The sequence below is a fragment of the Anguilla rostrata genome, chromosome 13 (assembly GCF_018555375.3).
Source record: "Anguilla rostrata isolate EN2019 chromosome 13, ASM1855537v3, whole genome shotgun sequence".
In the NCBI taxonomy this organism is placed as follows: domain Eukaryota; kingdom Metazoa; phylum Chordata; class Actinopteri; order Anguilliformes; family Anguillidae; genus Anguilla; species Anguilla rostrata.
This window is the reverse complement of record NC_057945.1, coordinates 15,460,744-15,579,315: the sequence shown is the minus strand read 5'-3', so window position 1 is coordinate 15,579,315 and position 118,572 is coordinate 15,460,744. Positions and strand designations below refer to the sequence as shown.

Here is a 118,572-nt window from a genome sequence, read left to right as displayed (position 1 = left end):
CTCTCACGTGTATGCCATGTTCTGAGAACATCACGTGTGGTAGCACATGAAATGGCAACTGATTTACGGCTTGCTTGGATGCGATCGAATGCAGACTTGACTGGTTCCTGATATTTTCTAAAAAATAATTTACACCTTCTCTCTTGAAGTATTCATGTGAGGGATGATGAGATGGTAATGATGCTGATAATTATTTTTCTTATTATGGGTCCCTATTATTATTATTATTATTATTATTATTATCATCATCAACAACAACAACAACAACAATAATAGTAGTAGTAGTAGTAGCAGTCTGCCCTAAAAGTATCTGGATCTTGCCGTAAGGCATAGAGCTACTAAATTTGGTGAATAGCCTGCAAATATCACTCACTAATCAGTCACCAAATCCCATCCTCTTTGACCACATTTTGGCGCTATAACAAGCTGTTTTACATTTTGGCCTGTATCTCATGAACTATAAGGCCTACAAACATGATCTCTTTTTTGGAAAATTCCTTGAGGCATGCAGAATTTTCAATGTTTTTTTTTTTTTTTGCCATATTGGATTTTTCTCAATTTTGTGGTTTTTGAAAAACTTTTTCCCCCTCAAACTCACCCTACACTGTTTAACTGATTGTCATGACCTTTGGGCTGAAAATGAAAAGTTTGAATGAACTCCCGAAGACCAGTGGGTCATTATTCATGAAACACAGGATTTTGACCACTTGGAGTATGCCGAGAATTTATGAATATAATAATTGTAATCCAATGTGGTCGGCTACAAAACACTTTCAAAATTTCTGGTGAATATGGATAAAAAAGATATGATGCGTAACCTTTGAATAACTCGTATGACCTGGATGAAACTCACATTCCTTTGTTTGTCTGACATCCACAATATATATCATGGACAAATAGCTGTGCTCTGTTGTGCCACCATCAGATTAAGCATGCATTTTTCATATTTTTCACTCTAACTCAACTGCTTGGCCCACATTCAAAATCCTTCCATTCAAAGATTCATCTGTGTGAGGTGTTTTTTGTGATTCATTACATCACGACAAATGATACTTAAGACAGGATGATACATAAGACATTTGTGTACCATTTTCCCAATACTGCCCTGTTAATTGTCGTTTGCGGCTATTGTTGTTGTTGTTGCTGTTGTTGTTGATGATGTTGTAGTTGTTAATGATAAATTATGCTTGTGATGGAACAAACAGTTGTATAGGATTCCAATGCTAAAGTAAACTATAAGGCTATTCTTTATTCTATGACTATTCCAGCTAATTACAGTCAGGGCCCTGTTTCATGATGCAGGATTACTGTGTTTGCTGGATAGCTGTACCATCAGGAAGGGGGCCTCAATACATCACAGAACAGTCAATATTTTGAACAGAGTGTCAGAGTGAGGAAAAACAAGTATTTTTAAAAAATATTTATCTTTAAATATACATTAAATGGAAACTATCGTTCAGCCCCATCACTTGCATGGTAAAATAATGAAAACAGACATGGACAAATATACGACACAAGCATGTATACACAATATACAATATTGCAAAGTTCTCCAGGCATTCGCCAAACCCAAATTCGTCCATCAGACTGCCAGATAGTGAAAGATTCATCACTCCAGAGAACGCATTTCTACTGCTCTAGAGTCCAATGGCGGTGTGCTTTACACCACTCCTGCCGATGCGTGGCATTGCACATGGTGATCTTAGGCTTGTGTGCGGCTGCTCGGCCATGGAAACCCATTTCATGAAGCTGTCGGTGAAGAGTTTGTATGCTGAAGTTGCTTCCAGAGGCAGTCTGAAACTGAGTAGTGAGTGTTGTAACCAAGAACAGACGATTTTTGCGTGCTATGCGCTTCAGCACTTGACGGTCCCATTCCGTGAGCTTGTGTGGCCTACTCTTCAGTACGACCCATTCTACTGCCAATGTTTGTCTATGGAGATTGCATGGCTGTACACTTGATTCTATGCACCTGTTATCAATGGGTGTGGCTGAAGTAACCGAACCCACTAATTAGAAGGGGTGTCCACATACACTACATGACCAAAAGTTTTTCGTTACGCGATTTCGGAAGGGAAGAGACCCAGTGAAACTCCAATAACTCTTACATGAGATTGGGGTTTGGGACCCACTGGCTGAAGCCAAATCACAGCCTTCATTCAGAGTGGGCATATATAGCAAGGTGTAGGAGTGCTTTCCTGGTGCCATGACAACGCACAGTAAGACATTACAGAAGACAGCAAGCCATGACAAAGCTGGCTCTTAGCACAGGCGGTGTGTGTAGTAGATCAGAGACGTGACCGTTGACCCGATGGCTCATTATTTATTTATGAATATGACATCGTAAATGAGGGACAAATAGTAGGGCAGTGGATGACAGGATCTGCTGTGACCTAATTGAAAGCCATATATTTAGCCCTGTGCTATAATGGGTCATCAAAGGCAAGCAGGAGGAGGTGGTGGGGTTTGCCCTCGAATGTAGATTCCGCTAAATTCATTGTGGGACTATTCGCAAGCAATGGGCTTGTTCAATTCCCCGGTCAGCCCTTCTGTACCATTTCATTTTCTGCTGTGATTATCCCCATTTATTACAAAATTTGGAATGGCGAATCATAATGACAGCTCCCGTTCACTCCCATTACTTTATCGCACACTTCTTTTCTCTGCGCAGTCCCACAGCCAAGCTGCTCGCATATGACATTAAGACTAAAGAATGGGTGTAACTGGTCCCAGCAGACCAGAGTCCCGAGACTACTGGGATCCTCATTGCATGATGATTACTGTGTGAATTCTGTGTGGATACTGACCAGTCAACTCAACGAGGGCCAGCAATGAACTGGATTAATTTTTTAACTATTATTTGAATTGGCAGACAGAATTCTAATTATACTTAAAAATAATAACAGCACATGCCAAACAACCGATAAATTCCTAGTAAACAAGGAGATGATTAAAGAATCAAAAAGAGTTTGTTTCTTTTTGGACGAAACTCAATGGCTGCATGGAAAAAAACAGCCAAGGGAGAGGAAAGACTGTATATGAAGAGGGAAGACTTTAAGACACATTCTGGTTGACATAAAGCAGATGGCATATATGAATGTACCTAGCCATCATACAATATGTCAATTAAAGCAAAATGATAATTAAAAAAAAACATTTCTGTCTCGCTCTGACCATGTACAGATCAAATGTACTAAGCTGAAATATGCCATTTCATCAGAAATGGTGTTCACCTGAGGATGTCATTCTGAAAACACATCCACACATCCACAGAAGGGATTTTCATAAGCAGGTGTATTTTGTTTGATTCGCTTGCATGTTACTCACGTTCATGGACATAATGAAAGGTGAGAGGAGGGACCTGTGGAGAGAATGCTTGTTTTAGACCCTGCAGCAGCACCTCCCCCAGTTCTTGTTTATCTCACTACAGAGTGTTATATATCTCAGCATCAGATGTTGAAGCAACAAAACTAAGTGTTGCATGTAAAAAAGCTAAAGTAAAAAATGCATGTTGGATGGGTTTAATATTTTCAGCCAGTCTCCAAGCCAATACAGTTACCTGTTTGATATGTTTAAACAACTTACATTTTCCCACAGACACAGGGAAAACTGTGATGGTCAATACCATAATGTATAAATAAATAAATAAGGGCATTTTTCTTGATTTGGCCCTGTACTCCACAATTGTAGATTTGTAATCAAACAATTCACGTTCGGTAAAAGTGCAGATTCTCTGCTTTTATTAAAGTGTATTTTTTATATATATATACATTGATTTTACCATGTAGAAATTACAGCACATTTTATACATAGTTCCCGCATTTCAGGGTACCGTAATGTTAGGGACAAATGACTTCACTGGTCTTTCTGATTAGCCAGGTGTGTTCAATTGCTTGCTTAGAGATTTCAGTAAATCTACTCTTGATTCTTTTGCTTTTGATTGCCTTTGGAGGTTGTTATTGCTGTTTTTCAACATGAAAACCAGAGTTGTGCCAATGAAAGTCAAGGAAGCCTTTATGAGGCAGAGAAATTAGACAATCAACTGTTCAATTATCGCAAAAGGGCCAGGTAAGCCAAGGAAGACCTCTATAGTTGAGGTCAAATTCAAAAAGAATGCTCATCATAATGAAGGAAAACCCCCAAGCACCCGTGTGACAGATCATTGCAAACCACTAGTTAGCTGCAAAAAACGGAACAGCCAGGTTATAGTTTGTTATGAAGTATCTGAAAGAGCCTCCGGAGTTCTGGAAAAAGGTCTGATCAGACCAAGATTCACTTGTTTTAGAGTGATGGCAAGAGCAAATTGTAGAGGCCAAAAGGAGCTGGCCAGGGTCCAAAGCATCCCCCTCATCTATGAAACATGGTGGTGGGGGTGTTCTGAAGTGTACAGAAGCATCTTATCTGCTGAAGTTCAAGCAAATGTCTCCAAACTCATTGGACGCCACTTCATCCTACAGCAAGACAATGATCCCAAACATACTGCTAAAGCAACAGTTTTTCAAAGCCAAAAACAGGAACATTATTGATTGGGCAAGTCATTCACCTGATCTCAAACTAACTGAACAGGAAATTTCAGGCAAATAGCCTGAAGATGGCTGAAGTACAGGCCTGGTGCACCTGGCGATGTCCATGGGCTACAGACTTCAAGCAGTTAATATCCCAAACATTATGGTGCCCTGAAATGGGGGGCTAAAAAGTGCTGTAATTTGTACGTGGTGAAACCGAAATGTATAAAAATATCCTAAATGATAGCTGAGAATGTGCACTTTAACCCTATGTGAATTGTCTGTACTCCAAACTAATTATGGAGTACGGAGCCAAATCAAGATAAATGTCTCCGTAAAGGCCCCAAACATTTATGGAGCTCATTGTATTTTCCGGTTAAAAATATTTTATATTCTGTGAAAGTGGTATAGCATGCAGTTTGCCACAGGGCTGAATTCCGGAGCCTGTTTTGTTCAGTCTGTACATGCTCCCATAAGGCTGGGATGCCGCTGAAACGTTCCAGTGAGACTGTGGCCGTGGTTAAGCTGAGTCATCATCTAAAAACAACAAACCTAAGGTTCATCTTTAAGAGTGAACTTAGATGCTTATATTAGAAATGTGTCCGAGACTGCATTTTATCAGTTTAAGAGTACTGCCAGAGTCAGATACTTGCTCTCTCATGCTGACACTTAGAGAACTTAATGCGTACTTTTATCACAACCAGGTGTTTCTGCAACACTCTCTTCTGTGGTCTTTACAAAAAGTCAAGAAGGTCAGCTACAGCTTGTACACAGTACGATGTCCAGTGTTAATCTAACTCAAACAGAATACATGTGAGTGCAGTAGGAGCAATTTACTGTGCACAGAACACTGCTGCTAGGGAAGAGCATGTGCATTACCTGCGTTGCCGAGCATGTATATTACCAAGTGTATGCATTGGCTTCCTGTCCTTTTTAGAAGTGACTTTAAGATTCATTTATTAGTATTAAAGTCTTTACATGGGCTTGCCCCTGAGTACATTTCTGGCATATTTTTAAGGTACTTTCCATGCAGGTCAGTTAGGTCCTGTAGTTCTGGTTTTTTAGTCGTGCCCCAAACCAGAACCAAAATGTAAGACGTGGCAGTTTAAGTTTCTGTGGTCCTAGGCTAAAGCCTACCCGAAAAACTAAGGACCGCACAAGCAGTTGATATTTACATACTTAAAACACACCCTTTAGCCTTGCTTTCACCTTGCAGCTTTCAGCTTTTTCAACAGCCATATTTCTCCTGCAGAATTCCCAGCACTGGTAGTTTGTGGCTGCAGTTGCAGGCCATGCTGATGGACTCAGTAGCTCAACACCCTTTAAAGTGACAAAAATATGGGCAAATTATTTATTCCAGACTCAGTGCATCATAGAGAACATGTCATCTGCCATACATAGTCTGGATAACATTTGTCATCTACATTTTCATTACAAATTTGTAATGTTTAAATTCTATGAAATCAATCACGTGCCAGTAAAAAAAAAGAGAAAATATATATCTATACATCATATCATATTTCATAAAGTTATCACTGTTAGCACATTTGATTTCTACTCCAAGAGTATTTTGTTCCCTATGCCTAATAACCAAGACACCGGAGTTTCAATGAAACCCATCAATGGTTTGGCGCCTCCCTCTGTACTTCTGAAGTACTGCAAGACCTAAGACAAATAATGTAATATGACAACTGCAACAATAACTACTACTACGAATAATAATAATAACTCCACAATATGCAATAATCAAAACATTCAGTAATTTTTTTTATTTATAAGTAGATTAGATTTTACAAACTTCTTCTGTGTGCATTGCAGACAACATTATTGTGAGAGTCATATTTACTTGTACAGCTCATACTTTATCTAGTGGAAGGTATTAGATAAAGCAGTTCATAAGAACTTTGCTTGAGGTTTCTGAAACGGTTTTGCTTAAAGACCCCACGCCCTGTTTACATTTCAATCTGCTGCAAAGTAAATAGCAACGTGACTCATCGCATGGTTTGTTAATGTCTAATGCGATCCGTCTTTCCGGAACGCACGCTGCCTTCTCTGTTTCTGTATAGTGCCACCACATTTCTGTATGCAGTATGCGCAGATATGACTCAGTATGCAGTATGCACAGATAATGACTCATGGAAATCAGCAGTGAGACTGCACCTGACAGCCAAGCCTTTCCAATGTCCACAGAGTCCATTCATCTTTAAACATATGAGCACCAACAATAGACAGTAATACCTGGGATTAAGCATACTCTCACCAGTAAATATAGCAAATGCCTCTTGTTAAAACTGGCTTGCATGCTAACCAAAGAATAATTTGTCTAACCAGATTTCTATGTCATACAAACTTTATATAGCCAGTTCTTGATATTCAATTACACTGCCCCCACAAAATCATTATACCTTAAAAGGGTATATTTTTCTTTCACAGCCTGTATTTAAGAATATAAAGACATTTGTTCTGACATCCTTTCAGAATCTAATCTCATAATTCATCATTTTGTTCCTCATTAATAAATTTGTACACTCAGTCATTCATTCATTAGTTGTCCTGCTATAAATGGATTAACAAAGGTTGAAATAAAAATGTATGAAGTAAGCATGAGGTAAGTTAATAGAAAATGCATAATTTTTTTGTTTTAATCTGCGAACTGTGTAAACTTTGTGGCTATAAAAAATTGCAAAAAGCATGGAATGCAAATATATTTGGAGCTGTGTTTATAAGTTTAAAATAATGACTCTCTCTTGTGCTCTCTCACAAACACTCACACACACTCTCTTTCTCTCTTTCATACACAATCATAAACACATACAGTGGATATAACTGCTTTGTATCATCTAATCATTGTAGCTCTAAGATATTGCAAACCATATTTGTTTGGAATGGAAATATATTTGATTGATTGAGTTGATTACAGTCACTTTACAAACTGTAAATGTGGTACACACGTGTGTTCATATTTGAGCACATACACTCACACAGTGGTATATCCATGGGACGTGTGCATGAATTTGTAATATATCTCAAATTATGTATTACTCATAATGTCACTATCCACTGCCATTCATACATCTTCAGGCTGACTGAGAGAAAACCTTCTTCCTTGCAGTTTTCATGGTCAAATGTCACATTGACAGTAGCAGAGGTATGGTTTGTCACCCTTTAAAGTGCATGGGGGTATTAAAAACACAATTTGACTATTAGTACCTCATTGTGGGTTCAGCTTCAGCGTTTAACTCCTGTCATCCAAAGGAACTTTGAAAATGAAATTTCTAGTTCTTGTCTGTCACTGCAGTTAAAGGTAGCGCAAAGTGTTTTCATCCTCACTTCTTGGTAGCACAGCCCGTGCAGTTAATCAGCCTGCACCATTGATAAACACGGTGCACAGTTAAAGGGTCAACAGAGGCTTGCAGCACGACTACCTTTCGAAGGGAGCTGAATCTCTTTGCCGTTCTGTTCCTTCTGTTTTTGTCATGCTTCTCTTCCCATAGTTTGGGCGTGGCACATTATGCACCTCCGTCAGTATCGAAGCCTTGCTCAGTTTCTGTCATGAACCCCTGTCAAAAAGCTCTGGTATCACAACACCTACAAACTGAGGCACTGACCCCGCCTCCCTCTCACCATTTACTGAGCCAATTAACATTTCCAACAATACACTCAGATCCAGCAATACAGACATAGTGTGTGTGCAAGGACACCGCATGAACTTTATCCTCTCTGCGGAGGTCCTGTTGCCATGGCAGCAGATAAGACATGACACTACTATAAATGATCATTATGAGGGGGTTTAAGATTTATCTATTGACTTACGTAGGCTTGTTTCTTGATTTTTTTCTTTCTTTGATTTTGTGTGTCTTTGCCTTAGCAAGGTTTGACACAGACGTAGTTCACATTAATTACACAAAAGGGTAGACTATGACCTGTGAGCTTTTATGAGTTTCATTGATAGAGAAATATTTACCCAGTCTGGGTGAATTTTGGAGAAAATTCCTTTGATTGGATTTCATTTGCAACTATTTCAATTGGCAATGTATTGGACATTTTTAGTTTACAGATGCATTTATACAAGTAATGTGGTATGTTTTTCTGAATTGTAAACTGAATAGGACTGAAACATATATGCAACAAATATAAAAAGCATAAGATTATACATGTGTAAGGGTAGACAGTATATTTCTGAATATCAATATGAACAGCTGATGTGTGTCTAAAAGAAAAATATTGAACTACATAAATGTTATAAACAGAAGTTGTGTTACTTCAATCTATTACATTTGAGATATTGACATCAGCAGACACCTTTAATTTTCTTGGATCTACATGAACCTCCTATTCCCTTGTGTGCAAATTGACCCTATAATGTGGAACCGTCCTGCCCTAGCCAGCCATCTCTGTTTTTCATATTTCTGCTTAACAGATGGCTCCTTATTGAATTACTGAGGTGAAATTTTTTTTGCCTTTCCACAAAACAATCTCCTCAGATGGCTTGCTAGCTATTTAAAACTCAAACCTAGGTGGAGGATGTCAAAAGATTCTGCTAATAAAAAAAAATCCCAGTGCAATTTAATTTCCGGGGAACAGTGAAATTTGAGTTCATATCACCAGATCACTAAAGCCTGACATCACTGAGCTACACTGATCACACTGCTGTGGCGTGTCAGACTAAAGACACTGAATAGCACTGAAAAGCATCTTCAGTGATGTTTTCAACAGCGATACCAATGGGGCTGCTGGGAGGCTCATCCAGTGATGGCACTGATCGCATGCCAGTCCAGTCCAGTCCATCAGTCAAATCCAGGAACGAATCCCGAGTGTGCCGGAGCTGACTGCAGCCAATGGCGTCGCAGGGTGACGCCCGCCTGTTAAGCTGCACATGAAGCGTCTTTCTCCGACTCCTGTCTGTGCAAGCCCTGCTTGCCAGCTGTGGTGAGCTCAGATAACGAGTGGCACTTGACATCACATAATTTGAAGGACAGCAAGCACTTGTACGTACTTACCTGCACCCTCCCAAATGGATAGCAAATTGATGGCGAAGTGTCCAGTGCTATTTGGGTGGGCATTCTAAATTTGAAGAAAAGGGGGAAAAAGTAAAATAAACAACAAAAAACACTACAGCAAAACTTGACTGAGATAAGAACTGCAAGGGGTGATGCCCCAGGGGTTGGCCAACAGAAAGATTGACACAAGGCAATGCTCACAGCCAAAGCTGGGAAAATCTGACCTCAAAATACGATAGAAAGGATTAGGGTGGAAGGGGCAAACGTTTCCTTGAAGAGGTTAATTATCCTCTTTCTTTCCCCTTGGCAGTAGAGAATCTCAGAACTTCCTCTGTACATGAATGCATTCATACAATTTGCATATTCTTCAATAACGAACTAATAAAGTTTTCTCTCTTTCTCTCTCTAATGATGCATGATTTGAAGTCTGGGGATGACAGCCTCATTGAATATTTTATTTTGCGATAAAGTGAATCATCTGGCATTTATGCAGACTGCTCTCTGTTGTGTCATGCAAACCGGTTAATCCATGTGTATTTGCATAAAGCAATTAATGCCATATTGCTGGATGCAGTGCTACAAAAAATTAATAGTCATGACTACTGAGATTCCATTGGCTTTTATTTTGGCGGTGTTCATCTCAAAATAGACATGTTATCTCAAATTAGGGTCAAGATATTTAACCCTCAACTGTGTTGGTCTAATTGAGGAGACTAATATGCAGAACGAGGTCAATGAGAATATTGATCACTGTTTTTGGAATGCATACTGATGAGTCGGCTGACATCACAATGCACACACAAACTCAAGCTAAATCTTTAGAAAGACTAGACTATATATAGTAACTTAATTTTAACATGTAACTTGATTAATTATCATAGAGATAATTAATCACATATTGTAATAAAGCGTCATCAGTGCATCAAAATGTAAAGAAATGGCTCCGTAATGTGCATATTATGGTGTGATACAGGCATCAAAAAAGAGGAATTCAAGTTAAATTAACTAACCATGACAGATTAGCACTAAGTGAAAAAAATAAGCAAGTTTTTTGCTCTCATATGTACATTCTGATATAAGATCTGCTGAAGAGACAATGCTCCACACAAATAGTGTGTCTTCGACATTTTTCAGGCCTTCGCAATAATATTTTGTGGAGCACAAAAAAGCATGGAAATAATTTCTGCAATAGATGTTGGGACATCGTTTTCATTTTGACATGGTCCTTTTCACTGTGTCACTGTGTGTCAGATCCGTAGCACTCAGAAGACATGAACCTAAAATTCAGCTGTGACTGGAATTTCACTTTAAATTCAGCAAATAATGTGTCACTGATTGCCTTTTTCATAAACACAATCCAGTTCCATTGAATCGCTATGTATAGCTGAACAGGGATTTAAGGACCCTTTTAGATGAAAGAACACAAATATGTGAATACAGTGTTCTTAACTGAACATTCTACTTCTGATGTAACAATCACTGCTGGTAATTAAAAGCATAGGAGTTCTTGAACACTGAATTAGAATTTTGAAAAAAAAAAAATCCAAAAAACCTACTCTTCATAGGGTTAATATGAGGAGGGTTTCAGGTTTAAAGGTTCTTCATTTATGTGTGATGCATATCCATGGCAACTATTTGCCTCTTAACATTTAGGAAAGAGGTTTTATAGTACCAGAGATGAGTCATGATGAAACTGAAGCTGCTAAAGCATTGCTTAATGACACAATTCAGAACTCTGAGTAACAATACTTAATTTTTTCATTGGAGTTCTATAGATGCCCTCACAATCATGTTTAATGCTTGATAATGATGACAAAGTGCAAAATAGTAGATTAAATGGCTGCTGTGACAAAGATTTTTTTTGAGCACAGGCTTTTGCCCTAATCATTACCTCTACCTTTACCAAAACGCAGTCAACATTTTTGTTCGTTTGACAATGAAATGCAAGCGTCAGTTCAGCATTCACCAAACTGACACCAGAAGTTAACTTGCCAAACCGTATTTGTGGGGGAAAAAAAACAACAAAAAAAAACAGAAAACAAAATAAAACTAAAGCAATTAAATCAGGGAGAGATGCTGATTGAGTCCATAACTACGCGTGTTCAGATTTCCTTTTTGGCTGTATTTAAGCTTGATTCCAATTCTGAATATTGGTTGAGTGTTCAAATTGTCCTGCCATCTTTCTGCTCCCTCCTCGGATCCCAGTTTAGGAATCATGGGAATTGGAGTTCCATGCTTTACAAGGGATTGTTCAAAGCAACAGTTAAGGTATGACAGTTCTGGAGAAGTTCTGGTACCATGACTACCCCTTAGTTTAAATACCCTTAGAGATGTATTTCAGATCAGTTCTAATTATGTGGCTCCTGATGACTCATCAGTTGTGGAGCCTGAGCCCTTTTGTCTTAACAGATATTATTTGCATGGATCAGTGGCCTCTCCCCCACCATCCTCTTTGATAACATTGACATGACATCGGCAAGGGAACAGAATTTAGGAAATCTGTCATACAAAGCAATGGAGCGGATCCAAAAGTGCTATTGCCTGCGCAGATCTTAAGAGAAAGAAGATTTCCTATTCATTGTTGCTAAGGAACAGCTTAGTGTTTAGATTTGGCATCAACAACAGCAGGAGAGTAAAATCCTTTGGCTTTCCACCACAAGCACCAAGCAGTTCAGATATGTGCTAACTGCTTATTTTTAAGGTTCCAAGCCCCCAGTCGGTCTAAGTCAAGAGGTCACACTAATCAAAACACGCACAACCAGTTTCCACATTGCTTATAAAAAGTAACACTTTCCATAGTACGAATGCCTTTGTTCCTCTCAAGGACAAAAGTATATTTGTTTTTATTGTTTATGTTTGAGTCCTTACTCACAGAACATTAAACATGTTCAGGTTCAGGATATTATGTTCATTAATACTGACATAGTAGATGTGTTAATCCAGTGGAATCACGTAGTGTAGATTTAGAGACAGGGTAGCGATTTCTTGTATGCTCTAATGCCCATAGTGCCATTGGAACTAAGTATCCCAAGAGATGGAAAGTGTTTCAATGGACAATGGCGAGGCATGTATGTCATAAAAATATGCTCTTCGTGCTGTAGCTACACTACCGTAGGATATATTAGAAAGAAGGTGTGCCTATGTCAGAACTGTGAGGTGCTATCACATGGGCTTTATGTGTAACAAAGAATAAGTGGCAAGCTGCCATATATTTGCCAATAGGAGTAAAGCTCTGAATCTGTCCAGCATTACTTTGTCCATGTGTGTCTGGCAATTGCCTTCAATCCAAAAGCAGTTGTGGCTGAGTCTTGGGCCTGGATTGAATCAGAATTTGTCCTTACCTCCAAATATGTTGCTGTCCACAAGTACCTACCCAATGTATTGAGGAGCCTGACATTAGCAGTATCCGTATGTAATGGCCTTCTCATTCACCTCATCTAAACCCAATCAAGCATTTATGGTACATTCTGGAACATTCTGTGAGATAGCACTTTCCATTCCCGTTAACTCGGTGTGGGTTGACCGAATTGAGTAGCACTGGGTTGTATTCCTTCTGCAGAGTTCCTGGTGCTGCTGGGCTATGCCATCAATCATCCAGGTAGTACTGGCCACATGCTATGGCCCAGCACTCTTTATTTAATTTTCCCAGAAGACTGAGGCAGGCCTACACAAACAAAATCAAACACATAATTCTGCAGTGCACGTAATAAGTAGACAAATGGTCTTCTGAAAATGGTTGAAAAATGTAAACAATTGGTTATTAAGCCATGTCCAATTTGCATCCTATTGAGATATAGTCCTGTTGCTTGAACATTACATTGCCTGGCATTTCTGCAATATAAGAACTAGATCATGACATTCACAGATAAAGATTTTAAAAAGTGATCTTAAACAGGTGTGATATAGAGTAGGAACATATTACATGCAATCTTGATTATGTAATCAGATTACAAAAAATGAAGTAACTGTAATCAGCCCAGGATACTTTAAAAAAATACATTATATGACCAAAGGTATCTGGACACCCCTTGGTCTGGTGCTGTTTTTCATGGTTTGGGTTAGTGAAGGCATATCTTAATGCAATGACATTCTAAATGATTCTGTGCTTCCAACTTTGTAGCAACAGTTTGGGGAAGGTCCTTTCCTGTTTCCACATGACAATGCTCCTGGGCACGCAGCGAGGTCCATATAAAAATGGTTTTGTTGAGAACAATGTGGAAGAACTTAACTGGCCTGCTCAGAGCCCTGACCTCACCAATCCTTTCTGGGTGAATGGAAGCAAATCCCTGCATCAATGCTCCAACATCTAGTATAAAGCCTTCCCAGAAGAGCGTAGGTTGTTATAGCAGCAAAGGGTGGACCAACTCCATATTAATGCCCATAATTTTGGATGAGATGTTGGATGTCAAGTGTCCACATACACTATATGGCCAAAAGTATGTGATTAATCTGATTACAGTCACTTTTCTGAAGATTACATTTTGGGTTACTTCAACATACAATGTACACGCACAGACCATTGGTACATACGCACACGCAAACACATTACGGCCAAAAGTATGTGATTAATCTGATTACAGTCACTTTTCTGAAGATTACATTTTGGGTTACTTCAACATACAATGTACACGCACAACCATTGGTACATGCGCACATGCAAACACATTACATGTAAACACACGCGCGCACAGACACTCACACCCAATAAACCCGCTTACTTTCCTGACAAGCTACAGTAACGCTAGTTCCATTTACAGTAGATTATCAGATCGCATTGTATTGCAGTGGCCAGCTTTCAAACTGTGTCTTGCCTAGCAAATGCGTGTGTAGGCTACATGGGCTTGTGTGGGTGTTTGTGTGAGGTGCTGAGACGAAAATTGTGATGAAAGAGTGAGCAGGGTGTTGTTCATACAAACGATCGTTCCTATTGGCCCCATGAAATTAACCATTCTGATGTACGTCGGTGACATGACGAAGTCTCCGTCAATAAAAAGACACGATGCGAGCTATACCAGGCCAGTCAAAAGGAAAACAAAAGTTGTTTGCATCGAAGGTTCTGCTTTAAAATGCACTAGAAGACGACACTTGAAAAAGAAAAGAACACAAAGAGACAACGGAAAAGGAAAACTGCATTGCCGTTCTTAGTGGTCGGAGAACACTTTCATATTGCGAAGGTAAAATGTAGTTTTTTTTTAGTATTTATTATGTTCACTGTTGGAATACTCAACAATATTATACCAGCTACTTGTGCTCATTGGAAAATCATTTTGAAATGGAGGCTTATCCACTTTAAAGTGCAGTTTGTGTGCTTTTGTGTTTGGTTTTGAATCGTGCACATTATGTCTGATTGAGAAGTGGAGCGAATTAAATACAAATTAAATTAACATCGTAAAGTTTCTACCTCTATGAGACTTTTATATTGCTCAAAATTAAATGGATTTTCTGTTCAGCCCCCAACACCAGCAGACCTATATTATTGTTGTCTTCCATACTGCCGAACTGAGTTTGTCGTCTGTAGCTCATTGATAAAACTAGATGACGAGAAAATTCAAGTAAAATGTTATTTGTCTCAGAAAGCGTATCTGTCATGCTTATATCTAATGATCACAATACAGACTTAAAACTTTCAAAGCCCGTTTACTGGTGTTCGACTTAAACAGTAAGATAGATTTGACAGATTGCATCTACCTGACGATAAATCTAGGGACAATCTCAGGGACTGAATCGCTCCCGTTTAGCAAACTGTGCATGAGCTACAGTTGTGGAAGTGTCCATATCTCGACACAACACGGTGATTTTTGTGTTTTTTCTTTCTTTTTCTTATTTAATGAATGATCCGTAATTATGTGCATTATAATTGATCATTACAATGTGATTAACGATACGTAATTTTCTGTACAATCATTAATTTGCATTTCAGCGCGTCAGAGAGTTATTGACCGAAATGGAGTGGTACCCACTGGCGCTGGTTCTTTGCTTGAGTTTTCCATCTTCCGCCCAGGCAGACTGCTCGACCCACTGTTTAATCTGCGCGCAACGGAGTCCCAATTTAGACACGCTCATCAACAGTCTGGTAAGATTGTGTTCGCACATTTATTGGCATTTCAGGACACATGCTTAGTATCAGTTGACAGAAACTGCTTTTCATAATGAAAATGTCGATATCCTACTTATAGTGAAGTGCCTTATAGTGAAATACGAATTACTGGTGAAAATCGGTACTTTATCAATCAAGTGCAGAGTTCAGCACCACGGAAAGCGCTCGTGGTTTGCTGGAGATTCAAGCCGGTCAGTACACGTTGTATAGGCTGTGTATTTCCCATACGCTTTTGTTTAAACAATCCACAGAGGTACTTAATGCATAAATAGGTGCAGATAGGAACACATTTTATGTCAAAAAGAAATCGGAATCTTTATCTCCATGAAATATGCCATATTAGGCTATACGTAGGCTATACAAATGAAATGCAATAACGAGCAATGAGAGATCACTTAAATCACAGAAAGTGCAACTTGTACAGCAATGACTAAGTAAGTTGGAAAATATTCAATTTTAATTATCTATCCAAATGCTTGTCTAGCTGTGTTATTGGTGTGACAGTGACTTTTCTATATTGCCCGAAATTTGAATGAATTAAAGAGAACTGCGTACTATGAAGAGAGAGATGGTATGAACAAGTGTAACTGTTCAACGGGGATGAATGTGGGTATTTTTGGAAATAATTGTCTTGTAATGTGGATACGTTCTTCAACACTTCACGATTAATGACATAATCTTGTGCTTTTATGGTTTAAAATGTTTCACATACTGTTAAAAATTCGTTTTCAGACTTGCACTTTAGAGTGTGAAGGTACCCTCTCATCTACAGAAGAAATAGATAAATGTGAGAATGTCCTTCGGTCATACGCTGGTGGTTCGAATGCCTTAAACGAAAGAAATGACCCTGAACTACGTGGCCCTCAGCAGGGAAACCCACAGACCATAACTACTGGCAATGTAGTAAAGCGATACGGCGGATTCATCAAGAAAATAGACAAAAACAAAATATTTACTGCTCTCCCACGTGACACTGCTAGTCTTAAACGGTTTTTCGCCCCGAAATATGACAACTCTCTCAGAAAATTGTCGGAAAGAGACATCCCAGAGGCGGAGCAGGATTCCCAGCAGGAAGATGGAACTTCGGAAGACGAATTGACAGTCTTCGGCGACGACACTCCCATCAATGAAGTGAAGCGCTATGGAGGTTTTCTCAGGAAATTTGGCCCCAAGAGAAGCTACAACTCGGCGGACGAAAACAGTCAAGAGGAGTTACAAAAACGTTATGGGGGTTTCATGCGGAGAATTCGGCCGAAACTCAAGTGGGACAGCCAGAAAAGATATGGGGGCATTTTGCGGCGCCATTTTAAAATATCTGTTCGATCGGACGAAGAGCCAGGCTCATACGATGTCATTGACCTATAGATTACCTTTGGAACTTAAATCACCAGTGCACAGGAATTCTCATTATCCGTTCTCCCCCATTCTATCTTCTGATTACCAGGCCCCACTAGGCAGTTGTAATATTGCTGTAAGGCACATTTAGAATGATATCTGATTTTGTCAGTCACCTTTTACTGAATTGGGGACTAACCAATAATACATTGATGTACCTGAAAATGTTATTTATTTCTAATCAGAAATGCTTGTATAATAAAATTAAACGAACAATAAACATAAACAAATGCATAGTTTCTGTGTCCAGTATTCAAAAATTGTGAAGTATTGTGAAGTAAAATAGTCACAGTATTGTGAATTTGATTTCGGAATACAGTTCAAACCAGACAGGAAAAATAAGTAGCACCTAAAATCCTACTGACTTATCAGATAGTGAATAGTCTGTATACGATCAAAATGACTACGCAACATGTTTCACAAGTAAGCAGAAAGACATTTATGATGTATAATGCTCTAAGCAATATGGTTTGGCGACTGCAGCCAGCACTTTGCATGACGATGCTCTTAGGCAGGATTGGTGGACTCTAAGAAGGAATATTTGAGTCCAGATTCATGGTGGATGGACATAATATTTATGTCCGACTCCGACACAACACACTGTTCTGCTTAAACAAGTACAGTCCAATGGACTTCGTTGTATTTATAGTTCTTCTAATCAAATATCACAGCGAAAGAAAAACAATGATTTTATTTACTGAATTGTCCTTATAAAAGTCCACGTTTCCTTAAAATATTATGTGCATTTGTTGCGGTATTTGTAGGTTTTTGCTAACCTTTGAAATATATTTTACATTTGAAACCAATGAGTCAATTGAACTTTAAAATAAGAATAGCAAGATGTTTAAAACGACGCCTGTTTTAAACCGCTGTCACTTGTGAGGTTTTCCAGTCAGCTCAGCTAAAAAAGCGTCGTAGCCTATAGTCAGTGACATACTATGCTAGGTTTGTTTCAGCAAGCAACGCCAGTTGTGGCACTGCAAATTGTCCTCACTGGAAACAAATACAATTTTATAGAATATGGTAGTGTATGCCTACAGCTGTACATATGGAGCGAAAGTAAATTCGTTTTTTTAACAGTTTGATTGGGATCACGCAATTTCTATAACCAAATAAGAACACAGCGGTGCATTGTAGAAACATTAAACTGTTGCCCCGTTTCTGGTTAGAGCTGCTCCCGAATAAGACTTCGCGTCCTTACAATAAATTAGTTAAATAACATTTAAGATGTGCCCATATGACGACTCTATATAAGACTCTATATAATAAGTGTGTAGGCTACCGACTGAAATGGTATCGCTACGTAGCAACGTGAAATCTAATACATTCGCGCCCTCTTGCGGATCAACAAAACACTGTGGCGTGATCTTCGAATATCAGTATGTATTGAATGTAGTCCACTACCTTATAACAATTTGGTGGTCCTTTATATTTTAATAATCCTTAAGATTCGTGTTTGGAACATGTTTGGTAACTGGCATGCACTTTTATTTTTAAGCACTTACATTGAAGTAGAAATTTCTACTTCTTAGGGAACTATCAAACAATATCTTGGGATTTTATTTAAGGATTTACATATTGTCAACATAAGGTACATGACAATCTGCAGTAAATAATGAAACTGAGAAACCATTAACCATTAATTATATACCTATATATTATTGGTCACTTATTGTACTATAATGTGCAGACTGTAGCCTGTATATTGTGTTATTTGTCATAAAACATTTTCTACAATATATGCTTTAACACTGCACATCGAGTTCCGAGGGGCTCTGTCAGTAAAGGCACATAAACAGATTGGTACCATAGTGACGACATTGTGGCAGTTTGGACAAAAGTTGGTCCGGTCATACTGGGCACTTGTGAGCCTTAAACATGCCTTGTAACTATGTGCTTTTGCACATGAGCCCAAGTGCCTGTTTCTCTATTTTCTATAACAATCGGTTCAAACTCCAGAAACTCACTTCCTACATTACTTTAGGATGCAATATTGATTTGGTTGCAAATATGATTCGATAAAAGTGAATCGTTATATTGTTGCTCTCGTACAGTTGCCCACCATCTATTTTCCTTCTCTTACGTCTAAGTGTGTTTGTGCCCCACCAGTGGTTTTCTGTTTGTTGTTACATACATGTATGTGCATATAATCTTCAAATTTGTGGGAAGAAAACCAACCACTTCACAAAAGCCAATGATTGCAACAAAACTGATTTATTACAGACATGATGCTTTACAGCTTTGAATACGATCAAATATCAAATTTCTAGAAAATTCTCATGTGTGAAGAGACTGCAGATCTAACCTAACTTCCACAGGACTTTGATCACACTGTTTGTGTATAACTCACAGAATGAGACACATTCATAAAAACATTGTTCATGCATGTGTTTTACAAATCTCTTTGGATATTTAAATATACATTCTGAATATCAAACTCAAATGTATCTTTGAAATTATCGTAAGTACCAAAGTAGAAAAATAAAACCACAAATCATCTTTGAGAATAATTTTAAAAATTCAATACAACTCACCCTGTAGTTGTCACTTAACAAGATATAATTAAAACAAATCCTACGGCAGTTGAAATGACATTTGTAATTAAGACAAAGCAACCATAAGCTGAGAGGACTGGCTGAAATAGCTGAACAGCATTCATGTGTGAATCAACTGCACTACATAAGAAAACTACAGCTAGACATTTAGAAAATAGAAATTTAAGGCTTACGTTTGTTTCTTTATTCAGTCGTATGAAAACGTATTAAAGTTTAAAAAATGCATTAAAAAATCTAAATCATATTGGGAACAAAAAAGTAATCTTAATACAGAAGCTTAAAAATAGAAGGTCTACATGGGATGAGATGACACTCATTAATGACACTTGAATGAATTGTCTGAATTTACATGTCCTGTGCTAATATTATTGATACTTTAATCCAAACTGTACTACTGTTGTAAGGCCCAGTGATGCTTTAGGATTTTAATTCATAGTTAACATACGAGCCAAACCATATGGTCTACAAATATATTTTATCATCTACTAACCCTACTAATGTGTCCATCCTTTGACTGACTGGATGATTACACATTGTCAAGTTTCTACAAATATTATTTTAAACTTAAGAGCTTCTCTCCATTAAGACTTAATAAAATAATTCATATGCAGTGTGTTTAATCTATATATGTACGCCTGAAGCAAATCCCAGGTCTTTTCTTACATGTGGACTCTGAACAAATTTTGAAAGAGCAGACTTCACAGCCACAGAAAGTTTAATATATAAATCGTTTTGCGATTAATGACCCAGATGACTACGTCAACAGATACTTTCAAAGACAAGACTGAAAATACGCTATCTTGTGCTTGAGAGGAAAGTTTTAAATTTGTCATTTCTATGAAAGATAGTTAAAAATATCAGGCTCACCTACAGGTTTTAGGACAGTACATGTATACTTGTGAACCATATAAAAGAACGGACACAAACATTAACACATGCCTGAATTAGCCTAAACAAACCAGAAATCCAGGCCCTTTAAAATAGTTTGAAACAAAATTATTTTGGCTGAGCCGATAATCATACGGCCATTTTCAGTTGAATCACGGTGCTCTGGGAACTGAATGCTGTTATTCTTGGTTTATTGTTTTTCACGTGACTTAATCAAATAACTGGATTAAGTCACGTTACGCACTGTGATGTCATCGGCCGTGGTGACACAGTTCTTCGACCTGTAATGTTGGAGCAGTCTGTCCCAGGCTTTACTGCACCTCAGCAGCTCTTGGTTTCCTTAAATAAAACAAAATGCATTGAGCACCACAGAACACACACAGCTGTATCATCTGAGCTTCAAATTCAAGACGTGCATTTCATAAACAGGGCAGGGACAGGTCAGGCCTCACTTACCAATGATGCACAGCCCCACCTGTGCCCTGGTGATGCCTACGTTTATCTGGTTGGGATCGCCCACAAATCCCACGTTTTTGGAGAGCCACGCCCTGCTGGGATCCTTCTCGATCTCGGCACTGGGACAGGAGCGCACGGTGGACAGGATCACGTAGGGCCACTCGCTTCCTGGAAGACACAACGCTGCTGATTACGGAGGAGTACTGTCATGGCCGTCTCTTCCCCCAAGAAAGTAAGCACAGACATAACTACAGACTTTAGTGAAAGGTTAAAGTGTTGCGTTCAGTTAAGACCATGATGAAGAAAGGGACAGCAGTGTGCTATAACGGCTGCGGAACTGGGCTTGTGAGATCAGGGTTATAAGTTTGTTTCCCAGGTTAGGCACCACCACAGTACCTTTGAGCAAGGCACTTAACCTTGCATCAGTAAATATCTAGCTGTATAAATGGACTGTGTGAAAAAAATCTAAGCTGTGTGAATCGTTCTGAACACTAGCTTCTGTTACATGTCTAAAATGTAGATTGATTGTAAGTGCTTTTTTTTCACACACTGATAAAATATACAACCGAAAATGTCAAATTTAATCCAGCAACTTATGTGGCTGAAAAGTGCACAGTGGGAGGGATAAAAAAGCTTAGAAGTAAATGTTAGAAGCAAAAATCTTACAGCTGTCATTGGTAATATGCTAAAACGTGTGGCCAAACACCTGTTTGCATTATTACCAGATAACTCCTGTAGATCAGTATCAGGAAGAAACTTTCAGTCAGTCAGTACAGTGGGAAGGATTAGAAGGCAATACTCTGACACTGATCACACTGGACAAGAGTGCATTTCAAGAGAACACTGCAGAACAGTTAAAACAAGTGGGGGATGAAATAAAGAACCTTGGCTCTTTGTGATGGTGCTGACTGTGATTTCATCCATGTCTTTTCTTCTTAGAAGTTTTTTGATCTCAGAGACCTGGGCGTTGTAGGGAGAAAGAATTGCAATGTGCTCCTGACGGATTCTGCCATCATTTACAAGTGACACAGCAATGCCAACCTGTTGAGAAAAAGCACTTATCAACTCATGACTCAACAAGACAACCATCCACATGTTGAACAACCATCAGTAGCCCAACTGCCACCCTACCCACCACTACCCACCCCACTCCCCCACGCATTACCTACTTGCCTTCCTTCCTTCCCTCTGTCAATCCAGCCACTACCACCCCCTGGATTCTCTCAGCTTCCCCAAACAACCACCATGGACAGTTCACACCTCCACCATCCCCTGGGGTCTCACCCCCACCCCCACCCCCACCCACACCCACCACCCCCTCATTCACCATGGACAATTCACACCTGCAGCACCCCCATGACTCTCTCCTCCCACCTCCACAATCACCTGGGACACATCACGCCAGCACCACATGCCCCTCAATTCGGACCGCTGGAGTTCTGGACTCAACCTACCACTCCTAGGCACTGATACCTACTGCACTAATCTTTAATTGAACATTGTGGGGTAATTTGTCCTCTGCATTTCACCCATCCTAGTTACTGAGGAGCAATGGGCAGCCACAGTGCAGCACCCGGGGACCAACTTCAGTTCTGAGGCCAGTGCCTTAGTCAAGGGCAATGGCACTAACCACTTTACTGGATAACGGTCAGCCTTGGACATTTCACTGCACAAGCCATTTAATGCCATTTATTGCTCCTATTATAGCAACTAATATTTGTATTGTTATTTTTATACTTACACTGTGTCTTTAGACTTATTGGGCCTCATTTACAAAACTTTTCTGAAATTATTCTTACTTTTGTTCTTAAAAATGTTATGAAAAAATGATATGAGATTCATGACACACATGCCAACCTTTGTTTTTGTACATAACCCAGGTGTATGAGATGATGAATGCTGGCTGTTTGTACATTTTTTTGCACAATCCTGTTCATGTGATTTACATAAAGAAACAGCCATGAACAAATACTGATAAGAAAAAAAATGATGAATGGCAAAATATTCTTAGAAATGTGATCGTATGCATGTTTTGTGAATGAGGCCCATTGTGTGATCCTTATACTTGAATTTGGTGGGACGATTCGGAATAAGAATTCCAATTTACTAGCACTTGTACTTGTTGTACAAGGCAAATCAAATTTGAAACTTAAAATCTGGAACAATAAGAAGTGTCAGCTAATTACTGCAGGATGGATAACTCCTTTCAGGCCAACTGGAACCTCAGTAAATATCTCAAAGTTACTCACAGCAATTGCACTCTCCTCTCTGTTTGCTTTGGAATTTTCATTTCCCTTCTCTGTCGTCACCACCAGGCTGATCTCTTGTCCAATCACATGTCCGAAAACAGTGTGGGTGCTTCTATTGGCAAGAAGGAGGATACTGTTTTGCCCCAGCACGGCAGTTTTCAACTTTCCGTCGTACGACTCCATGGATGGAAATTCGCAGATGTCTTCATGCTACGATGGAGATATGCAAATTCCATTATCAATAGCTGGAGGAGTACGTGATGGAAATAAATAGAAAATACAAGCATGAATGATGCCACGCCTGTGCATGCGATATTACCATTCTGTACTGGGTGTCCAACATCACTGCCCTGCCCATGTAGCGCTCAAACAGCGACTTTGCCATGCCCAAATTTCGCACAAATGTATTCTTGACGATGGGCCGGAGCTGTTTGTGATCACCGAGCAGCACGACCTGAAAAAACATCAGAGGAGTAATTCAGATTCAGATTTTGAGCACTGTGTAAAAAACCCCCCCCCAAAAAAACATGTATGGGATTTACATTAGTCACCCTGCCCTTGATGCGAGTTAGCTGACACTTCGCGGTTGAGCTCAGAGAGCTCAGGGTATGAAGAACAATGAAAATACTCTTTAATGCTCTCAGTCAACATGCTCCCAATGGGATTTCACTGGGGGTTACTGGTATTCCCATGCAAAAAACTGATTATGGATCAACCGGAAGTGCAGGAGAAACAACCGTACGTGTGGCACAGCAAGCAGACTTACGAGATGCATCACTTAATGGGAAAATGGTGTCTGAGCAAATAGGCAGGGAGGAGCTCCTGGAATGGCATCAGCTTAGGTCCTCAATGTCAAAACATGTCATTTATTCACAACAGGCCATTCAGCCCCAGTTGAATACACAATGGCCCGTTCTCATCATTTCTTAAAAAGAAAGTTTAACAGAAACCAGCCATTCTGTAGTTAACTACAGAATCATAACCCACTACTTTACAACCTCAGGAAGACTACTTGTATGGAAATTCACAGAGGTCTTCATCCTATAATAGAGAAATTCAAAAGCCATTTTTTTTCAATGGCTTTTACTACTTTTCATATAGATTGTATAGAGTCTTTCGTTTACTTATGAAATTGACTGTCTTGATATCACCGGTAACACAGACAGCATCATGGTGCTTCAGAGGAATTGCGCTAAAAAATGTTCCAAGCAACAATTTTCCAAGACATTCAACGTCATAAATGAATTATCTGTCAGAAGACTACAGACATACCTTTTCTGGTTTATAGCTGACCAATGGGACAAGAGCCTGGGGCTCAGTTGCCATGGCGCACTCGTCAATGAGAATCTGCCGTGCGCTGACGGTCTTGGTGAGGTTAGGGGTGGAAGCAGCCGTGCAGGTGCACAATATGACATCATGCTTCTGCAGCTCATGCAGCCGTGCTTGATTCAGAACTTTTTTGTATCTGGGGATTCATTCCAAAACTTTCATTACATACACAGACCAGGATTCAATCAAAAAATTTCCCTCATGTTCGATATGCAAATAAATTCTGTTTGAAGAGTTAATTCTGCTGGTTGCTTAGCTCTCCAAACTGTGCAAATAAAACTCACACTTGCATTTATTTTGATGTCAAAATAAAGGAAAACGTATGCTGATTGAATCCAGGTTCACGATTAAATCCAGCTGTGCATTTTCTTCTTTGCAAAACAAATTTAGCAAAAACTTTTATCAAGAAAATGTACTGTCTAAATTGTGTTTGTTGTTATTCATTCCAGTTTGTTATGAATGCTAGTTACGGTCTGCTAGTTCAGGGAAATGTAACTGAAAAGGTAACTACATCATAGTACACTTTCAGAGAATCTGTGTAGAAACAGTATGCTGAAGTATACTTGAATTATACTGTTTCGTATTTTAGTTCAGTAGTTTAGTTTTAGTAATTTAGTATTTTAGAATAGTTGAAATGTAATTAAAGAACAAGAAAGAAATTACACACAACAATAAAAAACAAAACAAAAGCGTAGTCTTTCAACAAACAGGTGGACTGGATCTCTCAGGTAAACAAGTTTTCAGGTTGACCTTCTTTCTTGATCAAATTGGATCACTTGCGTTAATTTTGTTGCGGTGTGTTTGTGTGCGTGTATGCGTGCGAAGGAGTGGGGAATTAGGGAGACCAAACGCGGCTCAGCAGGATACGTTAAGTTATCCACCTGGGCGGAATAACCACGAAGTCTCGATAGACAGGGAAAAGGGAAAAAATAAACGAAAAGAAAAAAAATACTCCGATGGGAGACTATCCCAAAGAAAAAGCTTTAATGACCCGAGAACAGGGTAAAGAACTAAGGCTTAGGGAGTATTGCGTATACTAGAACAAAACACAACATTCTGAAAAGAATGGTAACGTGAGAACTTTGAGAGCAGCCCTCGCACAGAGGACTGTCAAAATAACCACAAGAGAGTTGTAGAAATGAGTAGGTAGTAGAACTAACTTTGTAATCCACAATCCAATAACTTCAAAGTTCAGTTCCGCAGTAACTCTTCGCGTAAGTCAAAGGACGCAGAAGAGGGACTGATCTAGTTCTGAACAAGCAAACCTCTTACCAAAACAGACCAAGTTACCGGCTTTCATGTAACGCAAGTTGACACTAAAGCAAAGCTTATCGGTTTGCTAGGGGTTTAAATAGAACGCCAACAGGTGCAAATCGTAAAAAGAGATTTGCACGCATATCATTCAATCAATGAAATGAAGAAAACTAAAAGGCCGTAATAACTAAAGAAAAGCCGCACAAAAACACCAATGGCCGTAATAAACCAAATAATGACGCAGCTGGAAAAGAAATGGTGTTAACACCCAAAACCACGACAATGCGCACGTGTGTATGCGCGGTTGTGTGTGTCCAAGCTAAAGCTTGAAGCTGGAGCCTCCATCACACAGAATGCTGATATGTGTACTCAGAGCACATATCAGACATTGTAGCTTTGAAGTTCTCCCTTCTCCTTGGTTCTTCTGCCAATTGTTGTTTTCCATTGAAAGCACAAACTAAATGTGATAAGGGAAACTAAATAGGATGAAATACTTATAAATTTGCAATTTAATTCAGTCTGAGGGTTGACTCAAGGAAGAAACAGGCAACTTACTGTAAATAAAATGAGGTTTGTAATTTCCACATTGTCTAACCCAGTGGTCCCCAACAATGGTCCTGGAGAGCTACAGGGTCTGTTGGTTTTTGTTTTCACCTTAAAATCAGCACCCAATTGAGATCCAAGACACTAGGTGAGTTGAGTTAACTGTGTAATCACCTGCTCTAATTGATTCATGGAGTGCAGAGTCACCATGAAAACCAGCAGACCCTGTAGCTCTCCAGGACCAGGATTGGAGACCACTGGTCTAACCAAAAGGCACATCCAACCACAGAAAGAAGAAACATTATTAATGTGGTGCATGTAACTGTGGGATAGATTTAGTGTTTATCTTGGAAATCTGGTTAGGTAACTATACACGCAAGTCATGTTACTGTTCATTTTTAAACAAACACTGTCATTCAACCACGTAGGTCAACTAAGTACTCAATTCATTTGCAGTGGCAACCTGGGGAATAGCAGCAGGTATGGAATTCCTACCAGAATTGTATAATTAAAAAAATAAATAAATAAAATTGTAAAAACTTTGGTATCTCCAATCTAACCAAAATTTGGAATGTCCAATTTGCAAACTATTTGCAAGCATGCTCATATACCGCCCCTGCTGCCAGATCGGGACAGTGACGGCACTCCCCGGTACTTCTCCAGAACAGTTGTGCCTGCCAGCCAACTGCTTCTTTTCACACAGTAGCTGCAAGCTGCACATGCTCAGAGTAGGGGCGGGGGAGACCCATTCATACGCATGTGCAGAGAGCTAGCTACGGGCAACTTGTCAGCCAGCAGCAGTAGCTGGAAAAATTACCAATGCTATATATCCCTACCGACTGTATCCCTCCCATATCCCCGAGTGACGTGGCCAATTATGTGGCACTCCTGTGGGGCTGCTGGCCACAGTCAGCACTGGCATGGGTCGGATTCGATCTGAGACTGTGGTGCTCACTCACGTGCTGCAAGTGGCGCTTTTACCGAGAGAGCCACCCAGCACCCCCAACAATGATTTGCCTTTAATACTGAGGTCGTATAATGTTGATAGAGACTTAAAATAATAACAAACAATTGTGAGAACAGGAAGTGACTCATAAAATAAATAATTCTAAACATAACTGCATAGCAGATGTTGCCAATTATCAACCTGCCCAATAGTCTCGATCTGTTTCCAAGCAGCATCTGCTATTGACAGCCAGTCAGAATTAAGTAAACAAGATTAATTCCATGCATAGATGCAATGCTTCTTGTAGTTGTCATTACCTAGAACACGGGTCCTCAATCTTATCCCATGTAGGTGCAGGCTTTCCTTCTAACCAAGTAGTTACACACCAGATATAACCACTAGAGCCATTGCTAAGGACCTTGATTAACAGAATCAAGTGTGTTAGTGCTTGATTGAAACAAAAGCCTACATCCACACTAGCCCTTTCTGGATGAGACTGAGGGCCCCTCATCTACAATATCCATGTTCTGTTTTTCAGTACTGCAGTCTTCTGTACAGCAGTAAGTTTGAATCCTCACTGACCTGATGAGTGGTGAGCACATTTTGTCTGAAATGAGGTCAGGTGCTGTGCAGTACCACTTTGGAAAGCAGTGAGTGTTGTCAAAAACATAGCTCAAGTAAGAGCGGCATGGAGCCCATTGGAAATTCCCCACTTATTCAGCACTGTTACAGCAAATATTAATCCAGGTATTTAACTTACGCTTCAATATCTGCATCGGTCATCGCCTCCTTTGATTCATTGGCCAGTCTGATTCTTTCATCAAATTGTTTGATCTCTTTCCAGTGTGGATTGCCTGGTTCCCTTATACGGTGGTGCATAGTGATAGACCTGAAATAAGTATGTTGTATAACACACACAGACACACACACACAGTTGTTATCTGAACAAACATAACTCTTCAGAGACCAGTAAAAGTCCTGCAGAGAACATTTCCATCAAACTTCTGAACAATATTCTTTCATATGACAGAACATTTGAAATTATTTTCTTTTGTTTTATTAAAAATTCTCAGCAATCTGCAGGGGTGTGGGGGGTGGGATAGGGGAAAAGATACATAGCCAAAATTATGTGGACACCCCCATTAGTGGGTTTGGCTACTTCAGCCACATCCATTGCTAACAGGTGCATAAAATCAGGCATCTCCATAGACAAACACTGACAGTAGAATGGTTCGTACTGAAGTGCTCAGTGACATTCATAGCACTGTCATAGGATGTCACCTTTCCAAGAAGTCTGTTTGTTAATTTCTGCCTTGCTAGAGCTGCCCCCGTCAACTGTACGTGCTGGTATTGTGAAGTGGAATCATCTAGTAGTCGCAACAGCTCAGCCACAAAGCAGTAGACCACACAAGCTCACAGAATGGGACCTCCATGTGCTGAAATGAGTACTGTGTAAAAATTGTCTGTCCTCGGTTGCAACGCCCACTGCCGAGTTACAGACTGCCTCTGGAAGCAACGGCACAAGACCTATTTGTTGGGAGCTTCATGAAATCCATGGCCGAGCAGCCGCACACACGGCTAAAATCACCATGTGCAATGCCAAGCGTTGGCTGGAGTGGTATAAAGCACACCGCCATTGGACTCTACAGCAGTAGAAATGCGTTCTCTGGAGTGATGAATCTTTCACTATCTGGCAGTCTGACAGATTAATCTGGGTTTGGCAAAGGTCGGGAGAATGCAACCTGCCGGAATACGTAGTGCCAACTGTAAAGTTCAGTGGAGGAAGAATAACGGACTGGGCCTGTTTTTCATGGTTTGGGCAAGGCCCCTTAGTAGCAGTGAAGGGAAATCTTAATGCTACAGCATAGAATGACATTCTAGAGATTTGTCTGCTTCCAACTTTGTGGCAACAGTTTGGAGAAGGCCCTTCCCTATTACATCATGACAATGCCACCCCTGCACAAAGCGAGGTCCATAAAGAAATGGTTTGCTGAGTTTAGTGGGGAAGAACTTGACTGGCCTGCACAAAGCCCTGACCACAACCCACATCGAACACCTCTGGGATAAATTGGAACGCCAACTGCGAGCCATGCCTTATTGCTTATCGCCTAACATCAGTGCCCGACCTCACTTATGCTCTTGTGGCTGAATAGAACTGAATACCCACAGCCATGTTCCAAAATCTAGGGGAAAGCCTTCCAAAAAGAGTGGAAGCAGCAATGGAGGGATGAACTCCATATTAATGCCCATGGTTTTGGAATGAGCTGTTCAACACACATATATGTGATGTTTGGGTATCCACATACTTTTGTCCATGTAGTGTACATGCAATGGTTATATCAGTATCCCATAAGAGAATTCAGGAAAAAAGATACATGCTACTGTGGCTGCTTCTACCATTAAGCAGATTACTTTCACAGATTATGTTTAATATAATGAAATTAAATTAAAATATGTGAAGGACTCTGTGAGCATGTATGCCGAAGCAGACATACCCCTTAAAAAATCACAGAAAATTCTGCCAACATGTAAATCGGTGAGTTTATAGAGGAAGCGAAAATACAGATTTTTAAGCTGAAATCGTGTAAAACTGAGAACACAAATAGGAAAAAGCTTAAAACGATAATCTCCATCCTTCTAAAGAAATCTTTTGCTTCCATTTTCACTATCCATTATACCTGAGCTGTGGCTTGGACCTCTCTTGCCGCATTGACTTGCGGGAAACCTGGAGAATACTTCCTGGATAGGGATACTCCAGCATCTCCATCTGCCGGCTGTACACCCTGAGCGGCTTCATCTTGTCCCCAAACTTCAGCAGGTACTCTGTCGTCAAATCAGAAATGGCGTGCTTTAGCAGAGGGGCCACTCACCCTCCAATTCAATTTGGAGTGCCACCGCAGAAACGTTACTGCTGATGGAAGGAGACGGAGGAACTTGCCTGCAACAACATCTACCGATTTATTGGATGGGCCGCAGTAGAGAATAACCTCTTTCTTCTTGCCCTCCTCAGGATCCTGACACTGCCTGGGGTTCTTAGAATTCAGCACGAGGAACCAGTACACAATGTAAGCCCCCACCACAGTTTTTCCGGTGCCTGAAAATAAAATGGATTTCTATGAGGAATTATTACACTTCTCCCCCCAAACTATTTGTTGACCTGTGCCGTGGCTACGAGGCTGATTGATGTGGAGTCGCGATGTGACCACTTGTCAGTGTTTTGTACTCACTGAATTACCGGCATTAAAAAACCAAGACCTACGTTGATTGGACATCTAACCAACGTCTTAATGTTTGGCAGCCTCAAATAACAACCTTAGGTACTATGGAAACCAAGTACTGTAAATTACTTACTGTTCTTACTACCATTACTGTTAGCATACATATTAAAATGTATGCGTAAATTTTCTTCAGAGATTTATCGTCACAATGTGAACCACATATTTGTATCTAGTGATAATAACAATGGAGATGGCAAGTATGCCATCCACTATTGCAAACCTTTTGAATTATATTCCCTAAACTGGTCAAAGCTGTGTTTATTTAGGAAAAAACTGCAATTAATAATCTAGATCAAGATAAAAAAAACAAATATGGATTAGACATTGTGGTTTTAGTCTTACCAGGTGGTCCCTGGATGACAGTAAAGTTGTTTTTCATGGCCTGTTCAATGGCAGCATACTGGCTTTCATTCAGTTTTGGAAGGCCTTCTGGTGGGATTTCTCTCATGATTTTCCACCTTGGCACCGGAGATTCAGAAGCTGCCGATTTAAAACAGGGCAACAACAAGAACAAAACAGGCCTCTTAGAGAGCTGAAGCATAAGAAGTCAACAGTGATATTATTCCAGCAAATAAGACATCATAACTGACGTTTTTCATGTGACGTCATGTTTGTTTACCTCCTCTGGGAATTCCACGTCCCAGCGCAATTGTCTGAACAAGTTCATTTGTGCGGATGAGGTTGTTAACAGCATTTTCTTTGCGCCTACGAAGCAGGAAAGAACACGTTTTTCAATTTTTACTTTAGAAGATATGTATGGTATTTCCTGAAAGAGAAAGAATTAAAACAAGAAAACACAAAGTTGCTCAAAAGATAATTATTATTTGAAAGTGACAACAAAGCAACCTTCAAATTTAAACATGAAATATGTATTGCTTTTAGAAGATACAAGATTTAACAACTGTTGGAAACTAGCTAATAAAATCTCATTCCACGCTAGTGGAGAGCGCAGATTCAGATTCTGTGGTTGTGATCAGAAAACACGGAATTAACAACGATTTCCGCACAAAACACAGAAAACGACAATAGCCCGGCAAAGGAGCATAAACCTGGACATATGGACATCCATGATTTCAGAATTGCTTTAGTTTGTTCAGTGGTTGGAAGTACATTTAAGTTCACAGCCATCACCACCATGATGGATTATATTATTAACAGTACATGTAGAACTAACAATGGCCAGATCCTGGTCAAAGTATTAACAATCTGTAGAGGTTTGCACATAATATACGCACAGCTGTAGAAGTCCTTATACAATGTAAGCACAGCTTCCTGCATGCAAACTAGGCCTTTCACACAGACCATGTTGTGAATGATAGAATCCAGCAGGAGTTAGATAAGGTGAATACATGTCTTGTGCCAAGACGGGGAAGGAGAACGGAACAGAAGAAAGGAATGGGGGCTTGGAAATAACGGTGGTTGAAAGATGAGAATGTTGTTATTTACTCGTATCTAATGTGGTCATATCTAATGTATTTCATTATCCCTAGTTGAACCACAGATACATAAAATTTAATGGCACACTTGGTGAAATGGTATACAAAGTTAAAATGCGGATACATGGAATCTGCAGTTGACAAAGCCATGGTTAGCCAGGGACTGCTGTATGAAGATCAAAAAGATAACTACCATTAACACTCAAAAACAAGAAAGCTCATTTACCTGGTGACTATCGATAATACTTACACATCAGGAAGAAGTTTTGGGATGATCTCAACTGTGAACTTTGTACTTTTCTGGTACACACAATCTGGAATTGTGTCCATAGGCAAAATATAGAAATTCACCTCTTTGGATTTTGAATTCTTCTTTGTCTCGGCAGAACCAGTAGTGACTCCATGGGCTACCCAAGTAAAATTGCTGGGATCCACATCTTCAGATTGATCAATAGCCACAGTTTGTTTCAAGTCCCTTTTTCTGATGCACAAGTAGCACTTGGCAAGGTTGCATTCAATGGCCCAATCTTTAAGAAAGCCAATGGGAAGAAGAAAACTGCCTTCCCGTACTCTAGTCCATGTCAGCTCCAAGTCCTCAATGATTATGCTCTCACTTTCATCCACAGCAGTGGAAGCAGACTCCATTTCACAAAGTGGTCTCCAGATCTTTGCATAGTCCTCAACATTGTCATAGGACGACTTTGTTTTATGCTGTGCATATTTGGAAAAACAGTCGACAGGACTGTGTGCATGATTCAGACACACTTCAAACTTTTCGTTGATGTTCAGCAACTGAATGGCGGGCATCAGAAGCCCCAGCTGCATCTCTGCTGTCATCTGAACCAGAAGGGTATCTCCGGGTTTGAGCTTGAGTGTGAGGTCAACATAATGCTCTGTCTCAATTTCTGTCAAGACATCTATGTTGTCATTCTTTTCAGTGGCAGCATAGTTTGTGTTAGTGCTCAATATGATTGACACTGCCATTTCCCAATTTTCCATCTTTAGTGCTTCCACAATGTCTTGCCAAGCCTGGTGAGGGACATCGGTGCATGGATTGTTTTGGTGTAGTCTTTTGAGCTCCACATAGGTCTTGGTGGTGTTGATGGAGTACACTCTTCTTCTCCATGTTAGCTTCATGTGCCTGCAGTCTTTGTCATACTGTGGCTGATCCTCAAGCTGCAAATCTCTGTACAGAACAGGTATATAATCAGGCAAAGTACCTTTGTCAAAGGGAAATGACAACCTGAATTGGTCTCCTTCTGGGTCCATTGCAGTGACAAATGCCAGCTTTGGAGAATTTTGTTTTTTCAGGTTTACAGCATAGGAGAAGGTTTCAGCCTTAATTTGGTACTCTTCTGCCTTCTTGCTTGTTTCGACAGCTTTATCGCACAAAATCTCGATTTCTTGCCAAGAGTATGGGACCGGAGTTTTACTGACTGTTGCATGGAGAAGTCTCTGAAGGATCAAGTCCAGGTACCTGCGGATGGGTGAAGATGCTTTTGTATAAGATTTGAGCTGCAAAGAGTAGTGACCAACATTTGCCTCTGGTGCCGAGTTGGAACGAATCGTGTAGGACTTGCCAAGCAAACTCCTGAACTCTGACATAGCAGGCACAAGCTGTGGGTGGATGTCATCAGTTGTGATCAGGTCTGCCACTTTAGAAAAATCCCCTCTCTCAGCAGCAGATTGAAGCTTCCTCCAAAGTGAAGCTAACACCCGGAAGCTCTTGCCACCAGAAGGTTGCTCAACACTGCCAATGTGGTGTGTCAAGTGCACAGACAGTGGTACAATGTCTTTGTATTTGTCTTTCAGAGCGTTTACACCCATGACATCGGGGGGTGCCTGGCACCTCAGGGGAGTGCAAAGATAAGCTTCTTTGTTTCTGATCAAAAACTCGGAAGTAAAGTTGTTAAACATTATCATCAGTTCTTCAATCATCTGATGGGATTTTCTTCTCCCAATGGATGTCCTGTTGTTGGGCTGTGCATACAGCCAGTCACCGTGAAGCCTGGCTTTCCTGTGGGCCCTAGAAAACTCATAAGCCACAGCCACGCAACCTTTCAATGTGTCAAAATGGAGCCCATTTCCGCTATGTGTTGAGATGATGTCTTCAGCTTCCTCGTATGACAGCTGTTTATCTGATTTTATCAGTGACAGCACAAAGTTTTTGGCAATAATCCTGTTTGTCGCTTTGTCCACAGTCACAAGCAATGAAACAGCTCTGCGGTCATACCCTTCCTGAAGACTCCATTGTTTCACACTTGATTTTGGGAACATGTAATTTGGCTCTTTTTTTGCAGTTTTTGGGTGATAAAAAGTAGCTCCACGTTCTCTTGCATGTTCGTCTAATGGGTTGTCCTTAACTACAAAACTTGCCACGTCTGCAATGTGCACCCCTATTTCATAATGGTTATCAAACTCCTGAACACTAACTGCATCATCAAGATCTTTGGCATCTTCAGGGTCAACTGTAAAAGTAGTTACATTTCGGAAATTCACCCGGCTCCCATCGTCCAATTTGGTAAAAGCACAATTTTGTGAATCACTCAGGACACAATCAGAGGGAGGCCGATTGAGATCGAATTCTTCATCCAGAATCTTCAGCCCCTGATCCAAGGATGTTCCCAGGGGTAGAACCTCTGTTACCCTCCCTAATGGAAACCAACAGTGTTCTTTCCAGCACACCACACGTACAACATAGACATGCTTCCGCTTTGACTCTTCATCTAATTTCTTGTACCTTTCAATCTCCCAGTTTCCATCATCATATTTAAATATTGGGATCACATTGCGATTTTTCCTGCGAACCACAATTCGAATTTTGGTGACATTCTTGTTAAGGGGTACCATGACCATGGAGACATAGTCATTTTCCTGTGTTTTGTTATCTCCCTCAAAGGTGCACACATAGGACTGAGAAGATCCATTCTTGGTGACACCTAAAACCTTCCAGGTGTCCAGACCATTGCTGCTCATTGATTTTTCCACTACAAGCTCATCACCAGGGAAGGACATGCCCAAATTCTTTCTTCCTGTGATTACGATATGTGCAGTGGGGTTATCAAATGGCATGACATAGCCAGTGTCAAATCTTTCCATTACCAGTTCACCATGTTTGTACACTCCTGGGTGCTTTTTCACCATTTCCAGCAGAGCGTCTTTCTCAGCATTAGAGTAATATGCTCTCTTTTCTTCACTGAAGTTTGGACGGTCCTCATCCTCTGATTGCTCAGCCTCATTTGCTTCACCACTGACAGAACTGTAATCTTCTATCAGCTGTTGGAGTATCTCATCCACATGGCCATTTGCCCCAGTTGTGGTTGTGACCAATTCAACATCACTGACATTCTTGCTCTCAGGCCTAATAAATCTTGAGATTTCCTCCATTTCATACTCTAGGCAGTCCTCTGTGAGGTGCTGCGGTTCAGCGCTGTTCGTTTTGATGCACTGCAGTATGTAGCTCTTCCAGATCCTTGAGCACTTTCCAAAGGAGCAGAGAGCTGCAGCATCTCCCACCACGATGACCTGGGACTGTGCTCTGGTCATGACTGTGTTCATCACCCGTGGATCGTTGTAGAACTCCAGGCAAGTGGTGTGAGAGGACTGTAGACTCTCTCGAGTATGAACCGTTGACATCACTATTCCCCGGAACTGCTTGCCTGTTCAAGGAAATGAAAACATGCCAGTGTTTAATATTATATCGTGTACACACACACACACACACCTGTATATGTATATGTATATGTATGTACGTATGTATACATACATATAAATGTATATATATAGTAAAGGCCAAAATAATTTTTTTTTTAACTTCACGTACAGAAGAATTCTGTTAATATATGCACATTTATTGAATAACAAACCAAAGTACAAACATTTTTTTATTTCTACCTATAATAACACAAAAAGATGACTTTTACTTAAAAATAAACTTATACTCGATTTTCCTCGAAATAGCCTCCTTTGGCTTTAATTACAATTAAATTAATTATTGGAAGTCTATTCAATCATTTTGCAATGTTGGAGGTAGAGGAGTGGGAGGGAGGCAGAGGGGTAATTACATTGAGTGAAATATTATCTACCTTAAGTTCTTTAATACCTCAGGTACCCTAATATTTTTAGCCTGTACTAAAATTGCAAGAAATATAGCATATAAATATAGCAAAGGAGTTAGGCTTAGATGTGTGGGGCCAAGTAAACATTGTGGCAAGAAGGTTATTCCCAATGAGAAATTGAAAAGAAGCTTAAGATTTCCAGGTGTGGTGTTCAGTAAACACCTAGAATGTTCCACCTGATGGACAGTAATGTTAACAGGAGAAGACCAGGCAGAAGACAAATATCTTGTATTGTCTAGGAGGAGAAACCATCGTACAACTACAGGAAGAACTCAATGCAACTAGAGAGAAACCAGTTCCCCTGAGTCCTGTGAAACGGTAACTACGATCTGCTGGTCTGTGTATCTGTGAAAAAGCCCTTGTTATGTGCTGTTAACATGAAGAAAAATTCCAGTGGGTCATCAACACTGGACCAAAAAGATTGGAAAACAGCTGATTCTTTTAGACCCTTTGCAACATTAAACATTAGCTCCTTTTTGTTAAAATTAGATTTTGAATGATACCTTGAACATTATTCGCATTTTCCACGGTTACTCTGCCAAGACGTCTTTTTCTCAGTTCTTTCCTGATAAGGACAACCTTAGATGGAAATGGAAGATAATTATGGGGTTACTTGCGCACTGACAATCATATACATAAGTTAACATTAAAATACCATACCTAACACAGTTTCTTGTTGCATTTAAGAATCTGCACGCATGGTTTATTTTACCCATATCTGCACTTTTTCAAAAAAGCACATTTCCTGTGAGGGAAAAATACCTGACTTCCTTCAGAGAGAACACAGATTGTTCTCTGCTCCTGATTCCCCCACTGACGTGGCCATCCTTCAAATAGTTTTTGCACTACATCTGCAACACATGCAACCTCATCAAGATTGTACCAGGACATTGTAGTCGCGTCCAAATGACACTTTCCACGAACGTGGTGGAACCTCAGGGAATGGAACTGTGGGTGAGGGGGCACATGTCCACATGCCTTGATGGCACCACTCTTGCCATAAAAGTGAGAGGACACAAAATCGACAATTTCTTCAGAGGAGCGGTAGTTTTCATTGAATATGATTCTGCTTTTCAGGGCCACAGAATTCTTTTGTTCTTGGTAGTGATGGAAGAGGCGACTGAGTAGTGTGTGGTTGGAGCGCTGGTCCTCGTCCACTGAGAAGAGCTTTGGACCCATCTGCATGTGATCTCCAGCCAAAACCACTCGCGTTCCTTGCCCTGCCAGAGTGAGGGGCATCAGAGCTTCACACTCTAGCATCTGCGAGGCCTCGTCAATCAGAATGTGGGTGAAGTAACCAGCTGGAAGATTCAGGTTATAGAGTTCCCTTGTCATGAATGCTGTTGTTATGATCACTCGGTGAGAGTCTAAGGTGGGTCTTCCAGGACATGTGAAAGATTGGCCATCCTGATGGCAATACTGCAGCGTGATGTCATCAGTTGCACTCATAGGCACTCCCTTTTTGTTGGCTTTTATCCTGAGAGGTATGGCTTCAGCATGTCCAGCATTTACATAATGATGAAAGTGATCCTTGACATACAAATCTGCAGAGCTAAAGGAAGAAAGTGATTAACTTTAAAAAAAAAATTTAACCGTAAAAATGAACAGCACTAAAGATCTGTGTTAAATCGCAGTTTTACTCAGTCAGAACACATCGCCAGAGGATGCTCACCGACTATAGGACAAATTACTATCAGTTACAATAAAATTACAATAGACTTCAACCAGTCACATATACACATGTGTAGGCTTGTGCATGTTGGTACTGTATTACATAATTTGCACTCATATCTATAATTAATAATGAAATAAGCATTTATGAAGTCGTGGTTACCTGTTAGTATAGGTACAGATCAGAACTTTGGTTCCAGGTTGCCGTACCAGCTCTTTAGCTGCAGTGGCCAGGGTGAAGGTCTTCCCTGTTCCAAAGGGTCCATAGATTAGAAGTGGTGCCACAGTCTTGTTGTCATGTGTATCCCCAACGATGAAAGCCATAGCTGCTTGCTGCTTTGCATTGAGCCTGGAGTATCCTCCTGTGTGCACTGGGACACAGCTCTTCATCAGGTCTGGCAAAACCCACTCTACATCTGGTAGAAGGTCTACAGCCTTGTGCATCATGCAGAAGTGGAGGCGGTTCAGCTGAAACTGGACCTCCATCTCACACGTAGTGTTGTTCTGGAGATCCAGCTCAGTGCAGCATCTCTTGGAGAGCTGCAGGTACATTCTCCTCTCAGTGCTAGCATCTGGAACAATGACTGCCTCATAGATTTTTTGATGCTGATTTTCCACAAATGAAGAAACTGCTACCAGAGCTGACCGGACACCTCTCTTTAGGATAAATCCCTCTGGTGTGTCAGGGGTGAGCATAGACGGTGCTGGAACTGAGGCAAAAAGTTCTTCTGGAAGAGCAATCTTCATGCCAAACTGAGGCTCATAAACTTTGTCAGACAAATAGATGCTGTCTTTGAGGCTGAGTCTGGAGGTTGAAAAACAGAGAAATATTTACACCTGGATTCAAACAGCATTTGTCTCAGCCCTTAAATAAATGGCTTGAATAAAGTGCTCATATATATAATAAGCTCCATAATGTTAGGGACAAAGATTGTTCTATTTTTTTCTTGATTTGTCTCTGTACTCCACAATTTTAGATTTGTACTGAAACACATGTGGTTAAAGTGAACATTCTCAGCCTTTATACACTTTGGTTTCACCATGTACAAATTACAGCACTTTTCATTTTTCCAGAACACTGCTGTCTTTTTAGCAAACTGTAACTTGTTCACCCTGTTTTTGCAGATAACTAGTGGTTTACAACTGGCAACCACTGGCACATGCATGTTTTACTCCTGAAGAGTGTTTCTGATCTGTCAAACAGGTGTTCAAGGGGTTTTCTTCATTATGGTGAAAATTCTTTGGTCATCAACTGTAGAGGTCTTCCTTGGCCTACCAGGCCCTTTGCGATTACTCACCAGCGCTCACTTTATTTTTATTTGATTTTGGTAAGCTGAAGTTTGGTCTACGTCTCAGACAGTTTTTTTTCCTTCTTATTTCTCAGCCTAATAATGGCTTCCTTGACTTTCATTGGCACAATCGATCGATCCCATGCCCTGCCTATGCACTTTAGCCACCTACCACAAGAAACAATTGATCGATTTTTGGGATGTATCGTAACGTATCAACTAGAAGCCGGCAGCAAGGCCTTCAGTATGCTTTAAAAGGATATAGAAAATAATTGAAAGGATTTGAATAAATGAGAGAATGGCAACATGAAAAGAAAAACTGAGCTGAAATATTAGTTAGTTCTCACATTGCAAATAAAGCCCAGTCAGCTAGCAGTTAAAGAAAACACTACAAACCAGCGTTGCTCTTGCAGTATCGGGTGAGTTGTTTATCAGTTTTTAGTATTAATGCAATGGTTTTGGATACAATACATAAGTCTCCAAATCAGAGGAGCATTATGAATACGCTGGGTGTTTGTAAAAAAAAATATTGGCAAAGTCCCTGAGCAGCCACAGCCAAGTTGTTGAAAATCCTGAAAAACTAAAAGAGGCTTAAATCACAGTGTTTTTTTATTTTTATTTTTTTTAAAACATTAATCAATCTTTAGATCTCATGCATCAGGGAAAGAGCATGCTTTCTTGTCCCTGACAGAACATTGTAAGAAACAGTATGCTGTGGAAAGGAAGTGCACGTAAGCTTACAGCCATCACCACTTTGATGGATCATATCATTAACATTACTTGTAGAGTTAAGAGTGGTCAGACCATGGTCAAAGTATAAACAACCAGCAGAAACCTCCACATAATGTAAGTACAGTCTCCTATAATGTACACTTGGCCTTTCAAACAGACCATGTTATGAGTGATAGAACCAACAGGGTCTAGATGAGATGATTACCAGTCTCACGTAAGAAAGGAGAGGTGAACACTTATTTTTTATATAAGAAAGGAAGTGGGCTTGGAAATAATAGTGTACAATCTGGGCAGAAAATGAGAAACAATGGTGTATTGGAAGGAGTCAATTAAAATGATGTAAGCATGTGGGAAGTACCAAGTTTAAGCTCCACAACAGGAGGAGCTGACAAGACAGGATAAAAAGGAGTGTTTGGCTCCAGGGGAGTTCAGTGTGTCCTGTCTGTGTTTTGTGAGTGTCTTGTGGAAGTGACTGGGGAGTGTTTGTATTGATCTGTGCAGATCAGCCCGGGTTCTTGCATGTTATCTTGCATCAGACTCTGTGAAGTGTATATTTTGAAGAAGTATTCAACAGTGTGAGGAGAACACCCAGCGCTTCTGGCCCAGGCTGGGACCTGTTTTTCCCGCAATGCTCAAACTGCATTAGTGAAACAGGGTGATGAAACCATGTGTCCCTTTTCATTTCTTTAAAGTTTGTTTTTGTACAACATGCAATAGCCAACTGTTGGCTACATTAACGTTACCATGAAAATGAAAAGAAAAGAAAATGGTGTTTCTGTTCATCTGATGGTGTGGTCTTCCACGGAGAGGGATTCAAAGCTGACACTGAAGTAATTTTGCTTTGGGTTTTGTAAGTGGATAAAAAAACACCAGCTACACTGCTAGGATCCCAGTTGCATCTTCTGTTATGTTCAGAGCCTTAAATTATGAAATTTGTCTACAGGAACCAATGGCATGGATGCTGAAGTCCTGAAAACTTGATAGAGGTTATGACAGATAGCAACAGTTGTCAAGTTGTGATTGGAGGTCAAGAAAATAAGGCAGGGCTTGGGATCGGTCAGTTCTGGTTCTCATTTTGACAAATGCCAGTAACAAACTCCAAAGGCAATCAAAAGCCTAGAATCAAGACTAGATACTGAAAGCTCTCATACCTGACCTAAGAAAGCTAGCGAACTCACATGACTAATCAGAAAGACCTGTGAAGCCATTTGTCCCAAACGTTAAGGCGCCCTGAAATAGGGGGCTATGTACAATGAGCACTGTAATTTATACCTGGTGAAACCACAGCATAGATACTCTTAAATAACATCTGAGAATGTTAACTTTAACCACGTGTGATTAGTTTGATTACAAATCTAAAATTCTGGAACATTATGTCCAAAATATTATGAAGCTCACAGTATATATTACTAATTTCTTCTTGATTTAGTCAAATTAGTAATAGTCTATGTGAAGCAATCTTTTCAAAATAATTTTACATTGCTAAACTAAACAAAAACAAGGCATGCAGTTTATGTTAGGTGACACTTTAAGATTAGTAAGGATACTATCTGTTTTGTATTTTTTAGCACATGACATTGAATGTGTTAGTAGTGGGCTAAAAATAATATTTAATACCAAGAGCAAATACACCTCATCTATGGTAAGATCTACAATTACTAAGTTATGTAATAAAAACATCCGCTGGAATTAAATCCAAATTTTTTTTACTGATCATAAATAAAACTGTAGAGTGTAATCATATTTACATTACCTGGACACTATGTCTTCCTGGGCTAGTTCCTCTCTGTACAGGAAGTGGTGCATTCTCTCTCTGTAGTTATGGAAGGTGATGGACATGTTGGCTTCAGATCTTGGGTTAAACTGCAAGTTTATCTGAGGAGGCTTGTACTCCTTCAGAAGCTTTTCTTCTTCTTCTGTCTTGTTCAAACAGGGAATAATGACTCTGTTTCCCTGGTGCCAGCGCTCCAAACTCTGAACTGGAGGCCCGATGTCCTCCTTCATCCACACAGGACAGATGGAGCTCTGCTCTCCCACCCTCACCTCAAGCTTCTGCAGCAGCACTGGCCTCATGTCAAAGTCAAACACCACCCACTGCTCATAAAGGCCTGGGTGTAAGGGTTTGCATGACACAGGAATGTCATAGGACATGTCAGAAGTGCAGAACTTGTTTCCTGTGGAGTAGGTAGAGGGACCTTCAGGAGTAATTTCACCGAGAGTGAATATAGCTCCAGGATCCTGTTTCAGCAAGGCGACATGGGCAAGTAATCTCTGAAAATACAAAACATTTTATAACTGAATTACAACTGAAATTCGGTCATTCCATTCAGTTCACTACATAGATATTTGGCCTGTTTTTACTGATGGCGACACAATGTGCCGAAGTATATTCATCTCAGGACCAACAACACGTTACTTTACTGAGGTGTGCTGTTGCATGTCATTACTGTCCTTAGCTTACAGAAGTTAGTCAAGTTACTAGCTAGACACTGTGGGAAACAGTTCCTTGTCATTTTCTGAAATCATTCTTCTGTCAGGAGCACTGTCATCAAAGTAGATCTTTATTGACAGTAAAGGCAATACAGTTATGTTTGGCGGTATGGCTCTGTTCTGGAGCTCTCCCGCCAACCACGCAGCCCACGTGGATAAGGTCAGGAGGCCAGCAGCCAAACCCTCCTAGAGGGGTACACACAGAACAGATCCAGCAGCAAAGCAAGTTCTTAACACATAGGGATGGAGCAATGCAATTTCTTAACACATAGGGATGGAGCAATACAAATTCTTAACACATATGAATGGAGAAATGCAAATTCTTGACACATAGGGATGGAGCTGGGGTGGTGGAGGGGATTTACAAAGCAACGTGCAGCAGCTTGCATGCAGGAGGAGCAGCCGAATGAGTAGAGGGAGGCTGTTTAAGTAGACCGCCCTGTTAAGTGAATGTACTGTGATAGGCGAACATCACTCAGCTGAGCCATCAGCTGATTCAGCCGGAGCGCTTGACTCTCGTGGCCTGCCAGAACTACGCGATGCTCCATTATTAAAACTGAAGAGGGGCTTGACACACCAAATTAGCCCTACAAGTCCCCATGAAGCCACTGAAAAGTTCCCCTTAACCTGCACTTTTCCAGTTCAGCTGTGGAAAATCAAACAAAATTATAGTGAACCTATATATGTAATAAGTTAGTTAAACTGTGTATTACCGTAGATGCAAAGTGTCTCACCTCTGTTTTTATCTGAAAAATCCATTTCAGCTCAGAATTGGTCTCTTCACACTCCACACTTAAATCTTCATCATGGGTGACAGTGACATCATCAACTTGTTCTGACATCTACAAAGTATGCTAAATTTATCAGTACATGCAATATTATTCTGTATCATAGAAACTTTAAAAATTAACGGAGCTAATACAATATGACTTAAAGGGTTAATCTTTCAAACCACAAAAATACATCATCATTTGTTGTCTTATGGTTAAGATTAATGACAGTTTCTTTATATACCCATAAACTAGACTGTACTCTTAAAAACATCTCTTGCACGTAACTACAAATTTAGGGAAGCCCTGGGAAGCCCTGTTCCATTACACTTATTACTGGTCCTATCGAGACACACTCACAATGTGGACTACATTACTGCTGCTCCTGTACTCTTGCAGCAGGCGGTCCCTGTAAGACCCCAGGCCCTGCGCCTGCACAGTGTGCTGGATCTGCTGAGCCTCTGTGCTTCGCATGTGCCACTCCTGCAGCTCCTCCACAGAGTGGGCCCGAAAGCATCTGTCTCCATACTCGCATGCTTCAGGCCTGCAGAGAAACGGTCACATCAGCACGCTCAGATCAGAAACGAGCGCTGGAGGCAGTTCTAACTAGTGAGTAACATCGAACGATACTGAAAGAGTAACAGGGCGTGGAATGGCGCGTTTCTTTCAACGTGTTCATTTCACATAAATGGCCTAAATTCAGATTTTTTTGTCTGCCTAATAGTGCATGTGTATGTAGAAGTATGCTGGTATATGTGCATGTATATGTGTGCATCTATGTATTTATATGGGTATGTATGTACATATGTATGTGTACCAAAGCATCTAAATGTTTTCCTTATTATGTTAAAATTTTTTCACAATAATCCTTACCAGACCCAAAAGGGTAAAAGAATATAACAAATAAATGAATACAAATTGACATGCAATGGACCCCTGGGATGGGATGGCATGAGTGCTGGTGGACACAAAAAATAAAAGATTAAACAGTGCTAGTAATGAAAAAAATGGACAGTACCCCATTAGTATTTTGACACCCCTTGGTCTGGGGCTGTTTTTCATTGTTTGGGTTAGGCTCCTTAGTTCCAGTGAGGAAAATCTTAATGCTATAGAATACAATGACATTCTAGAGAATTGCGTGCTTACAGCTTGGTGGCAAGAGCATGACAATGCCCCCATGCACAAAGCAAGGTCCATAAAGACATGGTTTGGTGTGGAGGAAATTGACTGGCCTGCACAACTCCATATTAATGGCCATGTTTTGGAATGAGATTTTCAACAAGAACATATGGGTGTGATATTTGGGTGTCCACATACTTTTGGCCATGTCATGTAGATATATGTGTGTGTGTATGAGTGCGTGTGTGAGTGTTTGTACATTTAGCAGGCACTCTTACCCAAAGCAAGTTTAGCTGGGTGCAAGCGGGAGGTTGGGAATGAAGTGCTTAATGTAGCAAATGAATGCAAGAGCTCCCTTTAAGTAGCAATCACAGTATTTATGTCAGGCAATTTATATTTCTAGGTGAAAGGAAATGTAAACAAAATATTTTCCTGTACAAAGAGTCCTTCCTACAGAACATCAAGCAGTGCAACTGAAGGGAGCTACATTCATATGCACATAAATCAAAGGTGGAAGGTGAAAAGGCACTGCTGTATGTACCACATAAATATGATAGATGCTGTGATTGCACATGTGGTCATGTCTGTAAGTATAAAGTGTAAACTAAATAACTAAATAACTAATTTTTTCTAACTGAACTGCTGAATTGTTCATGTGAAGACTGCACTTTTTCGGGAAAGAAGAGAAAGTTATTTTATTGGAATATTGCAGTGAGAGTGGGATTATCATCGTGGATAGTGGAAGTTACTCAGTGCAAATTTTGGCCCAGATGTATTTACAGTATGACCATGATCATGGTCCATGTCATGCTATGCAGTATAATGATGTCCTTGTATATTGACTAACATCACCTGGAAAATACATTTCCTCATATGTCATACAATCTCCACTGGCTCGGCTGTTTAACAGTCACTGACACACAGTGCTGAGAGGCCATATGAAATAACAGTCGGTTAACAGCCATACCATACCTGTCACACAGCAGAAACTCTTGCTTGCGGCTGTGTGGCGGAGGACGGTGTTTCCAATCCACGGTGTTGCCCTCGGAGATCATCCGAGCGTGCTCCAGGGAAGCACAGTGCTTTATGAAGCTCTCCTTAGAGGTGCTGGTCAGCAGGCAGGCTTTGCAGTAGATCTCCACCTGGGTGCTGGGGGAAGCCGAGGCTGGAGGTCCCCTCCCCTGGGACAGCAGCGGCAGCTCCTTGCGATCCCACCCGCCACCGACCTCCTCCTTCCACACGGCCATCTCCACCTCGCTGTGGGCGAGCTGGCAGCGGGCGTGTCCGTGCCAGCAGGGGGCGCCCTGGGCCACGTGGCTACAGTACCGCAGGTTGTCCTTCGCATTAGGAGGCAGCTGCCGGACTTCGTTGTACACCTTCTTGCTTGGCCCTTCTGCCAGGTAATGAACCAACACCGGCTTCCAGGCATGAGCTGCCTCTGACATGCAGGTGTTGTTCCACCTCTTGGCGGAGATCACCTGTGGGCTGCCGTGGAAACAAGCTTCACAGAGTTCGCAGAACTTCCCTCCAAACTCAGACAGGATTTTTTCTGGTGTCCCCAACTGTCTGGGGGCTGCCCTGCTGGTGTCTGACACTAGAGCTCTCAAAGTGCTGATGTCCATGCGGTGTTTTTTAAGAAAGGTCCACACTGTAGCCTCCTCGATGCTTCTGGCAAATGTACACCGGTTTTTGTGCTTTTTGCACCCGGAACCTTCCACAAAGAACCAGCACACAGCATACTTGCTTGGGTTCGGTACTTTAGGTCGACGAGACACGTGCCTCCACTTTCTCCCCTTTTCCCGGCCTCTGGCCAGCAGCAGGTCTCCATTGCATTTGTGACTGATGATTTTCAGGGAATAAGTAACTTCATTCTCTTTCTCGACACAGAGAGAACAGCCAACCTTCAGGTTGCATGCCCGTAAAATCTCACTCAGAGAGGATTTGTTTGGATCCACGGATGCCATTGCCTGACATGTCTGTCCACATCACCGTGTCACAGTGAATCGTAACATCACATGCGCAGCATGCTGAAAGCACACAAGGTGTGTTTGATAGGATTGCAGATTAGATAGCAGGTTAAATTCAATAACACATTCAATGTTCTCTCCTGCAGCACCGGCTAGAGGGAGAATACATATTAATTTGGAATATTTATAATACATGAATTGTATCTTAACCTTTCCACAAGCTATGTAGCTAAATTTCAATTGGGATATAATAAACAAAGGACTAGGTAGTGTGTATGTACTATGCATTTGCAAGTGAAGTATATGGGGTATACGCTATAGCTACTTTAAAAAGTTCAAACAGCATTTTTCTTAGCCCTTGCTTACAGTGGAAGCGTGCTGATACTGTATATTGTACTGTATACTGATATTAAATATATATTAAAGTATATATAACTATAACTGTTTCAAGAAGTTTTTCTCCACAGTGGCTTAAATAAAATATGTGTGCTGAAAAGCCATATTGCACTATAACACTGTGTGCCTGTGCATGCTTGTCCACATTATGGCTACTGAGGATATATATATATATACAGGGAGCTCTATAACATTTGGGACAAATATATATTTTTTTGATTTGACTCTGTACTCCACAATGTTACATTTGTGATCAATCTCAAAGCCACAATTCACATGTGGTTAAGGTGCAGATTCTCAGCTTTTATTAAAGGGCATTTTTATACATTTTTGTTTCACCATGTAGAAATTACAGCACTTTTTATACACCGGCCCCCATTTCAGGGAACCATAATGTTTGAGACAAATGACTTCACAGGTGTTTTCTGATTAGTCTGGTGAGTTCAATTGCTTCTTTAGTGCAGGTATAAGAGGGCTTTCAGTATCTAGTCTTGATTCTAGGCTTTTGATTGCTTTTCGAGTCTTACTGGCATTTGAAAATGGCTGAAGATGGTTGCAATACAGGCCTGGCACAGCATCACCAAAGAAGATACTCAGAACCTGGTGATGTCTATGGTTCACAGACTTCAAGCAGTGCATGCAAAGGATATGCAACAAAGCACTAACTAAACATGACTACTTTCATTTATACAACATGAATATGTCCCCAATATTATGGTGCCCTGATATGGGGGGTAATGCATAAAAAGTGTTTTAATTTCAATATGGTGAAACCAAAGTGTATAAACACCCTTAAAGGGGAATTACACTTTATAACACTTCTGCTTCTGATGACTGATATTGTCCTTCTAATGAACGCGTCACCCTTCATTTTTCGATTAGTTATTTCATTTTAAATGTCTAACATTAGAAACAAAGACCTATTTTTTTTTAGCGCAAGTTCACATAGTAGCATGGTTTCCGTTTTTTTCTTCTTCAATTTCGTTTTGCAGCAAATCGAGAAGAAGCGAGAAGCAAAACATTCCGTTAACTTAGCATTGAAATCGAACAAACTAACGTCTGCTAGCTTTTGTTTGATGCAATATTGGTATAATAATGAGGTGCAATAATGAGGTGCATGTACCCAGTTGTTATAATGCCCCGTTAGACTTGACTTGAAAGCACATTTCCTAGTTTTCCACGCAATGCAACTTTGTGCCAGACATGGCTGGATGTAATCAGATACCCCAACACAACAGCCGAAGAAGTTCGCAAACGAGGACTAAGGGTATGCAGCGACTACTTTGAAGGCAACGACTACCAAGGCGACTGTCTTAAGCCTGGAGCTGTACCCACAGTTTTCTCATCGTTGGTCAAACCACTTGAGATAGGTACTATGTGGGCTGGCTAACACTATCGCATCTGTCTGTGATAGATAGGATGTCTACCACCAGTTGCCATTTGTCCTGGGAATAGCCTGTGGTTCCTCAATCTCGGTCCGCTCCTGACTCGCTCTCGCACGATCAGCCTGAAAATTAGCCAGCTCTTCTTCTGTGTATTCCGTCGTGAATCAATAGGGCACAACAATCCCATGATCAAAAATAAAATCTCCTTCGTCCTCAGACATTTTCGGTTTCACTAGCTAGTAGTAATACAACACTATTTCTACGACCAACCTAATGCTATTGTCTGAGCAGTGTGAAGCTAGCGACAGTAAGGACTTTCGCGCGGGTCTGAACATTTCAAAATAAAAGTCAGACGATAAAACCACTGTTACGTTCAGCAAAATGAAATGAATTAAGGAAAAACCGGACTGCAGTTGTCCTAAAATATGAACTATTCGTTTTCTATTTGTACAATATTAAAACAACTACGATTTTAAACACAGACATTGTAAAACTAATCACAACAATAATATTAATTACAAACAAATCTGTCTTCATTTTTTCAATTTTTTTCCCTACATTTTTAACAATGACAATCCAAAATTTTAAATGGAGAATAATAGATAAAATACACCCATTACTTTTAATTATTATTGCAATATCCAATACATCATTACATCAGTACATGAGTTTAACTGAATGGTAAGGGAAGAATTAGAGTAATTTAAAATGCGTTACTTCAACATTCTGTGCTACCTTGTAACATCAACTATGCAACTAAAAAAAAAAAATATATATATATAAAAATGTGGCTGGATATTTCACTAGAATGGCAAGGAGAACAGGACAGTATTAACACTTGTTTGTAAAGGTGAAAACATCGCACACAGAATAACATGGCTGGGGTATAAGCATGCAGTACATAGGGCAGATTTCATTCAATTAAATCCCAATTGCTTTCTGATAGCATGACGTATATAATGCGCTGCTGCCTGCCCTGGACATGTTGTCTCAATGATATGGGGGTGTTTTGAATACCTTGAACCCTCCACTCTTCAGATATGGTGTCATTTATATCAAATAAGCGTCATAGAAAATGTGGCTGGGGTTTGAACATTCAGTACATAGGCGAATTTCATTCAATTAAATCCCAATTGCTTTCTGGTAGCATGACATATATAATGCTCTGCTGCCTCCCCTGGACATGTTGTCTCAATGATATGGGGGTGTTTTGTATACCTTGGACCCTCCACTCTTCAGATATGGTGTCACTTATATCAAATAAGCGTCATAGAAAATGTGGCTGGGGTTTGAACATGCAGTACATAGACGAATATCATTCAATTAAGTTACAATTGCTTTCTGATACTATAACAGATAACATGCTCTGCTGCCTCCCCTGGACATGTTGCCTCAATGATATGGTGTCACTTATATCAAATAAGCGTCGTAGAAGATGTGGCTGGGGTTTAAACATGCAATTTCTCGGCAAATAGTGTATTCCTATCCTCTGCTAGTACTGTTGAATGCATACAGTTTTTAACAAGTGCACATACAAGTCAAACAGTCTTGAATTAATTACAATCTCTTTATGAACTCAGAATATGACACACATAGTCATTAGTCATGATACAGTTCATAGCAGGAAACAGCCAGTATTGGACACCTGGGCTTGTAACAGGATGTGAAGTACAACTGGCCTTCACATTAAGCAGTAACTATAAACAGTGAACAGAATTTTTGTAGTGACATTTTTTGTGTGACTTACAAAAGCAAAGACAGATTTGTTTGTAATTAATATTAGTGTTGTGAATAGTTTTACAATGTCTGTGTTTAAAATCGAAGTTGTTTTAACATTGTACAAATAGAAAACGAATAGTTCATATTTTAGGACAACTGCAGTCCGATTTGTCCTGAATTAATTTCATTTTGTTGAACGTAACAGTGGTTTTATCGTCGTACTTTTATTTTGAAATTTTCAGACCCGCGCGAAAGTCCTTACTGTCGCTAGCTTCACACTGCTGTTAAAAGTGTTACCTTTGTTACACATAAATTGCATAGCCTATTTGTAACACAAACGTAGTAACTACCGCATGCTTTGAAAGTAACACAAAAAATGTGTATTTGTGTTCAAATATATACAATGTGTTAAAATTGTATATATTTGAACACAAAATTCAGGCCTTTTTGTAACCACAATCCTGGAATATGTGCATCATATTCATATTTCCTCAACCCCTATTTCCTGAAGTTGGCCCGACGCGCCAGTCAACCTGGAACGGGAAATCTTTTTGTTTAGTGTGTGCAAGTAGTTGTATGCGGGGTAAAATGCACTTTTGGCGCATAGTTCACTTTGTAAAACTTGCTGTGTATTGTGTGTGATGGTGATTATGTCAGTATATATGTTTCTAAAATAATATGTCGAATTCGACTGCTACAGAGTAGTTATAGTCAACCAGCGTCATACCTTAAATTCCCTTGGAGACTCCGACTCTATGTACTGATAACCTGCATTTTCTGTATCTACCCATAGCCTAAAACTTCTGCAACATCTGTCATTTCTAATAAGCAAATAATTAACAGATACATAAATCAGCAATATTGTAGTATTTGCTGTTGTCAATACTGGTTTCCATAACAAATTACTCAAAATTAAGAACTTTAAGAAGTTTATACGCTCTAGGCTATATTTCTTCTCAGTAGGCACTGTAGAGCTCGTTACTTGTTCAGGATACTCGGAATGAGTCGTTCAACACACCAGCGATTTCTGGGAATAGCATACGGTAGTGAATTTTTAGTGATCTGTAGGCTACTGCAATTTATTGCTGTTATGTAGCCTATATAAACATTAACTGAAGCATCACTACAAACAACATCAAAATCTATGTACCCAAGCGTATTGTAGGTTTCAATTATGAACTTACCTTATTTAATACAACAGAAATGAATAAGCGATCTGTCAATGAGGTTAATTCAGAATCGAAACCTAGGCTATTCTCTTCCGACACAATTCCAGAAGCTGCCAAGACATTTGGCCAGAACCTGTTTATCGCGGTCTAGCTATTTTATCCGCATTCCTTTTTTATCATAGAACATATCCCACTTTATCATATCCTTTCGTTACGACAAAACTGTTTCGCTAAAATTAACAAATAAATTCGGATATTTTAATAAATAGGCCTACTTAAGAAAACGTATCTTCACATTTAGCCTACGGATGCTATCCGGTCGTGTAGTTCATCTTAGGTATCATTTCTCCTGTCTGTAGCTTTCTGAGTTTCGTTTTTGACTCGGTGAGATGACGCGCACCACCAAAAGCGATTGTGTTGGCTAATGAATCTTATTTCACATCATTTCATTCCCTGAATTCCATTAGAGGCTTATAGGCTATTATTGCATAGTCTATCAACATTTATGAAATCCCTTTCTGGTTTTCCCGTTTAACTAGATTTTTTTTTTTTTTTTTACAACTTGAGACCGCGAGTTGCCAGTTTGCGATGACGAAATAATATCACCAGATTTTGGCGTTGTGTTCACAATTGCGCAAAGCGAACGGTTGATTATGGTTCGTTTTTAAACACATAATAGACGATATTAAACCACATACATAGACGATATTAATATTTTATCTGAAACGTTTCAGTCCCAGTTTTAAAAAAAAAAGTCTCTGAACTTAAATATGCTTTTAGGATAAGCTAAAGCTTCCGCCTTGAAACATTTGGCTACGGACAGAAGCGGAATTAGCGCGCGTACTGTGGGTGCGGGGCATCCATATGAGCAGCCATGGGGGTCCCCCAGAGTACTAAGCATGGAAACTAACTTAGGCCTAATATATGAAAAACATTGTTTAATGAATGTTGACAAGTAACACTGTATCGTTTACGTTGAAAAAAAAAAAAACATATAGGCCAACGTATTTTAAAATCATATTTTAACTGTGAAATATGTTTAAATTGGATTCGCTTTTACTTCAAGATATTCTAAGCGTGGATGCTTTATTTCTCATCTTGCCTCGCACCAATATGTATGACAGGCTAGCTCCGCCCCATACGCAACTAACTTGATTGTATCCATATCAATTTTAAGCAAAGCTCAAATCTGCAACATCCTCAACTGACATCACGACGATGGTGATGATGTTGATGATGATGATGATGACTATAATTTAATTGGCTAGCTCAGCTGTCATTTGCACCATTTCGTGGTTACTGATGCGGGCGTTGTGGGGCCCTCTCTAGCACTTCCAAACCATAATATCCAACCACAGTTTTAGAATAAGTAATTAGGTAATTTGGGATATACAAATACTTGTACAAAAGATTAATTGCCCGAGAGCCCTACCCCGAGTTTGCTTGGCAATTCCTCCCTCCTGTGCGCTGGTTTTTTATAATTTGACCACGGTCTGACCACTCTAACTCTAATAAGTAATAAGTAATGTTAATGCAATGATATGATCCATCATCGTGGTGATGGCTGTAAGCTTAAGTGCACTTCCCTTCCACAAAACTTTCCTTGAGTATTAACTAGGAGTAATGGGATGAGAATATAATTTAGCAAAAATAATGTATCATTATAATTTCTAATATAATTTAACAAAAAACATATTATAGTTTATTATACCACATGACCCGATGAAGGTTAGTGTGCCAAACTGTATTTGCTACTATATTCCACTTAAAGAGGCTTAATGAAGAAAAACAAAGCACAACAACAAAGTAAAACATTTGCAAACAGATACAATACGAGATAGTAATAGTCAAAGCTGAATGAATCATCTGTGGTTGCTCACCAGTATGCTGTGGGCAGGAATGCCAAGGTCGCTCTCCTCCACACTGTTGAATACCTCTTCAAAGTATGCACGCTTCTCGGAGTCTGATGCAACTGGGTTTATTGCTAGTGAATCAAAGATTACATACAAGAACCCAGGCTGATCTGTGCAGTTCAGTAAAACTAACAGTCACTCACAAAGTAAAGGCAATACATCCACTCGTTCTCCAAACACTCTCCAAGCACTCCAAAAACACACACTAAAATCCCCTGGGGCCGAATGCTTCTTTTTATCCATTTTTTCTAGCTCCTCCTGTTGTGGAGCTTAAACGTAGTACTTCCCACTTATTTTCTTTGTTGCTCAGGTCCTGTTTTTGACACCATTATTTCCAGATTTTTTGACACCAATATTTATGAGCCCCTTCCTTTCTTTATTTAAAAAAAAAAAAGATGGCTCCCATCTCCCATCTGAATCTCCCTCCCCCTTCTATCACAAATCATATATTCTGGCGACACCCCTGTCCACTCTGCACACTCCCTCCTCTGCTGGCCATGTAATCCATCATGGAGGTGGCGGCTGGTGCTCTTGAATACATTCCTTTCCCATATACATTGGGTCTGTGCTCTTTGAATACATTTCTTTCCCGATACATTGGGCTTGTGCTTTTTTGAGTATATAAATATATTTCTTTCCCACAACGCCTTGCACTTTGAATTAATGCACAAGTCTCATAATCTCACAAGTGCATGAATCTCTGTTGCTCCTGCCTTTTTGCTGACAAAGTCTTTCCCCTGTTGACATTACTTAAATCAATGCTTGTGAAATCTTTTCATACACAACCCAGGGATGTTATTTGGTTAATAAATGACAGCCACAATGGTGTAATAGCCTCTGGCTTGCATATAATTGGTGTTCCTCATTTACCTAGTTTTTTTTTTTTTTTTTTTTTTTTTTGCATTTTTCACTATCTGTAACATCACAAACATTGATAATAAAACAATTATACTGTGAATCAAAAATAAAGCACATACAAAACTTTTATTATGTCAATTGAGCTTGGCATAATAAATATTTCTCTTACAGTAAATGTTTAATGTCCAGCTGCTTCAGGTAGGAGGTTCAGTGCACAGATACAAACAAAATTACCCATAGAAAGGAATACATCGCCTAATTACACAATAAATTTACACAATCTGTCTTAAAGTGCAAGTGCTTTTCAGCTGGTTTTTCTAATTATGTATTGCACAGATTAGATACATGGATGATAGTTTGTTTGAGAGTAACATAAACAGTTATATATTTTAAGACAATTTTTACCTTTAAAATTATTATTACTTTTTTCTAAATTAGGAATGTGCATTAAGATTTGGATGCAAGTCTGTTCAATTTATACATTTTCTGTTGATTCACAAAACTACAGATAAGCACCCACTTTCCTTCAAGCACCCACTCTGTGGTGCTAATCGCTGAAATTGCATTCATACATGCTACATTTTTCAGTTAAGAATGTACATAATGTAATCATAATAATAAAAAATAACATAAACATAATATAACATATGCCACAAATGGAATGTACTGTCCAATCTTGTGTTACATGTTCTTTAGTTGTATGCAGCGTGGATTTGTTTTTAACAGGATTTATGTTCAGTAAATTTTTATTTAAAATCTCAGGGGGCTCTCTATATAGGCACTCTCTATATAGTCAAACAGGTGTATTATAACAATGTTAGTATGTAAGTAATTTCAGGAGCCCAATCTTTATAGCAAAAAGGCACAAAAACTATTCCCATGTGCACAACTCATTTTTGAGTGTCAGATAGAACTAGCCTACTTTAATGCTAAGATCTGGATTTGGAGAAACGTTTGAACGTTTTTGCACCAGGCTTTTGAACTTGAATATCTTTTGCGCAGTCCATCACACAGTTCTTTTCCTGGTAATGCCTCAGCAATCTCTTCCAGAGAGCACTGCAGCGCAGCAAATTCTTGTTCCCTGCAATGCACATAGCAATCATATAGTTTAAGCAGCACCCAGTGCTCTAACATTCAACCTTTTTAATCTGACAGAGAACAGTTTTATTTCCATTTTCAACCATCCGTCCATTGTTTATACCCGTTTACCCAGCATGCATTGGGCGAGAGGCAAGAATACACCCTGGACAGGCCGCCAATATATTGCAGGGCACACACACCATCACACCATTCACTCATACCTATGGCCAATTTAGAGTTTCCAATTAGCCTGCCTGCATGTATTTGGACCGTGGGAGGAAACCGGAGTACCTGGAGGAAACCCACATGGGCACCGGGAGAACATGCAATCTCCACACAGAAAGGCCCAAGCCGAGATTCTAACCCGACAGTACTATCCACTGCACCACTGTGCCACCCTATTTTAATTTCCGGAAACAATAATACATCTTTGGGCCAATGCCCCGGACTGTTTCAGGAGAGTTAATATCAGGAGTGTTTTGCAGTTTCAAATTCATATCACAGAATTTATGTTCTGTACTATTATCACTATGTCAACAGGTCTTAAATCATGACTCATGACATATGAAGAAGATAAGCAAATAATAATTGTGCTGTGGTAGATTCTGGCCACCAGGAAGATGAAAGGCGCTAAATGCTGTTACCTATGATGCAGAGTCCCTCCTGCGCTCTGGTGAGGCCCACGTTGACTTGGTTGGGATCCATGACGAAGCCCAAGTGGCGCGTCAGCCACGCTTTGGTTGGTTCATTGTCAATCTCCGAAACAGGACGGGAACGCACGGTGGAGAGGATGACATAGCGCCACTCACTTCCTGTGGAAGCGAACAAACACGCCCAAGAACACCAACCTTGTCAAGAAATGTGGCCCAGGATCCGACATTATATTTAATTCAGTCTTTTAGCAATTTAGCAAATGCCCTTATCCTGATTTACACAGAATGCACATTTATTTTATGCAATCTAATCACAGTACTGTGGGCAGGAGAAAACGGGCCCCGGCCTGGGCCAGGAATGCCAAGGTCGCTCTCCTCCACACTGTTGAATGCTTCTTCAAAAGATGCACACTTCTCAGAGTCTGATGTAACTGGGTTTATTGTTAGTGAATCAAAGATTACATACAAGAACCCGGGCTGATCTGCGCAGTTCAGTACAATTAACAGTCACTCATAAGTAAAGACAATACATCCAATCACTCTCCAAGCATTCCCAAAACACACTCTTAAATCCCCTGGGGCCACCTGCTTCTTTTATCCATTTTTGCTAACTCTTCCTGTTGTGGAGCTTAAATTTAGTACTTCTCACTTAATTTTTGTTAATTACGTCCTGTTTCTGACAACATTATTTCCCAATTCTTGGACACCATTATTTATGGGCCCCTTCCTTCCTTTTTTAAAAATGATGGTGCTTGTCTCCCACTTGAATCTCACTCCCCCTTCTGTCACAAATCATATATTCTGACAATACATTTTCCGTAAAAGGCAGAAGCTTCCGTTCGTTCCACAGATATGCTTGTATACAGCTTAATTAGCAGGGCAGAAATTATGTGTGTATTACGTGTTTCTTCTAATTGCACCTATTTTTAGTATGAAGCACTTCACTGCTGCCGGTTGTTAATCTTATGGCTCAGGTTGACCATGGTCCACCTGCATCCTTCCTCCTTTACTAGCCGGATGATACATCAGGGAGGAGACGGCTGGTGCTCATTAATACATTCCTTTCCCATATACACTAGGCCTGTGCTCTCTAACTACATGTCTTTCCCAATACAATGGGCTTGTGTTTTTTGAGTACATATATATTTATTTCCCACAGTACCCTTAAAAATGAGTAGTGAATGCATCCCCTCCAGCAAAAAAAAATGTTTTGTTAATCATAGCCTCAATAAATAAAATATTCTCACTTAAATATTTAAATGTTTCACTCAATGTCAAAGCACAGCCTAGTGTATTGAATAAAGGCCAGCGTAACCATACACATTCCTTCTCCATGATTTCCGAGGGACACATAGGGTGATGCCTACCTTGACTTTTCATGATGGTGCTCACGCTGACATCCTGAATGCGCCTCTCAGACAGAATTTCGTTTATCTTGGCAACCTGGGCATTGTACGGCGTCAGAATGGCTATGCTACTCGGAGCTACTTGGGCATGAGAGATCAGAAGCCAAGCAACGCGGACCTAGAACAACAAGTAAGGAAACAGAGTGCTTACACTTGCGTGTACCTTACTGGCCACGTAACCATATCTCCAATGTTATTATATTAAATTTGGTCGCACACTCATATGGACATTGTGTCTAATTTCCTGTTCTTGACCTGTGGTATTACAACACTTATGTAAATAGTTTCCACAAAACAAACACAGTAAATAAATAAATAAATAAATAACAAGGACCACCAACAAACTAATGAGACTGGTTGCACTTTTTATATTTAAAAACATTACATGGGTTAGCATTTTGATTTGGTTTCTAATGTCAAAATAATACAGGACAGAGTGGGTTTAATTTCTGACACAGATACAACTTCACTTTAGCTTGTGAGTTAAATATTACATTTTTACATGACATTCATTTGGCAGACGCTTTTATCCAAAGCGACGTACAAAAGTGCATTTTCATGATCGTAGACAACTGCTGAACACGCACAAATTAAACAGCCAACAGGAAATGCAGTGTTGTAACGAAGAGCCATTCTGCTCACCGATTGTTCAGCTTCCTCCGTGTTTGCCTTTGAGTTTTCATTCCCTTTCTCTGTGGAGACCAGCAGGCTGATCTCCTTCCCTTCCAAGTGGCCAAAAACAATGGGCGTCGGCTGTCTGGACTTAGTCAGCAGGGCACTGGGCACACGCGTCACCCCCGTTTTTAAGTGCCCTCCGTAGAACTCCATGGAGGGAAACTCGCAAATGGACTCATGCTGAAAAGATACATTTTATGAAGTTTTGGATTAATTGCGATTAAATTAAATGACTTTATGGACTTGTGTATGTGAGAAAAAAAGCCCCTGTTATGTGCTGTTAACACGAAGAAAAAACTCCAGTGGGCCAAGCACCATCAATGCTAGACCAAAAAGGCAGAGGCACATCTTTTTAAACAAGCAGATCATAGTTGCTGTTATTCGATAAATGCACATATATTAACTGAATTCTTCTCTACCAAAGGTTTAAAAAAAAAAAAAAACAGGTGGCCTAATATGTTTGGCCTATACTATATATATATATATATATATATATATATATATATACACACACACACACACACACACACATATATATATATATATACAAACACGACTTAGAGGGACTGTTTTTTTTTTTCAACGATATACATACATACCATTCTGTATTGTGTATCGAGCATCACAGCTTTCTCCATGTAGCGCTCAAACAATGACTTCCTCATGCCCAATCTCTTACCAAGATCACAGTGTACAATGGGCTGCAATTGCTTGTGGTCACCAAGTAAAACAATCTAGGAGGGAGAAAATTACACAGAATGTTAAAACACATGAACAGATTTTAAGATTTCATTTTCCTACCAATGACACATTAAAAATGTTCCAACCCCCCAAATAATAGAATATGCTTATCGTAGTCAACTGCATGATTTGGACACTTCAAGTTACGTGAACAAATGTAGGATGCTTGTGAAGAAATGCTTTGAAATATAGCCTTACAAGTTTTTTTTTGTGAAATATAAAAGTGAAAGTGTGTACTGTAATTTGGCATCAGTCCGATATCAATGATTTTGTATAAAACTTATCTTCTGAAATGTATATTTACAGTTGGCTGTTTCTAGATTGTATGCATTGGCTGTTGAGATTATGTATACCAGAAAAAAACGTATCATGACTGACAACTTCTTGTTTATATTTCTAAAAATACCTGGTTAGGATTGTGGCTGACAAGCGGTATGAAGGCCTCTGGCTCTGTTGCCATGGCACACTCATCAATGATAATCTGCTGCAAATTCAGCATCTTGGTTATATTTGGATTTGAAGCTGCAGTGCAGGTGCACAGAATGACATCATGTTTCACCAGCTCCAGCTGTCGAGCATGATTCAGGAGTTTTTTGTAGCTGAAAAAAATATATTTTTATAAATATTTATAATGGTTATTTCTGCAGCAATAACAACCTGTTGAGAAGTTAACATCTAGTTAAGAACAACACTAATACAACTAACCTAACCAATATGTACAAATAAAGCACTTTACACATAATATTTTTATTTATTAATTAAGGCCCATGAGATGAAAGACAAATTAACATGTATTTCTGATTCAGCCTACAGAAAAATGAAAATTGTGTAGAAAATTTGGTTGTCCTCGTACTTATGATTACAAGGTGAAAATATTGATTAAAATCCAGTATAGAATTACGGCTGTACAGAGACACAATGGAAATCAAACATGTTTTAAACTTTAAAAACTACCTTTCAATTTCTTCATCAGTGAGTTCCTCTCCTTTTTGAATCCTTGCATCAAAAGCTTGAATTTGTTTGGCCAGTGGGTTACCATGTGCCCGTATCAGATGATGCAGTGTGATGGATCTAGAAAATATGTGGATTTAGTGATGCTTGAGTTTAACCATTAGACAGAACTATTGTCTCTTTGAAAAGCATCCTTATGAGGTCACAGTTTATTATAAATCAGATTATTTCAGTTATTTCAAGCGCATTTGAAAATTTGAAACGCACATACATATTACAATTTTTTTGGGCGGTTGGATAACCCATCCAGCACCTGTTTTCAGTGCATAATCATGCCCCACAATTTGGAATGGAATTCTGACTATGTCACTGTCAACCATAGCAAAAGGGCAGCTCATAATTGCCCATCATTTCTGTCAGAAAGAGAGGATTTCATTCATTCAAGGTGTCTACTCCAGACATTAGCAATTTTTCTGCAACTTCTCTGGTCGGATTGTTGGTCTGACATCTGTCTGTATCATATGCGTGAGTTCTGAGGACCTCCAGCACAATGACTGCAGGGTGGCTGTCACCATACACATTCTAGGTTTCAAATGATTTAATTTGGAATTTTTAACCACATCTTAGAGTCTGTATACATCATAGTATGTAGCCTAAGAAAAAAATTAATACTCTAATTCTGAGCTCAACAGTGACAAATATTATAGATGGAATATACAATAAATGCCCTAATTTAATAAGGTCACCTGGCTTTATTACTATTATGCATTATGTTTTACTGTAAGTAATCTGATAAAGAGTGTCGGCTGAATTTTAAAAATGTAAGACTGAGATAAATGTAGCATACGCTGCTAAATGTTACCTGAGTTCTAGGTTAGGCTTCTCCTCACGCAAAGCCTTGCGAGAGAGCTTCAGGTGGCTGCCTGGGTAAGGAAACTCCAGCATCTCCATCTGTTCGCTGTAGACCCGTAGTGGTTTCAGCTCCTCCTTCAGTTTCACGAGATGTTCTGGAACATGACGACAAGCGATTACGATTCACAAACTAGGGCCTGGCTTCCATCGACAGATTTTTCCCTTAACTGCTTATTCCGCTAGCAATTAATTGCCGCCATTAGCCTCGTTTTTTATCTTGTAGAGCTTTGTAAAGTTCAACAATCATCTAAATTAACTAAGCGATTTGTTTGTGGAAGAAGAAGAAGAAAAAAAATTACTCCTACTTAGTTACAAGGTTCTTATGTTAACTGCATCCAGACCTAAGGTAAGATTCCATTATGGCAGCGTATGAATTGTTTGAAAGTAAAATGCAGAGAATATTTGGATTCTATTTTATGTGAGAAATATATGGTAATCGTTTCTATTGAATTAGTAATACATTGGTAGTTTTTCAATGTGGTTTAAATTCCAGTGCCAAAGCCAAAGCTTAAAAGGAGTGAGCTTACCAGCCACAACATCCACAGATTTGTTTGATGGCCCACAATAAAGAATGCATCCATCCTTCTTTTTCTCTCCATTGTTGTCTGTTTTCTTTGACGAGGTTAAGACTTGTTTGTTCCGCATTACAAACAAAAAAACGACCTGAACTCCAACTACGGTTTTCCCAGTTCCTGAGGGAAATGATCTCCAGTTGTTATGGTTGCTTATGTTAACAAAGAACAGAAATATATCTGGAAATATCAAGAGTTGCAATCAAAAGAATATTGAATTTTAATAGCTGGAAACAGTACTCTGAGATTGACACTGTATATAAATATACAGTGCAGTATATAAGTATTTACACAGTGACACCATTTTTTTGGCCCAGTACAATGGATTTGAAATTAAAATGAATATGAGGTTAAAGTGCAGACTGCCAACTTTAATTGGCAAGTATTTACATCCATATGGGGTGGATCATGTAGGCATCCAAGCCCTTTTTACACATAGCCCCCCCCCCCCCCCCCATTTTGGGGGACCAAAAGTAATGGGACAGTTAGCTGCTCAGCTGTTTACTGGCCAGCTGTGTGTTGTTGCATCATTAGTTCATGCACAGGAAAGCTAACAAAAGCTCTAGAGTTGATTCTTGGTGTGGAATTTGCATTTGGAGTCTGTTGCTGGTGTCTCTCAACACGTGGACCAAAGAAGGCATTGACAGTCAACACATGGACTGTCAATGCCAGTACAGCAGGCCATCACAAAGTGGAAAAAAGCATAATAAATTGGAGATACAGCAGGAACATTGGGTGTGTCAAAAACAACTCTTTGGTATATTTCTCAAAAGCAAGAATGCAGTGGTGAGCTCAGTAATATCAAACAACCTGGTAAAAATGGACTGCATTTATATAGCACTTTTATCCAAAGCACTCTACAATTGGTGCCTCTCATTCACACACACACTCACACACCAACGGTGAAAGGCTGCCATGCAAGGTACCAGTCAGCTCGTTGGGAGCAATTAGGGGTTAGGTGTCTTGCTCAGGGACACTTCGACACGCCCATGGCGGGGGATCGAACCGGCAACTGTGGGAAATAAATATATATGTACTCAAAAAAACACATCGTCAGAATATATGATTTGTGATAGAAGGGGGAGGGAGATTCAGGTGGGAGATAAGCACCATCATTTTTAAAAATAAAGAAGGAAGGGGCTCATAAATAATGGTGTCAAATAATTGGGAAATAATGGTGTCAAAAACAGGACGTGATTAACAAAAGAAATGGGAAGTACTAAATTTAAGCTCCACAACAGGAGGAGTTAGCAAAAATGGATAAAAGAAGCATTTGGCCCCAGGGGATTTCAGAGCGTGTCTCGGGAATGCTTGGAGAGTGATTGGATGTATTGTCTTTACTTATGAGTGACTGTTAGTTGTACTGAACTGCGCAGATCAGCCCGGGTTCTATGTAATCTCTGATTCACTAACAATAAACCCAGTTACATCAGACTCTGAGAAGTGTGCATCTTTTGAAGAAGCATTCAACAGTGTGGAGGAGAGCGACCTCGGCATTCCTGGCCCAGGCCGGGGCCCGTTTTCTCCTGCCCACACAACCCTCCGACTGCCAGACAACCGCTCTTATTTACTACATTTAAAAAACTTCATTTAATATTAAATAACTTCGGAAAATTAATTTTGGTCTTCTAAAATGGAGGACTAAATATAAAAAGGGCTGTAATATATAAATGCAGTCCATCCAACTGGTGGATTATGGAAAACCACTGAAGTACGATGACCAAAGACTATCAGTTGTGAAGAAAATCTTTTCAACTGTCAAACAGATCAAAAACTCTCTCCACGATGTATGTACCAGCATAACCTCGGGTTCGCTGCAAGATGCTAACCATTGGTAAGCCTCAAGAACAGAATGGCCCGGTTAGATTTTGGGAGAAAGTACATTTGGCAAAAAGTGGATCAAACACTTATGGACAGATGAGATGAGTATTAACCTGTACCTAATTAATGGATAAAGAAAAGTGTACAGAAAGAAAGGAACTGCTCATCTTATCTGCTCAGATCCAACCAAATGCCTCAAAACTCAGGATGGAATGTAGTGGAATATATACTAGACTGCCTAAGTCAATCACCCAATCTGAATTCAACTGAACATGGGTTTCATTTACAGAAGACAACACTGAAGGTAAAAATTTCCAGAAACGAATGGGAACTGAAGATGGCTGCAGTACAGGCCTGGCAGGGCATCACCAGGGAAGATACCCAATGTCTGCTAATGTTTATGCATTGTAGAATTCAGTCGGTCATTGAATGCAAAGGATTGGCAACCATTTACTACATTAAAAAAAACTTCATTTAATATTAAATAAATTCGTAAAATTAATTTTGGTCTTCTAAAATGGAGGACTAAATATAAAAAGGGCTGTAATTCCAACATTGACCTCTAGATATGGATGTGAATACTCTTATAGCTGACAGTCTACACTTTTAACTCATATTCATTGTTTCATTTCAAATCCAATGTTCTAGTGCCAAAACAACAAAAATTCTGTCACTGTCTATATACTTACACATTTGACAGAAAGAGGGGATAAACCCGTAGGTGAAAATGAAGCAGAAACAACTTTTCCTACCTGGTGGTCCTTGAATTAGAGTGAAAGGGCTGTCCAGTGCCTCATTTATGGCTTTCTTTTGACTGGGATTCAGAGATGGTAAACCCAAGGACTGATTTATGATCTCAGAATTCCACCTTTTTAGTCCATAACCTGCTGCACCACCTGAAATAATAAGTAATAAAAGTTAAATAATAATAATAAGGGGGGGGGGGGTATGAATGCCTGTAGGTGTGAATTTGTTAGTGAATGGTGTGGAATGAAGGGCCCCTTTGATGGATTGAAAACTTTGTCCAAACCAAATGTATTTCTGCCTCTTGCCCACTGCATGATGGGATACCCCAGCCCCCCTATGACCCCGACCAGGAATAAGCAGTTTTTTAAATGGATGGATGATGGAAATCATAGGGATTAATTATTTTCTTATTTTTTTGTACAGTAGATGTTCATCACTATTCTGTCACTGAACTCTTGTTTCTGGCATTGTCTTTATGTTGAATATGTGTCACAATGCTTTCCTAAATTACTGTGCTATGCCCCAATGTGACAATACCTTATAGTGTTTCAATTTGAGAATTGTTTTTTTTTTCATACAAAGAGGAAGTGAAAAGATAGAGAAGTGTTTTTTTTATAACGTTTTTTGATTTATTACAGATGGCACCAGAAATGAACTTCTGTCATAGAAACTGTTGAAAGACTTACTTCTAGATCTTGGTGTCTTTCCAAGGGCAATGCTCTTCACAAGTTGATTGGCTTTAGTAAGGTTGACAATGGCAGTCTCTTTGCGTCTAAAAATAAGGCAGCATCATTCAGCGACATTAAACATCGAAAGTAACCTTTATTTTCTCTTTTTTAGCAGAATAATGTACACTGATGAAAAAAACAGTGGATAATATGCCTCAATTGTTTCTGTTGAGATAATGTAGGTACTACAGAACTTACGCATCAGGCAGTAGTTTTGGGATCAGTTCCACAGTGAGGTTTGTGTTCCTTCCGATGTCTGGAATGTTTTCCATAGATAGCTGGTTGAGGCTGAAATGTATCTGTACATAGGAGAGTTGCTTTGATGTTTCCTCATCTGTGACTTTTGTGGTCATGCCATGGGCTACCCATGTGAAAGATTTGGTGTCCACAAGTTCTGAGGGAGGCTGGGTGCCCTCAGGTGTATCAGTGCTCATCTGTTTTAGGTCCCTCAATCGAAAGCACAAGAAACAGTTCAGAAGATCACACTCAATGGACCATTGTTTCTTCTTCTCCAGTGGCAACTGAAAGAAACCATTTAGATATGTGTTCTTAGATTTACCCTTCCATGTGACTTTCACATCTTCCAGGACAATGCTGTCATTTTCGGCCACAGCATTTGAAGCTGATTCCATTTCACAAAGGGGTTTCCAAATTTTCTGGTACTCCATGTAGTCTATGTACTGTTTCTTTGATGCACGGACTGCATACTTGGAAAAACACATGGTAGGGTTCTTTATGTGTTCCAAGCAGATCTCAAATTTTGGATGAACATTCACTAACTGCACCACAGGGACTAACAGTCCCCGCAGAGAGTCTGTGCCTAGCTGTACCTGGATTATCTCCCCAACTTTAAGTTTCAGCGACAGCTTGACATAGTGCTCTGGCTCAGTTTTAGCCACCCTGTCTGTATTTCTGGACACAGTTTGCCATTCCTCGTTTGAATCATTGGGCTGTTCTTGACCGTCCTGAGTGATGCTTGAGCGGATTTTCTGAATGGACTCACGTACAGTCTTCCACTTCTCCATTCTGAGAGCCGACAGAATATCTTTCCATGCGTCTCTTAGTACTGGTGCGATGAGAAGATCAGATTGGGGTTTCTTCAGCTCGGTGCGTATTTTTCCATTTGTGAAAGAATACACCCGTCGCATCCATTTCAGAGTCATGCAGTTGCTTTCTTTATCATACTCTGGTTGGTCTGTCAACTGCAAGTGGCTGTACATAATGGAGAGTGTGTGTGGCATTGAGGTCCTGTTTAAAGGAAAAGACAAGTTGAAACTTGTCCCAGTTGAGGCCACATTAGTGATGAATGCCACCTTTCCTGTGCTCTGCTGCCTCAGTTGCGATGCCAGCCTTAGAGACTGTGCTTTTTTTTCATACTCAGTTTGCTTTGTATACTTTTGTGAGAAGTCCACACAGAATCTGTCGATTTCTTTAACAGTATATTTGATGTTTGCGTTTTCAAGGACTGAGTGCAGTAATCTTTGTAAGATTATGTCAATGTAGCGGCGTATGGGGGAGGAGGCCCAGGTGTATGACTCTAGCTGCAGATCACAGTGTCCGATTTTGGAGTGAGTCACTGAATTTGAGCGTAGAATGTTTGCCTTTTGGAAAAGATTCCTTAATTCAGTCACAACTGGTAGCAACTGGGGATGAATATCATCGGTTGTGATAAGGACTGCCATTTTGTAAATATCTTTGCTTTGGGCTGCCGATTCAATTTCCTCTATCAAAGATTTAAGCACGTAGAAGGTGTCAGAGGCAGGAATGACATCATAGTCTCTGTGTTCTGTGACTGTTTTGCCCATGCTTATTGCCCTTTGATCACTCGCAGATCTTATGAATTCCTGGTTTCCGTCAAGGTGGTTAAACTGGTAGGAAAGGTGAATTGACAATGGTATTAGGGAGCTGAACTTGTCTTTCAATTGGCGCATCTTCTCTGGATCAGGCTCATCTTGACATCTGACAGGAGTTAAGCTCTTTGTTGCCTCAGTAGTGATCAGATGTTCAGACACAGCATGATTGAACATAATCATGAGTTCTTCTATCATTTTATGGGACCTTCCTTCACTTATGTGCACATCCTCGTCCGGACTCTTATAGCAACTGTCCTCCTGCATCCTGTTTTTCCTGTGAACCTCAGAGAAGTTAAATGCTACAACAAGGCAGCCCTCTAAACTGTCACAGCTTTCACTACCTTTGCATTTCTTCTTGATTATTTTCTCTGCATCTTCATAAGACATCTTTCTGTCTGAACATATTACAGAGAGGGAAAACTCGCGTCTCAGGATGCGGTATGTTTTCTTGTCAACTTCCACCATCAAAGAAATAGCCCGTCGATCACATCCAGGTAGCAGGCTGAAAAATTCAGTACTGAGGTCCTTTGGGAACATATGTGCAGGTTCTTTCTCAGGGCGATAGAATGTGGTCCCTTGTTGCTGAGCATATTTGTCCATGGGACTGTCCTTTTTCACAAAGCTTGCAATGTCTGCAATGTGAACTCCAACTTCATAATGTTGGCCTAAATCTCTCACACTGATTGCATCATCCATGTCTTCTGAATTCACTGGATCAATGGTAAAGGTGATGTATTTACGGTAATCCTTTCTACCTTTTCCGTTGAGGGTAAAGCCCTTGTAGTTTTTCAGCTCTTCTTGGACGGATGAATTAAGAGCCCTTCTCAGTTGATATTCTATGTCTAACACTTCCAGTCCACCCTCTAATGTTGTCACCTGTGGCAGAACGTCTACAGTAATTCCCAGAGGGTTTCTGAACCTCTCTCTCCACTTCAGGACTTTGACAACAAAAAGCTTATTCCTCTTTGTTTCCTCGTTTATCTTCACAAACCTTTCTGGTCTCAAGCGATCATTTTCAATGTTCCGTATTGCGATGTGGTCAGGTTTGTCCTTCCAAAATGGCGTGTATATTTTGGAAACACAATTGTTGATTGGAACCATCACCTGAGGATCATGTTGATCAATGGTACAGACAAACAAAGATGAACCCCCCCTCTTTAGCACACCTTTCACTTTTCCACTTGGAGGGCTGCTCTGTTTGTCTATCTCAACAACAACCTGATCTCCAGGAAAAGAGTGGCCCACATTCTTTCTACCATTGATGGTGATATGCAGTGTAGGCTGGTCTAGCGGTCTGGCATATCCTGAGTCATACCTCTTCATAACAAGTTCACAAAGTTTGTAGTCATTAGGGTTAGTCATCAACAATTGATGCAAATCAGGAGCAGAGAAATCTTGATGTGCCTCTTCTTTCTGGCTGTAGAATTCAGTTGTCTCACTTGAGTTATCCGTATGGAAAATGCTCATGAGCCCTTCTGAGGTAACTGTCACTCGGACATCGCTGCCCTCATCCAGGAGCTCCTTCAGTATAGGGTCATCTATGTCAGATGTCTCTGGTGTGGATGATTCAGTATCACTGCTGTCATCCTCGTCATCTTCTTTTTTGGTGAATCTTTTAGTTTCTCTCACTTCACTCTCTATGAAGTCCTCTGTGAGGTGCTGCGGTTCAGCGCTGTTCGTTTTGATGCACTGCCCTATGTAGCTCTTCCAGATCCTTGAGCACTTTCCAAAGGAGCAGAGAGCTGCAGCATCTCCCACCACGATGACCTGGGACTGTGCTCTGGTCATGACTGTGTTCATCACCCGTGGATCGTTGAAGAACTCCAGGCAAGCAATGTCATAAGTCTTCAGGCTTTCTCGAGTATGAATAGTAGACATCACTATAGCTCTAAACTGTTTGCCTGTTTGTTAAGGAAACAAAATAACATAACATATTTAAACAATGATGACTAGCGTGACTTATGCATTTGTACACTGATAGCTTAAGAGCATGAATACCTTGCACATTTTGTGAATTCTCCACAGTTACTGCTCCTAATCTTAGCTTCCATAACTCCTCCCTGATTTGGAAAACCTGTTATTGACAAAAGATACAATAAACGATTATTAAATATTTGTCAAACCATCTGAAAGTTGGTCTAGATGTCCAATGCTGTCAGCAATAAATTAAATGAAATCTTAAAACTCTAAAATATATTTAAAGGCCTACTCAGTAATTTTGAGTGTACTTATACGGTATATATATATATATATATACACACACACACACACACACACACACACAACTCCACAGTACAATGCCCAAATTAACTCTCCCAATTTACTCTACCAATGTACATACTCTCATGTACTCTATTAGAGTTGAATTAACACTGGGCATTTCACTGCATGTATACGTAGATAGATAGACTGATAGACAGACAGACAGACACATAAACAATGCCTCCACAGGTAAAAATGGTGAAATACCTGCATTCCTTCAGAGAGAACACATATCATCTTCTGTTCCTGATTCCCCCACTGAGGTGGCCATTCTTTAATCAGTTTGTGTACAACATCTACAACACAAGCAACCTCCTCATGATTGTACCAGGACATAGTTGATGTGTCCAAATGGCACTCTCCATGAATGTGATAGAATCTCAGAGGATGGTACTGAGGGTGAGGGGGCACATTTCCGCAGGCCTTGATGGCATCACTCTTGCCTACATAGAAGTGAGTAGACACAAACTCCACTATGTCTTTAGTGGAGCGGTAGTTTTCGTTGAAGATGATTCTGCTTTTTGAAGCCACGCTCTGGTCCTCTTCGGCTTGGTAGCGATGGAAGAGGCGATTGAGCAGGGTGTGGTTGGAGCGCTGGTCCTCGTCCACTGAGAAGAGCTTCGGACCCATCTGCATGTGATCTCCAGCCAAAACCACTCGTGTTCCTTGCCCTACCAGAGTGAGGGGCATCAGAGCTTCACACTCTAGCATCTGCGAGGCCTCGTCAATCAGAATGTGGGTGAAGTAACCAGCTGGGAGATTCATGTTGTGGAAGAGCCTAGCCGTGACTGTTGTTGTTATGACAATTTTGAACTTGCTCAGAGTGGTCATGTTCGGAAACTCAAAAGATTGTTTATCAGGAGACAAATTGCAGTACTTTAATGTGACCTGATCAGTGACCCTCACATGCATCCTCTGTGTCTTTATTCTGAGAGGTGTTGCTCTAGTACATCCAGAAAGTACATACTGATGGAAGTAATCCTTGACATATAAATCTGCAGAGCTGAAAGTAGAAAGAGATTAACTTGCCTTATTTATAGTCAGTCAGTAGTGATTGTCAGAGTTCACAGTGGACAAATTACAAACCTGCAATGACAACCAGATGACCAGTTACAGATTTACTGTATATAACTGGACTGGGTTTAATTTAATGTTTGATTTGATTTGATTTGATTTGATTTATTTGCACTCATCATATAAAAATTACAAAACAGAACAACTACACTTATTTAAAACAATACAAGGAGGACTATTGTAAAAAGTGAGATGTTAAAACGAGAAACAATTTGTAAAGTATTGAGTGCAAGGATTACCCATTAAGCCAGTAATAGCTGGCTCATTTCCAATGGCATCCTAGACTAGACTATTGACATAACTAAATATACAACAAATATACAATACTGTAAAGCTTGCATTAATTTACACTTAAAATTTAAATTTATGAAGTAATGGTTACCTGTTAGTATGGGTACAGATCAAAACTTTGGTTCCAGGTTGTTGTACCAGCTCTTTTACTGCAGTGGCCAGGGTGAAGGTCTTCCCTGTTCCAAAGGGTCCATAGATTAGGAGCGGCGCCACAGTCTTCATGCTATCTGGATCTCCAATGATGAAAGATATAGCTGCTTGCTGCTTTGAATTGAGACTGGGGTATTCTCCCGTGTGCACTGGGACAGAGCTCTTCTTCAGGTCTGGCAAAACCCACTCTACATCTGGTAGAAGGTCTACAGCCTTGTGCATCTCACAGAATTGTTGGCGGTTCAGCTGAAACTGGACCTCCATCTCACAGGTGGTGTTAGTCTTTAGATTAAGCTTGGTGCAGCAACTTTTTGAGAGCTGCAGGTACATTCTGTCCTTATTGACCTCTGGAAGGATGATTGCCTCATACACATTCTGACACTGGTGTGCCTCAGATGGAGGCGCAACTAGAGCTGACTTGACTTCCCTCTTTAGGATAAAGCCCTCTGGTGTGTCAGGAGTCAGCAGGTAAGGCACTGGAACAGCAGCAAATAGGGCTCCACGTGGAGCTTTCTTCTCAGACTCGCCGACAGTGAGTTTGGCAAACAAGGAGATGGTCACTTTGAGACTCAGCCTGGAGTTTTAATATATGAAACAGAGGAAGAATAAGAGTAAGAATAAGAGAGTGAACGTTGAGGGAAGTGACAACTCAACAGTACAACTTGGTAAAGGAAATGAAAACCTTTAAGACTGATTGCTTTCATCGTAATACAGTCAGAAAGTGCAATTCTGATTATACCACTTATAATAATAAGTAATTAATATCAATTTAATATCATAACAATCAATATCAATTTAAAGTCAATTTGTAACAGCAAATAAATGTATCATTATGAAGTGCAAGTTACAGGGAATATATACCAAACAGAACAATACTGCTAAAATATATCAATTTTATCTGCCACACATCCGTTACATTTATAGACATAACTACATAAATCTGATTTACATTACCTGGACACCACCTCTTCTTGAGCCAGTTCTTCTTTGTACAGGAAGTGGTGCATTCTCTCTCTGTAGTTATGAACCGTGATGGGAATGTTGGCTTCAGATCTCGGGTTAAACAACAGGTTTATCTGAGGAGGCTTGTACTGCTGCAGAAGGTTTCCCTCAGCCTCTCTCTTGTTCAGACAGGGAACAATGACTCTGTTTCCCTGGTGCCAGCGCTCCAAACTCTGACCTGGAGGCCTGACGTCCTCCTTCATCCTCACAGGACAGATGGAGCTCTGCTCACCCACCCTCACCTCAAGCTTCTGCAGCAGTACTGGCCTCGTGTCAAAGTCAAACACCACCCACTGCTCATAAAGGCCTGGGTGTAAGGGTTTGCATGACACGGGAATGTCATAGGACATGTCAGGACAGCAGAACATTTGTCCTTTTGAGTAGGTGCAAGGATCTTCAGGGGTAATTTCACCCAGAGTGAATGTTGCGCCAGGATCTTGTTTCAGCAATGCAACTTCCACAAGGGGCCTCTGGAAGAGAAACAAGAACAAAATATTTCAGATGTTCAAATATTTTAAATGTTTTCAGAGTGTACACCTTGCAAATTTGGCTACCATCTGGGGGCCAGCTTTTTATTCCACTATTTTTCAGGCAGCAATATTAGTAAATTTGGAGTAAGCCACATTCAGCACCATTCAGGATGATTCCAGAAGTGTATCACTATAACATGGACTTGTGGTTTTAGGTTAGGGTTAGGGTTAGAGCTAACAGCCCATCAACTCTTTTTAGCCTCATATTCAACAAATAGTCATTGATATCATAGTCAATGTCTGTAAAAACATTGAACTACAGCTGATTTTCTACAATTTCAAAATGTAATTTGTTCAAATAGGAGAACATTTCCCTTTTTTTACCAATGGGCTAAACATAAAAAATCACAACATAAATCCTAGCTGAGTATAAGAACAAAAGTCCAACCTCTGACTGTATTTTGAAAGTCCATTTAAGAGGCAAGAGGTCTCGGCCAAGAACAGTCAAATCCTTGTCACAGCTGACAGTGACACCAGGTACCTTCTCAGACATCTTAAACAGAGGGAGAGATGAAAATAAATATTTAAACATGGCAAAAAAACACATCGGGGTTTCTTTTCCAATTGTGAGCGGTGAAGCAAGCGGACCCTTACAATGAGAACCTCGTTGAGGCTGTTCCTGTACTCCCTCAGCAAGCGTTCCTGGTACGACAGCAAGCCCTGCTCATCTGCTGCCTTAGCTTTCCTTCTCGCGGTCCTGTCCCTCATCCGCCACTCCTGCAGTTCTTCCACCGAGTGAGCCTGGATACAGTTGTCTCCATACACACAGGTATAAGGGCTGTGGAACCAAGGTTTTCTTCATTATAGTACATTTATAGTATTTCACATACGTACATTTGCACACCAGCAACATGTTACCACTATCTAAAAGCAGTCGATTGAATGATTAACCCACAAGGTAAAAAAAAAAAATACTGGCAGTCATAGGGAGGACCTGAATTTATCAAGTGCATTAAAAGCATGCCGTTGCATTATGCCCAGCGGATTCTAAGCCCCCTTACGGTCAGGTCTGTTTAAGTGTTAAATGCAGCTTTCAATTAGATGCATCTCATTTTATCATAATTTTCATGGGTACTTTTACCTACCCATTTTACTTCAGTCAGCATTTGTAAATAGGAAGTTGCTGACAACTGACCTACACCACATGACTGAAAGTATCTGGAAACCCCTTGTTCTGGGGCTGTTTTTCATGGTTGGACTAGGCCTCTTAGTTCTAGTGAAGGCTAGAGCATATGTGGCATGTGAAAATGGCATTCTAGACATTATAGACAATTCTGTGCTTCTCCCACAGTTGAAACAGAAAAGGGAAGGTCCTTTCCTGTTTCAGCATGGCAATGCCCCCAGGCACAAAGCAAGGTCCATATTGAAATGGTTTTGTCGAGAACGGTGTAGAAGAACTTGAATGGCCTGCACAGAGTCCTAACCTCAATCCCATCCAACACCTTTGGGATCAATTGAAAAGCCAACTGTGAGCCAGGCTTAATCACCCAATCAGTGCCTGACCTCACCAATGCTTTTCTGGCCAAATGCAAGCAAATCCCAACATCTAATATAAAGAAAAGTGGAGGTTGCTATAGTAGCAACGGGTGGGCCAACTCCCTACTAATGCCCACAATTTTGGAAGAGATGTTGGATGTCAGGTGTCCACATACTTTTGGCAATGTAGTGCATCTTGTTAAACAGAGAGAATAAATTGGTAGTGTGGCGGTATTTTCTGATCAAGAATCTCTGGTGTCATTAGCTGTGAACTGAAGTATCGGGTTGTTGTACCTTGTGCACAGCTGTAAGACCAGGTTGACGTTCACAGGCGGGGGGCGGTATTTCCACTCGGTGACCACGTCCTCCTGGATCATCCTCTCATGATCGAGGGAGGCGCAGTGGTTCATGAACCTGTCTTCCGAGGAGAATTCCCGCTTGCAGGGTTTACAGTAGAGTCTCTGCCGCGGCGGGGAAGTTGCGACCTGCTGCGAGACGTTCGGCGGCTGCCAGATCAGCTCGAGGCGCCTCAGGCCTTCTTGCCTCTCTGCCGTCCACACCGCCATCTCTACCGCGTTGTGGGCGAAATTGCACCGCTCGAGCCCATGCTGGCACGGCTCCTCTCTCAGCGCATACAAACAGTACAGGTAATTGGAAAATCTTGAAGAGGGCAAAGGTCGAATTTCGCTCCATTCCACATGTCCACGCTCGAGTTCTTGGTAAAAAACCATTAAAGGGCTCCACGGATGCCCATTTCTGCAAAGTCCCCTGAGGCTTGCTACCGGAGGGCGACTGCGGAAGCAGAGTTTGCAGAGCTCGAAAAACGCGCCCGGGAACTGGAGCTGGATCTTCTCCACTGCACTGAGAGACCTCACTTGGGTCCTGTGGTTTGGAAACTGCATTTGTCCAATCAGGTGTTTGAGCTGGTGGAGTTCCAGGTTGCTGCGCTTTTGGAAGTTCCACACTGCGGCCTCCTCTGCGCTTCTTGCGAAGGAGCAGCGGTGATTGTGCTTTGTGCATCCCTGTCCGTCCACAAAATGCCAGCACACTGCGTACGTCTGTGGACTGGGGAACTCTGGTCGTTTTGATATGTGCTTCCATATTTCTGTGCTACCTTTCTGTCGGGCAAGAAGTATATCTCCAGAGCACTGGTGATTGTTGAAAATAGGCCGGTATGTGATTTCTGTTTGTTTCCTGCAGCACAAATTGCAAGCAACACGCAACTCATGTGTCCATAATATTTCACATAATAAGCTGTGCTCAATAGATTGTTCCATCATCGTTGATGATTTCACTCAGTTCATTCAGATATAAACATGTTCTGAAATTTAAAAAAAAGATGGAGGTCATTATCAACTTCCTTTAAAACATATCGTACTGTCCACACTGAAAAGGATCAGCAATGATGAAGTTCTATCTTTGATTTTAAACAAAAAATAAAGATTTATTTTAAAAAATTCAAAAAAAAAAAAAATTCAAAATTTTTAAAATAAAAACAGCAAACAGTAGAGGAGGTACTTTTTGTCTAAAACATTAAATTACATGTGATAATTAAAATAATTACATTTGCAAATTATATAACAATACTTCATTTTTTTTCCATTTTGGTAAGCGTAGTTTTTTCTGTAGGTAATTTTGTCATGTTTTATGGGAATTTTACTTTGTGGGTGCACAGAATTATGAAAAAGAAAATTCACTGAGCAATCCAATCATTTGCAGAGCTGAAAATCAAAGAATCATTTCCTGCTCACATTGATAAAGACATTGGATACAATGATTTCACAAATGTATACTGACTTGTATCAACAACTTATATTATTGCAGCCTACTGCAGCTAAAGTGGCCATCTTTCAATACTATAAGAAAAGGAAAGCCGAGGAAGATGTAAGGTTATCAGCAATAAAGGAGCATTGCTTTATAAGAATAAAGATTTTGCTGATCCCTTAATTAGTTACTTTGTTGAGATTTTTACAAGTGAGGAGATTACTAACAGACTGGAAGGCATGTCTTATCTAATGTAGGGCAGTTCACAAAAGCCTGACTCTTATCAGCTGAGCCTAGAGCAGTAACAGCCAAGTATAATTCAATTAAATTAATTTATATTCATTTTGTATAGTTATTTTTACAAGGAACAGTCACAAAAACACTTTACAGAGAAACAGAAGGAAATTTGGGCAGAAAGGAACTGAACTTGAAACCAAAGGTTTTGTTCCTAGGTAGGCTACAGCTGTTGTACCCTTGAGCAAGGTACTCCAGTATATATCCAGTATATATATTACAATGTAAAAATGCAACATCTGTGTAGGTTTCTCTGGTTAAGAGTGTCTACTACATGCCCATAATATAATGTAAACCTGTATATAGGTGCTGGACTCTTTCTGAAGAAATATATGTCTTACACGAATACACCTTGTTTTGCCTGGTCACTTTAAGGAGAGAATTCTCTCTGCCCAACATACACAAACACACCCCTCACTTGAAACACGTCCGCTCAGTTGAAAGCAAATACATAAATCCAGATATCCATAACCATTATAACTACACCCTTGGATACTGCAAACAGTCAACACCCCTTTGAAAAAGAGGACCTCACAGCCCAACTGTCCCTATGTGAATTGCTCCAATTTGTTTGTAAACGAAGGCCTGTGCCTTTTAAACGTGAATAACAATAAAGTATGTATTTTTGAATAGGGGCGCACATTCTTTGTTTACTGTTCTCCGCATTTTGAGCTCATGCCTCTTCCATTGACAGTTCCCTTTAAGTTCATGTTTTGCCCAAGAATTTCAATTGAGCGGCAGTAAAGTTTCTTGTTTTATTAAATCTATAAAGGATACTCTTGCACCACTTCAGTGATCTGGTTGAGTCTTTCTTTCACACGTAACAGTCCCTACTTGCCCTTTTACATTTTATCTTCTCAATGAAAACCATTTTTTGACATGTTTCAGTGTCACATCAAAAAACGCAAGCAAGGAAAATTCTAGTTTCATATTTTTTCAATGATAATCTTCCCAATCATTTTAATCATCCAATCTAATTAGCCAGACCACTGAGGTCTTCTATGTTTAAAAGGAATGTCAGATGTTAGAAACCTCATTTCTTTTACCTTCACCATACATTTACCCTCATTACAGGTGTAGTCTCATGTCACTTGTATTTTTGAATTAAATACCTTAATTACCTGCCTTACTTACTACTGTAAGTATTCACACTGCACATGCATCCTTAAAATTATGGTTAGATGATCTTCTCTGTCAATTAGAGAATGCCTTTCACCCACCGAACTCAGAGCACAGGGGTGAAACTTGAGTCTCAGCTGAGTTCAAAGTACCACACTGTTTACAACCCTACTATCGCCATAGCATCTGTTTTGTAGAGGGCAAGTGGTCAGGATTTGCATTGCAAACATTGATACCTTGATCCCTGTGATAAACCAAACATCAAATGTTTCAGTTCCTCTGCATTTAGTATTTTTCCTGTGTAACACTCATGCCCAAATATATGCTGTATATATAATGTTTGTTCTTCCAAGACCTGGTGCTGGATTTAACAGAACCACTTAAAAAAACAAAATAAAGGATACACACTTCTATATATGCAGTCATAAGTATCAGTGTTATTAAACCATCACAACAAAAGTAAAAACCAAAATCCATAGCTTACCTTAGGTACCTCTATGCCATCACTGTTAAAAAAATAACAGAAATGATGCAATTTACGTGAAATTATCATTTCATTGATATATCAATACAAAGCCATTGTGGTAGTCTGTAATGTAATTCTCTTCAGACGGCTGTGCTGTTCCGTGTATGTGCTGCTCACATTTATAGTGCTCAGAGGGAACTACCGGGCTCCTCCCAAGCAAGCACACATAAGTTTCGCTTGTCTGAAAGTGAAACTGAAAGCAGTAGTGACACAACATAAGAGTTTTCTTTTACCCATCATTTTACACTGAAAAGAAACTGAGAATTCAAAATGTAAACAACACTTTTATTCTATGTACACAACAAAATGATTAATGCCTTATATCAAAGCAGTTCTACCAGTTCTACCTTTTGTATTCCAAGAACAAAGCTATTTTGGATACTACTTTCAACAAACTTTTGTTTAATAATTGGATACCAAAGGCAGCAGTAATTATTTATTATTTTTTTACAATGTGATATAATGAAATAGCTACAAACAAAGATCATATTTTATAACTATACAATGTACAATTCATTAGCAAAATGTAAACTTTACAGACTGTTTTATTCAAGTGTAAACTATCTACAATGGCAGTTTTACATAAACCCAAAACAAAAACCTTGTAATAAACAGTTAAAATTCGTAATGCATTTAACAGTATGTCTTAGGAAAGGACGTTTTTGAAATTGTGCAGCATGTCACAGCGTTTGAAAATCTTTATCAGTTTCTTGGTAAGTTCAGTTCAAAAAAATATTAAACCACTATCCTGGGTTCAAATGCTCGGGTGTTTACGGGAGTTGTTGCAATTAATATTTCGGCGAAGACAGCACGTCTCCAATTCAGCATAGACAAAACAATGTTATTTCCTTTACATAATGCCGTTACAGCTTACCAGTAAAACTGTTTCATTTAAATAGAAGAAAAAATACTGTTTAGGTACACTGTATGTAAGCCAGAGTTCCTCGCAATTAAAAAAATGAAGGATGAGAAGGCACAAGCACTATGTCTCAGCACTGCTTTAGAATGGCATGTATTACATTTACACCAAACACTGAAACTGGGATATTTTCTGCAGCCGGCCTTGCACTCAAGTTTTTTCCACAACGGGAAATTACCCTGTATTGTTTTCACAAAAAGGAATCTGAAAGATTAAAATAGAAGTTTTTAAGAAAAAAATTAACTGCACACGAGCAATCGCTTAACAATACTCAATATCCTTGTCATCCTGGAGATGCCATGTCTATCGGGTCACCGATTTCAACATACAGTTAAGACGAGTTGCTGCTGAAGTGCAGACATGAACTTTTACATTGTTAACTTCAGTCAGCTGTATGAAATGTGATTGGTTTAAAATGATAACCACATGGGCAATGCCACTGCCTGATTGGTCCACCAAACAATCCCTCACACCTGACCAATGAGCAGCTGCGTATTGGTGACCACCAAGTCTGATCTCGACATCTTAAAACGAAAGACAGACAAAAAGACAAAAAAAAAACATTTAAATTAAACGAACAAAAACAAAACTAAAACAGTAGTCATGACACATTCCAGGTCAGGCTCGGCTGGAGTACTCTCCCTAAGCTTAGTGGCGAGACATTGGGCACTCTGGGTGGCTCTGCGCCTGCCGTACCGGCGGCCGCTCGGCCTTTCACTGCTTTTCCGCCATTTGATCCACCTCTTTGACCTCGATGACGGCGGCCTCCTCGGCCTGCGCCACCACCGCCTCGATGTTGCCGGTCGGCATGGCGACGATGGTGCCCCCGGCGCCCGCCACGTTCTGCAGGGCGGCGCCCAGCCCCGGCAGCGTGAGCAGCTGGAAGGGGCTCATCACCTTGACGATGGTGCCGCCGTCCTGGATGGCGGCCGTGCTCAGCACCGTCAGGTTGGAGGCATCCGGCTGGATCTCCACCGCGCCGGGGATGCCCGCGCCGGGGGAGGCCAGCACCGTGTAGCCGCCCAGGAGCGGTGAGCCGGCCGCGGTGAAGGCGGCCGCGTGCTGGGAGTTGTTGATGCCGGAGGCCTGAAGGGCCGACACCACTTTGTCCAGGGAGAGGCCGGCCAGCTGGCCCACCGGCAGGCTCGAGGTCAGCGTGATCTGCGCGGGCTGGCCGGCGGCGTGGGCGGCCACCGAGGCCGGGCCGGACGTGGCCCGCGTCAGCCGGGGCCGCTTGGGGGCCGTCGATGCGGAGACGGGCGTCAGGGTCATGAGGACGTTGTTCAGGTGCTGAGATTTGCTCTTCAGCTCTTTGGCTCGCTTGCGGTGCTCGTCGCACTGCTGCTCCAAGGCTAACGGTAAAAAAAGCAAAACACCGGCGTTAAATCACACGATGCACCGGGTCCACTGTGGAGAGTGCCGGTGTGCTTACGCCTACCGACTAAGCTGCGGGTATACTGCTCCCGATATCGGTCCATTTGGCTTTTATGGCTCGCCAAGACTTTCTTCACAAGGTCCAGCATGCCAAAGTTCTGAACTATGTTGTTCAGCAGCACTGCATCTGCAACAAAACAGATCTAACCAGTTCAGACAGAATATCTATCAGCGTCTAATCGGCTACAGCTGTGGTGCTTTCATGAACACGCCACACGTTTTCCAGTGTAATCTGATTTAGCAAAATCATGGTTGTGGCAGTGGCTGAACAAGAAGCCCAGGAAAAAGACCGACCGACTGCCTGACTGGCTGACTGACTGACACGCACCCTGACTCAGTCAGTCAGTCACTCACTCAGCAGCACCTGCAATGATGAAATACCTAAACCGGAACAACTATCAGCATGTCCCATGTCTGTCCTACAATTCTAAAATTTAAAGCAGTAGAATTTGCGTAACAAATCCCATTGCAGACATTATTAACCAAATAAAAATCCAAAAATACCAGTTTTGCTGTTTTTAAAAATGGCTATTTTCCGCAGTAAAATGTACAATTTGTTTGACTTTTATCCCTAAAATGTCAATGCCACTACAAAGATTAAGGACATTGGAAACACAGGTTTTCCACCACTCCAAGGGGGTGAATAAACTACCTTTTAAAATAGTGTTTCCCTCTTGGTGAATCTAACACGAATCAGCAGCACATGAATCAACAACATTTGTGGTTTGCGATATTCACCAGTGACTTGCAATGGCGGTTGTTGAATGCGGTCCTGTAGTCCTTTCAATGTTTCCTTCACCTCCTTCTGAAACTCCTCAACCACTTCCTCCAAGAGTCCTGCGTCCTTCAGCCCTCGCCAGAAAGTTACTGTATCTTCTTTTTTCAAGAAATGAAAAGAGCAGATTTTTAAGCTGTCGCTAACAGTGATTTGGTACACTGTTCCCCAAGTCCTGTGGTCCCATGTGTGGGCTGGTTTTTGCTCCATAATTACTTAAGGTCAATTGAAAATGTGCATTTAAACACTTTTCTTGTTTTTAATTTTTCATAATTCTGGCATGGTTAATTTTTAATCCTTTAGAATTTCTTACACTAATCAATTAATGAGGTCATCCATCAAGTGTATGTAACGTGGCCACAGAGCTAATACAGACTACAGCTGAATGAATACTGTAGCTCATTAGCCCAGGACTGAGCATGCTCTGATGCAGCATTTCCTGGAGTTAGAGAAACGAAGACCCACCTCCTATCGTTGTCACCCACTCGGTGCTTTCTTCTGTGGTTTCCACTGTGAATGTGGCTGGTGATCCATTCACTGCAACCAAAATGATACTCTTAATGTACGAGTACAACAAATTGACTTAGGATCCAATCTCAAATTTATTTATATAAACCTGGTCAGAATGAGACATTCGGTCGTTGCCTTTTTTACTTGTTAATATAATTACTAACTATAGTTACAGAAAGTCCGTTTTCAAAACAACCACTAATCTATTGCAAATAAGAATGAGTCTTTTGTAATAGAGATAATGAATAAAAATTTTCAAACAACAATAGTTTAAGCAACAATCACAACACAGAGAGCTGGAACATGGAAAAAGGCTCGGACAGAATTAATGGCATTTACCATCTGCTGAAGAAGGGGTGACAGGGATGTACTCTGTGGACTGCTGACTGCTAAACGATGTCCTGCTGCCCACTAAATCGATTTTGGTACTGCGGCAGGTGTTGGAGCACACTTTGGTGTGCTGGTAAAAGTCCAGTTCTCCAGAATCCATTATTTTCCTGAACAGTCAGGAAGAATTAAGAAAAAAGATAACTGAACCTGCGCCTTGTACACAAGTCCCAAAATGTGGTTATCACACAAGTGTAAGTACCCCAAAAAAATGCTAAATTAAAGGTAGGGGAAAACGGACTCGCACACTGCTAGATACAAAAGGGCAATACCCTCGCCGCCCCCCCTCCCCCACCCCCCCACCCCACAAAAAAGAAACAAATTCCAGGATATTTAGAAAAATACATACATGTTTATTGTGCAGGCATTGTGCTACAGTGCTCCAGAGCAAAGTGATAAAAATTGATTGTAATTAGACTGTTGTCCTGATTTCTAACCCACGTAGGGGATGTCTGCATTAAGGTGACTACTGTTGAAGCGGAGCACCTTTAAAAACAGACCTTAACATGATTCCATTCAAGCGAATTGCTCTTTTCCAGTCCTTGAGTGTGGATTTCCCTGCCAGATGAACAAACTCCTTTGGACTGATGAGGTGTTCATTATACTAGGAAAAAGAAAACACACACACACACACACACACACACACACAACCAAAAACAGATTTATCAATTAGGATGGCAAAATGCATGACATCAATTTTTAAATGACAAAAAATGTTTTGTTACTATGCATGGTACTGCATGTAATAAAAACAGACAGTCAATATCCCAGCGAACACAAAACATTTCAAGAAAACTGAGGAACAATCCATTTTGATTCCCATTGGTTGGGAGAACATGTTCCATTCCCCAATAAACATAACATATTAAGAGAATTTCAAGGTCATAGAAAGAGGTGTTCCCGTTATGTTGTTGGTAGCTTGCCCCAGTGGTCATTTCATCATGAAAAAAATCATGAAGGATATAGGTCAGGGTTTTCACAGCATTATTTTTTGTCTATAAAATGAATGTGAATGCCTAAGAAAGAGGACGGACATGTGGGTTGGGAGCCTTATGCTTAACACGTCTCTCAGAACCACAAACGGAAAAATCGTACATCGTAGAGTACTCACTTGAACACATTTGATGTTAATTCCAGGACACACAAACTTCTTCCAGATGAGGGCAGCTTTGCTATCTCCACAGGTTATGGGGTATATAATTTCTGCTTCCATATTCTCGACTTCTTCGGACAGCTTCATTGCTGAAGGTGGTCAAAGGAGACTAATGGTGACACACTGACAAGGCACATTATTTTGCAGCAAACATACTGGCATAACACAACGTACGTTTTATTATTTGACGAGATATCATTTACGGGCACAGAATTACACAGCACAAACAAGTGTTTATCGGAAACACAATCCTGCAACATTATAGGCAGACTGCTCCAACAAGATAAGCCCAACATATCCTGTCACTGCTTATCATATACCACAGATATATGAAAGGGTGGAGTTGGGGAGGGAGGGAGGGTCAAAGGGGGGAATAATCCCCATGACACAGTGGGGAATAATCGATAAATCAGATTCTCGCTAACACTTTAAATAGGAATTATATTAGCGTATTAGCTTTTGGACCGTGTCGTTCAACATTAAGTACCCATAAAAACAGTTGAGTGTGGTACCTATGACTGCTTCTTTCTCCAGGATGGGAGTGGCGGTGAAGGTGGAGGTTTCAGATTCATGTTCCATGTTCTCCTCCACCATCTCTTCCCTGAACAACAATCACAAACACCCACATGACCACAGGAAGAACTGCCTGTAATCCTTAAAAAAAGACAAACATTACAGTGAGGACTCATGATACTTATGCCAGCAGGTGCTATATATAGCATTATTGTGTTTCAACAAAACATTTGTTGATGTCATACAAGAATCTGAGACGCCCTTTTCCTTAAAGGAAACAAAACAATTTACAGTTCACAAAGAAAAAATACCAAGCACAGTTGGTGATGCTCATTGCTGAATTCCTCTTACTGCTATCCGTGTCAAATTAAGGACTCATTTTACTGCACTGCTTGTGTTTTTATCAACATACGTATGTATGCAGGTGTAATGAAATGTATTGTGCACTGCAGTATCTGAATTGCATATATTATTTCTGATGCTAATGTCAAGAGAAATTCTATTTTAATATATGAATGCAATTCAAGTCACAGTGCAACCACACCCAAATAGTTAGAGAGAACAGTTCACCAATTCCATAGTACTAAGCAAGCACAGAAACACGTGACGTCAGCCTTCAGAAGATACTTTTTGAGCGAGAGTCAAAGTTTCATCTTCTGTGCTGCATTAGTTTATATTTAAGTCTTCTCCTCATCTCACCTCTCTGCACACAAATTTTTTTTTTTCTTGCTGCCAAGTTACCTCTGAATGTACAAATTAAGTAAAAAGCTAGTTTTTCACACTTGTTTTAATTTGCATAAATGGCGCTTCAATAATAGCACTTGGAATTTGCTTTAATTTGACACACAAATAATGGTACACAAATAATAATGACTAGCAAAAGGATCTAAGCAGCCCAGATCTGGTTGAATGAGCAGAAAATTAACATTGTACTATCGCAAATTGTACTATCATGGACAGTTGAGCAGCTTCAAATGCATTATTAGTAATGTGGTTACTGGACGACTATGACAACTACCAACCGGTTTTCACATTGCAAACATTGTACATATTCTTCTTATGGTACTTTCAATATTCTGTGAGTGTAAAGGTATCACGATCGTTGTTTGATTTCCCTCCTGTATTATATAAGGCATGCAATAGCAGACAATCCACAGAGGTTATCTAGGCCATGCCACATATTTACAGGAAGACGAAACAAACCATTTAAAAGCATTTCACAATCATTTAGGCTGAAACGAAAACTTCAGAGCCATGAAAAAAAAACAAAAAAACTGGTCAACTGCCAAACATATTCACAGAGATGCACTTCAGAATGGAGGACAAGGTAGGATAGGAAACAGATAAATTATTTACCTTCAGACCAATTTACAAAACATAAGTAAGTGTACATGTTTTCAATACTTAGTTTCTTACACAAATAACTCATCTAAATATGTTTACTGTCAACTGTCTGGATATATTTAGGCAAGGTCTAGAATTACCTAATGGTTTTGCTTTAAGTACTTATTTATTTCTAACTTATATTATCAAAATATACAGTTGAACCAATTCACAAATATATTTTGGCAATCTCACTTTAACTACTGATATATTTCTAAATATAGGAGACATACCAATAAAGATAGGGGCATACAAAAGTCATTCAAAGTTCATCTGAAACAAACACACAAGTACATAACATTTAAATTTATATTACAGTAGAACCCGTTTGCAGGCATGTTGGATTCAAGATTTCCTGCGATATAATAATGAAAATCCATGGGACAATGCCAATTCAAATGCTATTTAAATATTCTATGTGTAGTAATAATAAAGCAGTCTATCACTAAGAAGCATTTTGCCTCAGTCAAAACATTGAATACTTGCAGCAGGTTTGGCAAATGAACTATTATTAACAAATTAACGATTAAAATGCGTTTTTGCTTGAAATCTGTTCATCTTCTCAGCATACCCCATATCACACGAAAATGGCTATTCACAAACTCAGAAAATACTGTTTTATCATCTTCCTTAATCAGCATAATAAAACCATGTAACTTATAAAATTAGCATCAGTCATATAAAAAAATATTTATGACTTAAATTAGGTATTTAATCTACATTAGCTTTGTGCACATTAGTGGACACATTTTCCTTCCCTCCACCACATACTGTAGCTCAAATTATAGCCCAGTAAAAAGAAGATATTCGTTGATATATCACTGTAGCTCCTGAAATGCAGTTGCTTAAATTTCAGATGTAAAATGGCAACATCTTTGTTCTACAATATGTAAAGGACAATTTCCGTTGGGTCTCCCCAAATTGACTTTTTAACTAAATGGACAGCTGTTTCACTGTAACTTGTATTTTGATTGGGGTCATAAGTGTTGTTTGTTTTCAGACTGGGCCCAGTCAGTCACATTTCCTGTTTTGTATGGATCACCATGTAACATTTATACCAATGTGAACTCAAGTGAAAAAGACAACATGGAATGTGGCTGCCTCCCAGCTCCCCACAGCAAATGATCATGCAGATGAAAATAGAGTTTGTTTTTCAGCCACCTTCTGTAAGTAGTAAGCCAGTCATTCAAGTCTGCCTAGATTCCAGGTGTAGTCCAGCTAGCACAAACACGCTGACAATCTGAGCCTCAATCTTGGCTACATCATTAGCCAACCTTACACTGACCATTGCTTATAGCAGACCCAATCCTCAGTGACAAGCTATAGTTTGCGATGCTGCAGGAAAATGTAGGGCCCTTCTTGCAGTTCTCATATCAAGGCAAGGCATGTTGGCATACTAAAACACTCACCCCTGCTGGGCCAGCTCTGTGGTGACCAGCATAGTCTTCACCTCCTCCACAACTGCTGTATCCACCGCAGTGTCTGGCGTTGTCACGACAACCACTTCCTCCACATGCATGCTGACTTCGGTAGAGGCCATGGCTGGAGCTGCAGTCAGCCGGGCTGCTCACTGGGTGGGAAAGAAAGGTAAAGCACTCAACACAACATTCTCGCAATTACCAATGCAAGCAATTCAAGTATCTTACAAGTATTGTTCATGTATCATTACCCTAAATTCAAGAAATTATTATTATTTTCTTAAAAAAGCAGACCAAAATAAATAGAAGTCAAGAACTTTAAAGCTACTTAGTTAGCATCTGACCATTTCAAGAACCTTCAGGTCCTTTTACTACTCTAGACAGGACTGGGAGCCCAGTTAACATTAAGCTCAACCATACAGAAATTTCAGACTGAGTGCTAAACCTAAAGACTTAAACTGACAAGGTATTTTTATGGGTTTGTAGTAAGCAAGCTGTATGATTTATTGAGTGTTTTGAATTTTTAACTACCTGAACTATATCAGGCCATCATTGTAAATTACCTACCTGGTTCAATAAAGGCAATAAATTGAATTAAATGTGTCTGCTTCACCCCAAAGAGGGTTAAAAGTAAACATGGCGTGCTATTGGGCTGAAGAGCCACAGTACTGCATTCACAAATCTATACTGTAACTAAACATCACTGTAAGGTTGGCTCTTGACGTATGTCGACGTTCAGGCTGGCTGACTGCGTAAGCCATGGATTCAATTTCCCACCTGAGGTAAATTCAGGTGAATAAAGACATGTGCTGCAAGAAAAAACATCCTCCTGAAACTTATTTTGTACACAAGGGAAGCCTGATAAGTTGTATGATGTTTCTTTTTTCTCGGAGCTAGCTAGCAGCAAAATGTTACAAGAACATCTTGATTTAAACTTAGCTAACGATGCAGGGTAGCTCCTAGCTAACAGTCATGCAGGTAGCCACTGTGACTGATTTGTGGTTATTTGTTACCACAAAGTTATTTTGTGCACGTAAGACATCAACATAATAGAAACCTTTCAATAATATTTCATGAGCTACGAATGTTAATACGTAAATTGACTTGTAAGCTACGAGCTAACGAGCAGTGCAAGTAGTCAGAGTTTCTTTTGCCTATAGACTTTAAAAATGTTTTACTAACGTTGGCTTATTCAACATTAGCTATCTAGCTAAATTAGCTAGTTGGCTGAGAAGTGTAGTTAGTTGACTAACAGTTAACGTAGGGATATCTAAGTTAGTCTAACGTAGCTAGCTAGCTACTAGGAAGTGGCAGCTTCTCCTAGGCTAGTCCTTGCAACTATGCCTGACGAGATGCAACCAATGATGTTCGTTAACATTACATTAGCTGGAAAACCAGCTATGGTAGCCTACACGCAAAACAGCTTCGAGTTTTTTAATATGTATCATACCTGCTAGCTAGCTAGTTAGCTTAGCTGCTGTAAGTTAACAGGGTCCAAATAGTAGCCTACCGTTTGTAGAGCGGAGTTCCATAATACAAATACAACATAGCCGAAAGTTAGCCAGTTAGCAGATTAACAGTTATAGTGCCCTTAATTTTGTTATGTTAATTATGTGGATGGATGATGGGGCCTGAAATGCAGTTTTAAGAGGATAAACCATTTCCGTGCTTTGTTGTTGGCTTAGAATGACATGATGTGGCAAAACATTGCCGGCCGTCAGTGATTATTATCCCACACTAGCTAGCTACCACGGATGTGTAGATAGTCTATCCCAAAGCACTGGACCCGGATCAGCTAAGGATTTTTACGACAATATTTGGAGTAGGGGTTACAGTTGTGTAAACTGATCCTCGATCGGTTATTGTGTGGACAAAAAGCACCCTGTGGTGCACTCGCTAGATATTTTGTCACCACCCACCAGACGCACGGTTTACGCCAGATCGTACTGAGGGCGCCGTCTTGACGCTCTATAATCACCGGCGCGGTGGGCCGTATCCGTCCGTACGGCAAGCTCAGGGTGTACGTCCTTACGTTCAAGCACTGAAATCATCAGAGCCATTTCCTTACGCAGATCATACGGAAGAATCGTGTATCTTACCTTCTAGGTTCGGAGACCTGAGACGCAACCGTATTTGATCAAGTGGCTGTAAAAGATGTGGCGCTGTGCACTGAAATGGTGACGCAGGATGAAAAGCAGAGCTGGCACGGGGGCGGAGACTGCGGTTCTCGCGTCACCCACCGGGTCGGCCGCAAGGGGGCTGCTCGCAAAAATCTGAACTCCACTGCCCTGTCCAAATTGTCTCTAAAGTGCATGCAATGGTGTAGATATGGATAACCTACAACTGCAATCATTGAGTAAATGCGGTCATTGAACACAACGCGTCACATCATACTGATTGCTATTGTCAGACAGAATAGGATTGGACTGTACAACTCGGAACTAACCCAAGCAACGTTAATAATCAGCAAGATACAACTAATACACAATCACTTTAATTCAGTCACTGAGGTAAGTGAAAGCATGCAAATGAACACAGAATAGTCAGGCTGCATACAGTGTGCAAGGAACTCATCTGACAAGGTCAGACAAATGATTTTCAGAATATATTATTAAATTATTTGACATATTCTTTATACGTCCTATGGAAAAAAGTGTGTGGAAATTAAGGATCTATTGTGCAATATTATATGCTAACGTACAACCTTAACACATACAGTATTTTTGTTTTGTTTTGCTAGGTTATATTTTAATGTTTACACTTACCACCACCGTTTAGGTAAGAGCCAGCTTGCCTCATGCAGTACTTTTCTCTTTTCCGAATAGGCAAATAATAACTTCCACTTAGGTACTACTGTAATGGAAATGTTCTGTTAATAGATAATTATTTTTGACTTGCCATGCTCAGTGTGTTTTTACCATGCATGAGCTGCCTAGGGTGGACTGTGATGACTGCATGAAAGCTGCTGTTACAGTTAGCTAACCCCATGCCTGCTGTCTCATTGCTGAAAAAAGTGATATGGTCAGAGGAGTCATCCTTCACCATATTCTCGACAAGTGGGCGAGTGCATGTGTGGCATACACCAAAAGAACGGTACAGGCCTGAATGCTTGACCCTTACTGTAAGGGGGTCTGGTGGGTCTGTTATGCTGTGGGGGTAGTTTCCTGGCAGGGTTTGGATCCACTTGTCCCCTTAGAGGGAAGGGTCACTGCAAATCAATACAAAGTTATTCTTAATGATCACCTTTATCCTATGATAAAACATTTCTGTCTTGATGGGAGTGGTCTCTTCCAAGATGACAATGCCCCCCTGTCCACAGGGCACAAGAGGTCTCTGAATAGTTTGATGAGTATGAAAATTATGTAAATCATGCTAGGGCCTTTGCAGTCACCAGATCTCGACCCAATTGAACACCTATGGGAGATTTTGGACCGACATGTTAGACAGCGCTCTCCACCACCATCATCAAAACCCCGAATAAGGGAATATCTTTTGGAAGAATGGTAGTATCTAGTAGAGTTCTAGAGATTTTTAGAATCTATGCGCATTGAAGCTGTTCGTACAGCTCACGGGAGTCCAACACCTTACTTTATGTTGGTTTTTCCTTTAATTTGTCGCTTGTCTGTATACATACTGATCTGGAATTTTGATGAAAATTATTGCACCATTCTGAGGGAATGCATGCGGTATTCATATGTATGCATTGCATCTTTTTGCCATGATGGATGGAAAGTAGGCCTGTTATATAAACAACTGCTGAAACGAATGGAGGTAAATGTACCAGTGGCCTCCTAACATCACAGCTTCGACACACATTTTTGTTTTTTTATTTTTGAATGCCAAAGAGTTCAAAAGAAACAATTGCACACTTTGGGTTTTCAATTGAGTGACCCCCTTGAAGAGTGAAAATATTTCTCAGATAACTAAAGTGGCATGGTATACTGTTTTTTTTAATTTTTTTAAGAATAAAATATTAATTGAGGTGTTGAGTTTGTGGTTAATGAATTATGAATGCTGCATGCTTGCGAGGATGAAACCTAAGAAGTATTATGGGATTGTGAGTGTTATGATCAGTGTCATCAAAGCCACTGATCCTAGTAAAGGAAAACAATTAACATTTTTAACTTTTTGATTTTTCTTTTTTTCCAAATTTGGAATGCCCGGTTGTTTCTGTAGGCCTTGGTAATTAACACAGCAGTCTTTGTAAAAATCATAAGAGCACAGACACTGTTTACATCAGAAGCAGAAACAATCAAAGAGGACTGGTGAGTTACCAACTTTATTATTATTTATTATCATTTCTGTTCACAATAACAATCCAGAGCTGACACTGTACTGGAGGTGAGTTTCTTGAGTATGATTATACTGGTAACTGCAACTGTCTTGCGTCTATGTGCGTTATCCTTTTGGACTGTGGGGATCGGATGCTCTGTAATAACCTACAAAATGTGATATGGCAACAAGAATATTTGTGTTTTGAAATTTAGAAGTGAAATAACCTGGAATTATTCAATTATTCGCTGTCAGGTGAGGGGAGGAAAGGGGCTTCAGGTAACATAGAGAGGAAATGCTAACAGTGGATGGCACTGGTGTCTTAAGGCAAGGTTGCAGTCCATTTCAAGCACGAGCACAACACATCTCTGCCCAATTTAAACAAACTAGGACATCACACACTGTGAAGCCAAGTACAGTTGCCTTAGTCAGTGCAGGGATGGAAGACCAGAAAGCTGTCTGTTCACAATTCAGAGAAGGCATGTTGGCCTGTCCATACACATTTATTTTTGAAGTAATAACCATGTTACATCATATTTATACAGTATCTAATTTCTTTGTTAAACAATGGCTAAATTTGACTGAATTTCTTATTTTCAATCAAAGATGCAGTCCGCATTGTACTGTTGTGGCACAGTACTAAAATGAACCCTACTGCATTCACCCAGCATTCATTTACAGATATCGTGTTATGAAAAGTTGGCATCGGAGAAGAGAAGGCATCGGATTAGAAAGGGAGAGTGTGAGAGAGAAATCACACAGATCAACACTTTTCTTGCTGTAGTCAGTTCTCACTTTATAGTCTTGGCAACCTCTTATTTATAACCTTTAAATATGGCAATATACAGTAAGTCAGAATACCAGATAAGCAGATATACGTATAGCTTTTCCCTGTTCAGTGATACGCATGCCTTCCAGTGTTTGAGCCTGTGCTGCGTGAAATGCAACAATGGTAGAACATGACCATCTTCATGGGGCCACATCATGGGGCCAGATCTAGATTACATAGCTGAAGCCTAAATTATGTTAATATGCCACTCTCTGAACAAGAGAGGGAGAAACTACAGATTTACAGTATGTAGCACCAAATTTAGCCTCCTTGCAGTAATGGGTTTAACAGGTGACGTATATGTAGTATATATAGGACCAAAAAGACGAGAGGAAATGCAATGCGTTATAGGAGCAATGAAACCTAATGAGGGAAAAATGACCTGTATTCTGTTTTTTAAAATGGAGGAGGAAGCTAATCAAAGCTCAACTTCAAGCCAGCATGTTTTTTTAAACAATCACTGCATCACTGCAGTAAAATGATGAAGATAAAAAATGAATTTGGCTCAAGCAATTTTTTTTTGCACAAACAGTTGTAAATATTTGGAAGAGAACGGTCACTACACAATTATTTTGGTTTTGTTTCATAATGTCATTCAGCCAGTAGTTGTTTGATTGCTAGTTGTGCTTCAATATAATTTCACAGCAAATTAGAACAGTTATTTGTATGCGAAACCCAAATGCATAAATATTTTATAATGCATGAGTATTTGACAATTGTTATTTAAACAATAAAGGAAAATGCTGAACTGTTTGTGTGGCAAATTCTAGTACTAGATTCTGTAGTGAAATGTACAAAAAGCCCTCCAAAATCTCTCTTTCGTGTAGAATACTAGTGAAATAGACTTGAAAACCTCTACAGAGTACTGAACTTTCACTGGTAGATCAACGTGGTGAGTTGTATAATTGCAATTACACTATTTGCAAATCGATTTCATATTGCATGAAGAATGAGTTCAATAACTTGGTAAATGGACGACAATGGATGACCTTCGATGCAGGAAGATTAAAAAAGTTGCATTTCCTTGCCAAAAACTCCTCAAACATAGATTTTCTTGATAAATTCGTAGAAAAGGTCTTCAGCCAGAAAGCCTGGCCTGCAGCTCCTTGTTCCTGCGCACTTCAGCTGCATGCATTTCCTGCGACAAAATGCAAGAGAGGGAGAAGCATCAGCAACCCACATCCTTCATTATGAATGGAAAGGAACACTTTTAAACAGTGCAGAATAATTGTGTGCCAGCCATTTTATTGAGTAGTTAAAACACAAACCAGAGACTGGAATGGTTTCATAGCATATTTTTGATTTGAACTGAATTCTGAAATTTGATAGTAAAAGAAAACTCCAACCTATCTTATATTCAGGTATGGTGGTCCTTGCATGGACTTACTGTAATAAACACAAACTAGAGAGTGTTCTGGTGGGCTGATGACAAACAATAGATTTTTGGATGGAGTATGGCAGAATAAAGTTTCACATTCACCAATATATCATTCTTACGTGTCTGCTTTCTGTACTAGTTTACCAGCATGAGACAATTAAGACCTCACAATAACCACATTGAACATTCAATGTAATTTATACAGCAAGAGTGTGATAAAATACATTGTTATTAGTGTGTAGCAAAAGGAATGTCAACAGGAAATTAAATAAATTATATCTTTAGCAGGATCTTTCATTTAATGATCCTCTGGTATGTATCTTTCCCGGAAATGTATTTCCACCTAGGTCTGAGCATAGTGCAAAGTGCATTAAATCATACTTACCCCTATAGGATGATTGCTCCGTATTGTAGGTGGCCTAATCATTATATTGACTATAAATTGTGCGTGTGTGTGTGTGTGTGTGTGTGTGTGTGTGTGTGTGTGCACGCACACAATTTTGTCTTTAGGTGGTTGGCAGTAGTGGTCTCTTCTAGGAACCTTCTACCATCCTTCCAGCATTATCTACCTTCAAACCTTTGTTTTTTCTCTATTTGGAAATCCCAAATGTATTTTCAGGCCTCTTTCATTAATAAAACGATCTTTGTAAAAGTGGAAGTGCAGAGACGCATGCGTGCTGAGCTGTGTTTTCATTGTGTTGGAGGAGTACGTTTCATGTGCAGCAGGCACAGACACACCATGAGGCACGAGTGTGCAATTGGACAAGAGCAGTCTAAACGAAATGACACTGACAAATTCAGGATTTGTTCCCAGGCCGTGGATTAAGTTACTAAACCAGGAACCGGTGCTTTTAGACTCTAGATATTAATTTTATCTCAGTCTGACACACCCATTGTCTCTCTTAGGCCTGTGCAGTAGGTCAGTGACCCCCACCTGTCACCATGGGAGGAATGAATGTCTGAATACTCTAAACATAGGGACGTTCAGTGTCCATAGTGACATTAGTGGAAACAGTAGTTACTCAAAGAGTCAGAGGAGGAGAGGAAGCTTGCCTTTTCCTGAAGCCGCAACTTCAAGGCGTTCAAATAGGCCTCCCTTTTCTCTTTATTGGCCTCCATCTTGTAGTTGAGCTTCTCCTCAGCCATCTTGCTGAAGTTGTTGTTCTCCTCCAGGGCCTTGAGCAGTACCTCCCGCTCGTGCTCGCGCTTCTCAGCCAGATGCTTCAGGACCAAGGCCTCCTGGGACTGTGGGGCATGAGACACACCTGTTACAACACCCGGTCACCTGGCCATCTGGCTTCAGGAAAGAGACCTGCATGTAATCCGAGGGTACCCTCAACATGGTTCCTGGCAAGTTCAAGGATCCAAAAAACTGACAATAGGCAAGCTGTGCTCGTGATGACAAAATATTTTTTAAATTTATTTGTTAAGTTAATGTTCAGGATAAATGTTGGTTTAATTCTGGCCACAGAGTGGCGCTGTTGAGGCAGTGGATCGCAGCATCTTCTCGGGGGCTCTCTTTGCCCCGCCTGGTTAGCAGATGGCTGACCACATGACACTGTGCCTCTCCCTGCTTCTGAATTGTGTGTGATGCAGGAAGATTTTCCATTTGGCAGTGAGGAGCAGCATTTGCGGCCAGTTAAACCTGCGATTTATCGATAAAATAAGCTCAGTTGACCACAAGAAAATGATCCAATTAATATGTCATTAAGCTTCTGTATGCTTTGAGGGGTAGATTGCATTTGAATTCTAGCTTGTTGCCTGTGAAAAATAATTTTAAATATTGGTTTGAATTCAAGCAGATACATTTGTATTTAAAACTGAAAATTCCTTGACTGATATTGGTTATTTGCATAATTTAATGCACAGTGAAGCAACGTTGTTGTTTCTATAGTTATGTTCCAGATACAGTTCATTTTTTAATTATCTGTTAATTATTATTTAACTCTACCCGAAGGGGAATTTACTGCATATTTCATATTTGTGGTTTATAGCTGCATGGCTTCTGTTTTTATGTTTTTTTATCCTGGAACAGTTGACTAAAACGAGGGCTGGTCAAAGTGTTTGAAATTATGTAGCAAACAGATGATCTCTACACAGTTTCATCAGTCTGTGCATTCATGAACTTCCCCTCCCCTCAGGTATATTCCTTTGCAAGTCCCTCTGCTTAAGAGAGGCTGTAAGAGAGATGTAAATGTACAATGTGAACGTAACGAACGCAGGTTTAGCCCCACCTTCCTCCTCTCCTCAGCAGCCTCCAGCCTCTTCTGCAGCTCGTCCAGAGACATGTCCTTTTTTTTCGGGGGGGAGGCCAGGGGCTGGGGGCGGTCGGGGGACAGGTCTGCGGGGGCCTTCAGAATCACCTCGAAGGACTGGCCGGAGGCCCTCTTATTGATCGGCTTCACCTCCATGTCTGCTTAGGAGGACGACAGTCGAAGTATAGTAAATTACAGCTGTTTAATATACGAATGTGCAACTGCCTGATTGAGCCATACCTGTGCTGCGGCACGTTTATGGTGAAATCTATCAAATTAAGCACTGCAAGAAAGTACTGCTCTTGGCAACCTCCCCATATATAGGCTATGGCACTCAAAATGGCATTTGGCCATTTGTTTAAATTGATTTATTGTAATCTATCTGTCATTAACTCAATTTTTAAATCACAAATATATCATAAAATTAAGTATTCACTAAGCAGAACATTTAGTACAGACATTTGACTTTGGCCTTATAATGACATTATTAAGCAACATAACCTAGCCCCCTCTTTATTCAAAGTGTGTTATACATATATCTGTATTGTATAAAGTGCTTCTACAAAAGCACATATTTATATAGTGTATTGATAGAAATATATATATTGATGATTTGATACATTTGCAATTAACTCGGCACGGATACAATGTGGTACACAGTTATCTATATATAATAAATAAAAAAGCCAAAATCATACAAAAGGACACATTTACAAAAAGCCTATTGTCCTATGTCCAGTTCTCAGACTGAGCTCAACACCAACCTGCATATTTGTAATTTTTGTTGAGAAACGGTTGCGAGTGGAAACAGGAACAGATCAGAGACAGCATAGACATCTCCTTCATTTTCTCCTTGTAGGCTGAGAGACGAGAGAGGGATAGAGAGAGTCAAACGAATGGCTGGTAGGTCATAAAACACTTGCAGGTCAGTACCAGAGAAAGGTCATTTCTAACAGACGTCAAATTTTAGACAGGCCAAGTTCTAATGCAGCCATTTTGCAACGACACCTAACCTATGATGCTTCCTTAATAATGAATAAATTATGCATTGCAATGCAGCTTATCGACAACGCGGTTGGAGACCTCATTGGAATTTGTTTTGTTTTCATCTCTCTGAAGGTTAACATTATAGAAGACACTTTAAGAAAGGCACATTATAGAAGAACTATAAGAGCCCTTTCTTCCTTCAGAACATCCATGACTAATGTTGAGCCCTTTTTATTAACCCGGGGAGTTCCATTTCTCCTCTGTCAATGAAAGCCTCCCCTTCTAATTGCTGACATCCCCACAAGCAAAACTACATGTCCTATAATTCTGAGATGCGTAAAAGCACACTGGTGTTCCAGACTTGAAGGTACGTTGTGTGAATAATGACTTATTATTGGTTGATATTATGTGGGGATATTCATTTTAAGGGAAAAAAATTTAGTTGGGGTGAGATGCTATACAGACATACATGCACTTAAACCCCGCGGTTGTAGGCCAGTAACTGCATGAATCTCCCATGAAAGGATTATGTGCGCTTATTTAAGTGGACTGTCACAGGTGTAATGGAAAAACAATGTGGAAATTTTTTTCTGTTTTTTCTTTTTTCTTTAGAACATTAAACTAGTCTCATCTGGCTATTTGCAGGCTGCTCTAAATGCCATGCAGCTTAACGGCTAATAGAGTTGGTTCGAAACCCCATGTGACAAAACCATGTTGTGTCGATGAATGAAAAACTCTCTTAAGTTGCTCCAATAAATCTCCAGAGAATTGTGTTTTTTTGGCATGCAAGGCCAGGTTTTGGTGTCTGATCTTAGTAACTTTGTGGAAAGTAGCGCCATAAGAAGGAAAGATAAATGGCTGAAGTCCTTTGTGAAAATGGGCTCAGCTGAAACAAACAAAAGAAATCAATAGAGTAATCAGGCTTTTGAGGAGGTCCTTCAATTACTGCGGTCTGGAGTGTTCTTCCGCCAGAGAAATAGTCCAGGTTGCTGTAGGCATTGATTTGTTTCCATCCTTTAAGCTTAGTGGATTCACTAGTATGTCGGTTTCATTTTTAGTAAGTGTTGTAGTGTTGTAGTAAATTATTTTTTAGCCCCATAGGCTAAATGCATTTTAAAAGGAATCCTGTTTACCGTAGAATCTAAATAATTAAGGTAAATGTATTACGCAAGAAAAACTGAATTAAGCCTCTTTCAATATAACTGACCCCTTTCTTAAATCTAAGAAAACATTTTAAACAAGTGTTTTGTAAAAATGAATAATTAATTAATAAATAAATAAATAAATAAATAAATAAATAAATAAATAAATAAATAAATAAATAAATCACAAGATTAGCATTTACTGTGCTTAATGAAAGATGCATAAGGTAGCTCCTGAGTGGCTTGGTCAGGCATTCACCACGAGGACAGACAGTGCTCTCCAAACACAGGCCTCAATTAAGCAATTAGCTGCCTAAGATAAGGGGTCTGCAGCAGCAGCTGTATTGCCAGGAGAAGGGTAGGCTTAAGTCTGGGAGAGTTCCTCACCACTCTCTTTCTCCCAGTGCTGAACTCGGTGCCCACATGTTATCTGTTATCATTAGTGACAGATACGTTAAATGATCCAAACAACATTACAGAGTAATTTGCTTTTGCGTTTTTATGCAATAAAACTAAACTAATATGATCTGAATAAGATTTCTCAGAGTCCAATGAGTACAGTAACAGTACAAGCAAAAGTTAAAAAAAGTACTGCAAAGTACAAGGAGCAGTGAGTATTTTTGTAAAAAAAAAAAAAAAATACAATTGGCTTGTGGATTACATCGGTTTAGCTAAATTACTTAAATTACCTCAGGCACTGCAACAACAGCCAGATCTCCATGTGCATCTTACAGTTGCACCAGAATAGATTAAAATGCAAAGAAATTAAATAAAGGCGTATTCAATATCCGTTATTACATAGCCTACCCAAAATGTCATTATTTGATTGGTCTAAAGCAAAAGAGGGTAGTCAATTTAAGGTAGTCACAAAAGAAAGCTTACTGTATCACAAAGTCATAAGTAAATAAGAATGGGAAGGTGCTTAGAAAAAGTCATGTTTTCATGCAATAAAATGATAAAAAAGAAAAAAACAACACATCATTTTACCATATAAATGTATTGTTTTTAAATACACTTCGTGAATCTGTCTTTTAAGAGACATTGGCTGGGTTCTGTCTCTTTTTTCCCCCTTCATGCGACCCAACCGCCCACTCATTAGCATTCAGGCTGGCATTATATATTAAAGGAAGTGGACTAATTTGTGTTGTTTTAGCATCAGAGCTAAATTACAGCAATTAGCCTTGAAAAAAGCGGTCCATGTAGTTTCAGTAAACACTGTCTCTATTTTTAAACCTGTGTGTGATTTTCTGGCTGCAGTTATGCTTAAAGCAACATATAATTTTTTTTCCATTGAGTTATAATACAGCGTACCAAAATTTTATTGGCCTTATCCAGAGCAGTCATTTTAGTGTTACATTTAAATTGGAATATGCCATCACATTGCTCTACGTAACTGTGGAGCAAGTTAGTATACAGCAAAGCATTTAGATATTGTGATACCTTAGAAAGATATTACTAATGTATCATTGAAATAATTCTTTGTACATTTGTTCCCAGACTGAGAGAAATACATTATCATTATCAATTTATTCCATCTTTAAGCCAGGAACCACGGTAACCCAGAAAAATCTACTGGTCCAAACCACAATAACATCCTTTGAACTGCTGACATCACACAAATGAGAGGGAAGGATGTGCACTCAAGTGCAAATTAATAAATGCTCACTAATTTCTGAATTGATAAAAGTAGTAAAGCATCAGTTGTCATTTGCATCAGTAAGGAACTAGAATTGTCTAGACTGAATACTGAGCTACTCGGGAGCATATTTCTTAAACCTTAGGCGAAGAAACGTAGAGCAATAGATTTTCTCCTGTTCTGAGGTGGTCTACTGAGTCACAGGGTGCTAAGAAACAGGCTTTTATAGTCAAACTTTAATGTTTTAGAAGCCAGCTTTATTGTGCTGGACTCAGCTTAGAATTAATATCATATTGCTGACATCGATACTCGAATAGAATTAGATTACACACAACAATTAGGTTTATATTCCATTTATGCCAGAAAAAAACAGAAAGCTTTTAAAATCCAGAAGTTCATGTGCCAATTAAATAGACTGAGTAGGGAGGTCATTACAAGATTACAAAAGATACAGTTTCTGTAGTAGCCCACTATACTGTATATGTGAATTTAAAAAAATAACACAAGGCTCTAGACTGGGGCTGAAAAGAATTAATCCACCATCCCGGAGAAAATATGTATTGTAGTTGCAAAAAACTTGCATGAATTTATGCATCTGAAATAAAGTTGAATGGTTATTTCATTGAATATACATACACTTTATATATATATATCCCATTTTACAGGTCCACCCTGCTTAGCTTTTGCCATTTGATAAGAGTTCAGTCTCGGGGTACTGGTGAAAAGGCAAACACTCATGAAGTCTGGAAACACTTCATGAGTGTTTCCAGACAGTTTTGAGACGTGGCAACAGTGATTGAGACCATTACTTTGTGTTACAATAAAAAAAAGCCCTTTAAGACCAATTTGCCCAGTTTTTTTAGGAAGCATTTGAATAAAACCTTGCTATAACATTTCAAAGACAGTCCACTGGCCAACCAAAGATCTGCTAGTGATACACCAGCCATCGATAATACCTAGCTGTCTTTATTATACTACGCTAAATGTATATAACTAATGGCTACCTTATAACTTTCAAATCACATTCAGGTATTGACCCTGTCTGGCTGACCCACAAAGAAGCACAACTGAGGCTAATGTCATTCTGTGCCCAGGTGACCACATTTCCACAGCCCCCGGACGAGAACACACTCTCTCCTGTACTTCTGTTCCGACGGACCAGAAGCCCTTGTGTTTGAAGGCCTGGATTGAAACTGCAGCGTCAGCAGAGAGGGCTTTGTCCCCTCCCCCTGCTCACTGCAGCAGGGCTATTCAAATCAGCAGGCCGCGCTAGCCTGATGGGTGTGTTCAGTGCCACTATTAGCCAGTCCAATCAACTCCTGCCTGCAAGGTGACATCGCTGACCGCCATGCCGCAAAGCGCCCGGTCTCCAGACTGCGCATGGCAGAGAGACTCTGGGCTTCCATATGCTTTTAAAATACCTGCTGTACGCACTAGAAAGGGAACAATGGAAGCCAAGAAAAATGGACCGCACGGTTGGGGTTTCTGATTATAATTCACTTGTTGTCGTTAGCCATATTGGCCTTGAATTAAAGCAAATATAAAGAGTAGGGGACCGTTCCACTGTAAGAACACATTTATTATATTGACTTACTGTAAGTTAGTTGTTGTACGTCAATGGAATTTTCACGACAAAGGAATTCACATGGCTGCTCTTCATTAAAAATCTGTGCCTTCTGAGGACCCGCTCTTACCACTCCTGATCAGGTACTGGTGTCAATGTGTAGATATCCAAGATATTTGAATGAACTGATATATTATTCGCATGGTCAAAATGCTACTGATGCATGACACAAGAAACGGACAGAGGGAAGCATTTCTGAGTCGGCCCCACCCCTCCACCTCCCACCCGGAAGCATAGAATGATTGTAATACACAATACTCCGATGTTCAACACGATTAGTCTGCAGAGTATGTATTTACATAAGATCCAATGTGTTCTAATGGGAGCTTGCTTTATGATGCTCCCAGAATATGCTTATAAAGGCACTGGTTTGCTATATAACCAGGGATACAGATGCCATCTGTAATTGTGACCAGCTTGTAAGGGGAACAGAAGTTGTAAATCGTACATGCATTTGCATGGGGTCTCTGAGGCCACACTTGCCAAGCGCAAGTCTTTTGTTACCAGAGTGTAAACAAGGAATGAGATGACTGAAGGAGCCAGAAAGAAAAATAACAAGGTCCTCACATCTCACTCACCCTCAGCTGTGTTCAACTGCCATTTCACTCACCCTCAGCTGTGTTCAACAAATCCAACAGTGACATCTGAAGGTGCAATGCATCCTGCCCAACCACAACCTGACACTTTTCATCTCTGCAGGAAGCAAAATCCTGTGACCTTTTCATGTATTTGGATGCATTGTTTTGGAAAATTGAGATAGACCCCAATTACTCAAGAGTCAATGTTTCAAAGGGCTGCTGCTCAAAGACCACGTTTGAGGTAGTGCCTGATTCTCTCTAGACAGTTGGTAAGATAGCTTTAGCCTAGATGGGCTAAATGTGTTCTCATGTTACGTTGATACAGAAGGGACTGTTAAACAGGCTAGATTCTCTGTACTGTACACTATTTCTATGTTTTTGTGTACTTTCCATCCTATCGAGAACAGCAGGCCAGCCTGAAGACAGAGTGCAATCCAAATGACCCGCAGAAGGAGGAAGTAGCATACGCCTGAGGGGATAGCTCCACACACAAAGAGCTAATCTTCTTTCAGGAAGGGTGCATCAAAGCTACACAAAGCCATGTACAAAAGTACCGTCGGGCCAACAAGAGAAAACAAAAATCACTGACAAGTTTAAAGGGGCTACAGTATTATTCATAAAACATACAACAATATGCTACATAAAATATTGGGGTTTTTTTTTGGGATGTTTTGGGTCAGACTGGAAAAATGGTTGCTTCAGCTCTGATCTGATTTGTCTCACATTGAGGATAACAGCCATGGGGTATAAGAGTCCCAAGATTACCATAACCTGAGGAAAATGGTGTGTGGCTTTATTACAGCCTTCCATGGGGATTTGCAGTATTGCGCCCCTGGGCTCTCTCAAAGGAGGGGCAATGCAAGGAGTAACTGATGGCTGCTGTCCATGGTGCTTACGACCGGCCTGAAGTAGCCCTCTCCCAAGAATGACCACCTGTGGCCAGACCAGAGGGCAACAGAGGGCATATTTCATTTAGAGAGCTTGACTGCGGCTTTTCTCTTGAAGAAATATGGCGAAAGGCCTTTTCAGACTAGGGGAGTGGGATGGAAATTTTGCTTCATCAACATTCCCCCCTGATAAATGGGGCCCCTCGTCTCAGAGCCGTAATGGCGACGGTAAATGATTGGTTTCCCCTCTCTCATATTTGTCTCTGCAGTGCCCGGGGAGCAGCCCTGATTAAATCTGGGTTGGTGGTAAATGAATGCCAGGATCGGCAACAGTCTGTTCGCACTGAGGCAGTGATATGGATTCACTGTGACACTGACTGAGTGCTTCAAGCTTCTTACTGTGGGGACAGAAGGGCAATCAAATTCAACGCATGAAACATAATCAGGACCTTATTTAAATTATCCCTAAGCGGGACTGCATGAGATTTACTTCTGATTTATGTACAGTACCTGCAATATGTATCATAGGAATAGAGATTTTTTGTTTTTGAATACTAACATCTACAAAGAGAAGAGGACCAGTCTATTTACGATGCTTCAGAAAGCACAGGGTCCAGATTATTTTAGAATGATTTGTGTGTACTTTGGATGTAAGACTATTTTGTATAGAATCACATGATTATTAGTTGTTTTGTTGTGGCAATAAACTAATTTGGCTTTGTTTTTTGTGTTTAATTTTGCCTTTGCCTTTTTTTGTGTTTAACCTGGTAGCTCAACTCACATCTCATGAGCAGTTCTGACCTGGGGAATCATTGGGAAGGCCAATCAGATGCTCAAGTGATCATATAAACCATTTGTTTATTAGAATTTCAGCTGAGATTGGGAAATAAGTAATAACCCTTGTCTGAGAAATCATAGCCCAGTCCTGCACAGTATTTGCATAATTAACCAAAATGCACGATCATTAGACATGAACAGATATTTTGCTCTACTCCATCATATTCAATTTGAAATGTAACTACATGAGGTTAGCTTTAATTTGTGGGTATTTACGTCCACATTCACATCCAACGTTCCAGAGTACAGAGCCAAACAACAAAAATTGTGTTACTGTCCCAATACTTTTGCAGTTACTGTATGTATTGTGTACACATGGGTGCAAACGTAATGATAACCATGCAAGGCAGTAGTTTATATCACAATTGTCTGTGCTCATAGCTATGCGCCCTAAATTCTGTTTAGAAATTGCTACCTTTTTCTGTATACATGCTGACAAATGTCCTGAAGCCTCAAATTAGTTGAACCTTTCTCCGAGGGGGGCTTTCACATCTAGTCAATTTGGAGAGGATGGCTCCTGAAAGCATTCATTTTCCATGTACAGCGCCATCTGGCCGATATTGACAGGTGTAAATGTCTGACACATATCATCGAGTTGTTTGCACAAACACAGGCTGAGCATGACTGAAAATAATAGAAAATGGTTCCTGTCAACACTGGATGACATGAATTCAGTTATATTTAATCAACATGAAGTTTAACTTTTTTTATTATGCATGCCATTTTGAAGGCCTTCACACTGAAGGAATCAGTTTCACTAGAGCAAATGAATACATTCATGGAAAAGTGCTGCTGCGTAATGGAAAGAACTCTATCCACTTTTCTATCCACCAGCAACAAGTCAGTCACATTTTTCTCTCTGCATGAGTCTTCAAAACAAGTTTGCCTGGGTGTCAAGAAAAAAGAGTATGTTATATTAACATATCTATATTGCTTGAAACATTTTAGCCAAAGGTTTCTGCTTTTGTTTATGGGTGATTCCAACCCCCCAGAACGCACTGTGAAACAGCTGGCATGCCTTTTACCTCTAGGCATATGGCTAGCAATTTGTCAAAATGTATGTATACTCAAAGTCTACCTATTAGAATGCTAACCAGATGAAGGAAAGGCAATATCACCAGCTTAGATGTGCATTAGAAGTATTCACAAGTAAATTTGGCCATTTCCATTTATTTATTTATTAATTAAATTTGCACCAAAAATGAGGCAAAGTATATCCAATTCCCATCCCAATTTGGAAAAACCAGTTACTATTTGTAGCCACGTTCATATACAATCCCTCACTTCCGTTTTGAGAGTGAAGACCGTATTGTTCTCCTCCAAAATATGCGGCGTCAGTAGCCTGCTATACTGCAGCCCATAGCCAAGGTCACAGAGTTGAGTCGGAGGAAGACCTTTCAAATGTGGCTTTGGCTTCAGTCCACAGGCAGCGGGGGTTGCTAGAGAGTGATGAAACACTGACGCCTAACTGACTGAACCCTCCCTTACCCTGGTGCGATGCGATAACCCATTTCACATGGCCCTATGGGGCTACTGGCCACAGTCGGCACTACCAGGGTCTAGGCTCATCCATGCACTATGACATGGTAGCTTAACTGAATGAGTCACCCAGCAGCCCGATAATTTAGATTTTTAAATGTAAATTGGGAGGCAAATATTAACTGTCTTAGAACTGTGTGTGGATCATGCAAGACGTTCAGATGATACTAATCTTAAGTGAAGAGCCTATAGCTTTCAATTTGCCTATGTAAGCAAATCCGATTGTTTCATGTTAGCCAGAATAGGGCCTCATTTGGCCAAATTAGTTGAAAATTTGACATTTGAAAACAATTCTTTCTGACACTGTTTCTTCAAGCTGAAAAGTTTTTGCTGAACTTAGCTAAATCACTTCTGAAAAGCCCACCTCTGGATGAGGCCCAGTCTCCCTTCACCATTAAAAACATTGTGATGATGTTGCCATAAAATTGCCAAGAGTCTTTTTCCCTCGGCAAATGTCCTCTAAACCTGATGAGTCACAACTGCACCAGAATACAAGCTATCAGTGGTGGATTGCCAGTGAGAGATATAACACCACAAGAGCAGCTTCAATGCTCCATCTGTCTGTAAAAAACAGAGCAGATAAAACATATAAGGAATCAATATATTATGGAGAGGTTTTAGGTACATGCCCTACTATAAAAGTATTCAGTAAAGGGGGAACTATACATGTTAGCGGTTGTGTTATAAATTTTATTCTTTGAAAAGAAATTTAAATGAATTGTAATGCACATGAGGATCAATGCTTATAACAAGTTGTGTTTGCGCACGGATCCTGGCTGGGTTCCATCTTGTCCCAGGGCTGTGGAGTGGAAATACTAGGCCAAGATACTTATGCTTATCCTTCACTGAGCATTATATACTGGTAGCAGCACACAAGCTAGCTGCAGATTCTGGAATTTTTGGAAGCGGTCATAAACAAGTGTGCTGGTGTCGACAGAGGAGACAGTCATCTATCTGGGAAAAGAGCTGTACTCTGCAAACACACACTGGCAGATATATTAACCTGGCTCTGACCACAAATAGCATCCATACTGATTTCAGGGACATCCTTCTGTAGATTGTACTATCAAATCTGCTTTCAAAACCAAAGCCCTATATATTCACAGCCTGAACATTTTTCACAAAAATACTAGCCCCATTTGGGACACTCACCATTCAGAAAGATATGAAATTAGCTCAGCAGACATATTGCATATCACCAAACCATTCTGAAATCTTATCAAGAAAACATCGGCTTCATTAATGATGTGGGACAGAGCACAGGACATCACAAATGCACTAAGCTGTGCTAAGTATAACCAGGTGCACAGTTATCTGCCGTTAACATAAAACCATATATAATATTTTACATTTATTCATTTATAAATATTATGTCTTATCCACTGTTACTTACCTCATGTTCTGTTTGTATCTAATTCACAGAATAAGTGGTTTCCTTTATGCATGTAAATGTATTACATAATGAAGTTAAGTTAACAGGCGAGGCAGCAATATGATTTATGTTAATGGTAATGATGCCTATTTTAAAATAGGTGGCAAACAGGACCACAGTTCATAACTATTGGGACAACAGAAGTGAACTGAATCAGCCAATGCAGGATTATCCATAATCATAATTTGGTCGCTCATTTCTTTTTAATGAAAGCAGACAGGAGACCCTGCTTATTGTCTCGATCAAGGGCGGTTTTCACTGTATCCAGAAGACCTCTGTGCTGTACAGACAAGAGAAATGCTCAACTCAACCCCAAGCCTGTCAGAGCCGGGTGTTGTTTCAGCCGTAAGGATGCTAACGCTAATGCTGTTGGTGGTCCTCCCTGTGTATGACTGCTGTCTGTGTCTGTGGGAGGTTCATTAATAGGGCCACGCCTGGATCACCTCTGAAACAAATCTCTCTCTCTCCCCCTGTAATTTGCTTTGTTTGAAGGAGAAAAAATGGTTTCAGACCAGAGAAATTATATATATATATATTTGGAGACCACAGTCTCCAAATACAATTATATATATATTTGGAGACCAAATGCCTTTCAGTTCGCTTGAACCAAATCACAAAATGATTAGTCTAAACATTGATAATTAGCTTTCTTCATGATCAGCCTCATGTAAACACGTATATTACATACAGCTTTAATGTGGTCAGTGTTACTCTCATGGCTGCAACTGGTAATAGTCCAGTGATTGAGCCATCATTTGCCGCATTGCAAGCCTCGGCGTGAAAGCTGTTATTTACTGCTTCATTGTCAAGCCGGCTTTCAATCAGCACCACATCTCGTTTGCATTTAAAAAAAGACAGGAGCGGCATCCACTCGTTCTCAAACTGCAGCAAAATCCCCTGCGTTCTGCGTGAGCACCACCATTCACTTTCACAGCCGTAGAGGATTTACTCAGACCGTCCCGTTTTACAGAATCAGAAAGAAGTAGATCTTTCTAGAAGATGTGGATTATTCAAAACTTCCTTTCCTTTCTGAGACGTAGTTTGCATGTTTGAGATCATTTTATAGAACATAATTAGTCAGAAGGGGAGTAGGGGGGAGGGGGGGTTGGATGCAAGGTGATTTCTTTCTCTTTTTTTGCAAGCGACAGGGAGACTACACCCTTAGGAATGTAAACCAGATGCGTACTGTTGTAAATACCAAAAAAACAGGCACATTCTTAGCTAGTTTTTACAAATGACCTTCATCACTGCAAATACCTGGGTCTTCCAATATTGAACTAATACGAAACGCGTTACCGTCAGATAAAAAAAGAAACGAAACAAACCGCATGCAGCATCATTAAGTCTCGTCTGCGTTATTACGTTATTCCCCACCCTGTACCCTGTTATACTGAGAGCCGCTCCTCATTTTCCTACGACACAAAGCAGGGTGTTTTCGCACGTCCTACCTGACATGGTGCTTGCCATGGTCGCTGCGCGTGGAGAGCAGAGCTGTGCAGTGCGGTGCGGTGCTGGATGGAGGCAGAGGGATAATGTGAGGCAGGAAGAAGAGAGGGGCTGGGTCTGTCTCTGGGTCTCAGTGGCGCAGTGCTGAAGCCTCCGGTTGCCTGGTGAACAATGAGGAGCACACTGTCAGCTCAGCGGGGCTGTAACCTGCCAGCGACAACGAAGGGGGGAGGGGGGGGTGAGGTGGAGCGGGGGGCGCATACGTACATTCGCTCTCGCTCGTTCACCCTCCCTCTTTCTCTGGTCCTTTTTTTTCCTCACTCACCCTGTCCTTCTCTTGCTTTCTTCCTCTCTTCCTGATCTCTCTCTCATGCTCTCCCTCCCCCTCTTTATCTCTGTGCTCTCTCTCCCCCCTCCCCTTGCTGTATTTCTCATGTAATATTAATAAACAGCCCTTACCGCTCTGTCCTTAAGTCACATAATCTTTATCTACATCTCTTCAGACATGTACATATTCATGATTGTTCTAGTGGCTGAGCATATGGTAAGGTGTATATGTCTGTGCAATGTGTGTGTGTGTGTGTGCGTATGCGTGTTTGTGTATGTCTGTGTAGGTTCTGGGGAAGACAGGGTAAAAGCCATGGCCACGCCCTTTTTGCTTGCCTTTCTGTTCCTCATTTCTTTCACTGAGATGGGGCTCTGCCTGGAAATTGGATTGTGAGGATCTTTCACAAATATTATTAAAAGCTTAATCCATAAGGACATAAATATTTCCTGATCTCATTTTTCCATAATATGAATTAAATGCACACTGAGCATCTCCTTTTGCTGTAGCTTGTTACTGAAGATTACATTTTCCAGGGAGATATTTGTGCACAATCTGTTAATGCCTGTGTGAGTACTATGTGCATTTACTGTGTAAAGGGAACATTTGATTTCTCCTGACATCAAGCTTGCCTTTCTGAATTTAAAAAACCCGAATGGGTGCTCTTGATATAAAATAAATTGTCAGCATATGAAAGAATGCCGTATGTGAACATTGGAGAAATGCTTGTAGGCAAATAGAGCAGTATTGTTCATTCACAAGCTTATGTGCATGACAAGTTTTATTGGGGCAGGTTCACAAATACACACACCAAATTCATCTTACATCATTTTCATCCATTGCAATGATCTCATAGCATGGTGATGATGTCATCCTTTTTGACCTTCATGGACGAGCAATGAAGTTGCCTGCTCCAGCACATTTTCCTGAAAATATTACATTCAACATATATTCTCAAACTGCTTTCAAGGTGGTAAGATTAAAATCTCTCTCACTGTTTAATTTGGTGTATCTATGATTATTTTAAATCATTTTATTCAGAGATTCCCAAAAAAGGATGAAAAGGTAACAGAACAGTACCAATTGACTGTTGGCCAGTGCATTAGCAGGGGCAAGATAAATAATGTATTGTGGTTTGTACTGCCTCAGTAGACAATACAACAAAAAGCTAAGCAGTGGATTCAAAAGAGTGAGCCTTGTCGACATGCATGCAAATAGTAGAAATCCATAAATATGTGTCACTACCTACAATCCAGCTGTATTTATGGATAGAAATAACATTTAATATCCATCATGGTTTTTGACCATAGTCTTTTCACCAGAACCACTTTAACAAACTCTTGCACTTTACCCATTGCTCCTGGTAATAGTTCCTTTCACAAGCAGAAAAAAACACTTAAAATGTCAAAATTGTGATTGATGTGAAATAAGGCACAAACCAGTAGTGAGAAAAAAAAGACTGATATTACTATTCACAAATTATGATACAGACGCTCATTAAGAGCCCTGCACCATCAATGCTCTCGTCACCAAATTACCACTTGTGCTTCAGCTGCAAAGGGCTTTACCGAAAGCAGTATAGTCAATATGAACTGAATCATTGCTTAAAGTAGACTGCCGCATGCCTAAGCTTTCGTCACTGTTATTGTGGCAAGCACAAATAAAGATTCATCAATAATGAATCAGCATGATCAAAAGCTTCACGAAAAACTGTGAAAGAGAAAATGACGTTGCTTACTATAATTGTTAGCCGGCCATGGGGAGAATAATTCTCTCTGTATACTGTCATATACCGATACTCAGTGCAGTGTAGGGCATACTGCACTCTAGACTAGGGCATTCTCAGACTCAGCATCTGTGAAGGAGCTTCCAGGAGAAGATCAACATATTTTCCACTTTGAAGGATATTTTGTTGGAGGCCACTGGGTGGCTCATCCAGTTGAGGCCCTGTTCTATGCTGTGGATGAGCCCCATGGTACAGTACCGAATACAGGCCTTCCCAGCGCCGGCTGTGACTAAGTCCAACAAATGACTCAGTCTGGCAACCTGCTCCTCTATCAGGAAATTATTGTATGCAGCATTATGCTCATGTATGTTGTGTGCTGTCCATACTGGTGTTTCAGTGACCTGGAGAGCTGCAGGACCATGGACAGCACCCCCGACTCCCCCCTACTATCCCTTATTATGGGTTTTAAAGAAAGCCTTGCTCTCAGGCCTGGGGAGGAGGGGGGCTTGGTCGAGGGGGGAGGAGGGGGGCTGTGTGAACCTTGGTGATAGCTTTGTGGGTTCCCTTTGGTCTGCTTTTTAAACACCTGCGTGCCCTTCCCCTGCCCCTCAATATTTTAATTTAGTGGAGTATTTTAAATTTGGGCGATTATAGCAACTTGCACTCTGAATGAATGGTTCTCGCCCATGTTTAGTTTCATTCATTTGGACTTTTGGCTTCTTAACAATGAACACAATTTCTGCTGTAAAAAACAATGTATTTCTTTGTTTTGTGTTCTGGTGGCCTATAATGGTGACATGCTTAAGTCTGATTAGAGAAGCTATGTTTAGGTCATGATTAAAACAACAGAAAAGGTTGTAGCTGTAACCAATGCATTCAACTTCAGTAGTAACCTAATACATTTTATTTTATTCAAGCAAATGCCAAGCAGTCTGGGGTGGTGTGTTTGTGTGTGTGTGTGTGCGTGTGTATGTGTGTGCGCGCGTGTGTGTTTCGTTCCCTTGAACCAGTTGTGATAGCGCTGGGATGCAGGCGAGTAATGAGATTAAAAGAATATGCTGAGTAAAGTAGCTCAATTGAATTGAGCTGGTTTAATCGTATTATCCATTACAGTACATGTAAAGGGTAAGATAAGGGGGGGAATGTCAGTTTCTAAACATTATTAATATGCATGTAAATATAGCCATTGATTCTTGTCACCTTCAAGACCTTGTTGTCATATTTGGAAGAAGATCAGAAATAAATTCCACAGCTAGCCTTTTCCACAGCTAGGCCCTTTAATGGGATACCGTATTGAGGTCACATTCAAACCTGCATGCACTATACCCTTCTTGAATTCAATGTCTAATAAAGCCTCTACTTAATTCATATGCTGTATATTTTATTGTATAATTTAACAGTACTAAAGGGAGAGTTCACCAAACTGCATAGTGTTTACAGTGGGTTTGGTCATTTTTCTCACATAAGAACTGCCATGTATTGTTCATGATTAAAAAACAGTTGGTCATGATTTTTTTTTTTTAAATGCAAACCCTGATTATTGCCTGATTAATGTTTAAAGGTAGACCTCAACAGGCCTGTTGGTGAAATGCAGTTTCCTTTGGTTTTTCAATTGCCCTTCCAACAAATTTATTGTAGGGAAAAACAGAATAATTAAGGAGTTATATACTGAGTGCAGACAATGGGGTACATCCACACACTGAATATGTGCCTTAATGGGATGAGCCACCCAGCAAACTCCAGCAGCCACTTTAAGTGAATCATCTGGTTTTCGGAATACTGTATCACGGGGGAAATACGCTTGGGAATTCCCAGATGGTCACAAGAGAACCTTTAGAGCATGTTAAATCCAGAGCAAAACAGGATAGCCACTTTAGATGTGTGCCCACTCCTTAAAAAAAACTGTATTAATTCACAGCTCATCACACTCCAAAGAAACATAGGAGTTTCATACATTATAACTTTAATACATGAGGCTAATACATGAGGCTGTTACTAAACAAGGTTTCCCATGTAACACTACAAAACAGCAACATGTATTATAAACAAATCAAGTAAACAGCATTTTAGTGTATGAAGGACACTTTAAATGATGGAGCCCATTCAACCTAATAACCATTTCATAGCTCTTTGAAATATGGTGTCATTTTAATCAGAAGACATCATGCATGTAGGCTAATTTATGAACTGCCACCTAGTCTTGGAATGGGAGCAGAAAGAGCTACGGACTTGTGGTAAGCATTTTTATCACCAATGGGGTCACCCCATTACACAGTTCAGGAGTCTGGCACTAAGATGGTGTGGGTGATGTCAATATGTTAAAAGGAGAAAGGAGTCCATTTGTAAAATGAGCACAGTTATCAGACTTGGCCACTCACCCTGGCTGGAGTTAACAGATACACCATTAGATATAATAGGATTACTCTAAACACTGCGAAAGACATGACATTAATTGTGCAACAATCTAGATCAGCATGTCTGATTGGTTTCCTACAAGACTTACAGCATATTAAAATAAATCTGTAATAAAATAAATTTGTTTCCAGCAAGACTTTGAACAGATTACAATGGAAAAGACATTGAATTTTGCTTCACATCATTCAGGAAGTTGTCATACCTGGAGCTAATTTATTTAGAAGCCTCATTTCCACCACTGAATACAGTCTATCGATCGTCATATCATTTTTACAGCTCGTCCTAAATCCATAGTGACTAAGCTAGTCTGTGACCTAGGCATGATCCTCTCAGTCTAGTCTCTGTAACAGTCCTGGGTCTAGTCTTTGGGTTGGATGATTTATGTCCATGCCAAGTTTCTCATCTACAGAGGATGGGAATCTGACATTGTACTGACAGAAAAAAGTGGGGATTTGGAATCTGAAACCTGGTTTCAAAAATCCCTCCCTGACACAGGAAATGGTGCAATATAGTGGCTGCCTGTAGAAATAGATTACTTTCCAGTTTTAATGAAATGTCACTTGCTGAAACTTTGAGATCTCTGGAAACCTTAAGCTATTATATTTGAGTTTGTTCTCATTTATTGTTTGCCTCCTTGTTCTTGTATTATATTCAACAATTAAATATCCACATGTAAAATTACAGATATAAAAAAGAGAGGCATTCAATGCATTAAAATAGCTGCAGATTTTTCCTTAGCTGCAAATCAATCCCTCACATCAACTGTGTTAGTTTATAAACACTTTTAATTCACCATTTAACTGAAACTGAACTGAAATGTAAAATAATATGCATAACTGATGTGCATATTGCTATGCATAACCCTTGCAAACAGCTGTTCATCCAAATGATACTTAAACATGTTGCTGTTTAACCAAAATCTGCATAAATTACGCAATTTGATGTCTAGTATGAATTTTTTCGCATTTCAAGAAGCATAATAAAGCAAGGAGAAAATTAAGAAAATTAAGAAAAAGCCTGGGTGATGGACAGCCCTCCTTTCGTACCAAAAAAAAACTCACTGCACATCAGCTGATGGTAGTGAGACGGGTATTAAAATGCCAGTTACTCTGCGGAATTTGGCCAGGGCAGCAAGGAACACCAAGCTCTGTGATAAGTGCCATAGTTTAAGTACAAACCTTGAGGACCCTTAATGGCTGCATTTCTTGCTTTAATGTTAGATAGCCATCATATGGAACTTCATTCAAGACACAACACTGATATAACGTTACTGCTTCACTAAAGATATAGCCTACAACAGGCTAAAAGGTGGTTACAGCTAACTGACACTAGTCATAAAACTGTAACAGCGGTGCAAAGAGGCAGACCTGAGAATTAGCATGCTTCGTTCAACGATGAGGTGCTGAGGCTGAAGCTGGAGGTTTGCAGTGCCATAGCAAACAAAGCCGTGCAGTAAAACATCATAGTGTGCTTGTGCCACTTCCAGCATGTATTTAATGCACGTAATTGTTTTACACCAAATACCAGGGTATACCGCCAACTTGGTTATCACGGTGGGGGAAAATGTTTATGATACGCATGTTTATGACATCCCTATTTAACACCTCACCTGAGGTCCAGTGTCTCCTACAGCACAATGTTCTGTTTGCCGGGGCACTGACTTTCTGATTGGTCCAGATGGAAGTCTACACCCTGCTGGCCCATCAACACCACTTCCAGCAGCAAGGTCTCATGTCCCAGTGTTAAATCCAGCAATTACAGACCTAGTACCAGCCATGTTCAGTTTAGACCCATCCGGCAGTAATATGTTTCAGGGTGGTATGGCTGCTGGCCAATATCATTAAACTGGAGTGTAGCTTGTTAAAAATGTGTCTGGCACCATGTGTCCATAAAAATGTTGAGACATTAATTGTGTTCTGTGCCATTCTTCAATTATCCTTCCAGTCATTACATTTCTGTTGCTTCTGAATCTTACTGCATGTGAATAGATGAAACAATCTGGATAAGCAAAAATCTCTCCAAATCAGGCCTGGAACAAGTTCATGTTGGAGTGAACTAATTCTCATGGCCTCCGAGAATGCCAAGGCCTCTGCAATCACCAGATCAATCATTCAGTGCAGCAAAAATCTATGCTTTTGCTAACACCCTGATTGCCAAATCAGGTTGTTTCAGTGTGTGCCCCATGAGCCGAGCTGTACATTCCAGTTTTAAAAAATTACAGTAATCAAATTATATTTCCACTGTAATTGTTATGCAAATTTACATGTTAGGCTTGATTGTAATCCATTTTTCAAGGTTCAAAGGGCAAGTGCTCAATGCGCATTTGAGGAGTCCAAATTCCTAATTTTTCCACACTGACTGTGATGGAGTGGGGGTTTTGGGAGACCAAACGCGACTGAACAGGGATTCTTTAAGCTATTCACCCGAGGTAGAATAACCACTAAGTCTCTAAAGAGACAAAAGGACAGGGGGAAAAGAACGAAAACAAAAATACTCCTAAGGGAGAGTATCCAAAAGAAAAGCTCTGAACAACCCGCGTACTGGGTAAAAAAACAAACTCTTAAGGAGTGTGAACTTTCTGAAAATAAAACAAAATTGCCTGTACAGAAAACGGGGTAACTCAAAGAAAACCCACCTCGAACTGAGGCTGAAAAAGTAACACCCTAAAATAAGAATTCTGAGTTTAGGTTGTGGCACTAACCTGTTGCCAACAACCCATTAAGCTAAAGACTGTTGTGCTAACTTTGTAGCCACAACGATCCTATACCTTTACCACACTTGACAGATTACCGGCTCTCGTGCAACGTAAGTGACACGAAAGCAAAGCTTAGCTGCTTGCTAGGGGTTTAAATAGAAAGCCAAAAGGTGCAAATTGTAAAAAGAGATTTTCACGCGTATAATTCAATCAAGTAAATGAAGAAAACTTAATGGCCATAATAACTGAAGAAAAGGCGCAGAAAAAACCAATGGCCGTAATAACTGAAGAAAAGTCGCAGAAAAAAACCAATGGTCGTAATACACGAAAGAGTGACGCAGTTTGGAAAAGAAATGGTGTTATCACACAAAACCATGACACTGACCACTCTTTTTCATCAGTGGTGCAGTCTGTGGCATTGTTTGAAGTGTGTCACTTGGGATTCCATTGCAGCATTTTTTTAAAAATTTGATTTGGATGGTTAATATGATTTCCACCCCAGAGGGAAATCATTGATAGGATGCTGTTATGAGCACAACCACAGCGGGGAATACATAACTATATGCAATGTTCATGCCTCCACTGTAGTCACCTTCATTGGAAGGCATGTTGAGAAAATATTGGTCCCTGACAAAATCTTTACCTTTGGGAGTTTTTCCAATATAGAAAAATCCAACAGCATTTGTTTTTCCATTTATTTATACACCCATTAATTGTTATCCGTCACAGCATCCAATCTTAAAATTAAACAGCAGAATCTGACGGTGCATCAAGCTGTCAGAGCTAATTGTTTCTCCTGCTGTTAATATTGACCAATGAATTATGACTGTGGTCAATGGCGTATGTGTTTTATACATACATACTGCGCCAATGAGGCGACATGGGGCGGCATAGCTCAGGTGGTAAGAGCGGATGTCTGGCAGTCGGAGGGTTGCCGGTTCGATCCCCACCCTGGGGAAGTTGAAGTGTCCCTGAGCAAGACACCTAACCCCTAACTGCTCTGGTGAATGAGAGGCATCAATTGTAAAGCGCTTTGGATAAAAGCGCTATATAAATGCAGTCCATTTACCAATGAAGACTTAATCGTTAATACATGAAAATTTTATTTAAAAATTAAATTTAAATTTAAAAAAAATGAGTAAAAAACCCCAGGGGTTGACATACCCATTTAGTATGCACTGTGGTCAGATGTGACCCCATGCACTGCCTAATAAATGCATGGGGAAGAATTTCAACAGTAGCCATACTTCAGTTAGCATGACTTTATATTGCTTTTGAACATGTCTTCCCCAATTCTGTGTGAACTGCCCAAAGGAAACAAGTATTGGCATTGCAGGTAAAACATTTAAATGGTTTATATTTATGGAAAGACAAGAGTGTAGCATTTTTATTAATTCAACAGTTCAGGAAAAAGCTGAATAATTTAAAAGCACAATGGCAAAAAAATTCACACAAAACCTACACCTCACCCTGGCCACATTAAATTAATATTAGCAGGCAGCCTGCCTAAAGACCTGTTGATTTATTTTTTGGAATGGGACATTCATCATTCAAAGCACATTAGTGAGGTCCCCACTGCGGCTTTAACAAAAATGAATGAGTATGATCCAATGTATTTCTGCAGGTTTATATTAAATTCAAATGTCATATGGAACACTGTGGGGACCAAGAAGTTTAACTTTCAGTTAATTTAGAACTTCAGGTTTTAATCACTCGAAGCTGTTTAGCCAAAAAGTAATTTTTCAGTTGCTTTAATGTTCTTTTTGCCTTCCTACAGTCACCCAAATTTATTTCATATGCAGGTTTCCTGGTTTGCTTTTGCTTTTGCTCTTGGGGTATGTTCATATCACATTAACATTTTTTGTGATATTTCAAATACAAAGCCTTAAGATATTAACCCTGTAAACTTCCAGGACTGTGAGGTCAGTTAAAACCCTGTTACTGTCACAGTGTAACATTTTCGCTGTTGTTTCATTTGATGTTAAACATGGAATTCTACAGCAAGCACAGTGCAATAATATTCTCTGTCAGTCTTATTCCAATAGCACGCTGCAATAAATCGCTCTAATACAGTTCGGTCATAGCCCTTCTTCATGAAAATATGGAAATTTTCATTGAAACATTTTCAGTTTTCCCACATCCCACACTCCAGTATGTTCATCTGTTAGTTTATCTTGCATGCCTTCCCAAAGTGAAGCTGAAAGGTCCTCTAGCCCTAACCTGGCAACATCTGAAGACTGTTCACTGTAGCCTATGACACATACAATCTGTTTCATATGTGTCATAGGCTACCAATGTTTTTTTTCCCCCTCAAATATTCATGTTATCCTGAGTTGAATGAGATACATGCTCATTGCTATCGCTGAGGCCAAAATGGCTTTTCCAGTCAAGGACATTTTCTAAGTTTTCCATCACAAGATGACAGCTGCAGCTTGATATTTTAAAAACAGAGAACGCTTATTTCAGACCTCAGTGAACCCAAAACACCTGGAAACTGGCTATACTTCTATGCAGTAGCACTGACCTGGTGCTGAGTGCCCCTCTACTGAAAAGGCCCTGCAATGCTATTTTACGGTAGAGTGATTCTGTGCTCAGACTGGTAATGTTCTGTTTACTTACCTCTGATCTATAAGGAATAAAGCGTAATGAAACACACCTGCCGACTGCCGTATTCAGTTTGACCTCCCATTTGCTGATTTACTTGATTTTACTAATGTTTCTTCTCATCTGGGTCAACCGAGGGGGACTATGGGAGGCAGGGCACGTGCAGGCTAGTGTGAAGTCAGCCGTTGTTCATTTGCATTCAAACGTGTTGCCGGTGTCCCTTCAGCAATTTCATGTTCGCATAATTAGTGATGTAAGCTTTGATTTATAGGCTCTTGTCGCGCGGCAGAATTGCCATCGATTGCCCCGTTCTCTCTCGGGAATATTGCATATGCTGGCAACAGCGCATATCTGACTGCAGAGCATAAATCGAAACGCTAAAAGACCAGTGAATTCTGTGGAATATTCAAAGCGTTGCATTCTAAATTTATTCTATATTGTAGCTTATCACAGTGTGTTTGTCCAGGTGCAGTAGATGCGTGGTGCACAAGGCTTGATATTTCTTTCTGAGTGTACCCATGCTTTGTGGCAGAGCCTGTTCTCACAGTTCATGATACAAGCAAAACATCCGACACCTAACCGAGAAATGTAATTGAATTTGAAAGAAATGAAAACTACCCACCACATACTGAATTTTGAAAGGAGCTCATAAAATAGCACGGTTATCCGTAATGCTGAGCCTGACGTTTTTACATGAAGCATTGGCACTTGCTACCATATAACCACATGGCTTTTTGGAGTAGTGATACATGTCTCTGTGACGAGCTTCGCCTGAAACCGAATTTTGCGAGGAAAACAAAATGAGATTTGGAAGATAACCATGTGAGTAGTCTGACTGAAAAGGCTGCTGATAAGGTATGGCATGAATATTACAATTCCGGGTGTTTCTGTTGCAAAACTGATCAATACCATAATCGTTATAACTCTTGTCTTTTAAATACTGATAAAGATAATTGCAAAGCATCATCTGTTTTGCTAAAGGACGGCAAACATTTTGAGAACTGTGATAATACCGTAAAAGCAGTAGCCTAGATTAATGGCGCTCTGTATTTTCTGTGCCTATATAATGAGGCTGTATAGCATCCTATTAATAAAGAAGTTCATAAACTGCAAGTAATTTCATACAGTTCTACTGCAGTTGCAAAACTCATTACTGTTGTATCCGTTGAGCAAGGGCACTTAACCTCAATAATTCTGCATGGTTAATATCCAGTTTTACAAACATATATAATATAACGGTTCTAATGTAGCCTAAGCCGCGTGGATGTCTCCTGGGGTACGGGTGTCTGCTGGGCAAACAGCTGTGTAATGCAAAGAGGAGAAACAGATGAGTCCCTTAAATCAATGCTTCCTGCTTCTGTTACCCTGAATTCAGTTATCTTTCAAAGAAGGATTTCCAGTTCATTTGCAGTCATTATTTCAGTAGGCAGTGGCTTTATGCAGCGGATGTCAGTGGGCGTTAATAATAAATAATAATGCAGAAAAAAAATTCACATGTCCAGTTTTTTTTTCAAGCATGTTGGGTATGACAGGAGCTTCCAGCCTATACGATCACTGGCAGTTAAGTTATAAACTAAACAAAGAGAAAAGCTATCATGCTTATTTGATGGTAATATGCCATTTTAACCCAATAAGCTAATAAAGTATTTTTAAAAGCATGCCATGGTGCATGGTTCATGATGCTTGACATGTGTTTTATGTAATATGTAAATACAGATTTTTGTAACTCAGTGTACATAATTATTATTAAATACAATGGCACTATATAATTATACAATTATACATAAATAAGCGTTACCATAGAATCAGTCATCACCACTTTTTGTCAATCATCAGTTACGTGAAAAGGTGTTAATGTTTACAAGAAAAATGAAGCGTTTACTCCGTTTCTCTTTCAGTATTTCTTAGAGGTGTACAGATATGTTACTACATGATACTGTGTCTGTATCTGTATTGAAAATGACCAACTGTCAACTGGGGGTTGGGTTGGGTATATTGACTGCAGAGGGGTCTTTTCCTGAATTGCACAGATACTACTTAAAGGATGATGTAAGTGCCGAGAACAGGAGCTATGACCGAACTGCATTAACGGAAATGTTGAAACACATGAGCAATGCTTTGAGCACCCGCCCCCTCGCATGCTGTAAGTTGATTGATATCGGTTTACGGGCACTGGGCTGGTAATTCAGGCCTCTCCGGAGAGTGGAGGGGGGTGCAGCTGTAAAACGTCCTGTTGTTGGTCACACTCTGGCCATGCTGATCAGGAGCTGATGCTCCTGTGGGAAGCTGGCAGTCAGAGAAGGAAATGGCGGTAACGGGTTGAGTCATGCAGTATCACCTACTGTATGCCTGGCTCGATTTTGTTAAATGAAAAGAAATCCAGAAAGGATCAGATTTACAGCTAGAACAGAACATGTTGAAATAGGTCTATAATAATAATAACAATAATAATAATAATAATAAGAAGAAGAAGAAGAAGAACAACAACAACAAGAAGAACAACAACAACAACAAGAAAATGCTTAACAATACAATGGTAAAAAGTATATACCCTAAAATATTTTGAGAGGCTCAAAACATGGATTTTCCTGGTAGTCACCTGCTGAATATGTTAATTGTATCTATTGTTATTGACGCATGGTTGAATTTGTCATTTGACTATTGATTGTACTGGGAAATTACAAAAATCAATAATCAGGTTATCATTAGTGATGCATATTTTCACTGTACTGTTTTGTTTCTGTACTTCATAGAGGAACCAGGCTGAGCTCAAAAAGCCGTCAAAAAAATTATGTGAGCAATTTCGAATGCTTTTTTAAAAGGACACCTTGGAGATTTGGAAACAATTTGCATGGCCCGATTGCTTCAGTTAAATTGACTTGCTCTCTCCCTTATAAATATTACATTAAGTACCTGGCTGTGAAAACACAGCTGTCAGACAGACAGTGGACTGACTGTCTGGAAATAGCCTGTTGCTATGCACAGCAAAAACATCTACGAATTGAGCTGGTATGGCTAATACTTCAGCTGCCATTACTTGTATCTTTTCAGAGGATACAAAATTGCCGTTAGTGGATGCCATCAAATACGCCAGGATGTAATAAAATATCGCCGTGATATAATATAATTTTCATCAATTGAAAGCAATTGTACCGAGTGCACGCACAGCATAGTATGGCATTTGTGGTAGGTTCAGCTAGTAAAGCTGTGAATAATTCATTTTCTGCTGTAACAGGCCTCCATCTGTGAGTGAGACAAGCAGATGGCTGAGAGGTTCTGCTTGAGTTGCCTTCCAGATGCAAATCGTGGCAAGAAAGTACAG

General features: G+C 40.0%; 5 protein-coding genes across 14 annotated transcripts; 1 reads left to right on the top strand and 4 right to left on the bottom strand.

Moving 5' to 3' along the window:
- Window positions 1–14,503: 14,503 nt before the first annotated feature.
- On the top strand, window positions 14,504–17,230 carry LOC135238369 (proenkephalin-B-like). The gene is made up of 3 exons (XM_064306161.1): window positions 14,504–14,676; window positions 15,423–15,575; window positions 16,332–17,230. Exons 2-3 carry the CDS (start codon window positions 15,447–15,449, stop codon window positions 16,962–16,964), a joined length of 762 nt encoding a protein of 253 aa, XP_064162231.1. The 5' UTR covers window positions 14,504–14,676; window positions 15,423–15,446; the 3' UTR covers window positions 16,965–17,230.
- Window positions 17,231–19,189: 1,959 nt separating this feature from the next.
- LOC135237206 (3'-5' exoribonuclease HELZ2-like) lies at window positions 19,190–53,507 on the bottom strand. Of its 3 annotated transcripts, none has more exons than XM_064304061.1 (20): window positions 52,634–53,507; window positions 45,090–46,144; window positions 43,359–43,542; window positions 42,963–43,070; window positions 41,492–42,009; window positions 37,881–38,522; window positions 36,809–37,598; window positions 36,550–36,625; window positions 32,179–35,587; window positions 31,112–31,197; window positions 30,835–30,972; window positions 30,153–30,308; window positions 29,893–30,037; window positions 27,975–28,103; window positions 24,415–24,607; window positions 23,462–23,596; window positions 23,143–23,352; window positions 21,778–21,934; window positions 20,894–21,061; window positions 19,190–20,776 (listed from the first exon to the last, which is right to left on the bottom strand). In XM_064304061.1, exons 2-20 carry the CDS (start codon window positions 46,079–46,081, stop codon window positions 20,664–20,666), a joined length of 8,349 nt encoding a protein of 2,782 aa, XP_064160131.1. In that variant the 5' UTR covers window positions 46,082–46,144; window positions 52,634–53,507; the 3' UTR covers window positions 19,190–20,663. The 3 variants fall into 3 exon arrangements, with proteins under 3 accessions (XP_064160131.1, XP_064160132.1, XP_064160133.1); XM_064304062.1 differs by lacking the exon at window positions 52,634–53,507 and adding an exon at window positions 50,769–51,245; XM_064304063.1 differs by lacking the exons at window positions 19,190–20,776; window positions 20,894–21,061; window positions 21,778–21,934; window positions 24,415–24,607 and having other exon boundaries at window positions 23,177–23,352.
- A 124-nt stretch (window positions 53,508–53,631) lies between these two features.
- helz2a (helicase with zinc finger 2a) lies at window positions 53,632–76,327 on the bottom strand. Of its 2 annotated transcripts, none has more exons than XM_064304058.1 (20): window positions 76,110–76,327; window positions 72,743–73,769; window positions 71,567–71,750; window positions 71,361–71,465; window positions 70,395–70,912; window positions 69,382–70,014; window positions 68,133–68,928; window positions 67,662–67,737; window positions 64,009–67,564; window positions 63,769–63,854; window positions 63,088–63,231; window positions 60,470–60,694; window positions 59,893–60,037; window positions 59,034–59,150; window positions 58,486–58,678; window positions 57,938–58,072; window positions 57,306–57,518; window positions 56,625–56,781; window positions 55,249–55,416; window positions 53,632–54,605 (listed from the first exon to the last, which is right to left on the bottom strand). In XM_064304058.1, exons 2-20 carry the CDS (start codon window positions 73,726–73,728, stop codon window positions 54,454–54,456), a joined length of 8,589 nt encoding a protein of 2,862 aa, XP_064160128.1. In that variant the 5' UTR covers window positions 73,729–73,769; window positions 76,110–76,327; the 3' UTR covers window positions 53,632–54,453. The 2 variants fall into 2 exon arrangements, with proteins under 2 accessions (XP_064160128.1, XP_064160129.1); XM_064304059.1 differs by having other exon boundaries at window positions 60,470–60,634.
- Window positions 76,328–76,415: 88 nt separating this feature from the next.
- On the bottom strand, window positions 76,416–86,899 carry gmeb2 (glucocorticoid modulatory element binding protein 2). 5 transcript variants are annotated; one of them, XM_064304064.1, is made up of 10 exons: window positions 86,743–86,899; window positions 84,635–84,795; window positions 81,842–81,930; window positions 81,288–81,418; window positions 80,677–80,780; window positions 80,129–80,286; window positions 79,745–79,816; window positions 79,243–79,380; window positions 78,509–78,631; window positions 76,416–78,422 (listed from the first exon to the last, which is right to left on the bottom strand). In XM_064304064.1, the coding sequence occupies exons 2-10, from the start codon at window positions 84,763–84,765 to the stop codon at window positions 77,785–77,787; spliced, it is 1,584 nt and encodes a 527-aa protein (XP_064160134.1). In that variant the 5' UTR covers window positions 84,766–84,795; window positions 86,743–86,899; the 3' UTR covers window positions 76,416–77,784. The 5 variants fall into 5 exon arrangements, with proteins under 5 accessions (XP_064160134.1, XP_064160137.1, XP_064160135.1 ...); XM_064304067.1 differs by having other exon boundaries at window positions 79,243–79,377; XM_064304065.1 differs by lacking the exon at window positions 86,743–86,899 and adding an exon at window positions 86,154–86,662.
- Window positions 86,900–88,904: 2,005 nt separating this feature from the next.
- LOC135237204 (stathmin-3-like) lies at window positions 88,905–105,864 on the bottom strand. Of its 3 annotated transcripts, none has more exons than XM_064304056.1 (6): window positions 105,811–105,864; window positions 105,488–105,646; window positions 94,142–94,237; window positions 93,357–93,538; window positions 92,176–92,367; window positions 88,905–90,882 (listed from the first exon to the last, which is right to left on the bottom strand). In XM_064304056.1, exons 2-6 carry the CDS (start codon window positions 105,504–105,506, stop codon window positions 90,823–90,825), a joined length of 549 nt encoding a protein of 182 aa, XP_064160126.1. In that variant the 5' UTR covers window positions 105,507–105,646; window positions 105,811–105,864; the 3' UTR covers window positions 88,905–90,822. The 3 variants fall into 3 exon arrangements, with proteins under 3 accessions (XP_064160126.1, XP_064160125.1, XP_064160127.1); XM_064304055.1 differs by having other exon boundaries at window positions 105,753–105,848; XM_064304057.1 differs by having other exon boundaries at window positions 93,357–93,535; window positions 105,753–105,846.
- Between the last annotated feature and the right edge of the window lie 12,708 nt (window positions 105,865–118,572).

What these genes read in the sequence shown, in the direction of transcription:
- LOC135238369 (XM_064306161.1), top strand. Translation starts at nt 15,447, where the DNA reads ATGGAGTGGTACCCACTGGCGCTGGTTCTTTGCTTGAGTTTTCCATCT. An exon ending in ACACGCTCATCAACAGTCTG is followed by an intron (nt 15,576 to 16,331) that starts GTAAGATTGTGT and finishes ATTCGTTTTCAG; the next exon opens with ACTTGCACTTTAGAGTGTGA.
- LOC135237206 (XM_064304061.1), bottom strand. Translation starts at nt 46,081, where the DNA reads ATGGCATCCGTGGATCCAAACAAATCCTCTCTGAGTGAGATTTTACGG. An exon ending in GCAGTAATGTAGTCCACATT is followed by an intron (nt 43,071 to 43,358) that starts GTGAGTGTGTCT and finishes CATACTTTGTAG; the next exon opens with ATGTCAGAACAAGTTGATGA. An exon ending in CACCATCACAAAGAGCCAAG is followed by an intron (nt 21,062 to 21,777) that starts GTTCTTTATTTC and finishes TGTGTCTTCCAG; the next exon opens with GAAGCGAGTGGCCCTACGTG.
- LOC135237204 (XM_064304056.1), bottom strand. An exon ending in CAAAAATTACAAATATGCAG is followed by an intron (nt 93,539 to 94,141) that starts GTTGGTGTTGAG and finishes CGTCCTCCTAAG; the next exon opens with CAGACATGGAGGTGAAGCCG. An exon ending in AGTTGCGGCTTCAGGAAAAG is followed by an intron (nt 90,883 to 92,175) that starts GCAAGCTTCCTC and finishes ATTTTGTCGCAG; the next exon opens with GAAATGCATGCAGCTGAAGT.
- helz2a (XM_064304058.1), bottom strand. Translation starts at nt 73,728, where the DNA reads ATGATGGAACAATCTATTGAGCACAGCTTATTATGTGAAATATTATGG. An exon ending in TCAGCCACAATCCTAACCAG is followed by an intron (nt 58,073 to 58,485) that starts GTATTTTTAGAA and finishes TCTCCCTCCTAG; the next exon opens with ATTGTTTTACTTGGTGACCA. An exon ending in GGAGGGACTCTGCATCATAG is followed by an intron (nt 54,606 to 55,248) that starts GTAACAGCATTT and finishes TGTGCATTGCAG; the next exon opens with GGAACAAGAATTTGCTGCGC.
- gmeb2 (XM_064304064.1), bottom strand. Translation starts at nt 84,765, where the DNA reads ATGGCCTCTACCGAAGTCAGCATGCATGTGGAGGAAGTGGTTGTCGTG. An exon ending in GGAGAAAGAAGCAGTCATAG is followed by an intron (nt 81,419 to 81,841) that starts GTACCACACTCA and finishes GACCACCTTCAG; the next exon opens with CAATGAAGCTGTCCGAAGAA. An exon ending in GTATACCCGCAGCTTAGTCG is followed by an intron (nt 78,423 to 78,508) that starts GTAGGCGTAAGC and finishes TTTTACCGTTAG; the next exon opens with CCTTGGAGCAGCAGTGCGAC.